The sequence below is a fragment of the Dicentrarchus labrax genome, unplaced genomic scaffold (genome assembly GCF_905237075.1).
Source record: "Dicentrarchus labrax unplaced genomic scaffold, dlabrax2021, whole genome shotgun sequence".
Lineage (NCBI taxonomy): Eukaryota > Metazoa > Chordata > Actinopteri > Moronidae > Dicentrarchus > Dicentrarchus labrax.
In genome coordinates, this window is record NW_026136713.1 from 9,793,030 (window position 1) to 9,926,870 (window position 133,841).

General features: G+C 40.6%; 3 protein-coding genes across 4 annotated transcripts; all 3 read left to right on the forward strand.

The window, feature by feature from the left end:
* The first annotated feature begins 9,377 nt into the window (after positions 1 to 9,377).
* LOC127374230 (short transient receptor potential channel 7-like) lies at positions 9,378 to 57,497 on the forward strand. Its single transcript, XM_051419378.1, has 12 exons — positions 9,378 to 10,007; positions 15,377 to 16,139; positions 23,688 to 23,870; positions 26,360 to 26,524; positions 32,232 to 32,448; positions 33,787 to 34,020; positions 35,307 to 35,571; positions 49,808 to 50,003; positions 50,634 to 50,855; positions 53,187 to 53,267; positions 54,094 to 54,169; positions 54,448 to 57,497. Exons 1-12 carry the CDS (start codon positions 9,520 to 9,522, stop codon positions 54,585 to 54,587), a joined length of 3,030 nt encoding a protein of 1,009 aa, XP_051275338.1. The 5' UTR covers positions 9,378 to 9,519; the 3' UTR covers positions 54,588 to 57,497.
* Positions 57,498 to 67,191: 9,694 nt separating this feature from the next.
* On the forward strand, positions 67,192 to 69,441 carry LOC127374281 (small integral membrane protein 32-like). The gene is made up of 2 exons (XM_051419430.1): positions 67,192 to 67,880; positions 68,280 to 69,441. Exon 2 carries the CDS (start codon positions 68,314 to 68,316, stop codon positions 68,653 to 68,655), a length of 342 nt encoding a protein of 113 aa, XP_051275390.1. The 5' UTR covers positions 67,192 to 67,880; positions 68,280 to 68,313; the 3' UTR covers positions 68,656 to 69,441.
* A 2,130-nt stretch (positions 69,442 to 71,571) lies between these two features.
* Positions 71,572 to 115,486, forward strand: LOC127374252 (protein diaphanous homolog 1). 2 transcript variants are annotated; one of them, XM_051419400.1, is made up of 18 exons: positions 71,573 to 72,410; positions 98,044 to 98,070; positions 98,877 to 99,044; positions 99,536 to 99,637; positions 100,057 to 100,187; positions 100,642 to 100,725; positions 100,822 to 100,885; positions 101,489 to 101,628; positions 101,821 to 101,926; positions 102,075 to 102,185; positions 102,382 to 102,499; positions 103,658 to 103,775; positions 105,783 to 105,898; positions 108,558 to 108,622; positions 110,282 to 110,461; positions 112,438 to 112,959; positions 114,942 to 115,056; positions 115,200 to 115,486. In XM_051419400.1, the coding sequence occupies exons 1-18, from the start codon at positions 72,312 to 72,314 to the stop codon at positions 115,361 to 115,363; spliced, it is 2,430 nt and encodes an 809-aa protein (XP_051275360.1). In that variant the 5' UTR covers positions 71,573 to 72,311; the 3' UTR covers positions 115,364 to 115,486. The 2 variants fall into 2 exon arrangements, with proteins under 2 accessions (XP_051275361.1, XP_051275360.1); XM_051419401.1 differs by lacking the exon at positions 98,044 to 98,070 and having other exon boundaries at positions 71,572 to 72,410.
* The last annotated feature ends 18,355 nt before the right edge of the window (positions 115,487 to 133,841 follow it).

Genomic DNA, 133,841 nt, shown 5'->3' on the forward strand with positions numbered 1-133,841 from the left:
TACTTCAGGGCAGGTTGAGTATGACCTTTCATTTATTGTGAGAAACATAAAACCGGAAAACTTTTCAACTAAAAATAGGCCAACATGGGGCATCTGGTTTCATTGAGATACATACGATGTAACTGTGACATATTCCCAGTGTAGTTATGACTGTGAACCTTGTCACATCTCGTCGCTTCTGTTTCCTGTCTCTCTGATATAATACTGTAAGCCCGTTTGAATAGATACCCCCAGGCTGTATACAGCTAATGTGTACTGTTATCAGCTGCTGGATCAGTATGGTAAACTTCAACAAAATGCAAAATCTACTTGCCTCCAGTCAGACGAAATCCACATGGATTTTATGTAATCTCTTGGAAATCCACATGCTCTTTCCAAACTCTTACTCTCAACAACGCTGTTTCCTTTCACAGAGAGGAGAATTTAGATTTTACAATTCCATGTGTCTCTGAAATTTAATTAGATTATGTTTTATGTTTTTTTTATATTATTACAGTGTAGTAAAATATAGATTGAAGGCTTGTTGGTTAAAGGGGTGCTCCAGCAATTCTCATACTCAATCAATTTTAAGGTCAAGTGTGTAACTATTGGCCGAAATGGAATATAATCTCTACAGGTATGTTTTCATTAGTGTATAATCACTTAAAAATCTGAATTGTTATGTTTTTGTTACCTCAGAAGGAGCCGTTTTTATCTACACGTTGCCTTCCGTGGAGTCCGGCATGTTGAACTGCCATGTTTCTACAGTAGTCCAGAACAGACAAACCAAACACAGGCTGTAGATAGGGCCTTTGGCATTATTTGTGAGTTTTGCAGCCACCATAGTTTCACCTGTACACTTCACAGCCTGTGGTCAGTGCGAGTGGGGATCAGTTAGTTGCAAACTCTAACTTAACCACTAGATGCCACGCAACTTTCAACAAATCCTCCATAAAAACAAATTCTAACTATCAATTTACTGTGAAAAACAAAATTGACTGATGTTACTGATGGTGCCACAGTCGTCCCAAACCTATATATCAGTTATATATCTGTAGTCTGAAAAAATGAATGTAAAATGCCAAAGACTAAGAGTTCTATTGTTTATTTGTTGTTTATATTGTCTAGTTTTCATATTCTTTATTCATCAATCAAATGCATTTAGGGGGCTGTTACAACACCGTTGCTGTCATGGAAAAGCACTCACTCTTAACACTGCAGTCTTGTGTTACTTTCACTGCTTTGTTCAGAAGTGTGAAAAAGAAAATGTAGCCAGCCACTTCATTCTCTCAGGACCTTTTTCAATTTACAGCATGGATTTCCCATGGCTGTCAAGGCTGGGTGAGACTGGGTTTCGGCAAAGAAACCTGAGGTGTAACAAGCCAGTGGTAAGGCTTGTGTGAGTTCACCACAAGGCCAGAGGCGGATGTACTGTTGAGTCATTTACAGTTCGGAGAGAAGCCTAATGTTAATGAATGTGGGGATATTTTTCTTTTGATTATTTAAAGTTAGGGGAAGATTTACTAGATACTGACAAAAGATCCTTTCTGTGTCATAGGTAATTGCTTTAATGGTAGCATTTTTCAATCAATTGAGCATCCCTCAATCCTATTTCAAGAAGCTAGACTCTGTTGTTTCATCTTTCATTTGGTCTGATAAGTACCTTGAATTTCTAGGAAGCATTTAAGTTAAGGTAGGAGTGAAGGTAGATTCTGTCTTCCCCAGTTTAAATTGTATTATCTGGCTGTCCATTTAAATATTTTATCATTCAGACACGGTTTCCCTCCTGGCAGTAACCTGGAGGAAATGCCTGCACGGCTACAGATTGAGTTCCTCCCTGGCAAGCGTTCATGTCTTCCAGCGTTCGTTAATTGCCCAACAAAGGTTACAAAGAATGCGTATGGGAATAACCCCATAATCCAAAACACTTTAAAAGTCTGGTCTCAGGTGTTGTCTATATTGAAAGCCCTTAAAATATACCTGGATTCCCTGTTCTGCTCAAATCTTGCATTTAGACCACGTCTAGAGGACCCAGTTTTCACAGTTTGGAGGGAATTTGAGATTCTTATTCTAATTATCACATCTTTTCAGCAACTACAGCTCTCATCTTCACATTTCTGTCATAGGTTGCAAACTTTTTGAAATTCCCCACACCCCTTTAATTGCACTATTTGGGCTGGTGGAGCTAGGTAGTGTGAAGAATAGGTATAAAGCTCAGGCCATCTCTCTATGCACGCTGTTAGCCAGAAAATTGCTGCTGGAAACCTGAGAAGCCACGAAAGTTTGACAAGTGACTGAAATAATTAGGAAATGTATTACATGTAAAGAAAAAAGAGCTGTCTTAAAGTGTGTTTTTGTGCTTCACCGTTAAAACATTGTATTTATATGTAATTGTTTATTCATGCCCTCTTGTTTGAAAGTGCACCAGTGAGGATGTATTAACCTTAATTATTATAAACAATGATAAGAAACTCATAAGGCTTCTATTAATGTTCTTAAGCAGTCTAACAGGTAACAAGTGTTGTGTACTCTTGTGTTTATGATGCTATTATTAACACTTTTATAGTCTTATTAACATATATTTATGTTAAGAAGCATCTTATTCGGCCCTTTTTACCTATTAACTAATGCTTATTACAAGCATCTTTTATACCACAAATGCTTATATAGTAAACGTACACCTAAGTTTTCTTCTGCTGACATATTTATATGGCACTTAGCTTTCAAGTCAAATGAATGGATACCTGTTTAGATGCAGTGTGGAACAAATTTGCTTTTGTTGTTAACTTTACCAAATGTATTATTATTATTTAACCAAATGAACCAATTAAAGTCTTATGACTTGAATTGCCATTGATGATGTGGTGATGGTGGTTCATCTAATTCTGCATGAGAAAAAAATATGTTCGAGGTTTTTTTTATGTCCTGCTATCAGTGCATATGGTCTACAGTGGATATTTTGTTGACGATGTCTGCCTCTAGCCACTGTAACCATAGTTTTAAATATTTCTGTTTTTATTTATTTTTATTTAGTTTTTTTTTTGCCATTTGAATTATTCTTATACAATGGACATTTATAGCTTTATTTCCTGAAAATGATGAGTTTAACTTTCATGTTATTTTAGTTTTAGTTATAGTTTTATTCAAATTGGCATAAACATTTAGAATTAAAGAACAGTTGTGTTTGTTCAATCTAATATTCAAGCCTTACAGTCAGACTTTTAGCCTGTCCTGCTCTGCAATCAATAATGATTTGTAAATTTGATTCTCATTCAAGTAGAGATCAGTACGCATTCATTTAGGTTCAACCCAGGTGGTTTGTTTACTTAGTAGGGGGCCTCTAACTCGATGTGTCTGTGACTTCAATGTTTTTTTCCCCATATACATCCACTGCTCCAGCTGTTTAGCTGAGAGCGCAATGCCACTGCCAGAGACAGTGTTGATCCTCCCAGCATAGGCCATTGGTGAGGATAATTGGTGGCAGGTATTACTCCAATGATCCGCTCTGCATGGCGGAATGAAACCACATTCCCCACTTCACATGAACTACCAGTTGGAGCCTGTAAATCTCACCCGCAGAGCGCAATACTCAGCATCTGCTTCACTGTGAAAACTCTAATTGTCTGCAAGTGATACATCAATGCACATTGTCTTAGGAAAAACTGACGGTCTTCATATTGTTTTCCTTTTTCTTTTTATTTTGATTGGCTTTAATTAAAGAGTTCTTTACAAAAAATTTAACTTACTGAACTTAGAATAGAGACACATAAAAGGAAGACATTTTTCATCTGAATGTCAATATAGTGAATGCCTTACAGAGCACATTTTGATATATTGAGTTTAATCTGGAAAATAATGTCACTTGTCATTTTGTCTTTTGGCCCTCTGGGGGCAGTGCTCACTGGGTCGAACAAAGAAAATTTAAATTCATGATGAGCATCTACAGTCACTTTGGCCATGAGGAGGCTTTGTTTTTTTTTTCTCACTTTGTCCTTTACAAACACATTAAATTAAGTTTTATATTTCCCTTTGAGATCTTCCATCTGCTGAATTTTCTTCTTCCAATGCAAGGTACAACACATGCACACACATATGCGTACAGACATAAGCACACACTGCAAAGACCGTTTCTGAACCAGAAACACTTGGTCATCACTTTCCATAATGACTTGGAGTCATGTGTCAAGGGGGGAATGTACTGAATGCACCGAAGCAAGCAGGAACAAGTATTGATTTCTATTTTTTAATACATAAAAGTATAATATTAGTAATGTTCATTGGGTTGTAAATAAATGTATATTCTGACATTGCATTGCAGTACATCACTGCAGTGAGTGTGTATGCTGTATTGGCCATGAATCTGAGTGTGTGTGTGTGTGTGTGTGTGTGTGTGTTTATAAATAATAATAAATAATAAATGGAAGAATGACTGTACACCCAATGGGGGATTTGAACAGTTCTTGCCATTTGTATATTATTTGGCACAATGGCTGTGAATATATTCATGTAATAACAGAATAAACCGAAAAAGAGATTTCTTTTTTACCAGAGAATTTATTTACACCAATTTGCATGGTTGTGTGTGTGTGTGTGTGTGTGTGTGTGTGTGTGTGTGTGTGTGTGTGTGTGTGTGAGAGAGAGAGAGAGAGAGAGAGAGAGAGAGAGAGAGAGAGAGAGAGAGAGAGAGAGAGAGAGGTGTGTGTGTGTGTGTGTGTGTGTGTGTGTGTGTGTGTGTACATACATACAGTAATAGCATCAGTGCTGTGGGTCTGTGGTTCAGATACCTGCACACAGCTTCACTGATATCTTTAATAAAGGCCAGTTGGCAGAATACCTCATTAAATGCTCCATCACGAGTCATCCATCAAACCCTGGCAAGCAGACATAATAAAAGTTTTAAACACTTCAATGCCTCTCCCGTGGCTCTGTACCAATAAAATATGCATAGAGTATGGATTGACTCCAATATCTGCCCGCTGTTTCAAACTCAGCTGTAAGGGATCTTACTAATTGGAGCAGAAGAGAGGATGAAGTAAACGTACAAAGTAAACACTGAGTAGACTAAAGAACAAATCTGTAGGGAAACATCACAACATCTGGTGTCCTCAGGGGAGTGCTGCCCCCATTAATGGCATGACATGACATGTCATTGATCAACTAACCAATATAATTATCATGAGGTTGATTAAGGGTGTGAGTGATTGGCTTTCATGCCCTTCCTCCTCTGACACATTAACACTGATTGGCCTGTTGAAGTCAATAGGACAAGAAGCCAGGTTACCCATGACAGACGGTACCATTGTACCACTTTTAGCCTCATTCAATCACTTCAACAGTGAGGTTTAATTAGAGTTAACAAATCCTGATTGCTGTTTTTTCCCACCAGTTTTCCCCCCTCAAGAAGCCATCTCACAGCTAAATATTTGTCCACCACTCCAACAAGATTAAAATGTTGAAGCCAAAAATTATTGACCAGCCGACTGAAAGGTATGGTTTTTGTGTCTCTTACAATTTGAAAGCGCCTTCTCTTACTTTAATCCTCTGAAGATCAAAACCACTTGATTTGCATATTCTTGCTTTCCAAGAATCTCCACAAGCGTCCCAACAATGATAAACCCGTTTAAGTGACACATACTGTTTTTCTAAGCCATAGAGGTGATGAAAGTACAGTAAATGTAAATCTGAAATTAAACCCTCTATAATCCTATTAAATATTTTATGTTTTGTGGAGCATGTCCAATGATGACCAACTCCCGGAAAACCTGTGCCTCTAGACGTGATGAAATAGTGATAGGAACTGGGACGCCATAAAATGAACTGAGAGTTAGACGATGTTTGACAGCTAAGGAATAAACAGAGGACAGGGTGTGAAAAAGAAGGGGACAGATGCAGTGATGAAAAAATTGACAGTGACACCCACTGGGTGACTGATTTTTGTCACCCTTTCTACTGTCATTTTCTCTCTGTGTGCCACTCTGACTCCCAAAAAATCATGTTCACATGAAAAAACATTTGTGTAAACAAAAGCGTTTGCACGAATGTATGAATTGTTTAGGCATCTTGGTTAAATATTTAGGAAGTCAGTCCTGACTCAAAAACAGAGATGGGTCACCTTGACACGTTCAGTATTTTACCAAAACTACAATCTCTTCCTAACCATGACCCAGTGTTTCACAAGGCTGACAACATGCAGGAAGCCGAATTCACATTCTGCTCTCCAGCCTTAAAGTCCCGCAGTATTAATGTGTGTGCTTCATCTGTGTACATACTGTAGGTGTGAATATATTGTTAGCTTGAATGTATATGATAATGTGCTCTTACTTGCCTTTCTGTCAGTGTGCATGACCATACATTGGGACATCAAGCTTATCTCTGTCACCTTTCCATATGCATATGACCTTTTCTTCTTCTAAAGAATGTTTTCAAAGAGGCTTGGACTGTGTATTCGTGTGAAACATGTGAAACGAGAAAGAAATGGATATCTGATCAGTCATTGAAAAAGGAATTTTAATCTAGAATTAAAGACGTAAAACCAGCAATTGCTATCTAAAAATGTAACTCAGATAACTCACTTCCATAGCAGTTGGTATACAAAATGTACAGAACAAAACCAAAGAAATCCATAGGGCATGTTCTATGGTCAGATTATCAGTGTTGGAGGCGTGCTGCGCTCTGTCTGAAGGGAAAGAAGGTAATGAGGACTAGGTGAACCTGCTGGGACAGCAGGGTTACAGCTTTCCTTCAACAGCCCACAACATTAACAGCTTTGGGCTTCATGGACTGTCAGCTCTTTCTGGTGGACTTTCTGTCTGGATGCCACATTTGCAAAACCTGTGAAATGTGAAGCCAGGACTGTGAGCCTTCATCCTATAACTTGTTGCTCCCTCCAGAGGAAATGATAGCTGACATCACCAAACTGGTACATCTGCTGTCATCACAGAGGTGCTGGTGATGCCACATCATCTGTCAGTTGCCTCTACTAATGGAAACCGATGAAAGCAGGGCCTGTAAAGTGGATGGACTCTGGATGTCACACCAGATTTGTCTGTATATATTATTCTCTCATCTGATTTGTGGGGCTATATGTTTTCATATAAACAGAGAGAGAAGAGTGTTTACTGTTTGGGCTGCCAGAGGGGACTGGAGGGGTGTTCAATGTGACTTCTACTTGACCTTCGAAGATGTAATTCAACCAAACATCTCAATCTAGTCTATCCATCTATCTGTCTACAGAATACAGTATCTTAACTTAGCAAACATAGAATTCAATGCAGTGATGGATGTGAACCCTTCCATATTAAGTGGCTGCTATCTTTGCTCTGAGACAGCAATTTCACACTGGATCAAATAAGACAGAAAAGTGCTGCTGCACAGTTTCTTGTTGATTGAAACTTTCAAACATGTAGCTTTTCTAAACACCCCCAATCAGTGATTTCCCAGCAGGAGTTCTGCCTGTGGCAGACAATAGAAATCTCCTGCAGGGACACCAGTGATTGAGGTGAGGCCAAAAATTTCAACCCATAGAGAGACCCTTATCTAACAGTAATTTTCTCTTTTGAATTCCCTAATGAGTAATTCCATTGTTTTCATTACATTAACATTCATAAAGGAGCCTGACCTATTTATTAGGGTTCTGCAAAATATGTGGCTTAGCAGGATGATTAATAGTGTATCTTGAACAACTAGAGTACTATGAAATTGTTACACTTACTCACTAAGACACAGGCTCCTTTCTTTAATATTGTGCTTCTTACAGTGGCACTTCCAATGCTGTATAAGCCTGGCTGGTTGTCAAAACAAAAAATAGTCTGGATAAAGCTTTGTTAAAGTAGCCTATTGTAGCTCTGTAATCACACACATACACTCACAACAATCCTTTTCTAATTCAAAAGCCTAAAGCAATATGACGGAAGAGGTACAATGGCAGACCCTTACACACACACACACACACACACACACACACACACACACACACACACACACATACAGATAGCAACACAGTGCCTCTTGACATTCACTCAGAACTTCATGTGCAGCAGTGGCACATACTACACAATTTCTCTCAATTCTCACTAATATCTGTATTACCTGTGGGCTTGGTATAAAGCCCAAGCAAGATTTTTTACTGGACACTTGCCAGAAGACCCACAGTTGAAGTGTCTTGTACAAGTTTTACAGTATCGTTAAAATATTCATTTTAACGCTTTTAATTAATCCTGCAGGGCTGCTTCGCTGGTTTTTACATTTGAATCCTATCACTCTAATGTGAAGAAGATGTGGAAATCTGACATAAAATATTTTATGGGTCCCTTGATTTCTTCATTTCCTAGAAAAGAAATAATATGCAGTTTTTATTTCTTAAAACATTTCCTGAAAATGACTTTGACATTTGGTTGAGCAATTTCAAGCTACTGAAGTGAGCCAAAAGTAAGTAGTGAAACCCTGAAGCTTAATGGTCAGCAGCTGAACACATACGTCTACAAAGTTTGTCTTCCTTAACATTTTGGGAACTAGTTTCTACCAAATTGTAACCACCAGTGAAAACTGCTTGTCATGTGGGATGTGTGTTAATTTGATTTGTTGTGGTCTGTGTGTATTTGTTAGGTGCATAAATACAAGGATAGATCAAAGAGCTTGGATAGGACTGGTTATTGTCCGTGTGGGGGTGCAGGAAGTCTCCATCCAGACTAATGTGTCTCTGCCTCTAATTAGCCTACAGGACCACACACACAAAGGATACACACTAACAGAGTGACATTTAAACACTGCATCATCTTCCTCTTTATATCTGAAAACACAGACCTCAAAGGCTTTGTGTTCAGGTTTGACTGAACCTACCAAAGAGCAAGCAAGGACTCCTAAGATAAACCTACCCCAGAGAGTAGATGTGGGCTACTTTAGGTCGCTATTAATTGCTTGTTCTCTGAAGAAATAACAAGATTATGCCAGTACCAGTAATTGGCATACAACAGGTGGGCATGTTAACCCATTCATTCCCCAAACAACCTCCAACTCTGAAGTGGATGCTCTCTACCTCCATCTCTCCTGTAATGAAGCACGACTTCAAAACAAGCCACTCACCCTCCAGTTGATATTTGTTTTTGGTGGTCAGAAAGAAGAAGACATGAGTTTTCTGCTGTGTTTCTATGTGTGTTATTTTATTAGACCAGCACAGTAAAGTACCTGTGTTTTAACATTTACCCACTAACTGGAAACTCGTTTTCTGTTTGTTTTTCTCCATAGTCAATGTAAGCATAAAATGTAATCACTTACAGGTTAATGCAATGTGTTAAGTTGAGCTATTTTGTGGTGTGGTGCCACTGGTTCATTTTTCCCCCATTTTGTAAGGGGCTGGTTCCCTGCGCGCGCACTCTCGGTTCTCTAATTGGTGCGCGCGCTCTTGTGCAAAGGTGGATGCTCGGCTGGTCGCTGCTGCGCAGCTCAGAGGAAACTTGTGCTGTTGAAACTTTGGAAACATCGTTAAATGTCTTTCACATAGCTAAATATATTTAAAGTATATGCTGCTCACGAACTGTCCCAATGTCTGACGAGGGAGAGGAAAGCGACAGCGGCGAGAGAGGGCATCTCTCAGAGTCTCCCTCCCCGCCTCTGTCCGTTTGTCTTCCCCGAGGATCTCCTTCCTCTCCGCGGCCCCTCGACCTCTTCTCCTCCGCTTCCCCGCTGCTGGGGGACACAGATCCGCCCTACCTCGCCTCTCCGGAGTGTCTTCACCCGTCTCCAGAGAAGCGGGAACCCGGGGAGTCCCCACACCTCACACCGCCAAAGTTCCACCTGAGCACCGGGGACGCCGGCTCTCCGTTTCGTTCGCGGCAAAATGTGCGGATAGATGCGGTGTACGACAGCTACGATGACCCGTTTCCCAAGTGGAGAGGACGAGGAGCGGCGAACGCGGAGCGCTTTCAGCACCGCGGACAGAGACTCCAGCGGGCTCCGGAGCTCTCGGACCACGGGAACCACTACTCTGTTGAGCACATCGACACCGAGTTCAACTCCGAAACCAGGCAAACGTGAGTCATCCCATAACCTTCACCCACAACTTTTATTCATGTATTCTGAAACATGATAAATAAGTAAAGTGGCCGGTTTCGTGGCCTTGTGTAAAGTCCATGTCATTATTTCTAAACTCTGCAGTTGTCTGTTATTTGCAAAGAGGCGGCTGAGCTTTAGCTTAGAAATGGCAAAGCTGTTCTGAGTTGAGAGAATTTAATCAACAGCAACTAATCCACCTGGAATGTCAACAAGTAGAGGTCAGGGAGAGTAGAGTCAAGCAGCCAGGATATACACTGGGCCAGCTGCATTCACCTGTCTGAGCAGCTATGGACCAATGATTGACACTCAGCTGTGCTTTACAGGTCCTTCATGGATTACATCAAGGGAACTGTAATGCACAGTCGATTAGTATTACTGGAAGACCATATATTTAGCCAAACACATGTTTAAACTTTCTTTTGCTGTTTTTAATTTAATTTTTAACTTATCTGGTGCTGAAATATGATATTTTTCTCCGTCCCTCCGCATTCTGTTGAGGCTAAGTGTGTGTGGCTGGTGTGGTTAGACAGTAATGTGTCCCCTGTGAATGCATATATATACAGGATGCATATACAAAGAAGCGAGGGGTGTGTGAGTTTAAATGAATTAGTGTGTCATCTGAGCTTTTCCACTACAGCTCTTATCTTGTCCTTGAGTTGAGAGAATGCATCTTGATTGGTTCCGGTGCATGAATGCATAAGCAGCTGTCAACAGGGATTGTGTGTGTATGTGTGTGTCGTGTGTTAGTCTGAGTAAGAGAGAGACACCAGGGTAAGACTATGTGACACTGAGCTGAAGCAGACTACAGAAATCGGCTTGCACAGTACATCCCCAACAACATCTTACTCATCACACACACATACAGTAAAAACCCTGATTGGCAACCTCTTGGCTATTTTTGCAAAATGTAGTAAGGTGTATAATTTCACTCAATTTTCCTATACGTTTAACTGCTTGACTGTGAGATAAGTGCTCACAGGACCATTTGGTGGCTGCAGTCCATTGCATCCATGCAGGAGGCCACCACAAAGGGGACATAGCTGGTGACAAAGAATGGATATGTGGCACTGCCAGCTTTGCTATGACAGATTTTGAGAATGGCAGGCCTCAGTGTTGGTCTTTGATCTTTCTGCCCCTTTGATACACCAGTGTTCAACTTAAAAGCCTTGCATGGAAAAGAAGCATGTATGCTCTCACTGATGCCTGACAAGGCTAAATGTTGGACACCTTGGTGTGTGTGTGTGTGTGTGTGTGTGTGTGCGTGTGTGTGTGTGAGGTAAGAGAGGGAGAACATGCCTGTTTCTCATTACCAGTGAAAAATGGTAAGCAGCTCACCTTTGATCTCAAAAATTGGCAATTTACTGCTTGAAAGAGTGTATGTGTGTGTGTGTGTGTGTGTGTGTGTGTGTGTGTGTGTGTGTGTGTGTGTGTGTGTGTTTGATAAAGAGAGGAGAGGAAGAGAGAGAGTGTGTGTAACTGCTCATGTCTGTGCACTGATAAAGTACTAACTCATTAGTGGGTTCTGTAAATATTCCTGCTGAGTCAAACTTCTTTTTCACTCATTATCCTCAAAATCTGGTTTCAAGCCTGTTTCATCTTCTTTCCCTCTTCTGTAGTTTTCTGGTAAATTACCTTACCTATTTTATTGCTTAAACTGAATATAATTACCTTAGCGGTCCAGCCTTGTGAAGTTAAGATGTATAAAAGAGGATATTTTAATCAATTCAAACCGGTAAATAACAGAATAGCCTACATTTAGATAATACAAATGTCATTGTATGCAGAAGCTGTACTATACATGTGTGTCTACATTTCATTTTTACTTCAGTGCTTTTCAAGTAAACCTCCCACCATAACCAATATGTGTTGATTTCCACTTTCTGTGTGTTCATTATTGTCATTAACTGACTGTCAAGAAAACTATGTTTCTATATGGGTTTACTTCTCTCAATGCTTTTCATTCATTTGAGTGTAACATTTCTTACATTGGTACTCACAGTGTCTTCCTGGCTTCATATCTCAACAACTGATGACAAACATTTCTGATTGTCAGCTAAAATGTGGACATTAATTTTGATAGTTGTTTATTGGCCCTTAACTCTAAAGTTTCAGAAACCAGAACTCTTTAAAGGTACCTAAACACACAAAAAAAAATGTAACTCAAAGTAGAGCCAGCTGATTATTTTTCTTTGACGGGTTACCTACTTCACCAAGGAGCTTACTTTGCATTAATAATTCCTGCCAATAAAATATAAAATGCAGTATCATTGGTGTGAAAGAATAAAAATATTATATTATATTATATTATATTTCTGCAGTATAGTTGTGATATAGTTGGAATCACCAGTAGCAGTGGTGCAAGATAGTTTCTCCTTTTTTGACAGTTAGTTGTTAATTGGAGGAGCTGCTTGCTTGGACAGGGGCTCTGAGTGATCTGCAGCAGCCTTTGACTTCAATGTGGCCTCCAAATGAAAGCTGTGTAACAGCTGAATCGGTGCAGTGTGTGGTTCAGGGATTAAAAACTGTTAACATATCATAATATTGCAGTCCATTAATGCTAAATCAAATGAAATGTGAAATGGTTGCCAACACTGTAGATCCCACTACACTACTATCAAGACCCATTTACTAAGACCCAATGCAACTTTCAGCGATTTTCAGTTTATTGGTGTTATTCTCCTGTTAGTAAGGTTGAATTCACACTCCATTTACACAAGCTGACTAAATGCTACCTGCTTAATGTGAAATGGTCGAGAATGTAAGTAAACAAGAGAGGCCAGTCAAACATCTAGCAAGCTTTATAAACCATGATATGTTTTCCCAGGCGTTTGTGAACCAAAGCAGGGACTAAAAAGGTGGGTCAATATTGGACTTACATTCAACAGGGAGGCAGGAAGATGACTGTAGTGGGATGGGATTGAGTATATGTGTATTTTGTAATAAATGGTAGTGGAAGCTCTTCTAGCATGACATCATGTTCTTCTACACCCATGTGGGAAATAATGTCTGGTGGTCTTGGTTGCAACAATGATAAAGTCCTTTCGTCTTAAGAACACTACATGATGCATGAGTACAGTCACACAGGTATATTAGCAGACATACATATACACAACTCCTTCTTCAATCACTCCTTTTTCTACTTGTTCATCTGTTTGTCTCTCTGTTCTCTTGCTTTCTCCCCACACACACACACTTGCTCTCTATCAATCCATCTCCATTGTGTCTGCCTCCTCCTATCTTTGTGATTGTAATTCCACACAGAAATGATGCAGGGAAATTCTATTTCAGATCAGAATCACAAACAGTCAGAGATGGATGGAGAGGGAGATAGAGAGGGATGGAAAATGGCGATTCATTACCTGACTATAAGGTTATCTAAATGGGCTGGCAGCCAGACTGTCCCCTCATTTATGAGGAATCCTCCCAATGCTTATAAATATCTGTGAGAGTGTGTGCATGTGTATGTGTAGGCACTGGTTTGGGGGAGATAAATAGATACCTAGAGCATAATGCATAATAATGAATCAGCAACACAAACTGTAGCCTTAACAAGAAAATGCCATATTATTATTATAAGCTCCATGAAAGCAGATTGGTATCGTTTACATCACTTTTACAGATGATATACATTGTGTCCACATTCTGTAGTGATGGTGCTGGCATCTATTCATGGGTTACCTTACTGTATCTCCACATTTGTATTCTTGTGTGTGTGTTCATTTGTGAGATAGCAATTGTGTGAAAGGGAGAGAGCGAGAGAGAGAAAGGGAAATTTTGCCATCTATTGATTGGCAGCCCAAGGCATACACAGCTGATTGTGTAAATCGAAAATCAAGAGCTGCAGACCTTTTATACCCCTTAAACACACTGACAAATACACACCCCCTCTGTCTCTCTCACACACATTCACCCACTCCCCCATACACACACACAGAGAGACACACACACACTTACACTCTCCCACAGTGATTTGCCTTGGTGAGCTCTCTCTTAATCTTCTCAGTTCCACATCCTTTGACTCCCACAGGGAATGTTTTCACCATGAGCAGGTTTCCATTTTCACCTTTTCCTTCAATGTCCAGCATTATGTCCATACACACACACACACACACACACATACAAATGCACACACACATACAAATGCACACACAAAGTAAGGGGAATTACAAATAACCTTACATGTTTTTTTTATTTTGGTGCAAGGTGCTTATTGTGAAACTGGAGTCCTATTCATTTATAAGGTCATTGCACCAATTCATAGAACACAGTCTCTCTACTCAAGTTAGCAAGTAGGTGTGATTCATTTTAGTCCACTCAATAAGAATTGTTGAGTGTGAATGAGTGACATATTAGTGTTTTATAAATTAAATGTCAAGTCTAAATTGGTTATTTCACCCAACTAAACTGTTGGGTTTAGGTAACTGAGTAACATTTTTTCACCAGCTCCACTACTAAATTCCCATTCACTTTTCATCTCAAAGCTTACCCATATCCACAATCTCTTCTTCTTCCCCTTTCTCCCTCTCTTTTTTTCCAGCTTTGGGGAAGGAACATCAAGGCTTTTTTCACACTGTGGGTCAGAGTGTCAGGCTGCGCAGCAGAAGCAGTCATTGTGACAGATCTTTGTGTTTGTAAAAATACAATAGGAGTACAGAAGTGCCAATAAAATGTGTTTTGCAGTGATGGGGGTTCTGTGCAAGGTACATCTAGTTATATCTGACAAGTCAATGAAAAACGATTTTTTTTTTTTACCGACTCTGTCCTGCTGGGATGTGACGGAGTAACACTGGAAATGGTGCTCTGTTTAGGAAGAAAAACAAGTGAAGACATACTGAATAGGAGATACATGTTAATTCCTGTGTGCGTGCATGTGTTTATAGATGACTTCTTGCCAAAGAACTTCTTTGGATGACTACTGACTCATATTGTGAATGTGTCATGCCAGAACAATTAAGATGACAGCTTCATCTCTCTCTCTTGCCAATCAAAGCTGTTAACCTGAGATGGCCCCGCAATGAGCTTTGACCCTGGTAGCCGTTCATTGATCTGGTTGGAGACAGATATATCACAGATGTCTTGGTGGCACTTTCTCTGGGGTCAGAGGAGAAGTCTGTGTTAAGCACTGCTGATTGTGTTTGACCAGTCCCTGTTCACGGGGGACATCCACAAGGGGAAGCAGTAATGACTTTGTTTGCCTTCTTACACCATAGTCAGTTTGATGTAACTAATGATGCTATCATTTCCTCCCTCCTCCATCACTTACTCTCTTGCTCTCCACTTTTCTTTGCCTCACCGTCCATCACTTCATCCCTCCTTCACTGTCTTCTCTCTTCTATACTGTCTCCAGGGTGGAAGCCATGCATCGCCGGCACACCACACTTAGAGAGAAGGGGCGTCGCCAGGCAGTGCGTGGCCCAGCCTACATGTTCAATGAACGTGGCTCCCCCCTCACTGCAGAGGAGGAGCGGTTTTTGGATGCTGCTGAATATGGAAACATTCCTGTGGTCCGCAAAATGCTGGAGGAGTCCAAAACCCTTAACTTCAATTGTGTTGACTACATGGGCCAGAATGCTTTGCAACTTGCAGTGGGCAACGAGCACCTAGAAGTGACCGAGCTGCTTCTAAAAAAGGATGGTTTGGCTAGGATCGGCGATGGTCTGCTTTTGGCTATATCCAAGGGTTACGTTCGAATAGTTGAAGCCATTCTCGGCCACCCTGCTTTTGGCGGAGGTCTCCGGCTGACTTTGAGCCCTTTGGAGCAAGAGATGCGCGATGACGACTTTTACGCTTATGACGAGGACGGAACACGTTTTTCGCACGACGTAACGCCCGTCATCCTGGCTGCTCATTGCCAGGAGTATGAGATCGTCCACATCCTTTTGACAAAGGGGGCCCGCATAGAAAGGCCACATGACTACTTCTGTAAGTGTTCAGAGTGCATGGAGAAACAGAAGATAGACTCGTTCAGTCACTCTCGCTCCAGGATGAATGCATATAAGGGCCTGGCCAGTGCAGCTTACCTGTCACTCAGCAGTGAAGACCCTGTGCTGACTGCCCTGGAGCTCAGCAATGAACTGGCAAGACTGGCCAACATTGAGACAGAGTTTAAAGTAAGATGGTTTCTTTGTTTTTCTCAAAATGTTTGCCTATTTGCACATATTTACATTCAAAATGATAAAACAGGTATACTGTAAATCTAAATAAGCATAATTTATCATTATAAGTATGATTACAGTCCTTGCATTTTAACATTCCCTGGCATTTTTTCTTTATTTTTTTAGGAGTTTATGCAGAATAGGGAAATAGTGCTGAATGAAAATTTTTAGATTTATCTCTGCCAATGATTCGACTTAGTCAGTAGGCATCTTGAATAGATTTCCCAGTGCAGTCCCAGCGTTTTATTACTTTTCTGAACTACCCATTACCAATGCAATGTCTCTCCTCAGCTTGTGGTTAAATAAGAATTGTAAACAGTTTCTTTGATGAAAAATATGAGAGTGTATGCACTAGTAGTGAGAAAAAAGATAGCATACTAAATACTGGAGTCACTAAAACGTTCCACGCTTCCTTAAGATAGAGTATGTGTATGTGTGTGTGTGTGTGTGTGTGTGTGTGTGTGTGTGTGCGTGCGTGTGTGTGTTGCTCATGTGTGTAATAGCTAATGATGTTGTTTGAAGTGGCTGGTCTTTACATCTTTGACTCATAGCAGTCTCGCACGCACACACCACCACACACTCTAAATATATTTTTTTACTAGGAATCAAACCTAGCTGGATGTGCTGGCATCAGTCCTGAAGCAGGCTGATTGACTTGGGCTGGATGCACAACATGCCTGCTTACTTACAGCGTGTGGCAGGTTTGGGCAAGCTTTCAAGTACCGGCTTGAGGTGGAGAGGGAGATGATTCCTGCTTACTGTGCCAGCTGATACACCCTGAATCAGTTGGCTTTGGATATTAAGGCCAGCACACTCACTGACAAATGAGACTCGCTGAGGAGAGGAACAGCCACTTTGTAGAAAATTATGAATTGACCAGTAGGGCTGGGCAATGTGGTTGGAATCATTATTATGAGCTATATTAATAAGGATAGCTCCTGTTATGATTATATATAACATATAATAGGGTGTATGCATGGTTTTGTATATGGTAATTGCAGGGTTCTCCAACCTTCAGTTTCCCTAACCTGTACATCACCATCTCTCTCTCCGTGTGTTTGCTGTTTCTTTAATTATATAATATCAAATAATATGCCAAAATGCGGAAAAATTAAACTGATATTAAATCATGCATTACAAGAGACAAAAACCCTGTTGAAATCTGAATTTCTGAAAGTCAAAAGACGACTATCTATTGAATAAACCCTTTTCATCGGTCAGCAAGGTGCAAGAAAACCAAGTTTGAACGATAACTCAACAACTGTACGAGTGTGCACTTCATTCAAGCTCTGCCTTTATCAGCAGTTTTAGAAAGCTACACCACCACCTTGTCTCCAGCAGTCCACACTGCTTTGTTTTTGATTCACTGTAGATGATCCACTTTTCTCATACAGATAACATGTGGACAATGTTAAGTGAGTCATATGCATCGTTTATTGTCCAGATTTTCTAGTCTGTTTTGTTTCATAATTTTCTTTAAGTTTCTCTTGAACTTTAAACATTTTCAAAAAAATTACCAGTATGTTTCACTTCAGAGTGGCTGACACTGGTTAGTTCTCTTTGATTACATACTGAATTCAATTTATTTTCAACATTAATGTAGAAAGCAGGATCATATGATTGAACCGATCAGATAACAAGGCTCATAACATTCCAATCTCTGTTTCTTTGCCTATTAGTCTCCCTTTGTCAGCCCATGTGTCACTGCATTTTTCCTATGCACTCTGTTCATTTTTGTCTGTCCTTATTCATCCATTCTTCAATATTTCTGCCCACCTTTGTGTTTGTCATTTAGCCTTTTTGCTTGTCATTCTGTTTCCCATCTCCAGACAAGTTAATGAGAAGGGCTCACCTGAGGGACCGGGGTTGTGTTGGAGCTCATCTGTCTCATTACCATCTCATTATCACCCTCCTGTCTCCTCTCTTTATTTGACTTTGTGTCCCCCCTCACTTCATCTTCTCATTATATTAAAATATCAAAAAATTTTAAGACAGTTTGCCAATAGCTCTAGACAGTCCTGTTTCATATTGGGAAATCAAACTTGGGGACAAAATTGAGGCATCAAGTCACTGAGAATAAATTAATTTATTATTAATTAGTTAATTACTCAATACTTTATGTCATTAATAACACCCAATCACTTTTAAAAGATTTCAAATGATATGAGACTTTAAATGTGTCAACACTAGCACATTTTTAAGTTTCTATAGCTACAATTGCATTCTAAAAATACAAATTATAACAAGTACACACACAGTATCATATCAATATCAAAACTGTCACCATGACAGTGCAATCTTTTCCGCTCTTCCCACAATATTGTTTAGCTTTAAACAAGCACTAAACACAGTCTGACATAATTAGTTTGACATCAGTTTTCTAAATACTGTGTGTGTGTGTGTGTGTAATACTACAACTAAGTTGCCATTATTGTCTTACTACTATAACCTGCGTTAATGGGTGAAAATGGCCTTAAGGCTCAGCAGATACAGCAGTCCATTATGTTTCTTGAGTAAATAAGTAAATTTGTGGTACATTTATGAGAAGGTGGTTCCTGACAGTGTCTTTAACACTGCTCTATAATAATCTGTCACTTGTGCTGTGGTTAATTTGCGTGCTGTATGAACTTTCAAGACTTGAGAGTTGACTGCTGAATGCCTATTTAATGAAGGAAGCTTCTAAGTTCATATTATCTTAATTATGCTAATTATTGCCTCTTGTTGTTGTTTTCTGATGTTCTGACAGCATAGTCTGTAAATGAAACATAATTCAGCAGCCAACACTCAACTTTCAGAAGTTGGAGATTTTCACAAGGACTTGAAGTACTGTGTGTTGACCTCCACATATAAGAATTAATTCTAGCATGAAGCACTGTGCCACAGTCACATGAGCAGCCTGGCTCTTGGTTTGGTTTAGAACTGATTGCCATTTGCTGTCCCCCAGAAGATAAACCCTAATGGTTTTCATGGTCCTGTTTATTGTTTTATCAATAATCACCAAGCTGTCAGAATTTCTGCTTGTGCAGCACTTTTATCATCAATAACTGCTCCCACTACTTTGAGATCAATACATAGCATACTGACATGCTAACAAAAGAAAAGGTTACATCTTACTATGCGAACAATGTTTAATGTACACATAACATCAGAATGTAAGGGGCTTTTTCTTCAAGAGTGCAATTTGAGAGCATGCCATATTGATCTCATGTTCAGATTTTGTAATGCTTTCCCTCAAACTGCTCTGTATTATCACATTTCATTATATTTCCCACACATAACAAACATTGTTTTGCACACATCAGTCGTTGTCTCTTCCAACATGGGGGAACAAAGGTGATTCCAAACATTCTGAGAAAGGCCTCTGTTCTCTCTGATACCAATATGGTCACAGATTTATTGTGCATCCCTAATACAAAGATTATGTGATATTACTAAAAAAATGTTTTCAGGAACAACTGAAGGCACAAATAATTTAGATTCAGTAAAAGAAAAAAGCCTACAGCATGCTGCCCCACATCCATACCAGTGTGCTATTATGAAAGACTGGATTGTTTGAGGTTGTATAGTATGTGGCTTCAAATCCTTTGCTTTGTGAACATTTAATAACCTTAATAAACATTGTTGCCGCTTTAGATCCGGTATCTCCAAAAAGCATAGTTAAAGAGGTCCTCCACCCTAAAATGTGTTTTTTGAGCTGTAAACTGAATTATATAGTTATACTGTGGTGAAACACATCAATGTTGTTGGTTAAAAATGGCTCAACACGCCCTCTACTGTTTTAAATCACATTTTACGTTTTAAGACAAATGCTGAGATAGCGTCAACCTCTTGTGGTAACTCTCCATCAGAACATCTGTATAAAAAGACAGTGTTAACGCCTCTAATCAGAGGAGGGCTACCCATCTCCCCCAGCCTCTGCTTTGAGTGGGAGTGTGTGAAACTGCTGTGCTTATTTGGTTTTTGCTAACCCTTTACTTTTCTATTCTGGTGCAGTAGTTCATACTTGTACTTTAGATTGCTGTAGAAACACCACCAGACTGCAATGTTTATCTTGATCTCACACACTGAAAGGCCCCCCACAGACACATATGGGAGAATTAGCCTCTCTGACCTGTTAGCTTTGCTACAACACAGGTACCACACAGAAACTTTTACAAACAACTTTCAGAGTGCTTCAAGTGACAGGAAAATCCCCAAACGGACTCTCTGTGTTGACACTATATGTAAGTCAATTAAACTTAATAAATGTGTAAGAAATTATAACAAACTCATAAGGCTTTTATTAATGTTCTTGAGCAGTATATTAACATTAACTAACAGTTTTGTATAGTGCTAATACATTATTGTGCTCACAATGTATTCTTTGATGAGAAGTCATTTAGCTTGCAAAAATGCATGAACTGGTACAAATTTAACAGCTAAAGCTTGTGATACAGCAATGGTTACAATAACTGTGAGAAACTTAATAAACTTAGCTTAGCTTAAACTAAACATGTGGTCACACAATTCTACACACAAACACAAAGGCAGATAAGAATTGAACTTACTTTGGTCTCATTCATACACACATGTAATCGAAAGGAGAGGAAAACACTCAGTAAACTGATGAATTCAGTCTTCTACAACTTACCACTGCTTTATTTGCTACATTGAGCTCAAGTTTTTCTCTGGCACTAATTTGTTTGCTAATTAACCACTGCCACGCAATGAGTGCGTGAAGAGGGCAGGATGTAGTGATACACAACAAATGATCAAGTCCGCTCTCATCATGCAGTCTCTCAGGAAATCTGTGCAAGTAACACTATATACAGCATATATGTGTAAGCAAGCATACGGTTTATGCATAAGAGCAAGCAGCTATTTCAGTGGAAGGGCAGGGTTTTAGAGGGAAAGCATTACAAACTCTGAACGTGAAATCAATTAGCCATGATTTCAAATTGCTGACTATGCTCTGGAATAAGGTTTATATACATGTACACGTTCAGTCAAGTGCAAGCAAACACCACTTTCTTACTGACACATATACGAAACCTGTCAATGCAGAGATGAGAGCGATGTTTATGTGGGGACTGCTAAAGGCATATGAGGACCTCCCTAACAGCCTAACATTTATCTTCAAACATCTTATTTTTCGAGACAGCCCATCAATTTCTCATAAGAGCCTCTGGACACACACAGACACACATACAGTACAGACACCCTCCACATAGCCTTCAGAGAGATATGGAGGAGGGTGTCATTTAATTTTTTAAATCACATTTTACTCTGTGCTTCTGTCATGCCAATTTTAGTTTAATTTGGTTTAATTTAAGACAAAGCCAAAGAGACAGTGAATAAAATAAAGTGATGGTGGTGAATGTCCACTAAAGTGTAGTAATAATAAATCTCTCTATCCCCTTCTTCACCCTCTATTCATCCCTTCGTCTCACATCTCCCTTCATGTTTGAGGCTTGGCACATGTCCCCCTCAGTTCACTCATCTGTGACCATTCTCACTTTGCTTCACACTGCTCTGTCTTCGTTTTCAATCTCACAACATTGTTCCCTTTATCTCAGCCCCCGAGGCACACACCACATACCTTGAGTTGTGATTGGATTTTCACATATACTGAATGTGTGTGTGTGTGTGTGTGTGTGTGTGTGTGTGTGTGTGTGTGTGTGTGTGTGTGTGTGTTCTTGATGTGTGTCTTATGATGCAAATATTGCTGATTAAGAAATGATTCTTGTATGTTCTATATCCTGAAGCCTTGCCATACCCTGAATGTAAGCAGACATGAGATTTTTTATTGATTTTCATCAGTCAGCAGCCTAAGGGTAAAATACTACATGTGTCGCCTTTTTCTTTATGTATCCCAAAGGGCCATTTTTTGCCCAACCTTATCAAACATGCTGTTCAGTTTAGTTTTTTTTTTTGCCTGATGGAGCTGGATTTTAAAATGTATTGCATATACAACAGCTGTTTGGTAATCAGGAGTGCAACAACCTTTGACTGCACAAAACTGATTAGACCATTTTGTATTCAAGACAGACACTGTACAAGTCGTACTAGAAAGAAACTCCCATACTAAAAGGGTCAAACGCTGAAGGAATACAAATTATGTTTGTGGTCAGTAGGTAAAAAAAACAGGTCACTCTATATATTTACTGTATAATACCTGTTTACAGCAAAAGGGTCTAATAAAGTGAAAGCATAACTGGTTATTTCCCACTGTGTTAAATTATAATAATTTTGCTGGGGAGACTTTTGATAAAGATAGGCATTATTACACATGTTGTGCACTAGAGCTTCCCACAAAAAGTCAATGATTTGAGTCGTCATTGAGTCCAAGACGACTCTTATTTTGTCATGAATCTCTTCATGACTTATCGTTTTTTTAAGCTGTGTAATTGTACAAAGAGAAATGCAGGAGCAACTTTAGAAACCAAGTCTGAAAATGACCACAAACCTAATTGTGATAGAAAAACAGAGGACAGCGCAACTCCAGTCTGTCAGCTAAACCACTTTAAAACCAGACAGTGGTCCCCTACCACTGTCCACTATGATGGACTTTTTGGCTGACAGTGCTACAGCATCCCAGCAGGAGAGACACTCCATAGTGCGCTGGGACTTCATAACTGAACTATAATCAAGACACACTTTCACTTTGACTGTGTGGAAATATGATGTCATATCACAGATGAGGAAGAAAGGCATTAAAATCTAAGACACATGTGAGGCTGATACAGGAGTTAGTATGGTGCTGAACTGAAATAAAAAGGGAACAAATAGTTTAATCTTTGCATTGTTGAAAAAAGAATTGTGGGGGTCACAAGACATAGGGGCAAAGGGTTGAATGGTGTGAACAAAAAGGAGTTTGACAGACCAGGCAGATGAAGCAGATGAAGTTATATTATACTACCATGACATTCTTTTTTGTTACCTCTTCCTTCTTCTTCTCAACTTTGAGGTTTTTTTCTCTTTTCCTCTTTTTGGTTTTTCTGGTTACGTTGCAGTATTTTGAATTGCATTAAAATATCAGGCCAGTGACAGCAGTGCAATGTTTTTTTGTCAAACTTACATCAATTTGCTTGGCTTTTATCATTTAGATAGATAATACAGGTATTTGCTTAAGACTTTATGTCAAATATACACCTTACTGATTTTTTTTTTTGTTGCAATGTCAAGCTGATTTATTTCAAAATGGAAAGGTCATGAACCAAATCACAGTATCACCCTTTCAATATTTTACACTCAAGCTTTAGTATAATTGCAATTGAGGATAAATGTTGGTTGACATTTTTTCAAGTTCAAGCAGTTGAGGACACAAAGGGGGCAGCTGAAGGCACATTTGATATTTGATGAATCTACCTTCTCATGTTGCTTACATTTGTACATTTGAAGAATATCTAAGTCAACTTCCTTTTCTCCCTCTATTATTCCCTCCTGTCCTTTCTTCCATCTTCCCTCTCTTCCTGTCTCTTCCCTCTCCACTCAATTATTCACCTCCACCCCTGACTCATGCAGAATGACTACCGCAAGCTGTCCATGCAGTGTAAGGACTTTGTGGTGGGTGTGTTGGACCTTTGTCGGAACACAGAGGAAGTTGAGGCCATACTAAATGGCGATGTTGACCAGTGCCCTCCAACCGCTTACAACCGACCCTGTCTCAGCCGTGTGAAACTGGCCATCAAGTATGAAGTCAAGAAGGTAGGATGACCAAAAAATAACTGCATAAGCAAAATGACCTTTTAGGATGTTCAGGGTTTATCTCAGTGTGGGTTTTCCTTTCCTAAACTTAACCATCCCCTAAAGGGGCTTCTCCAGCAATTTAATATTGCATTTCCATAAAGTGGGGAGACTTGCAAGAGCAACAACAATGAAAAGAAGAATCCTACATTCCCTTAAGACAACTTGATAAAATGTCTTGCAGGACACTCCCTGTCTGATAAATGCCCAAGCCTTTCAAATTCAGTGCTTCCAGAATGTAACACAGGCTTTCTGTTATAACTTTATTTGTATTTATTTGTCTTCAAGCTCAGGCAAGCCAAGATAACCTTGATGGTATCAATCATAGCTTATTTTTTCAGCTCCTCCAAAGCCAGCCACAGAATACATTATACAGCTCTTTTCACAAGCTGAGTAGTACTCCCCATGACAAGTATACCTTCAACCAGTTAAGAGGATAGAAGATTCTCATAGATTTTGAAAACTGTGTATTTTGTTGATTTGATATGAGGACTTGAAAGAACTACATATCTGCCCAGCAAGTCAAGATACATCATCTATACCAACTACTGTAGATGACAAATGAATAAAGAATCTCATCACATTACAAAATTCCTATCCGCATCTAGTTTTGTTTAGGATTATTTGGTTACTTGGGCTTATTATAATTCACAGATGTTCATAATTATAAATTGCATGTGTGTGAAGACATTTTTGAAATGTTGGTTTTAAATATTTCCTCAAAAGTAAATTAGATTCTTTAATAATAATATAATAATAATATGTCTTGAGGAGGATTAACATGGAAGAATACTGAGTGTTTTACATGTAACCTGACCAAGTAAATAAGCTGGTGTCTATGAGCCATTTTGTGCACAGTATGTTTGTGTGTTGTCTGTGGCCTCCAAGGGCCCTATATAAACAACAAACTGGCCTCTATGTCAGAGAGCTAATCCCTGCTGAACAGAGGTTTTCTACAAAATGTCAAACCAAATCCCTTTTCCCCATTTCCCCGTACCATACTCACACACACACACGTTCCGGTTTGTCCTTAATGTGCAACATGTTTTCTCTAATCGCGTATATACCAGTTGTGTGCATGTGTGCGTGTACATGGTGGTGTGTTCCTGTGTGTGTGTTCTGGGTAGTGCACAGCCTGTTTGAGCTGTGTTTTCATCCTGTACAAGAGAGCGTGACCAATGCTCAGAGAACTAATTACGCAGGAGGCAAGGAGGGAGGGGTACATTGCCATGGAAACCAGGTGGAGCATGACTGCATGTTTCTGGACGCAAGCAGGGTTCATGTCATGGGTCAGTGGGTTGATAAACTGGTCACCGGACCTCGCTGGGAAACTATATTAACTATGATTTAGTGTGCAGTGTTTATGGTTGTGTGTGGTTTTTCTCTGTGACTGCAGAAATGATTGAGTGCACATGCACATTGTGCGTATGTGTGTGTATCGATCGGCGGATGGGAGCAGAGGCTGTAAATTGTCAGCTCAGGTAAATGCTCCCTTAATGTAATGACCAATGCTGATTGGTGTAGGAGTGGGAATGATTGATTGAGGGAGAAAACAAAAAGAAAATAAAGGGAAGGCAGGTATGATCAGAGGTTACCTGTTGCTCAGATCTTAGATATGAACGACAAACTGTTTGATTGTTTCACTAGTTGACCTCCTACTGAGCATCGATTTCTTTGTTGTCCACATCCTTTCTCTAGCTGGAGCAAAAACATCCATCCTCTATTTCCTCACCAGACCAGTGGTTGCTTTCATTTATCACTTCCTTTCTTGGAGTAAAGTCATCAAGAGATGCTGAAATGCCAGACCAAGCCTTATCTAATAAAGCAAACATGCTTTAGTAATGAATGTAAACACTCAGTGCTTCTTATTTGCTGCTTGCTTTCTTTTGCATACTGTATGCTAAATGGATTCCCCAACTTGCTTGTTGACATTTTTTCATTCTAAATGAAGCCAAGTGGCAACCCTGAATACAAACGTGTTGTGAATAATATATTTTGATTGTTATGAATACACAATAGATGTGCTCTAAATAGAAAATCAGCCTGCACACTCAGCTACTTAGGAATACCTTGAATATTAATATAAAGAGGAGCACCAGAAGCCCTCTTCATGAATATAGTATATTTTTTAACCTTACTAATTTTTCTTCCTTTTCATTTCTCTTCCTGCCAGAGATATAGTGTCACAATGTTTGCTCAATATGCTGCTGCTGTAAAAACATCATAGACCCCTCAAGGGATCTTTAAAATAATCAGAACAAAATTCTTAATGTTATGAAAATAGGGTGAGAAAAGCAATTGCTTTACTGAAAATGGGCTATTATTGCTTCTAATTGCTCCTATCTCTCCTTCTCTTCTTTCTCCTCACTTATCTTCTTTGCCCTGTGTCCCCATTTTGCCCTCATTATTCTCATTTGATTTGAATTTCTTGTGCCCATCTCTCTCTCCAGTTTGTTGCCCATCCTAACTGTCAGCAGCAGCTTCTGACTATCTGGTATGAGAACCTGCCCGATCTGAGGCAGCAGTCCGTCGGAGTGAAGTGCTCAACAGTCCTGGGGGTCACTGTAGGTCTCCCCTTCCTGGCTATCGCCTACTGGATAATGCCATGCAGCAAGGTATGAACACACAGGCACACACACAAACAAGCAAAAGACACAGTCCATCCTCCATCAGCTTTTAGAAGTCGTGGCACCACTTTCCTTTTCTCCAAGTAAAGAGGTTTTCCAGGACAATTTGTCGCTTGTGAGCTCTATTACGTAATTTCTGATGTTTTGCATTCCCTTCAGTTTTTCATTATAATGTAATATCAACTTGCTATATAGTCACGTTCATACACGTAGCGCAAGCATACATACATGATTTGTTACACTCTGAAATGTGATGATAGTAAGTGGAGGTAAAATGAAGGGTTCATAAACATTGCAATCGTGGCTCCAAATGGAAACTGTTAGGAAGAAAAGTACAGACCAAGACTACCCCTTTTCCACTTATTAGGTTCTTGAACCATTTCCGTTCAGGATTCAGTCAGTCAACAATAAATAATCTTCATATTGGGAATAAACCTGCCTCCTCTGTGAATTGTCTTACACTACTGTATTTTCATGGCGGTCATAATGGTGGTATTTGGAGAGCCTTATATTTTCTGAGGTGTTATGTGGTGTAAAACGTTTGAGAAAGACTGTTTATCATCAATGTGTCTGAATTTATAAATAGTAACAGTGAGAAATATTTTTTTACATTTCAACACCAGAAACCAGGAAAATGAGTGCTTAACTGAAATGAACGAATAAATTAGAAGGGGTGTAATAATATAGACCAGGGTTGCTAAAGAACTGAGGTATGCATTAAAGAGTTATGAGGACCTGTTTCTGATGTTTCTATGTACTATGACTTCTGATAGGAATGCTCTTATTTAATGTTGTAACCCATTTTTAATAACATGTTTTATTACAGTACATGGCTTTGGCAACAATACTGAAAGTCTATAGCCGACAAACAAACCAAGGCAGCTTAAACACCCATCACACACATGAATGCTCATAGGCTACCAGTCCAATTACTATCCTGTTACAGTGTCTTTAAACATGCCAACATTATCAATTCTAACATAATTGCATTCTAAAGCGGTACTCTAAATATAAATCTACAGTATCTTTGAGTCAAAGACACTCACACTAGAGGTGGCTTCTTGTTCTTTAGCTTGGTCTTTCATGGGACAGCTTTAGTAAGCTTGTAATCGCCTTATTTACAATAGTTACAGTTTTAATGGTGAACCTGTTTTATGGTGAAATAATCAAAAACTCCACAGAAAGTTCTCCAACCACTGCTAATGTTATAAAGAGTTCGGTCTAGACCTGCTCTATTTGAAATGTGTCCTGAGATAACTTCTGTTATGAATTGGCGCTATACGAATAAAATTGAATTGAATTGAATTGCTGCTGATGTTTAAAACATAAACCTTTCAATCCTTTTTCTTAATATGAGGCCAAATTGAATGTCAATTCATCCATTAGTTGTCAAGATATTTACCGACAGACTGAGGCTATGACTAGCATGGCTAAAAACATTACAAATTTCCAATTTAAAGAGCACCGTATAATCACCATTTGATTATAGGGCCCGAGGCCTCATTTTGTTAATACTCCATCAAGCAAATTATAATCTGTAAAGTGACAGAGGTCACACACACACACACACACACACACACAAACACACACACAAACACACACACACAGATACTCACAGAGGAGCTGTGTGCAAATGTGCTCATCAACCTGGATAATCCTCTACCTCATCATCAAGTGGTGTGTGTAACTGTGTGTGTTGCGTGCTAACTTAGATTCAGAAATGGTATTGAGGACTTTTGAGTGGTTCATGTCAGGTGTGACTGTTGAATTAGTTATTTTTGTAGACTAAGAGAGAGAGAACAGCTGATCTGGAGTGTGACAGAGGATGGAGAGCAGTAACACTGAGAGCTTCTCCACCATTTAGACATTCAATCATGAGACACTGCTTTTGATCTGTGTCATAAAAACACCTTATGTGTGAGTGTATATTTGTATGTGCGTGCACATGTATGCACGTGCACGGGTGTATGATTACATCTGATTAGGAATTTTCCAGCTGATGAGCCTGTGTCACAGTCTGCCATTTTCTGATGCAGCTGAGAGAGCAGGAAAAAAGGTAGTAGTGTGGAGAAATAACAAATTACTATTATTATTAGTATTAATATTATTATTTACATTTACATAATTTTAAAAGACCAGTTTAATACTGAAATTAGACACTTGAGATGCAAAAGCCAAAAATACAGAGCGTAGGATAATAAAACAATTAAATCAAACAAGTAATTTAGACATGCATGCATAATATCAATGTGACGCCAGCTAATCAGAGACAAAAAGGTACATTAAATGGTTTCGATAATGAAATAGATAAAGAAAAGCAAATAAGAGAACTACATGAAGACAGGTGCAGGTTGCAGAGAGAAAGCTTTGATGTGTTTTGGTTGATTGTGTGTCGTGTGCCCTCCTACACCTGGCGCTAATCATGCAGTTTTGTTCTGCTCATCTGATCAATTGCTGATCTCTTATAGCTCGTAATATTCTCCATTTCGACGGCACAACAACAAGCCATTATCAGAACCCCAAAACGTATTACATTTCATATCAGCAGAGAGAGATAAATAAGATATTGATATTTTTGTTGCGCAATAAGTAGCAAGTCATCAAAGAGATATGCTTTGGGGGTGATGAAAAACAGATGTTTACTTGATATTGAATGTTTCTTCTTGATTGAAAAGGGTGCAAAATGATTAAAACATGCAGAGAGTGATGGGACTCATATTGGAGGGTGCACACAAGAATAATCTTCGGTCTTCCCTGAGTGACAGAAAAGAGATGAAACATAGAATAAGAGAAAAAGACAAGTGATTGGTAAAATATTGCCTTGGTAAGGCTGTCAGGTTCCACTACCTCCTGGAAGAAGCCTCATGCTTTAGTTATATCTCTGTCTCAATATGGGAGTGAGTGTGAGTTTATACAGCACAGCATCAAATTGTAGCATTTTAATACTGATAAACTATTGCTGGATTAATAAGTGATTCGTTCAGTGGTGGACTATGCACATGTGCTCAAGTAGTGTAATTAAGTGCAATTTTGAGGTACTTGTACTCTACTTCACTACTTTTCAGAGATAATTATTGTACTTTTTACTCCACTACATTATATTACATATATTACATTACACTACATTTTACTGTATGATGGCTAGTGTTTTCTATTACTCTGATTATAATAAAGTTAAAGTTGTGTGGAAGGAAGGAAGTAAGGAAGGAAGGAAGGAAGGATGGAAGGAGGGGAACGAATGAAAAAATAAGGAAAAAGTAACACACTGAAAGTAAGTAAAGACAGAAACAAAGGAGACAAGGAAAGAAAGAAAGGAAATAATGAAGGGAAAGGAAGGAAACATTGAAATAAGGAGATGAAACCAAGACACAAGAAAAGGAAATAAGAATCAAGAGAATGAAAGGAAAGACCCCACTGTTTGGGTTTTCGATAATTTTTTTCACATCTCAAGAATTCCTTTGCTTCCTCCCCAGGATCTGATCTGATCCTTTTCTTGGTCTGTGTTTGTCTTCTCAGGAGGTTCAAACCAGGTCTCTACAAGAAAAAAAAATCAAATCGATACACATGGGACCGGGTCACATTCCATTTATCATTGATGCAATTACTGGACGTCATTGAATAATCCTGCAGTATCTCAACACTTGCCAATAAGGATGCAAAAATGGTATCAACCAAATATTAGACTCAGCAAGAAAGCAAAAAGTTTCTAGTGTGAGAATTGCTGTAATTCTATATAGGTAAATAGGCGATTGCATGTGTGATGGTTGACCAATTAGATGATACATATTGGTAAATCAGATTATTATCTGTGTGTGAGTTACAGAGAGAATAGAGCCTCAAACATGTACACATTTGTAGGATGCTCCATAATTTCTTGTCATTTAAACCCAAAGGGGACATACATTATATCTACAGTATGACAGAATGTGTTATCTTATACCTAGATAAGAAATTATTCAGAGCGGATGACAGTGTACATCATGCTTGAGTTTCCCAGGTGAAAAGATGTTAGGGAATAATAAAGGATACAGCAGCTCAATTCCAGCTTTGTGAGATTTCCATTTTGTACCAAACCTCTTTTATTCAGCCTGTGCGCTCCCGCTGCCAGTGGCCACCATTTCGTTGGAGGAGAGAAGATCAGCTCTTGTCACCATCACTCTGATAAAAAAGAAACCCATGGGGTTTGCAGTCGTCACACAGCAGTGGGCCTGATCCAGGATGGTCGTCTCATTTAAGCTGAGGGGTGAAATGGATGTGCCTTATCAGCACGGCAGATGAAATAAATGAAGGAGTTAGAGTCATCACAGTGGCAGGAAGAGGTTTAGAGGAGGGTTTGCAGGGTTAAGATTTACCAGACAACCTCTTCCCACATGGTTTAGTAGTGTGTGTGGCATGGGAACAGCTATTGAATCTGATGTGTTAGTGTGCATGCAGAGAGTAGAGATATCCTGTGGGCACTTAATATTGAACACAGCAGGTTTTGAGAGTGGCAAATGTTGGGATCTCAATGATGTCTGTATGGGGTTGGAAGTGTGTATGTGTACATTTTCTCTGTGTGTGTGTGTGTGTGTGTGTGTGTGTGTGTGTGTGTGTGTGTGTGTGTGTGTGTGTGTGTGTGTGTGTGTGTGCGTGTGTGTCTTGGCCTATTTTTGTGCAATTATAAAAAGGTCCCTCTGTGCGGTGGCATGTTTAACGCTCGTTGTGCAGCTCCACCTTGCATCACGTTCTCCCCATATGGTGCCTTTCCACAAACTGATGAATGTTTGGCATCTAGTTAATCCAGCATCATGTTGCTGTGAGAGTGATTGGTGGTTAAGCACATCTATGAATTCTAACAGCTGCTGTTTGACTGCTAAAATGGTTGTGTAGTGGTGCTTTTCAGATTTTAATCTCTGAAGACCAAAATCTCAGAAACTCTGCAGAAACAATAAACATAGGGTTATATCAGTAAATGAGAACATGTTTTGTTTGGCTGCAAATTTACTCTTGTGTATAGTCTTTTTTTTTAACTGTTCAAGGAAAATACAACTCAAACATGTCTCTTAAGCCTGATTACCGGACTCAAAAACACATTTTGCAAGCTGTTGTGTTGGTAAACACAAGTGAAGTCAATTACTTGACAAACATGACTGGTAAAAATGTCTAATATCGCATTGTCCTTTGTCATTCTTGACTAGCTCCTTAAAGATTGTAGCACTATTAGGAGTTTTGTATAAGTTGGTCCCCACACATTCCTGCCAATGGTTTCACATTATTGCACGAATAATGCTGCTTGCAAGGAAAACAACAAATATTACAAAAATCAGCTTTGCAAATGATTTATAAGAGATGAAATGCATTCAACACATTTGTTAATGATACAAGTAATGTGTCCAACTCCAAAAGACAGACAGACAAAAGAGCTAAAAGGAGACTGAATATTGTACATAGACCAGTTGGCCAGAATCCCAGAAACACATTTGAATGCAAATGTTGCTCTTTGTCCTTGAATCTTTAAATAGGAAACTGTTTGCCAGAACATTCACCAAATCAACTTTACAAAGTGAAAATATGTCAATATTGTGTTCACTGTGATGCATTATATTACTAGTCTCTTTAATCTTCAGAAATCAATTGCTCCCTAGTTAGTATTTGTTAAACTACACAGGCAATGGAAAATATGCCCTTTTTATGTCCTCAATCCTCTCACGTACAGATTGGTCAGATCCTGCGAAGCCCCTTCATGAAGTTCGTGGCTCACGCTGTCTCCTTCACCATCTTCTTGGGTCTGCTGGTTGTCAATGCCTCCGACCGCTTTGAGGGTGTAAAGAACCTGCCCAATGAGACCATCACAGACCACCCGCGACAGGTGTTCAGAGTCAAAACCACCCAGTTCTCCTGGACAGAGATGTTGATCATGAAGTGGGTGTTGGGTGAGTCTCCTTTCCCACACATGGTGCACACACACTTGTGGCAGTGTTTGAAATTCTTCAATTAAAATGCAAATAGATGTAAGATAGTCGCCGTCAAGACAGGCAGCATATAAAAGAGTCAAGGCACAATGTAAAATGAATTTTCTTTTTAATAGTTTATGGCGATGTTTCTATCAAGGCTTTCAAAGTTTTTGATTTTGACTTTTTCTACAACCACACCTTCCCCATACAGGAACTGGTCAGTGGACCTTTTTCCCAGCATGGATATGAGGCGGAATTAAAGACTAACGCAGCGCCATACCAACCGAGTGGATGAAAGCCAATGTTATAGCAATACAACAATTCATTCTCTTTTATCTTCCAAAGATGAAAAACAAGTTTCCTGGCTGGATGCCACAGAGGCCAGGCTTGTTGAAGCACTGGCCATGCTGAGTCTTAACGATAAGCTGGAGGGAAGTTTGGAGGTTGACCTGAGAGGTGGTGCTGAGGAAATATTAGAGGGAGGGAGAGAGAGACAGGAGAATGGAGGAAAGATGGAAGTAGCTGAAGGAGACCTATGACAGTAAAGGGAAGGTGTATGGCGTACAAGAAGACAGGCATGAAGAAAGAGGGAGATGGACAGAAAGACAAAGACAAACTCAACAGATAAATAGCCCATGGCAATATCTGTCAGACCTCAGCTGCTTCCCATCTGTTGATGTTCTTCCTTTTATCTACACACTCACACACACAAACACACACTCACACACTCTTACACACATAATAACATTGTGTGAGTGGTTTGTGTATGTTGGTGCACATATGGTTCTGTTTTTATTTGTTTATGTGTAATGGCACCATTCTTTTCCCATCCCTGGTAATTTTTGGCAGCAGGTGCTTGTGTGTGCGTTTGTGTGTGTGCAGTGAGCGGTGGCTTAGGAAGAGAAGGATAATTGTAATTCCAGCAGCATGTTTTGAAGGCCCAGTAATTGTTATAGAGATGATACTGATCAGGGTGCCTTTTCAGTAAACAATTTTCTCCTTGTTTTGGTCCAAATAGAGAATGACAGAGTGGTTGTGTAGGAGGAATTAGGTTTTCCACTGTGTGTGTGTGTGTGTTGTGTGTGCACCTGAGCTAAAAGTGGGGATGTCTGAGTGGTTGAGTATAAATTATAAGCTTTGTTGTAAACATCTGCGTATGTTTCTTCGTGAGCATGTCTCTGCATATATAAGCGTGTTTATGTTTGCCTGTGAGAGCCTCTTTATCTTTTTTATTCCTGTTTATCTCTTGTGTTTTCTATCTTTCCACAATGTATCCATGCGTTGTGTTGTGTGTGTGTGTGTGTCCTGTTTTTTCAGGTATGATTTGGTCAGAATGTAAGGAGATTTGGAGCGACGGGCCCAGAGAGTACATCATGCACCTGTGGAACGTTCTGGACTTTGGCATGTTGTCCATCTTTGTGGCATCCTTCACAGCACGCTTCATGGCGTTCCTCAAGGCATCCAAAGCCCAGCAATATGTGGACATGCATGTACCAGACGAAGACCTCAGCAACGCCTCACTGCCTGAGGAAGTTGCCTACTTCACTTTCGGTAAGCAGTTACTCCATAAATATTATTAATAATGTTTTTGCACGACATTTCCCAAAGATGACCTGTAATTGTCTTTGATTTGTTTGTCTAGCCATTGTGACCCCCTCTATTCATGAAAACCGTCCGATTCCTCTGATGTAGACTCAACAAAATGTTTTTTTCTGCCAGACAATTTTCCCCAGGAAAGGCCAATTTGACACCACATGATAAAATGTGAAAGCTTTCATGAGGTGCTTGAATCATTGGCAGCTTCATCCGTCACTGATAAGGAGTAGCGAATCCGAAGAGTATTTGTGTAATAATGTCATAAATAACTAATAATCTGAGCTGGGACACTAGAAGATGAGAGTGTATTTGTCACTGAGATAGAAGTGTCATTGTTGAATATTTACTCTTTTTAGATGACACATTCTCCTGTTTGATTCTTAACTTGATGGCAGCACACAACATTCACATGCACACACACACACATGCAAGTGAAGGTGATATTCTCATGATAACAAGTAAATTTGAATATACCATTTATCCACAGGCAGACATAAACTCCACCGATGAGGAAACATACCACCACTGTACACTTCTTAGTGGGGAAGGGGAACTAAGGGAACCTTCATCAGTGCTGTCATCTGGTGGTGTGACTCTGTCATGACACACCAGTAAACTGATGAAAATTTATATTACTGCAGTGTCTGTTATTGTCCCCATAAGCTGTTCTCTGTATGTCTCCATATTACATACATATAACATAGAACATTGTCCATATCTGCACTGAAAAAAGCAACCATTGTATATGATAAACCTACTTTTTGTCCTACATAGTCACAGTTTAACAGCAAATTATATCTTGAAATGCAGTCTTTCAATCTTTTATTTCACTTTTCTGTTTGTGGTTCTTAATTAATCCTTTTTGTATCTAATTTTTCCATCTAGCTCAATTATCCTCTCCCACTACATCTGATTCTGACATCTCTCTCTCTCTCTCTCTCTCTCTCTCTCTCTCTCTCTCTCTGTCCTTACTTCCCCTTGGACACACTATCCTTCTATCCTTCTCTTTGCCCTCTTCTCTCCAACATGATCTCTTTCCATCCTTATTTTTATCATCATCATTTTGGAGCTATACTCTCATACCCGATGCATCAGATTTTTAGATTATTCAGTGTGAAAATGTTTGCTGGTTAAAGTCTGAGCCAAGGACCTATTTTCTTGTCGAAATGGGCATTTCTGTTGTGTAAATAAAACAACAACAGCTTACTCAACCACTTGCCTTTTTCTTTCTTCTCCTCCAGCCAGGAACAAGTGGCGCCCCTCAGACCCCCAGATCATCTCAGAAGGCCTGTACGCCATCGCCGTGGTGCTGAGTTTCTCACGCATCGCCTATATCCTGCCAGCCAACGAGAGCTTCGGCCCACTGCAGATCTCACTGGGGCGCACAGTCAAAGACATCTTCAAGTTCATGGTCATCTTCATCATGGTGTTTGTGGCCTTCATGATTGGCATGTTCAACCTGTATTCATACTACCTGGGAGCCAAGTACAATCCTGCCTTCACCACGTAAGTTATACCTGACTGCGAGAGTGTTTTAACAAATGTGTGTGACTGCGTAATTAGATGGTGGTTATGTCTAAATATATATTCAGAGACCTATTTCTAACATGGTGTAGCTCCATGATGGTCCTATTCTGGACATTTTATATCTGAATTGACTGCAGAAAAGAAAACTAATTCATGTCAAAAGTATTTTGGGTCTCATGTTACTATACTTGCTGATGAAGGCCGTAGAACAAGGAAATCCCCAGGCCATATAAATTGTCACATATCCTCCTTGATGAGACAGTTTGTTGGGTTCATTAAATCCATGGTGCTTTATCAGTGGCAGAGATCGAATTCTAATCTTCCCTTAGGCCTCATGCTGACAATTGGGCTATTTGGTTGAATTGAATAAGGAGAATGGTGAATGGGATGGTTCACACACTAAAATCTATAACAAACACTGGTGAATTGTGGCTTTATCTCACAGCTTTAACAAAGTGCCCAGTTGCAAAAGAAATTGGGCACCAGTTTGTGTTTACTGTTGCACAGAAGATAGGTCGACTCTGCTGTATTTCTCCCATAAACACAACTATATTTTACTCAAATGAAAATGGAAGTGTCAGTGAGAGCTGTCAATGGCAGATTCTGTACGAGCTGTGGGGAAAACGCATCAACACTGGTTAAAAATTTAAAGGCCTTGTTTTTCATAAAAAAATAACTTTGATATGACATGCAGTTAATGATAAGGCAAAACATCTTGTATTTATTTATTTTTTTATGATCAATATGGATGCGGAAGAGGGAAAGAGGGGCTTTTGGAGATGTTTTGGCGAAGTCTGAAAGGTTTTTCATGCCGGTCCAAATTATTTAGTAAGGTTTCACTGAGGCACAAGAACTTCCCCATTATTTAATACAGTTGATGATGAAATTCACAGTCAGTGATTTCAAGCAGGATTTAACACACCAACTTATTGGTTGACAGTGATGGAGACCATTGTACCAAATTACAAAAGTCAGCCAAAATGTGTGTTACTAAAGCTCACAAGTATGCAGACTTCCTTCAGCACTTAACCAGACACAGTGAACCTTTAAAGAACAGGTTCACATTTTTCCACGTTTATCTTTATACAGTATTCCCTTGCCAAATTGCTGTATATACACATCTCCTCCTCTCTTTACCGACCATGAAACAGTCTCCTCCTAGTCCTTGTTCTGAGACAAATCAAGTGGGACAGACTATTATTGTTTTTTGATAATTGAAAATCATCCAACTGAAATTACAAAGGGTGTGATAACAACACACACAGTACTCTTAATGCACTTTATCTGCTAAAGTGCTGCATTTAACTTCATTATCAGGGTTGTCCATTTCAAATGGCCAAGTGCACATTTTAACTGAAGAGTCAGGATGCACTTTAAGGCTGCATTGCATAAAAACAACTATATAATTTCATAAATATGTATTTTAAATGTTATCAACATCTACAATGAGCTTCACAGAATCAGTTTTACTGTAGAATTTTTACAGATAAGTTGTTGTACTATACAGTGGGTACGGAAAGTATTCAGACCCCTTTAAATTTTTCACTCTTTGTTTCATTGCAGCCATTTGCTAAAATCAAAAGAGTTCATTTTATTTCTCATTAATGTACACTCAGCACCCCAACTTGACAGAAAAAAACAGAAATGTAGAAATTTGCAAATTTATTAAAAAAGAAAAACTGAAATATCACATGGTCATAAGTATTCAGACTCTTTGCTCAGTATTGAGTAGAAGCACCCTTTTGAGCAACTACAGCCATGAGTCTTCTTGGGAATGATGCAATAAGTTTTTCACACCTGGATTTGGGGATCCTCTGCCATTCTTCCTTGCAGATCCTCTCCAGTTCTGTCAGGTTGGATGGTGAACGTTGGTGGACAGCCATTTTCAGGTCTCTCCAGAGATGCTCAATTGGGTTTAGGTCAGGGCTCTGGCTGGGCCAGTCAAGAATGGTCACAGAGTTGTTCCGAAGCCACTCCTTTGTTATTTTAGGTGTGTGCTTAGGGTTATTGTCTTGTTGGAAGGCGAACCTTTGGCCCAGTCTGAGGTCCTGAGCACTCTGGAAGAGGTTTTCTTCCAGGATATCTCTGTACTTGGCCGCATTCATCTTTCCTTCAATTGCAACCAGTCGTCCTGTCCCTGCAGCTGAAAAACACCCCCATTGCATGTTTCACTGTTGGGATTGTATTGGGCAGGTGATGAGCAGTGCCTGGTTTTCTCCACACATACTGCTTAGAATTGACGCCAAAAAGTTCAATCTTGGTCTCATCAGACCAGAGAATCTTATTTCTCATAGTCTAGGAGTCCTTCATGTGTTTTTTGGCAAACTCTATGCGGGCTTTCATATGTCTTGCACTGAGGAGAGGCTTCCGTCAGAACACTCTGCCATAAAGCCCCGACTGGTGCAGGGCTGCAGTGATAGTTGACTTTGTGGAACTTTCTCCCATCTCCCTACTGCATCTCTGGAGCTCAGCCACAGTGATCTTTGGGTTCTTCTTTACCTCTCTCACCAAGGCTCTTCTCCCACGATTGCTCAGTTTGGCTGGACAGCCAGGTCTAGGAAGAGTTCTGGTCGTCCCAAACTTCTTCCATTTAAGGATTATGGAGGCCACTGTGCTCTTAGGAACCTTGAGTGCTGCAGAAATTCTTTTGTAACCTTGGCCAGATCTGTGCCTTGCCACAATTCTGTCTCTGAGCTCCTTGGGCAGTTCCTTCGACCTCATGATTCTCATTTGCCCTGACATGCACTGTGAGCTGTAAGGTCTTATATAGACAGGTGTGTGCCTTTCCTAATCAAGTCCAATCAGTTTAATTAAACACAGCTAGACTCCAATGAAGGAGCAGGACCATCTCAAGGAGGATCAGAAGAAATGGACAGCATGTGAGTTAAATATGAGTGTCACAGCAAAGGGTCTGAATAATTATGACCATGTGATATTTCAGTTTTTCTTTTTTAATAAATTTGCAAAAATGTCTACATTTCTGTTTTTTTCTGTCAAGATGGGGTGCTGAGTGTACATTAATGAGAAATAAAATGAACTTTTTTGATTTTAGCAAATGGCTGCAATGAAACAAAGAGTGAAAATTTTAAAGGGGTCTGAATACTTTCCGTACCCACTGTATATCAACCTGTTTGTAAAGCAATCAATCCATCCAGCAAGTCCCAAAACACATCAGTTCAAACAATCTGCCTCTGTCCTTCATTTTAGCTGATCTGTGTGTCTGCGCCCTCATCCTTTCACATCTGCTGCAAACAGAGTGACGGTGGATCTTTCACTGTCATTGTCTCATATTTGTAGGAAAGTTATCCATCTTGGGTTGCTGACAGAATCTTTCAGCAAGTCTGTTGATCATCATTCATGTCAAAATGAAAACTCTCTCTGAGGTCTCTTGCTGTCACATATCATTATTCTTTTTCTCAGAGGAACATTTATGCAAATTTAAGCAAATGACATTACACCAGTTCTGCTCAATCCAATAGAGCAAAACATGCTTTACAAGTTGGATGTGATTACATTGTCATATACGTTAAGGTCAGAGCAATAGGCAGGTTCACAACCAGGCTGTACATTTAGTGGAGCATGATGGTCTTGTTTATGTTCTTTTGGATGATTTAGCTTACAGGTTAAGTCCAGAGTGTGACTTGAATTATCGCCCTCAGTTAATTTTGTATTAGTGGGCTTTCCAACCATGAAAAACTGCTGCCAGATTTCGACATCTGTCTTCTCAAACGCATAAACCTCGTTCTGTTGGCTTGTTTGCATTTGCTGGTTTGGAGTACTCCCAATAAACCACACAGTTGTTTGATGCACCACAGACCTGCCTTTTTCAGATTCTTTGGTCCAGTTACTTGGCTTGCATCTACATTTTCTCTCCACAACAGAACCAAGCTAAAGGATTAAATATGATCAAGTTAAAATAACCTGGGAGGATCGCCACCACTTTGTTGTTTCTAGTTCTTATGGTAAGCTGTACAGTGATTGTGATTTAGTTTTGCTGGCAGATTTAACTGTGCCAGACTGCTTGTCCATCTGTCTTACTTCCTTTTCTTATCTGGTTGTACACCTGTCTGTTTACCTGCCTGCGCTTGGGTCTATATGTCCAATTGATACAGGCGCATGGCTCTTTAGTATGTGTGCTTAGCTTATGAACACTGTGTTTACTTGCACCTTTGTTTAGAATAAAAAGATCAGAAAGGTATGAAATTGCATTTAAGCCCTTCAGAAAGTAGAGTATATAACACACCTACAGCTGATACATACAAGTAGATGGGGTCCAAACAGGTAAAATAACACCAAATACCAGTTTATGTTACCTTTGTGCAGCCTCAGTTGTTTTTTTAACAGATGTGTGACCACCATTATCCTCACATTTTCCTATCACCTGTGAGTTATGTGAAGCCTGTGAGCAATTTACAAGTTTATGACCTGCTGAACATTTAACCTAGATAGAATCACTGATGATAAAAAGTGTGTGATTGGACTTCTAGTGTGAGGACTACTTTGCCATGCTGACTTAACCTGCTCTTCTGTGCTCTGCATATACAGTAGCTCCTCTGCTGAGCACCAGCACAGAGGTCTTAGAGGCTGTGAGTTCTGCTTGGTTGCCCACATGGAGTCAAAGATCCAGGCAACGTGATGAGCAGACAGACAGAGCAGCGGCATGAGGCGGAGTTAATGGACAGAAAGGCAGATAGACAGGTAGAAACAGAGTCTGATGCAGTTTAAATGGACAGACAGAGAGATTGTGGTCACAACCCGAGAGTCAGACATAATGAAGACTTCTCAAAAAGCAATGTACAAGTACAGAAAAGACCCCAGGCCCTGCAGATGGTAGTGCCTTATCATTACCATTGCACACTCATTTCCATCATGCATGTACAATCCAGCTCTGTACATTGTCCGTTTATCACTTCTCCTCTCTGCTTTAGAGATCAACATCAAAACTTATTTAAAAATCTGTGTTAAAATAGCCGTGTTAAAAATAGAAACCACTTCTACCCGTCTTAACAACCTCTGACTGCATTTCTTGTTTGTTTGTTTTTTTGACAAGAAAATGTCCCTGAATTTCTGCTTTTAAATGAGGTGCACTGGTGTTTTTCAATTGCCTACTCTGATGGTGAGAGCTACATAGTGATGTTTTTAGCATGACAGAAACCCCCGTAAATTTTGTTGTTGTTGTCAGTCTCGCCACCAGGGGTCAGTCTGGCTTCAAACCTCAACCTTGAGTCTGTAGTGGTTGACAGAGCAAATGCTTGGACTGAACTGTGCAGAGAGACAGTAACGCATTTATTTTTGTACCGTGTCTATTTTTTTATTGTGTAAATCTAATCAGTTCTTTTGTTAAATATTTTGTTTCTTAGAATTTTACGTATATGCACCGTGATGCATTTTTCTGTGTCTTTTGTGTTTGTGAATGTTTATTTTTCTGTACCACTCTACTAGATGTGACTGCGATATGTTTGAACTATTAATAATTATCTTCCTTATGCTCTGTGCAAATTGTGAATTCTCAAAAGAACAATCTCCCGTCTATCTCTTTTCTCTGTCACCCAGCAGAGAACATATGCCTGTATGGATGTGTGTGTGTGTGTGTGTGTGTGTGTGTGTGTGTGTGTGTGTGTGTGTGTGTGTGCTCGTCCTCAGTTCTGTGTGTGGGGGCTGTGTGACTTCAGCAATCTGACAGGGCATGTTGGATGGAGGGCGGAAGTTAGGGCTGGTCTGATTCCTCTGATACAGGAAGATGAGGAGGGAGCCAGGTGGAGGTAGTAATCATACCCCAGGAAGGGCCACTCGGGCTGGGGGAAGGAGGGAGGGATGTGAGGGGTGGGGTATGGTGGGGGAGTGAGGCGGAGGATATCACTCTCTCTCTCACACATAGACTCACTTACACACATATACACGTAAATGCACAGCTGGATAGGGCTTAATGAAGACTGAGCAGTAATAGCCACACGTACCCAGTCCCCAGAGGCGTTAAGACTCAGATGGCTATCTGACTCACACACTTTAAAAAAAAAACTCTTTGTTGAGTGCCCACACATTAATCTTCTCAAATGGGCAAATACACTTAAGCAGGGACGACATGCATGCACATTCGCACATCCTCACTCTCCCTCACAGTTTTTTTTTTTTGCATATGCTATAACAGATGCTTCGGTGGGCAAACAAACATTTATGAACAGATCAATTCACACGTGCACTCATCAGGATTCTGACGTGGACGGTGCTGGTGGAGCAGTGGACCTGTCTCCATGTTCTAGTCAACCATGCATGACAACACTGCACAAAGGGAGAGGACAGGGGAGGAAAAGGAAGAAAAAGCGAGAGGCATATGAAATAGGAAAGCATTTTGAAATAGTCAGTGGTTGAAGCTGTGCATATTTTGGGGAAGTGTAAAAGAGAAAGACACAGCGGGGAGGGCAAGGACCTTTCTAATTCTACATATAAATAATGATTATACTGACGCTGAAGTGAAACAGTGGAAATAATAGTGAATAAATGCAGCACAGTCATAGAGATGGCAAACAGCAGTGCAGCAAAGTAAGGGGATAAAGTCCAATGGGAAGAGGGAGGATTGAGGGATGAGAAGAGACCAACAGGGAAAGATGCAGATGCAGTGGAGGATGTTTTTGGCTCGGCTGTTTGTTCAGGCAAAATGTGGCAGACCAACCAGGATGCAAAGACAAAAGAGGAATACGAAGACAGAATGAGAGAGGATGAGAGAAGGCCAAACAGACAGCCCAACAGGCTTAGCACAGATTTAGACTGCACACATTTTACCATCAACCATTTGAAAAGGTGGGAGGAAATCAGAAAATAATTCATATTATTTACAGTATACAGATTTAATCAGCTGTTCTTATTTCCAGCAGTTAATAATTATTACTTGTTCACTTGGCTGCTGCTTATATATCACGATGTGCTATTTTATTTTACGTTTCTTAGTCATTAAGTTGCTCTGGCAACATGGGCCTTTTTTTCATACCAGTGATTGAACTGAAAGACACAATGAGCACTGAGACCGTACGGGCAAGATAGGCGGCATATCAGATTAAAGCCAAGGACAAAGAAATGTAATGCAATGTAAATGGAGAGAGAGAGAGAGAGAGAGAGAGAGAGAGAGAGAGAGAGAGAGAGAGAGAGAGAGAGAGAGAGAGGGCAGATATGCAAACAGAGACAAAAGGAAAGAATGGAGTGAAGTAGGGAAAGCACATAGAAATGCAGATATGGAGATACAGGCTGAAATATAAAGTTGAAGCTAAAGTGAAGACTGAGAGAAAGTGTCAGTAGGAAGAAGAAAAAAACAAGCGTATGAGTTGTTGGGTCTAGAGTGACAGATAGAGTTGGAACAGGGTGGCGAGACTGGGATACTGGTGAGAGAGACGTATAAAAAGGTGGATAAGAGGTGGCTGAGAGAGCTGAGAGAGAAAGAGATGGTTGAGATAGAGTCGGGCTGAGCAAAAGAGAGAATTTATTAGCTCTGAGGGAACGGCAGAGGTGTCATGTTCAGCCTTTACCAGTCAAGCACATCTGAATGTCAAAATGAGGACAGGAGACACAATTACAATTAAGGCTGGACAGACAAAGAGCAGAGAGAGACAAAAATGACAGAAAAAGAATGCATTCAAGCAGTGTGACAAATAAGGGCTTTTAAATGTCAATGCTCGGACCAGTAGCTTTAGAGTTTGTGCCAGTATTCAGTATTTTTCAATAAATTCTTTCATTATCATGACAAATGATGTCAAGCATCCAATTTCCTCCCTCTTGGTGAGATGTAATCCCTCTGAAACACACTAGCACTGAAATTCATTTGACACTAAATCTTTCTACTGAAATTCATTTCTTTAGTTGAGTTAAGAAGCTCCGGAGCAGGATGATCATGCCACCCATGGTCATGGAAACGCTTCAGTTCTCTTCTCTAGGCCATCAAATTAATAATTTATTAAGTATAGAGACATTAATAATTGTCTATTCTCTAAACCTGCCCTCCTTAGTTACAGTCACTTTATACTTATCCATCTCAGAGGCAAATATTAGTTACTAGTTACTTTTCAGAACCATGTGGAGATTTTGAGTTTGATTTGATTGTTTCTAATACATTGAAGGATGAAGTGTTTCTTTATGGGTTCAGAAAATTCTCCTTCTCCTTAAGCTAAATAAACTATTTAAAACCCCTTTTAGAGATATGTTGTTCTCACAGGACAGCAACTACAAACATATGATGATCTTATAGAATATGATGCATTGTTATAGATTAGCAATGCATCATTGCTACCCAACAGTATATAAAGTAGTTAAAACCACCACTGCAGTTTACAGTACAACGGTGGCAGATATTACACTAGGAATTCAGACAGAAGTAGACAAAAAACAAGCGTTTGATTTATAGTCTGCGATCATGAATTTCAGGGGGTCAGGGGGTAATGATAACTCTCTTTAAATATGCATACGATGAATACACATGATGATGTACTCAATGAATGAGGCTGCATATCCATGATAAAAAAACAGCATTCTCACCAGTTAATGATCCATTTAAAAGACATGGAACTACCCCAAATCCATGTGTTTTTGGTTTTGGAAAAGTTAATAAAGACAGCCCCCTGTGTGTGTGTTCTGCTTCAACATACACAGAAATAGAAGCTTGCCTAGGTACAGTAGCTAAGCTATAATAGGATGACAGGATGGGGTTTGGTGAATAATTAACAGTTTAATTGGTAAATTAAAAGTGGAAAATTCATCATCAAATTCATCATTTGACTGGCTGATATCACACATAATGGTAGCTAAAATCAGTCCCAACACATTGGTTTATGCTGTGTATTTTCAAAAGATAAAGGCAACTAACAGAGAGACAGGAAAACAGACTGGCAGGGAGCAGGCAAATTAAATAGAAGTTGATGTCGAGCTTGATTCGCTATCAAAACACTCTTAATTGCTCGTCTTGTGGTGTTGTATTCCCCACTTAATAAGATTTCTCTCACAACTTGCCTGAAGACACACACCATAACAGCTTCCTTTTGTGTTGCTCTCTTTTTGCCTCATTTTATCCACACACTCATAAAAATGCACACACATGAGACACACACATCCGTTTTTGTTGAGTTCCCCTTTCTCTTTTCCTCTCTTTTGTCTCACTATACACACACAGGTCAACTGACACACACACACACACACACACACACACACACACACACACACACACACACACACACACACACACACACACACACACACACACTCATATGTGGGCATCTTTTGGTAGCAGCATTCATTCATTCATTAAATGCGAAGGTGGGCAATGCCCCTGCTGTCGCTATGGCGACAGCTCCTCTGGCGCAACAGATAGAATTTAATAATAATATTCAATTTAATATTTAAAGATGTTTCTTCTATTTGCCTGTCTGTCTGACTGACTACTTATCTGTCTGCTGGAGAGAGGAGAGAGAGGAGAGGACAGGAGAGGAGAAAAAGGAAAACAGGGAAGAGGTGATCGAGAAGGAGAAATGTAATATCTTGCTAATGACTGAAGGGCAGAAGGAGAGAGACATAGCAGAAGGCCGGGTGCAGCCGCTCACAAAGTCTACATTTACATATTTACATTCAGCCAATGAGAGCATATCGCTGCAGATTAAACAAAGAAAACAAATATATCAGGAGCGAAAATAATGAAAAAAAGGAAAAATATAAATCAAACGAAACAAATATTTAGTGACATAGAAATAGCTAAAAGCTGTTGGGATGAAAGATAGAAAGAGAGTGAGAGAGGGAGGGAGAGAGGGTGATGTGGAGAAAGATATAAAAGCAGTGGCAATGGGAATATAATGAGAAAATGGGTGAGACAGATAGAGAAAATGAACGAGAGGCGGAGATGATAGTGCGCGAGAGAGGAGCTAAAACAGAGACAAACACAAAGCAAGAGAGACGGAGAGCACGTCTCTGGGGGGAAGAGGTTGATTTGGGCCTGTCGGTGATTGGGTTTGGACCGCTCCCGCAGAGCTGAGGTGACTCACCAGTCTCCCACACACACACGCACATCATGCTGCATGTGGAGTGAGTGTGTGTATGTGTGTGGTAGAGAGAGAGAGAGAGAGAGTAATAGAGTTAGTTCTTTACTGTCAGTGTCCTGCAGGGGTAAGGGTGTGTGTGTGTGTGTGTGTGTGTGTGTGTGTGTGTGTGTGAAGCCGTCATGTTGCGCGCAGCCTATTGGGAGCTGCCACTCTTAATAACAGATAATAACACACTGTCCATCTCTGTCTCCAGATGCCCACTGTCCCTGCTGATTCACTGCCTGTTGTACAATGCTGTTATAAAACACACACACACACACACACACACACACACACACACACACACACACACACACACACGAGTTTTGAAATTAAATAATCTCATTCCTAGGTTGTTAAAATCTTCCATTATCCAGAGCATCTCATTTGTCTCAGTGACAGGATATTGCATAATACACACATGACCAGAACCATAGCTGACAATAGCAAAAAAAACAAAAAAAACAATTCAAATTTATCAATGTTGTTGATCTCCATGGATACATTTTAGATTTTCAGTAATTGCACTTCCATCCCAGAGAGGACTCTCTCCCAGATTTCAATGAATTAAATGAGCAGAAAAACAAGGTGAGCAAAATAAATGATTTCGCACAGCAGCACTGGCTGTCTGTGACTCAACATTATCCAGTGTGGAAGTAGACCCTCTACCCTCAAATATACACTACTTCTATCCATATTCCATCTGTGTTAGTGTATCATGGATAGAAGTGAGGAGGTGTAATGTATGTAACCATGTAGATATTAGTACACAGTTGACTTGGATCCTAGTAACACTGCCAACACATAAATGTCTCACCCATTTTTGGAAGTTATTAAACTAACAATCTGCCAAGGTGAACCGATGAACAGTGTATATGAATATTGTAAGTGTGTCATTTTAATTGTGTGTGTATGTTTGTTCCTGCAAGTGTCTGGTTTAATGGCGCATTAATGTTTCCTGGAACAAAGCCCTTCATCATTATCTACACTTACATTTTGGGAACATTAAAATCTAAATCGAGTGAGCATTTCACACGGGTGGGAAGGCGAGCTGGGAGACAGAATAATTTGATTAAAAAGATAATTGGGACATAATGTAATCGTGACCAGATAATTGTCCTCTTTTTTTAATATTTTGTTCAAAGCAATGGGAAAGCATTTTTTATCTTGTTAGAGAGGCTCCAGATAAGTGACGAGACATTATTTAAAGAGAGAAGGCTCAGAATAACAGGTTTTCAAGGCAAGTCTACAAAAATCACCTTCCTCAGCTCTCCTGATTGCGCGATAGGCTGGTGGATGTGTGTGATGTGAATAGTGAGTGAGAAGATGGTATTGTTGATAATGGCCTTCGGTTACTGCTAGTCTCGCAGCAGTCTGATGCCTAGGCCATCTATTACAACAACACAAAGACGAACACCACTTGAGAACTACTATTAAAGCTTGTGAATGTGTTTCTGTTTACACATGCATCCATTGCAGGATGTCACTGTGATTTTTTTGCTCATGATAGTCTATTATAGTATAATGTGCATGCCTCTGTGCATGACTGTGAATGTAATGCTTATAAGTAGTTATTTAAAAACTGTTTCTTACTTCTTGCTTACACATCACTGATTGTTTCCCTGGTCTGAAGCCGATTATTGTTACTATTGGTCTCAGTATAAGTATATTCTTTGTGCTATGGCTTGCTGCATATAGAGATATCTTTGTTTGTTTTGTTGTACTGGCAAGAATTGATCAATACATTATTTATGTGATTGTTTTATTGCTTTGGAAAACTGCCTTGGGTCTACTTTGGACAAGGGTGGTTCACCTTTGTGTGTGTGTTTTGAGTTTTTGAGTACTGAGTGTGTGTGCGCACCATTCAGGCCACAAAAGGCACACTTACATGAAATGAGGGTATTGAGTGGAAGTAAAGCAATATGAATGCATTACATTTTACATACGATGATAACTTATGCAATCAAGAAGTGTTTACTTAACTCGCTGGGCCAATTGTTGATGCTACACAAAACACTAACCGGCATGTTGTGTAAATATGTAGCAAGAGCCTCACCATGGTCCGCAGGCAGCCATGAAAAATATACACAGGCTAAAAAACACAAAATCTACTGTCTGCCTCTGGTGCATTAATGAGTCTGGCAAGCCCTGAATTCCCCAAGCCGTCTCTTAGCGATTGTACAGTATGTACGGAAAGTGTTGAGGACACCGAGTATGTATAAGAGCTGGTATCAGCAGCAGTCGAGTTGAGTATACGGGGGCATCAAATGTGAAATAGTCAAAGCTGTTGTAACTTTTGCAGAAAAGGGGCCCATCACTTAGTAAGACACTGATTGAGAAAATATGTTTTTTGCAAGACAGTGGTCAGCACTGAGCACCAAGCTCTGTGCATGTTCACATGGAGAAACCAGTGAATGTCTTTTCCATGTGAGAAAGTTCATAGCACAAATCACATATTCAGAGGTTAAACGCTATAAATACAAGGTAAGTACTGACCATTAATGATGCTATTCAGCTAAAGTTCAGAGATGCACAGGGAATAGGGACTGCAGGAGAGGAGTTTCTAATGAGCAACAATGGTGAACAAGGTTGTTCTATGCTAAACTTGCAAGAGACAGTAAAGGAGGTTTTCAGTAAGTAATTACAGAGTTTCAACAGTCTATTTGTACCTGTTGGGAGCACACCATGTGTTGGTAAATGTTTTCCTAGAGAGCAATGTATTTGTCAAGGAAATGTGTTTAGAATAAAGGCAGAGCATAGTCTTCGATGTTATGCGCCCGACTTAGAGAGAGAGAACACACACGGATCTGGTATTGAAGGTTAAAGAATGTGTTTTGGTTTCCTCCTGAAAGGTTAAAGCTGAAGTACCCAGAGGAGTCTCTGTTTTCATCTGTCTGTGTCAGAGCGAGGAGGGTGTGTGTGTGTGTGTGTGTGTGTGTGTGTGTGTGTGTGTGCGTGTACCTGTCTGTGTGTGTGTGTGTGTGTGTGTGTGTGTGTGTGTGTGTCTGTCTGTCTGTCTCTGTCTTTTTATGTATATAAGAGTGTGTTCTCTCTGTGCCTTCACCAAGCTGTCTGCTTGCCAATGGAACTGTGTCTCTTTGAAAGAACTTAAGTTAGAAGACGCCTACAGCCTCAGACCAGGAGCCTATAGATCTTCTCTTCCCACAGCGTCCTTCCACTTCCATCCCCTCCAGCAATCCAAGCAGGCGGCATCTTTCTCCCGACTGAGCCAGGCTCAGGCTCATGCTTGCCACTCATGGAATATTTAACGACAGACATGCATGTCAATGTTCACAGGTTTCACACACTGGGTCAGTGTCAGAGAATGATCCGTCAGGCTCAACGGAGATTCGACTGTGGACCTGTGGAAAAAGCACACCATATTTTTTTTAAATGTGCTTGATTTATCATATTCTAATGTCAGGGGGAAAAGGCAAGTGGAGCTTTTGAACTTTTCAACCGCAATTGTTGTCTGGTGTCTGTACAATGAAGAGTCTCAGAAATTTAATTCGCAGTGTCTTTCAAATTAAACTGAAGAAAGGAAATTTGACCACCATGAATTTCTGAAAATGTTCAGTGTTTTGATTGAGTTTAATGAACCCTGGGTTGAAATGTTTCTTCATTTACAGCCCAACAAAAATACAGAATACACATTCATTTTAAGTTATGAAGTGAAACTTTTATTGTTTTCCCATTAACTGCACTGACGTGTCAGTATCTATTTTGTGTAAAGGTCGACACAGGACAAGGCTACATATTTAATGAACTGATTTCTATAAACCAAATGATCTCTCAAATGCTGAAGTTGAGTCATTTCCTACTTTATCGGCTTTGCGGATGTCAAACATGTTTTTATGTGTGTGTGTGTGTGTGTGTGTGTGTGTGTGTGTGTGTGTGTGTGTGTGTGTGTGTGTGTGAGTGTGTGTGTGTGAGAAAAGAGAGAGAGAGAGATGGAATAATGTGTTCAAATTGGACATGACTCATCAGGTATTTCATCAGTGCCACCTCATAAACCTCACAACATTAAAATGCATTTTGTGTGTTTGTATGCGCACGTCTGCATGTGTCTGTGTGGAAGAGCAATTAACACAGTGGGCATTTATGTGAGTATATTCGCTGCCATGTCCTCTTTTCTTAGTGCCACATTTTCTCCTCTTACTTTACAGAGTGGAGGAGAGCTTTAAGACTCTATTCTGGTCGATCTTCGGGCTGTCTGAAGTGATCTCAGTGGTGCTGAAGTATGACCATAAGTTCATAGAGAACATCGGCTACGTGCTGTACGGGGTCTATAATGTCACAATGGTGGTCGTCCTCCTCAACATGCTCATTGCCATGATCAACAGCTCATACCAGGAGATAGAGGTACATAAATAAGATGGTCAGTCGATGCAAAAAGGGTATGATATTGTCAACAAGTCAATAAGGATCATTGTTCAATCACCTTGGTGCCTGCAGGAGGATTAGAGAGTAAGCTGAAAGTACCACAAGCAGTAAAAGATCAATGCAGTGGCAAAATCACAGAATACAAAATAAAAGCAGCAGTCGCACTGGAAAGTTGTCACAAAGAAAACATTAAATAAAAACAAATAGTACTTTCACAAAATAGATTTCTTTTTTTTCAAACATCACTGAAAAATGTGATCTGTCAAAGACAGGAAGATCACTGCTTAGAATAACTGAGAGATAGATGTTCAGTTGTTTCTTTTTCTTCTTCTTTGGTTTTAACGCTACTTAACATAGTTTGTCTCATAACAATCACATCTAATTGTAATTATAGTAATTCCGTATAGAATACTAATCATTTACCTACACTTGCAAGAATTCATTAATTTACCCTATTCCAATGCCTCCCCTTAAAGTAAACCATGGAGTTAAACTGATCATTTCTCCCCCGAGAACTAGAAGTCAGTAAGGAACTACCTTTCTGCAGTCTGAATGTTTTTTATTTACTTGTGACCAATTTAAAATGTGCCTGTCCTTTTGTCCATGCAGGAGGATGCCGACGTGGAGTGGAAGTTTGCCCGGGCCAAGTTGTGGCTCTCCTATTTTGATGAGGGCCGCACCCTGCCCGCCCCCTTCAACCTGGTTCCCAGCCCAAAGTCCTTCTACTACCTGGTCCTCCGCATCAAGTCCTGTCTGATCCGCCTCTGCAAAGCCAACAGCCGTCGCCATAACAACGAGCTGGAGCTGGGCATGCTCAACTCACAGGCAAAGGTCAGTGTCAGTATATGTGACAGGGGACAACTAATGGGTTGACATTATTCTTGACATTGTGAAGTGGTTAATTCATGATTTTCCAAAGTTTTCCAAGTGCTCACATTCAGCTGTTCCTACATTTTCCAGGAACTGTGCCAATAATTACTAGTTAATAACCTGCTAATAATATTATATTATTCTCGGACAATAGGAAAATGGTATTATGAAGTGATGCTTTACACAAATAAAAGTTACAACCAGTAATTTAAAAAAGAGTTTGGTTTTATCTCAAGTTGCTTTTGAGCAATTTTTTCCTTTTTATAAAGAATATTTTGCTGCAATGGCAATTACCAGGAGTGTATTTTCCATCTAGATATTTCTCTTTGGCTGGCTCCTTCCCAGATGATGTTATGTTTTGTTTCCCATGTGGCTTTGTTTAAAATACCGTTGAAACAGCAAAAGGGGCAAAGGACAAGCTCACTAATTGCACCCACAACAATCTACAGTGAAACTGCCTATAGGTATAGGACAGTTTGTCCATGACTGTCAATTTATGGCTCATCAGCATATAATATGTACAGTGTGTTCAGAAGGCCCTGTTGGAAATGCATGATGTTCCTACTGCAAGTCTAGGATGCAACTGGAGCTTTGTTCGTTTTCACACTTTCTCCTTCTCAAGGATTGTCCATCTAAATAAGATCACTGTAATGAAAAGAAAGGCTTGCGTGAAGAAAATAGCATAGGCCATTTAACACAGAATCAATCTTAGCGCTGGCCTTGTCTGCAGGCATTTCCTCTGTCTGATTCCTCGGCTCAAATGGCTCACCTCAGTGCCTCGGCTAAGCTATTAGTCAGACCATCGGATCTGCTTGCATCTGCTCAAATGTCTGGGCAGGTTTCGGATGGGGACAAGATGGGTTTCACCCCACTGCCTTTGTGAGCTCCTAAAGTTCTCTGCAGCTCTGACAGTTTAACTGCACAGCAAAGCAGGTGCAGCAAGCAATCGATACATAAGCTCACGCTTGACCACAGTGCAGCGTCGAGAATGTCAAGTAAGACAGCGTGATCTTTCTGAATCAGTAATTTGTTTCCTCTCTGTCTTTTGGTCCATTTTCTGAAGTGGGACTTCCACTCTAAGAAAATTGATGAGCTGAATTACAGCTAATTATGTTAGTTTCAAAGCAGCATATGTTCAGAGAGATAGTCAAGTCAGCGGTTGGTGAAACATAAGTTCAAATGGCTGGATCTTATATGTTTAAAAGAAACTGCCTCTGGTAATATATTCTTTAATGAGCGTTTGTATGTGGATTTGGTAAGGAAGTAATAAGTTCTCATTCAGTAAGTATGTTTGCTTTCATGCAATGGTTGATGCTCAGGCCCTTTGGTGGATATGTCTTTCATATAGTCACAGTAGTTGGGACAATTAATTTTTTTGCCAAAAGCAAAAAAAAAAGAATATCAGTTAAATGGAGGCATCAGAGGCCAACAAAGCAGGTTATTATAGGGACTAGATCACAGAGTACACAACAAAGAGAATTAAGCTTTGGAAAACCACTGCATAAAACAGTAGTTGCCATCTGGTCTTTTGGTTCAATAAAACAGTGAGTAGATTAAAAACTTAATTCTCCTCTCAGTAGCAAATAATTTGTATTTTCAGTAGGTGTTCTCTGTCTCAAGTCCTAAAACAATTACTGGACATTTTGTTCTTTCAGAGAACACAAGATGAATTGCTGCAAAATTTAAAAAAAAAAAACATAATTCATGAATTTGATTATAAAATCAATCAGAGCACAAATGAATGTTGCCCTGAATGGTCTCTGCTGTAGGTAAATGACAACTATTCCACAATATGGAGTTTCTGTTAGTATATACTGTAGGTTGGTAAAGATGTTGTGTAATGGCTCTATTCTTCAAATAAAGCTTCCCATGTTGTTTATTATTCATTTTTAAACTGTTGAGATACCTGCAGTCCTTTGCAGCTTTAGTAAATATAGAGAAGCAGCTAGTTGTGTGTGTCCACACTTAAGTTAAAACTCATTTTGACACTGCAGTGCCGAAATGACACACAAGCTACAACGCAAGGTCATGGAGGTGGAAGGCATCTAGAAGTCAGGCAATAGAGATTCACTCTGGTCAAGTGATGCTGTCAATTCTCTTTGCCTTCTCTTTGAGGGCATCTGTGAGCCCCAGATACAAACACTAAGCCCTGCATTTCATTGTTTTTTTTTTTTTGGTTTAGCAGTTACCTTCTCTAACACCCTTTTCAAATGTTTCCATTATAGAAAATCACTCAACCCTGAAATGTGACGTTAACGTTGGACTGTTGTCTGTATTCCTCTGTTGCAACAGGATGAGCACTTCAGGGCTTATCCACGCCCAGGAGAAGAGTTCATCCCCAGAAAATCTAGAAAACACCCGACCAGATACCAGGTAAGACAGAGACCAAAGGATGGAAGGAGAACCTCAGAAAATAACGAGAAGGGAAAAGAAAGAATAACATGAAAGGCTGAGGAATATAGAGCAAACTAAAGTAGAGATATGATGAAGGACGACAGGAAGAGAGATGGAGAGCAAATGAGAAGGGTGGAAGAGGTAAAAAGTAACTGATATGAAAAGACATGTAAGGAAGAGTAAGGGAGTCAGAGAGTTTGGATGAAAGGGCATCGGCTGAAAGGAAGGCAGGGTTGAACAAGTGATTGCCTGTGAAAGGGGGAGGGGAGAAATGGCAAAAAGAAAACGAGAGCAACGAAGTAAGGCAGAAAATGCCTTTAATGAGCTGTTTGAGGGAGATCGAAAACAGACACTCTTTAAATGAGCAGAAAATATCACACTGAGGGGGGATGAGATGCCTTTGTCTGCCCTTCACCTCTGCCCTGAGGGAAATCTTACTTCCTTCACTGGTCAACCATGCTTTTGTCTCTGTGTGTTTGTGTGTGAGTGTGTTTTTTTCCCAACATCCAACACTACACAAGATCACTCACACCAAGCATTGAGATGTCACTTGATTAGACATTTGTATGTGTGCTGTATGCATGGTGACAGGTATTGATCCAAATCCAGATCCCCTACATGTTGAGAGTGACTGCCTGAGCCTTAGCGGCCGCTGCATAGCATCCCTTTTGGCTATAGATCAATACTCAACATTTCACACACAGTCTCTGAGACACAGTGCTGTTATCTACCACTGTAAACTATACGTAGTCACATCACCTTGTTACCTTCTATCTAATCTTTTGCTTTCCTCTCCTTGTCATAGAATATCATGAAGCGCCTGATTAAGCGATATGTGCTGAAGGCTCAAGTGGACAGAGAGAGCGATGAAGTCAATGAAGGTAAAAATTCCCTCTTTATTAAGGCCTAGCTGTCACTGTGTCATTATTTGCTCGGGGCATGTGTGCGCCTGAGTGTAGGGACTGTAAATGAGAGACAAGAGGTAGGAGTTTGAGTGTGTGTGTCTGTAAGTGTGAGATAAAGTCCATGAAATGAGGTTGTGCTGTATATACTTACACGTGTCAACTGTGGCACAGTTTCATGGCCTTGTAGATAAGCGCTTACCTGAGCTAATGTTCACGTGCACTGATTGTTGTGTCCGTGTGTGACTGTATCGTAGGCGAGCTGAAGGAGATCAAGCAAGACATTTCCAGCCTCCGTTATGAGCTCCTGGAGGAGAAGTCCCAGGCGGCCGGAGAGCTGGCTCTGCTCATCCAACAACTTGGCGACAAGTTTGGCAAGAACACCATGAGACACTGACAGGACTCGCAAGAAGGAGAGCGAGGGGAGGAGGGAGGAAGATGTGAAAGAGGGTGAAATCAGGAGGAGGTGGGGGCCAGAAAGCAGGGATCAGGGTAGGTATTTTTAAGACCTTGATAGCGGAAGAGGGAAAAAAAAGGGAGGTGTTTGAGAGACAGACAGGGAAGAAAGTGGAATGAAAGCTCCACACAGAGTGAAAATGTGCTACCTTAAGGCAAATGTGTTTTCTTTATGCAATGGCCAATTAGAGGGGAATGTGGAGAGAAGATAGCTGTGACTGCAAGTGAGCAGGAGGTCAGTGGGTCAGAGGTGAAGTTAACTCAGTTGGAGGGGGTTTGTGTCAACAGCTGAATTCTAATCAAAGACAGTATAATCAGGGAGTGAGAGAGGAGAGGAAGACAGAGGAGGCTGGGTGGGAGATAGAGGGAGACGAATGAGGAGAACACAAGCACCATGAGATATGAAGAGGCACCTCAGGGAGACTGAGGCAGTGCAGTGATGAGGGCCCCCACATCCACTGCCAAGAGACATCAGTCTATCGCCCACTTGGAGGAGAGAGAGAGGGAAACCTAAAGAAGGGATGACACAGAGGGTGGGTTGGGGAGTGAAGGGGGGACAAAAAAGCAAGATATCTGAAAACAAAACTGCCACTGTTATTCACACCAGAAACACTGGCTTTGCTTCTATGTCTTCACTTTGTCAGGACAAGCATAGTGACGCCTGCCGAGATACTGTACACCCCTTTTTACACCAGGCTATCTAATTAATGCATTTTCATCCACAATGCACAACTTATGATCAGGAGACAGATGATTCAGGAAAAAGCGGGAAACAAGTCATTAAAGTTCACTCAAAAATATAAAAATATAACATCATCCTCTCATTGTAATGTCAGTCAAATACCTTTGTAGGTCCATATAACACACAGTGTGTTGTATAGACACGTGGGCTGTCTCCAAGAGATCTTATGTTTGTAGAAATTGACTTTGAGTTCCAAAAGGAGTGGCAGTAACATTACTCCAGATGGCAAGTCCTTTTACCTCACTCAGTCTGAGTTATTCAGAATTCCAAATACAATGTACTAGCACAAGCACATGCTGCCAGAAATGTTGCAAGTATAGCTTACTCATTGATAGCAAATACAGAAAGGATATACAAAAACAAATAGGAAAAGTCAAGGTCGAACAACTTCAAGCCAATAGACATGTTAAATATAACCTAGATAGCTGTAGTGGATATTCTCCTTTTCATCGTGCCTTTGCAGCACAAAGTGTCTCCAAGCCACATGTTGTCTAAAATAGTAACTAAAAAACGAGTTGTCTATGAGGAGTTTTGGCTACAGCTGTAAAATACAGGAGGTCAGTGATTATTAGAACCACATGAAGGCAGAAAAACTCCCCTGTCTAATCGCTGCAGGGCAGCCAGACGTTTGTCAGATGAGAAAATGTACGATATAGAAATATGCGATCTGAGACTTTTGGAACAACAGTGCAGTTATTTGGCTATAAAACATTGGGATTCTGCTGAAGAAGCTGTGTGGAGTAATTTTATGGCCTTGTTTTTCTTTTGGAAACTTATTTGACATATTGCTGCACTAGCTCACTGGCTGTGTTAGACTTTAGCAGTTATTCGACTGACACGAGGACGAGGAGAACTGAGGAGATGAACTGTTGCTTTAACTAGAATAAAACGTGATCCTAATAATAATGCAGAGTTTGATAAACTGTTAATTTTCCCCATTAGAAGTGAGATCTTTTTTTATTGTGCTAAATGGAAAAATGTATCTACAACAAACAATATAAAGATGTAGATACAAATAGGGTGCTACAGATTATGTTGACCTGTGGGATTAGCCACTGTATCTGTCCTTCATGTAACAGCAGCCTATTTTTGGATTTTGACAAAAAAAAAAGCCATCATCCATTATTTATATTCTGCCCAACTCACCATCCTGAACACAGTCACAATTCAGCAACTTGAACAAGATTCTCTCAGATTATTATAGTTCCAGTTTGAATGTTTCAGTAATTTCTAAAATCCTCTCACTCAAAACAGCAGCATTCAATGTTCACACAACACGGGTCTGCATGTATTTATTTATCCACAGATTGAATTGGTTCCTACTCTGCTGTGGATTCAGATAATCATAACACATTGTACAATCCCTTCCATCCCTTTCAAAAAACAAAATAATATCAAGCTAAAACACCACAATTCTATTATTCTATTATTGTGTGGATGCTATCAAATGTCATTAGCCATGTGAGTAATATTCAGCAAGGGCCTACTCCACCAATTAACCCATTTATATGACTGCCCTTATACATCAAAACAATTCCGATTGTTCATCTTTATTCATTAGAGTAAAACTTCAACTTGCAAGACTGTGAGTTGAGTTATTTCCATAAGAAAATGTACCTATATTTGAATCCGTACAGGTAGTTTTTAAAATGTTAAAAGCCTAAACTCATTAGTTGGTGTAGTAGGCCCAAGCACACTTCTTAGCACCATTAAAGTTGAGGGGTAATTAACCAGGCTTTAAACATAATTCAAAATATTTTTTTTTTTTTAGAGATACGAAGTTTATAATCTTTAGTGACTGAATTCTATTTCAGATAGGCAAATGTTGTTAGAGTCAAGTTATGGTTTAAATAGTGAGATTTAAACTTGTGTGTTTATTTATTTGTACTGTGTGTGTCAGAGAGTGAGAGAGCAGCTAATTCTTTTCTGTGTGCAGAACCAAGCTTATAATAAAAAGAACACAGTTTTATGATTCCCACCTCCTGAAAGACAAAATTACCTGAAATACTGTATTTTTAACTTGTACGCAAGAAATCTTGATTAAAGCAAAATCTTGTACTGTATATTGTCATATTTTTGATCCTTGAATTAAAGTGAGCAAGCTCTAAACTGTGTGCTTAATCATTGCAGTGCTCTGTATGTTTGTGGAGTTTGATGAAACAACTAAATATTCAGTGTTTTTCCCCATCGGTAGCCCTCAGTCGATGGCAGGCGCTGGAGCAAAACCAAACATGTGGCTACAGTGTTGGTCTGCACTCCGGCAATGATACACACACACACACACACACACACACACACACACACACACACACACACACACACACACACACGTGTACACATCCAGAACAAATGCTCTTTAAACAAACATTTGAGCAGCCAGGATGTACACTGTGCAATAACACACATCTACAGTACACAGAATTTCCTTCACACACAAACATAGAAAAAGGACCTTTATATGTTTGTGTACAAAGAGAATTTAATATTTATTATTTAAATAATACAGTTTTTAAAGCCATTCACACAGATCTCTTTACCAGTATGCAGCTCAGGACATCTTTTATTTAACTTACACTTGAGACATGCTTAAAAAAGTCACATGCAAAAGGTCCCAACAAGGCCTCTGTCAGTGATAATGCAATAACCTGGAAACGTTGACAGCAGGAAGCTTTCAAACAAGATATTTTTTCTTTTACATTAACCAGCGTCCAGAACCTAGTATATGTCAAGTATATTTGTATTGCCCAGTTCACATAAAAAATGTCTCAGTAGGATTTACAACAGTAACTATTCTTAACAATGTGCCACAAAATCTAGAGATCCAGAATACCACCAAATGTTTAAAGAGTTTAAAACCGTAAAGCCCAAAAAGATTCTCAAAAACTACATACAAAACAAAAAGCAAAAAAAAAAGATATACAAACAAAATACAAGTTAATAGACTTGACAACAACTTTAACTGGGTACTTCTAAAGGTAAAGGACCTGACGTCCTACAAAATCTTAAACTGGGCATGGGCATGTAGAATTTTAAGCTGCACTTAAATACCAAACCAACCCAAACATGCCTCCACCACCCTCATAAGGAATTGTACTTCAGGAGCAATTCCTTAAACACAGTCCATTCATGCTACTGTTAAGGTATTAGATGGTTACTACAAACTCAGCATACAGTATGGAGATTGGATTTCCTGCAGATGTGTGTGTATGTGTACAGCTGAGTCATGCACCTGTGTGTGTGTGTGTGTGTGTGTGTGTGCGTGTCAGTTGACCTCGCCAACACACTTGGCGTGTCTGAGACATCCTGAAAGCTGCCCTCTAAAGCAGCACTGTAAACACTCCGTTCCAACATATGGCCAGATGTTTATCAGACCTCAGTTACTCCATACCATTCATTAGCCACTCTCTCTGTATTGTTTCAGAGTGTCACTGAAAGACCATTAAACACAGGCTAACGAACACTGTAAAGCTGTCACTAAAATTTACCTTACATGGTCATCTTTAAGACTATATATGATAGGGGTCGACAAATTTTGCTTGTTTATTTTTGTGAGACTTTTTATTGAGCCTACACTGGTTTATGCAGAAATTGTCAATTCAAGAGCAGAGATATTTTGATTAAAAACTCTTTTCTATTTGTGTTGCCTTTTTAATGTTACACCCACAATAGGTTAGTTCATACATCGAAGGCCCCTCATGACCTCTGCAGGTAGGTAGTTGTTTTGTAGACTTTAATACCAACAGATCATGATATCTTTACACTGTACAAACCTTTGGGCTTTTCATCTCCTTTGTGAATTGTGTTGTTTTTACATTAAGATCGGCCTTCATGAGCACGTCCGGCTTTCTTTGGATGAGCACACACATTAAATATTGCCGTTCAAAAACAAGTTTTGGCTTAAGCTATATTTTTTTTAATAAAATGTTGGCAGGCACAGCTTTATGCGAAAGCTCCACAATCACCGCAATTACAGGCTTGGGTACACTCAGAGGAGCGTCCTCTCCTCATCATGTTGTGGAGTCTGGTTTATAACCTTTGTCACATCCTCACCTTCTGTTTCCTCCACTCTTCCTCTCTCCTCACCATCACATGCTGCTGCACTATATATGCAGGCCGATAAAGTAGAAATGCCAAAACACTGTCTCAAAAGAAAGATAACTTCATTCAACCCAAGAAAACCACAAAACACACACACACACACACACACACACACACACACACACACACACACACGTAACCAACAAGGATCCTTGCTGGTCTACCTCCATAGCAACAAAGTCAGTCCGAGGGAGATGGGTTTTTGGAAGTTCACAGGAAATTCTATTAATCTGATTTCCTTGAGTGCTCTCCCTCTGACTTTTGATATGAGTTTTGGCCTTAAGGGCGTTACTCAATAACATACTCCATCAATGTGTGTGTGTGTGTGTGTGTGTGTGTGTGTGTGTGTGTGTGTGTGTTTGTGTGTGTGTGTGTTTTGTGGTTTGTCTGTGTTTAATCACAAGATAACATTTTACGGAAGTGTATCTATTCATGCTCGGTTGTGTATGGCCTGTGAGCAGACCATGTGCTTGCATAAACCCTTTGTGTGTGTTTTTTTATGTGTGTTTGTGTGTGTGTGTGTGTGTGTGTGTGTGTGTGTGTGTGTGTGTGTGTGTGTGTCAGAGACAACACAATGTGTCTTAGAGCAACACAGTATAACTGACATCCCTTCTCTGGTGTAATTTGTCCCAGAGGCCCAAGGCATGGAAGTGTTTCCAGCCCGCCCTCCCTCTCTCCTCCTCTTCATCCTCCCTCTCTCTCCATCCCTCTCGCCTCCTCCATCTGTTCTCCTCTGTTTCTGTCTCTCCTGGCAGAGCAGTGAGCTATGTGACCTCCTGCCTCTGAAAGACAGGGATTCCAGGGATTTGGAGGAGAGATTAGACTCCCTCTCCAACGTGTCTCCTGCCTACTGCCTGGAAGCCCCCTCAGGAGACGAACTTAGCAGCACGCACACATACAAAAAGAATATGCTTCCTTGCTTGCATAAACACACACATAAATAGCAGCTTACCCTTCCTCGTATATTATTAGAAGCTTGAACGCACACGTAGGTGGGCTCAAATGTCCTCTCTCTGCCAGTAAACCACACACATTACACACCCGCTTAGGCGCAAATAGTCACATATGCATGCACGCTCAAACAGCAGACTCTCTGTCATAAACACTCCCATTTAAACAGTGAATGCTAACTTGCTTTTACACAACAAACACAAGCTTACACTCACACATTAATAGGGACATTAACATAGAAGCAGGCCTAAAATCAAAAGTCACTCTGTGGTTCTGACTCTCGCAGACAAGTTTGTGTCATTCATCATTTTGTCACACACTCACACGGGGGTACAGCTCCCATCCGAGGCATCAATCACCTCCTTGAGCCATCTCAGTCTCTCATCACAGTATGTCATTAGAAGAAAGCCCTCTGGATAGGACAAACCTCTGAAACAAACTAAAGCTGTCATAATCTTACAATCATATCATGACAATACAACCTTTATCACAGGCATAAGAATATTATCTTACTTCAATCCATTTTTACTTCTTTGACATGACAGCCTGTAAAAAAATCACAAATCCATAGTGCTGAGACTTTTTAGTCCCCATCATTGGTGAAACGCCAATATCTAATTTCTGGAGCAGTCAGAGGGCTGATGGAGTAGAGAAGCAAGGGGCTATCAGGGGCCTATCAGAAGAAAAGACTCATCAAGTGTTTACCAATTCTTCAAACCCACACGCACTGGATCAAGATGGATGGAGGGATTGATATGAGAACTCCCTGACAAGCCCTCCAGGTGGCTCAACCGGCCCTCTGGGCTGTGCTGAGAAATGAGACGCAAACACAGTATTGCTGTTTTCTGTCTTGTAACAGATGTCATAGAATAGTTTCTGCCCTGTTTGAAGTCCAGAATTTGAGCAGAAAATTGTATGCATTTGTGAGATTTAGTGGTTTGCAGAGTAATTCATAGAGCCTGATTATTAGGAAGCTTGATGTTTCTTGGTGTACAAGGTAGCTTAATCAAGCATGCAGTCTTCGCCCTGCGTGTTAACCTTATCTAAAGGACAATTAAACCTATTTGAATTCCTTTGTGAATATGCCTGCCTAATTTGGGCCAACTCCAGCCCTGACCATCTGAGGGAATTTCTCTTCATGTACCTCCAGTATGACGTATTTCCTTAGTGGGGTTTAGATAGTTAGGATTTAAATTTAAGTTAAGTTTAAATACCTCTTTTAGTGGACTCTTTCCCACAAAATAAATAAATCAGTAAGTTTTACCATAAAAAATTAAAGACTCAACAAGATAGTTTCAAATGGTCAGAAAACTCTCAACAGACTATTTTAAGTCCAACTGAGAAATATTGATTCTGATGTAATCAATAGAGATGATGAAGCTTGAACCTTGCCACTTAATTGTAATACATATCAAACAATATACCAGATCACATGATAATTTTACACATTAGTGCAACATTTCAAAACGTCACAACACAGCATATATGTGAATATTTCTCATGACAACAACCTCTGAGTTTCAAAGAAAACTTAATGATTCTCCTTCAATCAGAAAACACAGAGGATGCACATTCAGCTAATTTCACCAGGGAAACCAACTGAATAACCACCTTCTGCATCATTACAGCTTTGTGTCATAGCATTTGTCATCCTTATCATCCTTGGCATCAGCTTCAGTTTAGCCGCATTTGGCTCATTGCTACAGTACTGTTCCGCTTCACTTTTGAGTCTTTATTTCAGTATTACTGACAGCAGTGTGCAATGGAAATGGAATGCAATACAGGAATTGCTACAGTGTTTCTTGGACTGCAAACATTCTCTCATTCACTCTCTGTAAGACCCACGTGTGAGTATGAAAGGAGAATGAGTAAGACACAGAGAGGAAGTTATGTTTATAACAAGCCCGCCTGCTTGTCATATACAGCAACATTTCCCCTAAGTGTATTTATGTACCTACAACATAGTTTCCCTTTTATGGGCTAGCCATAGCTGTTACACCACCATTCATCTTCTGACTCACTTTGCCTTTGTTCTGTCCTGTGTTCGGTTCTTTTTTTTTTTTAACTTTCGCCCTCTCTCGCTCACTCACCCTCCGATTTTTTGTTTTTTTTCATCTTTTTAAAATCTGCTGTTTGTTTCTGTCCGTGTCAGCAACTGTTTTCTTCTCTTTGCCTCTGTCCCATTGCCCCCCTTTCTTTTCACATCTCATGTGTCACTATGATTATGTGTTATGTGTTTTGTCTGAATCACAGGTGGCTGTGACCATAGTAACCCTGGATGTTACTGAGTAGTTAATTGTTTCTGTTTTGAGTCTTTTTTTCTCTTTCTCCCCCTTGCCTCTTTTCATCCAGACTCAGCTTAGCAGCAAAACTCAACACAAGCACACATATTCATGGTGGGATGAGATATTATGTCTTACAGGGAACACTGGTTCTGTTATTTCCCACTTGATCTCCTCCTTTCCCTCCCCACTCCCTCTCTTCTAATACAGAATTCCTCCTGCCCTTCCTCTTCATCCATTTCATCATGTTTTGTGTGTCTGGGGCTTCTGCTCTACTGCATGGCTACTGGTCCAGAAACCCTTCCGTCACTCAGACAAGCAATCTTTTACCTGAGGCACTCCCTCCCATCCCTCCCAAAACCTCCCTCACTGATTCTGAACGCAACCTCCCCAGAATTCTGCACATTTGAAATGCAGATGAAGAGAATGTAAAAGAGAAGCTAGCTGAGCCTCGGCATCATTGCTCCTTTCTTGTTGTTTGTTTACTTTCCTCACACTGTGAAGCACTCCGGTGGCCTGTATGGGCAGAGTCTGCTTTGTTTGCTTTAGAGCTAAGAGGCCACTTGACCTGTACTGGGATCTGAGTTTACGCTGTGTACACACAGTAAAGTAAAATGCGTATTTGATCCTATACTACAATAAAATCAAGTACAAATAAAAATACACATAAGCCAAATGTGTCGAGCTTGCAAAAAACATGGCTTTAGGTGTAAGAGGATAATTTTTACTGTAATTTTGCTGTGGACTTTGGAAAAATTATTTATCTTAATTCGTCTGTGCTTTACTTTTGTCTTTTCTTTTCATGCCACTTTCTGCTGCTCCTCTAGGTTTCAGAGGGAAATATTGCACTTTCTACTCAACATTTATTTGATAACTTGAGTAACTGTATATCTGCAGGTTCAAATCTATTTTGGCCTCACAGAATATGATTTGAATGACTGCAATGTGCATATTGCAAATGTGCATAATTTAACATGTAGTGGTAGTTCTGTGTGGTTACATGACAGCTGCTGCACATTTCAAGTATCCATTTGTCATTTACTTTAGGGAAAGTAAATGCCTCTCTTTTTATTCCTTCCTGAGATGAGACTAAGCATTTGGTGTTCTGGCGAGATAATCAAGTGACTAATTGTAGAGCGTCTGATTTCTGCCAATGGGGGCGTTTGATGCGCTGGCAGGGAGAAATCCTATTTTGCTGGCTGATTTTTCCACGGAGGTTAAAGAGGAGATGGTTAGAAGAAAACGAGGACAATTACAGAAAATGAGAGAGGGGAGACATTTGCGTGTCATTTTTTTGTTTGTTTGTTTAAGATTCTTGTTGGAAATCAGTCAGACAGAAAATGGAATTGTATTGACAGAAGAAATAAAGGAGTCCTGACTGCTTGTGTAGCCATTAGTGATCATACTGTCTATGTACACAGTGTGTGTGTTTTGAACTGATGGGGCATGTGTTAGCTTGTGTATTGTATATATGCTCTGTGTGTCTGTGTTTGTTAGTGTGTTCTCTCTCTTTCTCAGTCTGCCAATGTTTATGTAAGTGTGTAGCAGTGTGTGCATAAGGCTGCTTGTGGTTTGCACTTGTCTCCTATGAGTGTGTCTGTGTGTTCGCATACAGGAGCGTGCACATCAATGTTCTCATAATCTGTCTCCTTCTGGCTTTTGTGTGTCTTAGGCTAGAGAGTCTGTCTGGGAGTATCGCTGTTATCAGATGCTATGTGTACATGTGTGTCTTTGCGTGTGCGTCTGCCATCGCAATTAAAAAGGGATGGTTTTATTGTTAAGAAATATTGATCATTAATGATTTTAGAGCTTTGGTAGCATTGTTTTGTTATGAGCCAGTCTGCCAGTAGCAGAAGCAGTGAAAAACAGAGCCATAAAGACAATGTATTTGGATGGCTGGACTCCACTGCACTGTGGGGCTCATGATGAGGAGAGCAACGAAACATTTCTCTTTCATGAAACAAAAATAAACAAAACTCACTAGACTCAAGCAATTTTGTCTCAAAGGAATTAGCAATAACGGTTGAGGAAAGCGCTGCTCTGAGTGCAGATTATCGCCGCTTTTGTTGGTGCTCTTTACTTCACCCTCACTTGACATGGCATAATTTGAGGTGACTGAAACTTAATGATGTAAAACAGTGGCAGAGGGCTTTGAGGGAGGATTTCCAAAATGATGATCCTTTCATTCCTGGAAATAATGGAAAATAAGAGTAATAAAATAACAACCCCTGAGCAAACCCAATTCTCCAGTCAGCTGACAGTGCAGTGGAGTGTTTATCATTGTGTGTTTTATCAGTGTGTGTAAAAGAGAGGGAGAGAGTGATGCATCTGGTGTGTGTAGGCTACACATACATAATCCCTGTTGACTTGCATGGCCTGCTATTTGCTTTGGTTGTGTCTCATCAGCAGGAACATTAAGCTACTTTTAAGCACTTTTCTTTCCCTTCTTTTCATCTTGTAAAACAACATTATTAAACTAAGACAAAAGAATCCAAAAAACGTTCTCGTGTTTATCTCCATTTTGAGCTCACTGAGTTTAATTGATGGGTTGTCTTTTTCTCAGTTTTTAAAGGATTAAGAAACAGAAAGAGATTGAGAAAACAGTGTAGAGAGAAAGAAGGAGGAGGGTAGAAAAAGACAGTCAGAGAAGTGGAGTACAGTGGAGAAATGAAAAAGAGATGAGATGGAATTAGAGAAGCAAAGACAATATGAAAAACAGCCAGAGATGTACAGAATCTATGTTGTTTGTTTGTGCATGTAGGACACAGAGGGAGAGCAGTGAACATTCACATAGTAGAAGAGGGGTCATTGTTCTGTGTAACATAATGCCTGACAGTGTTGGGAAGCGTGAGGGGGGCTTCAATTGGCTGAGACCCTTAATGAAGTCTATATTGGTGGAGAATTACAATACTAATCAAAGTTCCATTGTCATGGGTTTCAGCTAATGAGCAAGGCCTGATAACTCTCAGAATTAGCTACAGAGCAAGGCACCAACCAATAGCCTATGTCATGGTATATCACAACCCTTCTCTCTCTTTCTTTCTTTTCCTTTTAACTCAACCACATCACTTGGTCATAATGTGTGTGTGTGTGTGTGTGTGTGTGTGTGTGTGTGTGTGTGTGTGTGTGTGTGTGTGTGTGTGTGTGTGTGTGTGTGAGATCTGTTAGCAGTGGAGTTTTGCAAATGTAACACTGATCACCGCTTGAAAGCACTCGCACAGATTTTGGCAAAAATGGGTCAGATTTAATTTGTATGTGTATGTGTTTGGGTTTGCCTTTGTGCTTGTCTTTCATGTATGTGTCTGTTAATGTGTGATGGGGACGAGGAGAGGAGCAAGCCCATAGCGAAGCAGGGAACGAGTGCCACATCCAAAAAGCAATAATAAACAGTAATCTCCTTAGCTGTCACAATTATTGCTGTCCCTCCACATATGTAGCTAAACAAGGCTTTAGGCTGTATTTAGATTCCCTGTGAGCATTGCACCAAACTCTGGTCCACTGTAATCCTCTTTATTGTGGAATACAAAGCTGATGTGGGACACCAGGACACTGCTAGGTATTTGTCTGATATTTGTAGATTAGTTTGCCTCAAACTTTTAAACGTCTGTTTGTGTATATGTGGCATCAAACTCATTCTCCAACTTAGGGATGGTTTACAGTATTTTTGCTGCAATATGTGTGTGTGTGTGTGTGTGTGTGTGTGTGTGTGTGTGTGTGTGTGTGTGTGTGTGTGTGTGTGTCCCTCTGTCCTTGCCCTCTAAGTCTACCAGCCATTGTGACAAAACAGGTGCAGATGAATATGAAACAGACCGGCAGAGCTTTTAGGGTCTGGCCCTTTCTATGTATGCTCAGTTCTGAAGCATCATGTAAGAGCAAACTGCTTCCAATCTCCATCTTTAGCAGCTTCTTTTTAGTGTGTAGCGCCAATGTTTCACAGAGAGCAAACACATTTATGTTCCAAACACACAGACCGGGCTGTGTGAGGTGGAAGGGCAGTTTTGTTGCTCTTTAAGTCTTTCCAAAAGGAAATGTACTGATATCCAGCACTTAGTCAGCCACTGAGACTCAGACAATAGACTACCTGCAGACCTTTTCTCAAATTCAATCACCCCTATGAGTTCTTACACACACTCACCAATCTCACACCTTTTCCTGTTCTCTCATCACCCCAGTGTGAGACATTCCCCACACTGGCCCAGAAATGGCTCAGAGTCAACTTTTTCTCATCACTCGAAAATCATATGAGGGATACTGTAAATAGATAGATAGGTAGATAGATAGATTGAGATAGATAGATAGATAGATAGATAGATAGATAGATAGATAGATAGATAGATAGATAGATAGTGACTCTTTCTTTACAGTAACACACATCCCTGTCCGGTGACGTGCCTCCAGCGCCCTCCTTCCCCTCTCTTGATCTGCAATTCTCTCTCTCTCTCTCTCTCACCCCCCCCTTCTCCTTCTCTCCTTCTCTCTTCTTTCCCGCTATCATACACAAGCAACCCAGGATGGGGACGGGAAGCTGTTCACCAACCGGTGTACTGCTGTGTTTTGTCCTTAATCCCTCCTTTAGTCTCATTTAATTCAGAGTGAACAGATAATCCCGTAAAGGCAGTCTGACGGTAGCCTCTCGTATCAACCCTTTACTGGTTAAAAGAACAAGCAAAGCTTCCTCCAGTACGCACGGGCAAAGGCGATCTTGTTGTTCTGCGCACCACGACGCACAAGGAAACATGTGTGCGCACCAGCGATCGCCGTTTAACTTCACCACCTCCGAAAGACCCTAGAGTCATCTTGGATACCGCTACAGTAGCCTGCGATAACGCACCCTGAGCGTAAACCATACGCGCGGCAGGACGACTTGGATTTAAACGCCAACAAGTGGAATTGGTAATGTGATCTTTCACTAGGACCCTGATCTGCGCTGATACGTTCGGTTTGATCAGTTCGGTTTCATGTGACGGAAGCCGCCTCTTTTAATATCCCACTCAGCAACATATGGTCTGTGGGCGCAGGTTTGAAGCTATCGACCCACCGCGTCTCCACAGCGCGTCCTCAGCGGGGCTGGAGCAGACAGAGCCGGAGACGCCGAGGAATGCGGAGCCGCGATTTTGTCTTTTCCAGCTCACCTGCGGGACTCTTCGCAGCGCACACCAAAGTAAGTAATTCCCTTGACAAAAACCCATGTGCTTTGGTTCGTTACACCTGCATTGATTTCTTGGAATCTGTAGTTTGTAGGACTTAACGGTGACTCCAGCCTACTTTATGGTGTTTTCATTATCACTTATGGCATCACTATGACGTGATTTGTACATTCAGTGCAGATTAGCTGTGTCACTGCATGGAGTTTATAATTGACCTTGTCAGACATTAAGGTAACCTGTTTTGGGATCATTAGATTTGTAATATCCCCATCCTTTAAGGCTGTTTTTTGTCACACAGGAATCACTCCTGGTTCTTTTTTGATCATGTTGTTTCACCTGACCGATAGGATCCCCAGGCTGAACAAGAAAGGTCATAAAGGCTTTAACCTTCTTCGTGTCTTTTCATCCTCCAGCCGACAGACTCAACCGGTGAGCCCGCGAGGCGCCATGCTGAGGCAGATCCTCCTCAACTCCACCGACACCCCAGACTTCGATCTGGTGCTCATGGCCCAGTCCTCCACGCATGCCCCCTCCTCCCTGAACGCCTCCCACAGCGGCTCGGTGAGCGTGGCCGCTCTCCTGAGACCCACCACGGGGCGAGGGGGAGGGGGGCTTCGGGAGGGCGAGCTCCACAAACCGGACCTGATCACCTACATAGTCATGTGCCTACTGCTCTTACTCTTGGTGCTGCTCATTGTGTTCTTCATCAACTGTCAGCTCCGGAACTCTTTCTTCGCCTCCATGCCATATGATAGGTCGCTGAGAGAGGCCAGGACCTCCTATAAGTAGCCTAGACCACCAGTACAAATATCTTGGTCTCTAGTGAAACTCCCGTAAGGGTTTAAGGACTGACTTCACCTATGAACTGCTGCTGCACGTACTGGACACAAAGTTGTTGGCTTTATTAGCTGTCTCTGACACGCCGGAAGGTCTAAATATCCCGGAATCCCCCACAAAACCTAACATGATTAGTCAGAGCCTCTATCACGCCAAATGGTGCCCACATTTCTCTCTTCAAGGCCCCCAGCCAGCCCTATTCCAGAGAAATAGCACTTCGGTCCACCGGGAGCCGTTTGAGGAGATGAGTGGTGTGTATGGGGCTACTGCAGGTGGAGAGATAGCAGAATACCCCCCGATCAGATTAGTGACTCATATATTTTCTGGTGATTAGTGAAGGAAATGTGAAACAATCCACCATTCCCTCCAACCCCGCTTGTGGCCCCCCGCACTGCACTCTGGAAACGAATGGTTTATTCATTTACACTGTCCAAAGCTTGTGTTAGTGGTTGCTTAAACATTTTACCCAGAGGTTTGGGTCCTAATTCACAGTAGCTATTCCACGCTGGCCCGGACAAGATGAAGCTGTTTTTTTCCCCCCATGGAGACGTGACTTATGTCAACATAGAAAGAGTCTACAGTAGTTTGTATATAAAATATTTTGTATATCTGTAACTTAACTGTTTTGTCTTGTGAAATAATGCAATCACCATACAATTTCCACCCTATTGTCCGTTGTAAAATGGTGATTAAATGACAGACTGTAGGCCTATATACATATAAAGATATTCAAATGTACTTGGAAGTGGCAGTCTTTTCGTCTATTCGCCTGTTTATGAATGGAGCCGCTGAAGATGATGCTGCAGCTGCTGATGTGAAGGACCAACTGTTAATCATATAATACGTGCGTAGAAGCGCCATAGGGCCGCCAGCCTTATCACGCACTTTCACTTTAATTAACCTTTCCCCCACAATTTATAGCGCCAATATCCCGGAGAATGAAGACTCGAGGCTGAAGTTTATGATGAGACCTGTGCGATAAACCAAACTGTTGTCGGTTTCAGTGCCACCGGTGATGCGCAAATCCTCTCCAATCTTGTTGCTGGAAAACATCTCTTACATACCAGGACAGACAGATGAGGCTATCGCTGTAATCCTGTTTCTGTGTGTGTATGTGAGTGTGTGTGTGTGTGTGTGTGTGTGTGTGTGTGTGTGTGTGTGTGTGTGTGCGCGCGCACACAGGTACGGCTAAGAGGTAAGAGAAACACTGCAGTTTAGGGCCTATTAGACATTATATCTAAAAATGTAATATGAGTCCAATAATTCTGATCCCCGAATATTCATCCAGTGACTCTTGCTTCTTTTGAGATGTAAAATTCCTCTGATGAACTAAACACAGTGATTATTGTTGTCTGTAATCAAACTATCTTGTGGATCTAAGTGGAGCTGAGATGAGACATTGCAAGGGAGGACAGAAGGCCACATCTGCCTCTGAGTGTTGGACTTATAATTACGGAGCAACTAAACCAAAACATGCTGTTTTGGGAAGACATTCGGCTAAGAATTGAGTCAATTTAGTCAGCATAATAGGACGAATGGGCTATATAGCTTCTTGATTTGCTTTAATTGCCTTGTACATTTTAATATATTTTTACCACAACCCCAACCGCCATCCAGTGCAAATTGCATTTGTGAATGGAAAGAAAGCATTTTAGAGAAGCTACATCACAATTGCTTCCTACTGGTACTGTATTAACTGTGGTAACACTGCAGCGCCTACCACCGCTTGGTGGCGCCCAAAGTCTAATTATTTGTTTGCACAGTATGATTACAGTATTACAGTATAAAATGGCAAAGTGCCTAAACCACACATGTTGAAACATCACCTTAACGCAATACAAAAAAAAAAAAAAAAAAAAACACCTGTACAAAACAGAAACCGAAGTGAGGCAGCATAACTTGTATTGTTTCTTCAGTAAGGAAGGGAAGGTTACTCATGATGACATAGACAAAATTTTTTCTTTAGAAATAGTAATCATTGTAACACTTGCATAGTTAACTCACTTAGCTCCAGCAGTCGAATTCCTTTCCAGATATGTGAGATAAGATGAACTGCCTGTAATGATATCTAGGAGTGAAACCTTAGGTGTCTGAGTGGAGGTTCTCTGGTCAATCTTACATCTAAACTTAAAGAGTAAAGGAGAAGAAAATGTGTGTGTGAGAGACAGTAAGGAACGGTGGCAAGGGCTGTATGATAAATTACACTCCAGCAGTCTTTAATTACAGGCAATGCATTCTCTCTTATGGCTGTAGCTTTTATGCTTAATGTGATGAATAAAATAATACTGCCCCTGGAGACCTGCTTTAGTGCTGAGCTGTTAAAGTACCCGGCTATTCCCAGTATGGACTATTGGTTAATCTTCTGTGTATAGGCGTGGGGTGCCACCGTTTGTTAACTGTTAACTTGAGAACTCCACAGTACAGAGAGATGACTACCTACCAGTAGTTGTCTGTAATAATATACAGATACACTGGCCTGTGCTGCCTGCTGCTGGTGGGTTATTCTACTACACCTCTCATTTTACACAAACTGACCGTCTGCGTCTGTTTTAAACTTCTCCTCTTCTTTGTGGAATGAACATTCTAGAATATGACATGGGCGCTATTCCCTGTTACGTCATCCCTTGGATAGTTCTTAACACAAGTCATGAACAGTGATGCCATGGAAACGCTATACAACGGAATTTTGGACAATTTATAAAGTTATTATTCAGACTAGTGAACTAGTACTCATTTTAGGGTTGAACTCTGTGACTCCTCCATAGAGTAGCTGTGGTGATCTCTGGGCCCATAGATCTGTACAGTCATGTCAGAAGTGTCAGTTAAATCCTCTCAGGTGTAGTCACAGAGCGCAGGCTCCTCCCCAACCAGCTCTGAGCGGACTGTCAGAAGAACAGGAAGACTACTCTAGAGCTAAAGACGTAATCGCTTCCCCGCTGTCATTTAGGGGTTAAAACTTAACTAAACTTGTAGCAGTCATGGAAACTAATTTAGGAGACGCGCTCGGGCCAAGTCATCCGTAACACCAACCCGTCGCCCGTGTTGTGGTCGCCGAACAACTCGTGAAAGTGGGAAGAGTTTTTTTTTTTTTTCTTCCTACGGAGACTTTACCCCAACTGTAGCCAAGCAAGCTAGCCCAGCTAAAGCTAACGTTAGCACAGTTAGTTACCTCATACTTTGGAGACTTAAAGTTCACATTGTTAAAGCTTCGGTTTGTGTTACACGTCGAGACTGTTAGAATAAAGTACTCGTTTGTATTTTATAAAAGCAACAGGCTGTTTTCGTACTTTTCGTCCCGAGGACTTGGGGTTGTGCTTTGAATTTCCCTCCTTCAGTGATACATACAGGCGGCTTAGCGAGGGGTTCGTTCGGTATAGTTGGCTTTCTACCAAATCATTAGCAACACTGTGCTAATTGTGGCTAGTTAGCTAGTAGACTAACTTAGGCCCAAGGGAATTAACGTTTGGCTTTTTCGCAAGTTAAGAAACATCGTCGGAGGACACATTTGCTTTGTTTTGGGTTTTTTTTTTACGTTTTAGTGCGGGGATATTACCGCCACAAAGGTTTATTCTGACACACAATACAAGGAAACGGATTAAGTTATAAATATGGATCCCCCCACGGGGAATTCTGCCTCAGCTGCTGGTCCCAAGAAGGACAAGAAATCAAAGAAGAACTATGAGGATGGAGACGGGAAAAAGAAATTTGTGAGTATCCCACAGGTCTAACTTTAACACTTTTATGATGCTTGGGTACTTGGGGTTAAAAGTGTGGCACAAAACTCCACTGATGGTTAACCTACACGTTCTTCCTCTCGTGTTTTAAGTGAAGCTACAAAGCAACAAACTGCCACCATACCTGTAATTACTTTCACCTCCTTAAAGCTGTGCACCAGCTGTCAGTAGAGCTTGAAATGTTACCCAGTAGGATTCATGATTCGGGTCAAAGTCGGTGTCAGCATGAGGAAGTAGCAGTCCCTCCATCTTTGAAGACTTGCAATGTGCAATAGACCTGAAGTTATTCAGTGCTCAGAAATTACAACACATCAACAAATGACTGGTCTTATTTATTTATTTATTTATTTTTTTGTACCATCCATGTGTACAACCACATACTGTACAATAAGTTATGATTGACGTTTTAATTACACAGACTACTATATTTATTTCAAACCCTGTATAAAATGAAAACCTGCTAATTGTCTTGTGTTAGAATAAACTTTCTATGGTAAGGTGTGGCATTGGCATGTCAAATTTTCTCAAGAAGATTGAATCACTATGACATCATGTGGTATCTACCTGGCTGTGTCAGCATGTGGGATTCAGTGTGGTGTCTCCAGGAGAGCAGAGCAGTAGGAGTCATCAGTACCTATGCTTTTCCTCAGCCAGTAAAAACTGTTGTGTAACTTAAACCCTTGGCCATGTCTAGCACCAGGTGAAAACTGATATTGCACACACTGACAAATGGTAACCATAGAGGATGCAGAGAAGGCACATCTGTTCACCGAGTAAACAATTCCTCATGCACACTTACTTTCAGAGAGTTTTCAGGCCCTTTAGTGGTCCCAGTTAGAAGCCACCTTCATTTAAACCACAAGGTGTTTTATATCCTGCTGGCAGGAATGAACACACAATGTTTGTTTCAACACCGTTACATACAGTTTGTTCTGTTTTTTTGTTGTTGTTCATGTAGATGCTACCACCTAGGCATGTAAGCCAGAAGTAGTTGTCGGAGGTTGACAATAAATTTAGTTTGTAATGAATGGCATAATGTTACAGTAGTGTTAATGTGCGTTTTTAGTTTTAGGTAGGGCTAAAAGTAAACATGAGTCACAGACAGAAACCAATTGTGCAATGTCCCGAGATAACATTGCACACATGAGTCTGTGTTTGAGGGTGAGTGCACGTCTATGTGTGCAGCTGAACTGCCCACCTGTGAGTGAGGTATGTCCTTGAATTCAGTACACGACTGACTCTGAAATTTGAATCCATTCTGGTAGATTTTTGTTACAGGACAGTCAGAGTTCAGAAAGAGGTGAAGGGGTGTAGAATTATGTGTGGCATGCTTGAGCTACAGTGTGACATTGTCTCATCTCAAGTATCTTGTCTGTAGCATCAAGTTATCTATGACTTTATTACTCTCCGCTTTTGCCTCTCCATGGACATACCAGTTATAATGACATGATGCAATATGTACGGCTTAACGACACTCGTGTGGTCTCCCTATCATTATTTGGATTCCGACCTAAAATCATCCGTGTTGTCCTAAATGTCTCTCCATTGTCTCGTCTGGGACTGAATACAGCAGTGTGGGTGGGTTATCCAGTTTTAGTCATAGTCTCTCTCTCTCTTCTAGACACAGTCACCGTTCATGATGAATCTGAGACAGAATTGATGATTTTTTAAATACAGTGTGTTGTTGGAATAATGCCAGTGAACTGCCACTTCAACCAGGGTTGGCATTCAGACAAGTACTATGCCTTTTTGCAGCATGGAGACTTAATGACAGATGGGCATTTTGTCCCTTTATAGTCTGCACCGTCACCATTCAGTGCATCAAATGTTGCCTAACCCCAACATCAACTCCTGTCAGACTGTGTCTGTGTCTCAGTTCACACACCGGTTGTTTTTTGGCATGTAACCTGTCGTTATGTTTCATAGGAATTTGAAACATGATTTGCTGTGCTTACAGGTACCTCTGTAGCTTAGGGTGATCCGTCTATTTAGTTTGAAGTCAAATGCAGGTCATTTTAGCTGTGCTCCCTTAAGTGCTATCTGTGTTCTTCAGGCCCAGAGAGACAGAAAGGATCAGCATCCATGAATGCTGTTGACATAAACAGGCTGGCTCAACTCAGCAGGCAGGCGCAGGGTGGATTAGCCAGGGATCACTGCCGTGGACAGTTGTTTGGGATACAAGGTGAATTGTAGATCACAGATTCTGGCTCTGGGACATCTTGTTGAGTTTAGCAGGTTATCCGTTTTTTTTTTAGTAGGAATGTTTGATTCTCTCAAGTAGACTTTTTTTCAGGCCCTGATAAGGAATATTAGTTATTAAGACGACCAATTACCAACATTTGGAATGAGTTGTCTAACTGGAACATGTTCTTTAGGGGCCTCTGGGACATCTTTGCATTACTCTGAGCTTGATTGGTTATTTACTAGTTATTGACATTTTATATTGTCAGTTTTATAATACTGATCACATTAATCATTTTGATAATTTTGAGACAGAGGAGTAGGGATGCACGATCACAAAAAAACGATACCGATAACTTTCAGCTCCTAAAGGCCGATACCGATAACTGATAACACACACACACACACACACATGCATATTTATATGATCATGACCTAAGATCATTACATTAATACTATGAACAAATCCAAGTACTTTTGACTCTTTAAAAGGAGATATTTATTTTTTCCAATGAAAAACTATTGGCAAGCCTCTCCAAAAAATAAATAAATAAAGGCCCCTTGAACTGATGCAAATACATGCATCGGGATTACAAAAAAGTGCATTCCAGAAGTTGTAAAAAATAAATATATATAGAAAATTGACACAAGTTAGATTCAAATATTTCTATGTAAACACAATCTGAAAGTGCATTCCTCAATAACAATAAATAAAATGTGCATAATGTTTAAACAAACAAAAAAGTCCATTCCATAGTAACAAAAAATTAAGTTTAAATGATTTTGGCTTATGGTTCCATTCAAATGAATACCTTTTCACTAAAGTAAATGAGGTTTAGTTGTTGAGAGACTCCGTCGAAGCGATGGCTATGTTTCAGGTGACTTATCAGGTTTGATGTATTGAAGCTCGTGCTACTTTTACCTTCTCGTGGAACTTGCTTGGAACATGTGTTACAAATAACAAGCGACCTGTCTTCTTCACAATCGACGCCATGTTGTCTGTTTTCAAACATAAGCACGCTGTTCTGCATTCACGGTGTGACGAAAATTCCCTGTTCCCACGTTTGGTAGTCGTTCTTCGGCCTTTTTAAATTCATGTTTCTATTGTTTATGTAACATGTTAAAAATTACTGTGGATATCAATTCAAGTCAGCAACTACCAAAATTATGACCGAGTTAATGAGTTATTTTCCGACATGAGGGGGCAGGGCCCTAGAGTGCGACCAATTTGGTCGCATGTGCGACCAAAATTTTTAAGAGTGCGACTGATAATTTTTATAGGTCGCACTGGTGCACCTGACGCTGCCCGGGTGAAAACATAACACAATTTATTTCGCAAGCGCATCGTCTCTCTGTGTTCTCCTGTGACCGAACTCACACACTCATGGTAGGATCATATCGTGTTCTAAACCAATAAGAGACAGAGCTCGGGCGGGTCTTTGCCTCTGATTGGCTGTGGTCCTGTTCGCTGCGCTAAGTTGCGTGTATTTAAAAATTGCGCATGACCTGAGCACGAGAGTAGCTGACTAACTGAAACGGAAAAATAAAATAAACGTGACAAAACGAGGGAAAATGAAGAGACGCAGAAATATTGAAAGTTTTTTCATTAAGAAAACCAAGCCTACAACCAGCCCTACTACTATAATCCCATCCATCCCCACTACTGAGAGTCCATCCCGTCAAGACACAGAGCCCTCTGTCCCTGGTGAGATACCAAGCCCCGGTCCTTCGGCGACAGCATCAGACTCGGAACCAGAGGAGGAGACAACCAAGTCTGGGATAGAGCCCGGCTCCGAGACCCAAATTAAAAAGACCAAAATATATTCCTTCAGACAGGACTGGCTGAAACAATTTCCCTGGCTGAGGGACAACAAAGGACGTAACGCAATGCACTGCGTGTACTGTCAGGAGTGCGGTCAGAATATGGCCGGAAATAGGGCATTTGTGAGTGGGTCAACAATGTATCGAAACTTTTAAAAAAACATGTCTAAGAAACACACGATATGCCGTGACAAGTGTGTAGAGAAAGTGGCCCCTCTCCCAGCGGCATTTCGGAGGCAGGTAGTAGTAATCATCATCATTATTATCATTAATAATTATTGTGCTTGAAACGTTTTAGTTTGAAATGTTCAATTTCAGCTCAGTGAAGCACTGTAAACACTTTATTTTTCTTTTTATATATAATTGTGCTTCAAATAAAGACAAGCATTTCTCTACAATTTGGGTGCACCTAAATTTTGTGCTGGTGCACCTAAAAAAAAAAAAAAAAAAAAAAAAAAGTTAGGCGCACCAGTGCAACCAATGCAAAAAGTTAGTCTGGAGCCCTGGGGGGGTATTCTTGAATTTTCCCAGTCAGAAAGAGTTTTTCTGATTATGCCAACGTCACTTGAACGGAGCATTCAGTGCAGGCCCCTCAGGTCTCATAGTGAGAGCGGGGCACTGCCGTGCTGACAAAATTATATATGTTATCGGGGCTATTCGTCATGATATCGGACTTCTTGGAATGACGTAATAATTCCCTGTTATCGGCCCGATAATTATCGTGCACCCCTACATAGGAGCACTTGCGATCTGAAGCTGTAGGTTTGGCGTCTGGTCTATTTTCTCTGCATGCTGCAAGTGAATCTGGCACTGATCATCTATTACAAATGATGTGACTTATATATGATATAAGTGATCTGGTTCTGGTAAATGATAAGCTATGCATCTTATGCTTTTCAACCCTTTTGATTTTCCTACCTCTCTTCCTGATTTCCCCTGCCTTGATGGATGAAATCCATCTGCCATCCCACTATTATTAGAACTAGTACCACCGATGTTCGTTAAGATCTGCTCTAAGTGTGTTTAGAAAAGAGCAGAGTAGCAGAATCACTTGTTGACTGGTGTGGAGAAGTGTGCATCTGGTGTGAAAAGCCAGGCTAGTCCTCGCACAATCTTGTCACTGTATGGCACTTCCCCTTACTGTATGAACTCAGCATAAGAGGATGGCTTGCAATACACACAAATTGCAATCTTGATGCACATTGTGCTTTTTCCTGGAACTGGAAGACCACACTGTTGTAGTTGATACCAAACAGAGAACCCTCAAGCAAGTGTTTAAGCAGCATTTTTGTCTTGTTAAATATTCATACACTGGGAAAATATGCTGACTTGCTCATGCATGCAACCTCAGTCTACCTACGTCAGCATAGAAGTGATTTCAAGTTTTTTTATGACATTAATAATTATGATACTGTCAATGTGGAGAAATAAAACATTTAGATGCATAATCCTTTTGTAATTGTATTGTAGCTAGTGCACAGAGATTCTCAGTTTTAGTGCCTTGATACAGAGCACATATATATCGGCCACCACTTAACTAAAGAAATGCATCTGTGTTGCATCTACAGAGGAAAACCACAGTCACAACAAAAAGAACCAAAAACATCAATTAAAATTATGTGGCAAGGTTTGTCTGACTTTAATTCAGTGTTATAGCAGGGGCCGTTGCTCAAGTCGTCGCCAGTGAGCATGGGAAGTGCTGAAAGCAGTTTAACCTGTTGGTGTTCATCATTTAAGGTCTGGTTAATTGCAAAGATAAGTGCAACCTTCCTTCAAGCATAAAATCTTGTGCCTGCATGTGCCTTTGTGCAGCAGTGCACCAACTTCCTGGGGGAACCACCTCAGCAAATGCTTAATTTAAGATAACGCCATGAATTATGCCAGTCAGATCACAACTCTTTAGTCACAGAGTCTGACTCAAGTAGTCCGAGTCAAGTGGAGTAGTTAAAAATTTGCTAAGTTGCACAGTGGGTCTCGTTTTGCCCTTTTTATTTTTATTTATGTGTGTTCTATTCCCCCAGTACACACGCACCTAGACACACACAGACACACAGTTTCCTGTTCTCTACATCTCAGGGGAAGAAGATCATGCTGTGAACTGAAGAATAGGATGACTGAGTGCCAGCGTGAAACTGGAGTGGTTAATGGACTGCTAGTGGCAGGGGCCTCTTGGCTCAGAGTGAATGGGAGTATTTTAGAGAGGAAGGCTGAGCAAGTGAGCCATCAATGAGCAGGGACTGGTGGAGCCAGAGGGGGAGAGAAGAGGAGAGTGTTTGACAGAAAGCAAAAGAAAGAGTGGAAAAGGAGCCAAAAAAGAGAAACGCTGATAAGGGGATTAAGGAAGGCAGAAAATGCACACAAATGGGGGTGCAGTCAGCAATAATATATAACAACTTGGGTATGGAAAGCTTAAATTACTGAGTTGATCCTAAAAGAAAAAAGTTAAAGGGTAGATAGGCGTTGAATCACAGAGCAGGAAACTGCTTCTGCACGTTGCACCTGTGGTCACACCCCAAGTCAGTGATTTATTTGCAGGGGTTGTTTAAAAGATAAAACTCCTAGTCGGACATAATGTAACTGATGATGTGGACAGAAGTGCAACATGAAAGTTTTAATGCACAAGATGCACAACATGATTCAATGTGGATTTACCCCATACATGTTAATTTAATGAGACATGATAGATTGACAGGCAGACACTTTCATCTTCGATGCTTTGGAATTGGTTTCTTGCAAAAAATTTAAATACCTAGCTTATAGCAGTTGTCATTCACTTTCAAGTTAGACCAACATCCTGTTTAGACACCAGTATTTAAATGGAATAAAGACACTTGTTGAAATACTCTTCCAGGGATGGGCATAATGATTAACATGCATTGTGTTATCTGCTTGCTCTGTCCTTACTGTGCTTTACAGATCAAAAAGGAACAGCTGTTGGCTCAGCTGAGGACTGTTTGGTTTGCTGAAGCCTGTTCTGACTGGATGTGAGAGCTGAGTTGTGTAATAAAAGTGCCAATTTGTTGGGGCAGGCACACAGAGGAATGCAGAGTCACTACACTACTGAAATACCATACCTAGAATGGAATCTCACCTTCACCTGAGTGGTTGTCAGATGTTTTGTTACATCTCCGGCTCAGATTTCACAATTTACTTTATGGGCATGTGTCTGATTACAATACATCAACTACCTGATGGCTGTATAGTTTTGAGACATGTCACATATGTGAGTTATCGGTGGGTTCACGTAATGGTGGTGGTCTTGGATGTAGCTTCAGACAAAACATTGTGTTAGGGAGCTGGCAGGGTAAAGTCAGTTTAATGTCCGGTCCAACTGATCCCACATTTGCGTTCTCACATACAGCTCATCCAGGTAATGTCTAGATAAATTCAGGGTTGCAGTGCATGTGTAACTTCACTTTACTAACAAGACTGTAACAAAATACCCACTTTAATTTGATTACTGACTACTACCCCCATTTCTTACATTGGACTGACACTGTGGAACCAATGTGTCATGGCAACTGTGAATAAGAGCATTACTGAGACCCAGAACCCCAGCCTGTATACAATGTTAGGCATATTTCAGTCTTTTAAAAAGAGACATTTGCACTTGTTGTTTTATCTATAAACCATTTTTTAAAGAGAATTCCAGAAAATGTCCTATGCTACAATATATGTATATCCCAGCTTAAAGTTTAGGGCTGAGATAATTTGTCGATTGATATATTTGTTGACATTTGAGGATTAATCTCTTAAATAGACTAACCGGTTAATCATTTAATAAAAATGATTATTAGTCTCAGCCTTAGTAATTACATCTTTTGTGATAGAAGACTTAATCCATATTGGCCACTCTTAGTAACTATTGTTCTTTCTGTAGGCAGATGATTTCCTGACTGTCTAAAGAGCAATAATGCAGTTCAGTGTTTCCTCTAGGATTTTTTTTAGCAGTGGGAGCAGACCTGTACGAACAGCTGAGAACTGACAAGTTGAACGTTGTCCAATTAAAACGGACCCACCGCGGTGAAGTTTTTGGTGGAGCTGTTAGTTTAATAGTCGACTTGGAAGAAAGCAAACGTTTTGACAATAAGCTACATCAACACAACAGTATGTGGAGTTAAACTGGACAGCCCCAATAACCTCTGAATAGTTCTACTTGTTCTTAAATTGCAATGTGAGCGGCAGCCAACGGGGGTGCATTATGTCGGCAGGATCATTTAAAAGGCAACCGTGACTACATTTTGCGTCTGCCCCATTTCTGATACCGTGGCGGCAGAAATTTAACAATGGCGGGCTGCCGCTCCAAAATCAACATAGAGGAAACATTGCAGTTGGTAAAAGATGTTGCTTTTCAGTTTCATACTACCATGAACAAATTCACAGAGGGCATAGTTGGTGTTGCTGTGTCATTAGTCCAAACCACTGTGACAGCATTAAGGAGGAAAGATTTTTTTTTCAGATATGTTATTTTTAGGCTCCTATGCAAATGGTGATGTTAAAGGGAAAATATGCTACATTTTGACGCCATTTCTCAGACAATAATGGTAAGCACTGAGAAATGTATTGCTTCAATTGTCTACATTTACCATCAACTAGCGCTCACGTTGTCACTGCGGTGATTAGGGTGACTCAACAGCACGGTATGCATTATTATCACCTTCAGTACCTTCTCGTACTAATAGCCTGCACCTTCCCTCCTCCTGCTTCCTGGGCCCTTCAACTCTGGCAAATTTCAGCCAATTAAAGCTGCCAGTTAGTTAACATATTCAGCTGATATCTGCTAGTTAACAGGATCACTCCTTAAACCAAAAAATTGGTCAGCCGCGGGACGCAAATGCCACAGCTGTGGCGAACTGCGATAATTAGTGGACCAGTCAGCGTTTTGTTTCCAGTCGGGAGTTTTTCCAGAGCGAGTGAGGCGGAGGAGATGTGACTTTCTCCTGTGTGGTATTGTAATCCTGGGCTGTGAATTGAGGGATAGTGAGTAGCACTGTGTTTCAGATGCTTCTGCAGTGTCGAGTCCCTTCGACCTTTGCTGCTCTGGGACACTTTCTTGATCTGACTAACAAATCCTGAACCTGATGTGTTGATGTGACATGACATGCGGTTGTGGCAGTGGCTTGCCATCCTGTGCGGCTGACTTCTCAACAGTGCAATCTTTCATTATTGCGGTTACCGTGACAGCTCTGCCATCAACACTTACTGGACATCCACATAAAATGTAGCAAATTTTCTCTTTTAATGTTGTATTCACATGAATTCAGACATAGAGATAAAACATGGGCAATCTGGACAATGAGACTCTAATAATCTATTTTTATTCCATTCTTTGTAAACCGTATATCACCATAGCAACATATTGTCATGCATGTTTCGTTTTGCCGTGCTTTTGCTGTGAGGAAGTGGCTGTTTGTCTGCTATCTACCTGAACCCATGTGAATGTGGCAAAGTGCTACAGTGGCAAGGCAGGGCATAACAGTGGCAGGAACAATGAATGTTTGCTGAATAGAGTGTAAGAGAAGAGTTAGATCAGTCAACAGCAAGCATATACTCTGAGGAGAAACTATCAGTGTCAACAGCTCTCCCTTGTCTGATTTTTGTGTTAATTGTGTACTGTTTGTACATAACATTATGTCTTGTGGTCTGTGTTTGCTTAGAGGAAATATGCTGTCATGCTTGTGTTTTTTAGTGTGATAAAGAGAGGCTCTAGAGGAAAAAGAGCTCTTTGTTTCTCTGCATGTCATTTTCTTTCCCCAAAATTCCACCAGGCACAGCTTTACGTTGCATCTGCGTAGCGTCTTCAGAGCTTGTTGCATGCCTTGCGTTGTTTACTTGTGTATTTTGTCCTTAAAAAGGAACCAAATTGTTCTGTTTCTCCACTTAAAATCTCCTCTTACCTACCTCTGACTGATTGACTTCTGGTCTGGTGCCACAATGATGTAGCGTGAAATTTGATGCGAGTGGCTTGCAGCTCAAACATTAGACAAACCGGGTATTCCATGCGGAGCAGAGCAGAGTGTCGCTTCTGGGATGTGTCATGCTTATTTGCCCTCAGAGAAGAACTGTCAACAAATTCTGTGCATATGTTGCCCGGAGATTTTTACCTATAGTCAGTTTCACCTGTATGTTTGTTGAGGGCCTTCACTAAGTTCTAGTTATGTGAATAAACAGGCCAGTCCAGGCAATGATATTTCACTTATTTTGTTCACTCTCATGTCTTTCACTTCAAATATACTGCCACCGCTGTGCATTTCTAGCACATGAGTTAGACAAATGTGGCTCCCACTTTGAGCAGGGTTTGTTGGTTCTTCAGTGGAACGATGAAGAAGTAACATATGACATATTGTGTGTGTACTCCTCTGACCTCTTGGGTGTCACTTATTGTTCACACACTAACTGTTAAATCTTACTTCTCCTTCTAAATTTTTCTAGTTGCGTATATGTGTACATGCACGCTCACACATACACACGCAAACACATGTCCGTGTTTCCACCCTGTTATTATTTCTCAAACTGCGACAGGAAGTTGCGCAAAAATAGTGAACAGGGTGCTTCCTTGTTGATCTCCATTATTGCTTACCCTTATCGCTCTCCTTCCCTCCTTTCCATCCATTGTGCAAGGAGGTGCCGGTGGTTTAGTAAATTTAATACTCATACACACAGCCTGCTCACAAATCTTTGGAGGCCTGGATGCTTTAGAGGCCTGGATAATGTGAAAATAAAGGGCGAAAATAGAGTTTTATCATTGCCTAATGGACAGGTTTGAAACATTCCAGACTGGAGATAGATAACACAGAGTAACTATGTTATCCCGAGTAAATCAGGACATAGTTTCTGCTGTGAGTTTTTCAAATTACATGTTTTGTATACTTTAAGAACCACAATTTAAATTCCATTCATTGTAATGGGGTAGTGGAAAAAATCTCAGATGGCACCCTCAAAATCTATCTCATCAGATAAAATAGAAACCCTGGTGGAGACAGACCTGTATGCTGATGCTTCAGATATGAATGCTCTTAACTGTGTGTGACCTGTGCTGTGTATGGGGGGCTTAGTTAGGATTACAGTTTCAGTCCCCCTCTTTGACTCTCCCTAGTCTACCCCTGACAGATTACAGCTAATCTCAGACTGGTCTGTGTACATCAACACCATGACGGTAAACAGCATGGGCCTATGTGCTGCTTGTACAACTGAGTGTGTGGAGGACAGCAGACAGCAGTCTATGCCGGTTACTATGAATGGAGCAAACCTTAAGACTTTCAAAGCTCTGGAAGAAATTCAGCTGTTTGACACACATGCACACCCTGCTGTGTCTTGGCGAGGACTGTCGGAAACTAAGCTTAACCTGAAATCTGTCATTAGTCACATTATAATCGCTGTGAGTTAAGGTATAACACTGAGCCTTCTGTACCTATAGCCCAGTAATAAGTAGATGGAACTGTCAGACCCTAGGTAATGGCATGTTAAACGTGGATAAATCCCAAATAAAGCTTAAACATATGTAGGGTTCTCTTTTCCAAAGAACTGTGGCTTTGTACAGAGTTTTTATTTCATGGACCTGCGTTAAAAATGTTTGTGCACGTAGCTCCATAACACTTGTATAGGCTAATGCCAAAATTGGGAACTTGCTGTTGGGTAATGATGACCCTTAGTACATTGCCACAACTTTTTTTCATTGCCGCTAATGTAGCGTATGAACAGGTTATTTTGTTAACATCTTGCTTTTTACATTTTTTAATTTTTTTTATACCCAGGTTGTATTTGTTAAATTCATACTTGCATATTTTAATCAGCTATGCCCACAAGGCTGGGATTCATGGGGTTCAGCTTCTGTCTGATTTAGGACTGGGTGCCTGACTTTGATACTTTTATGGCACAGCTTGAGGTGCGTCAATATTGAATTGAAAAATGTCCAAATGTCCATACCAATAAAGTAAATTAACCAGTATAGGAGTCATGGTATCAGTACTAGTATTGAACATTTTTGAACGATATCCAGCCCTCGTCTGAATTCATATTGTGGTGGTACACACAGAAGTAGACAGGGACACACAACACCCATAAAAAGAGAGAGAAAACCTTTTGTGAAGATTTTTTTAGGTAGTTCATTACTTACTATTACTGTTCCTATGGTGGGCCTCTAAGCAACTATAGGAACAAACCCTGCCTCTGTCTCTGTTGATTTAGAAGGCTGTAGTCATCAGTAGGAGCAGTCAATGATGCATGCGTATCAGCAAAGTCTCTGTGTGCTGGTACAGTGGACTGAGTATGTGAGGGTTAGAGGGAGGTAGCGAGGAATTGTTGTGTGGGGTGACATATCAGTTCTTGTGGTAATATGGAGGTGAAAGTTTGAGATTTGTATACAGTGGGTGAACTTGTGCTTGTGTGTCAGGGATTTTTCCTGTGAAGTGTGCTGATGTTTGCTCCGCTTCGCTTGTGAGGAGATGGTTTGTGGAGGTGGAAGAGTTTAAATATGCTTTGTGGCAACCTCATCACTTCTAAGATGCAAGATAACCGTTTAAATTTAAATGACTTTGAATGCCTAACACTGTATTGAAATGACTGTTAGTACAGAGTACAAAGTAAGCTGTGGTCTGTGAAGCATGCACAAAACAAAACAGCTTGCAAAGGTTGTTTGGAGGTGGAGATTCCAGCTTGAATTTAAGATTGCACCCATATTTATACATAACAATCAGCTGGCTAATGGTTACTATTTATCATTAACCCAGATATAATTTTGTTTTATACATAACGTACCAGAGATGGATGGGCCAGCGAGAGATGAGCTACGTGCTAGGCAGAAAAACTGCATTCCTCTGCTTGAACTTTCACTAGTTGTTTAGGAAGATCACTTACCTGAAAAAGACTTGTACTTGTGGCTACGAGCATTGTCAGCATTGACTCTCTAACGTATTGTTACCATACTTGTCCTCATTCTGTAAAGTATGGTAACATTTCAGGTAGGTGTATAAAGTTGTTATTTTAATGCTGCAGCTCTGGCAAGATATTACTTGCAACGTGATTTCTACCATTAGGGGGTCTGAAAATGGCCAGTAGAATATGATTTGTGAATATCAGATGTGAAGTTATTTAATAAGTGATTTCTAACTGACATTGTTGACTACTGGCTTTTTGGCAGAGTTTGGTCTTTGAATGATGAGAATAAAACAACCTCTTTCAAGCTCCTTTGTTGTTGGTGATGATTAGGGCGGTATTGATATTGCAGGGAGATGGAGATGTAGGTGGTAGTTGGGGGTTGACCATATTATTTTTGTGCTTTTGTTGTTTTTTCCTGACCCACATTAACAAAGACACTGCCCACCCCCTCTCTCTCTTGCCTTCTGAGGGCATAATTGAATTGTGTGCTCTTCGTGTCGGTTATTCAGATCGACTTCTTTTAAATATCTGTGAACATTTCCCATTCGGAAAATCCCTACTCCTCTCCAAATTACAGGCTTAGCCTTAGACTTGTGTTGTTTAATCTCCCTTTGTATCCTACATACAGCATTGTACGGTTGTTGGTGTGTGACGTTTTGCCTTTGTTGTAGTGTTTGTTCAGGCATGTGTGGCTGTCTCCTTGGTTTTCCTCTCCCACAAACCTGCATTCTAGGGGTGAGTGGTGTTAACTAAAAGTCATATTAGGGTTTATTATTATATTACATAATATTGGACAAAATATATCTAGATATATTTTTCCCTCATAATTTACGAATGATGTGATTGAAATGCTTAAAAGGCTTAGTGATTGTTGCCTGCGGCTGGAGAACGAAACCAAACAGAACCGGTACAGCGGTTTGTGAAGGCAGTTTCATACATTGTGGAAGTTAAGAGCTAACCACCCTGCAGAGCTTAGCCATATGTGTATCTGTGAGTGTAGGTGTATCTTTGTGTTGCTTGGTCCTGTTTTAGTCACACCTGCTGTCTGGATTGCATGGGAAATGGTAGAAATACACCACTCACTTTACAAAGCAAAGTAAAGAAATATATTTGATTGGAACCACACAGCACCTTGCCGGATTATGGTGTGTTGCATTAAGCCAGGTTACACTTTCTTGCTGCATGACTCTGCATTTTCTTTCCAGAGCCCTCTGCAGTTTAACATCCATCTGTGTGAACGAGTAGCCTCACTCAAATGAAGGAAAGGGCTATGTTTTCAGCCCGCACTCCCCAGCAAAAAGTGCATCGTGTTAAACATACTAGACAAGGAGTTAGTGAAGATGTTGTTGGTTGACAGATTCGGAACCTGCTGCCATGCAGTACACAGAAAAATAATCTGTATGCCATCTTTTGTCATGGTGCTGGCTAGGGCTGTAACGGTTCTGAAACCGAGACTGAATTCGAGACACAAGTCCACTGTCTCGCGTCGTGGATCCGAGAGACAGAACCGCGACACACTCGCTCCCTGGACTGTTGAGTTCTCGTTAAGACAGTGTAACTGCGGCGGTGGCGGCGGCCCGTGGGGTGGTAGCGGTGTACGCCTATATTGTATTTGTATTGACAATAGGTTATTCTATGTGATTTTCCACCTTATTTTAGTGTTTATTTACTACTTTAATCTGCTCCCTTTCTCTTCTCCCCACACTCACACACTGCACACACACCTAGCCTGAACCTCTCGTCACTCACGGCAAACACGCCCGCTTGCTCCGCCTCTTTCTTCTCTCTCTCGCTGTGTGTGTCTCTAATGACTTTCTCCATCAACATTATGTCTCATAAACTCACCCGTGATTCAGTTTTCAAGTGCACCGCATGTGTGTCCAAACCGAAACTAACGTTAGTGAGTGACATCTGCAGTGGTGCGTTCACTGACGCTCAGTAATGTAAGATTTCTGCCGTATACGCTTAATGTAATATCAGATAACAGCTCTCTCTCTCTGTTTCTCTGCAAAATGGGGAAACGGGGAAAACTGCGGTATGAACCGAACCGTGGCTCAAAAATCGAGGTTTGAACCAAATCGTGGATTTGGTGAATCATTATACCCCTAGTGCTGGCTGTTAAAGGACTCATACAAAAATAATCCATCTCAATCATCACTTATGACCATCTGGGATAGAAGCCAACTTGGCAACTTGCTCGCTTGATTTATCTGCCTTTCTTTACCTTCTTAGCAACTTAACTTCATAAAAACGTTTAGCGAAATTTAGCAACTTATTCAGACCATCAGGGGAAAGGTGAGAAATATATTCAATTTAGGGATGCATCAATTGAGAAAACCTGATGTCAATACCACATTTTTTTTGTTGATATTAATTTTGCCTTTCTGTACCAGGGAAACATATTTACAAAGATAAACATCTCTGCCTTGTTGCAGGTCAGTCTATTTGTCCTCTCACCCAGAGCTGAACAGCATGCAGCACATCGGTATTTACGTGCAATTTGTGCCAGTGCTGCATTTAGCTGGTGCAAAACTGCAGTGACACAACACGTAAACATTGGCCACTAAATGCCATCTTATTTGATGGGCTGATATCAGTGGGTGTGGTGTATGAGGCACGTTGGACTTTCTCTCTCGCTCTTTCTCTCCGTATTAAATAAGGGTGTTCCTTGAATTTATATGTAAACATTTAAAGAGTTTATTTGCCATATAGAAACCGGTTTGCATTTGCACTGCAGTTTGCAGTGATGCATTTATTGATTAAACAGTTAGAAATAACTAAGAAACAGTAACGCAACCAATGACTAAAAGAATAACTGATTGTGGCCAAATATTGTGTTTTCAAATTTTGAAACACATTTTCAGAGTGTGTCAATGAAGTGATTATGAGTTATATAGAAAAGTAGATTTTGGGACAGTTGTGTGACATTGAGGAAAAAGGTTTATTTTGAGCCATGAGATGTATCCACCACTGGCACAGTGTTAAAAGTGTGGAGATAGATATGGCTGTGTAAGACTATGGATGTATTTATAGAGCTGCAGGTCTGTGTGTCTGTTTGACTGAGGGTGGAGCTGAGCTACATGCAGAGCAGAGGGACAGCAGACAGGTTGACACAAAATCTGTCTGTCAGGAAGGATGGCAAAAAGAGACATGCCAACAGTGACCTCCCTTGTTTTAAGTGGTGGTGGGTGGGGGGTGTTTGGTTATTGTTTCTCCATTAACAAAAGTAGACCAAGGACGAGGAGCAGTCATGCAGCAAACATGCCCCACTTGGACTGACATACAGTCATAAACTCTTTCGCACATAGACACACAAGTGCACCTTGAGTCAGTAGGTCAGTGAGGTGAATTTATTTTATTTTTTTAACAAAATGAGATTGAAGACAAATTAGGACTAAAAACATCCTTAATCTCTGACAAAAATCTACAAAATATTGTAGTAAATCAAATTAAATCATCTTTTTCTTTTCTTTTTTCTGAGTGGTATAAACTGTTCTCTGTAAAAGAAAAGTTAACCTGGCTGTGAACTATGGAAAACAACCTCATATGTCTTGTCTGTTATCTTCTTACTTTTTTCATTTTATGACTTAGGAAAGCCAAAAACTGCCACACCTTCAATTATAAAAAGGATGGTTCATCCTCAATTTGAAAGACACCTGTTGCTTCCATTGCTTTGCACATTGATACAGCTACTGACATGAGTGACATATGGTGTCAAGCAAGCAAAGTCAAAAAGTATGTAGCACCCTCTGCTGTTTAAAAAGAGTATGAAGATTACGGAAGCACAGTGAATCGAAATATTATCGAAATCCCAATATGTCCAAGTGCAATATGCAAATTGCCTTTGATAGAGGTAAAATATGTGACAAAACAGCATTACAATGAAATACTGTAGTGCTGCAGGGGTGCCCTGGTCTAAAAATCTTGTTCTTCAGATTTATCAAAACATGTTTGTTTGGTACAGACCCCCAAATATTTTTAATTTTTTTTTTTTTTTGTGTGTGCAAATTCAATTTGTGCTGCAAAAATTATCATTCCCACATAATCTTGAATCACAATTGCAATATCTGTCAAAATAATCGCAATATGATGTTTTTACCATATCATGAAGCCCTAATCAAGATTAATTTTTTAATCTTCACTTATTTGTATTGCTATTTAACTGTCTCACAATATATCACTACATTCCTGGTAGAAATATTGTGTTTGTTGTTTTGTGGTCTCTTTCTTTTGCTCTTTCTTGCTCTTTTTGTCAGTGTTTGTGTTTGTCACTGGTTGCTTAGAAGCTGTAACTAACGTGGCATGTGTCAGCAGGCGGGGTTCCTCTGATACAGTGACTACAGCATTATGATACTCTGCTCAAAAGAGCATTTGTGATCAGAAATGGTAATTAAATTTTTTTGATGTCTTGCTTTTCAAGGCTTTTCAGCTTGTGGCAAAATAAACTCTTGGGAGTGGGAGGGAAGGTTTTAATTCAGAAGCCTGTTGAAACCAAACAGCTTTGTGTGTGCACTATGTCAGGGTTGTTGGCCATTTCCTGCTTAGGCTGCACAGGAAACTTTTCAGCTGTATCTGGGTGTGCCTGGCCAAGTAATGCTTCCCCCTGTGTGATATCATTAGTACAATCAGTATGTAGCCATGGCAACGTTGTAAGCAATGCTAACTCAGCATGGTTAACAAGATGACATACACATACGGCCAGTGTATCTCCTGTAGTAATTCTGCAGTGGTGCATTATGAGCGCCACTGCTAAGATTTTACACACTCATTAATATCAATGCAGTGTCAAAGATTTTCACACACACTGCAAGCAAAATAACACCCTAGCACTTGGCTAGCTCCTGCTCTTCATTTTTTAATGGACATATATGTAAAAGGTACTGTTATAAGAGTAGCAGAGCTCCTTTATGGAATACGGCAGTGTGCAATGTATAGTGAGTATGTGGTTGAACAAGAAAGAGAGCAACAGAAAATGACGGTAAATCCGAACGGAGCAGAGAAAAAGGTTAGCAGGAATTTGTCAATCTGATAGTAAATGTACAATAATTATGCTACAGTGTGTCAGTTAATACTGCAGCTTCTCAAAGATGTACGGTGTGCACATCTGCAGAAAAACATTCTGCAATTTTTAAATGCCGGAATTAATGACAATAATTATTCTGCTATAAAACCTGTCATTGACTGGGAAACTCTTATGAGTGCCACTGCCATCAATAGTTACTTTAAATTACTGAGGAGCACTAGTGTTTCATTGCACCACCTAAAAAGACAAAGTTGTAACTAGTTGAGTAGAAAGTTCAATATTTCCTTATGAGATGTAGTGAAGTAGAAGTAAAAAGTTGCAGAAAATAGAAACACTTACCTCAAAATGGTACTTAAGTACTGTACTTGAGTAAATGCACTTAGTTACTTTTCCACTTGCATACACACAACACTGGTTTGAGCTGTGAACCTGATTTTTTTAAATCTAGACAAATCTTAACTTTTGGTAGGGAGAACAGATCTCAGGAATGGGCTGCAAGGATAGCACCTGTAGCTGAATATCCACATCATGATGCGACTGTGAAATTTTTTTCCAGGCCAAGGAGGATAAAGCGCAGCAATGAGTCATGCACACCGTGTACATTATGTACTAATGTTTTGAAAAGGTCATAGGTTATGCAGCTTAGTTTTATGCGGTCCTATCCTTGTGACAACTTTGTTTTATGGGTTAGGGTTAATATTAATGTTAATATACACAGACACAAACAAATTATAAACTCAAATATAAACTGCAGACCGCCTGCTGCGCCACCTCAATATGCCATCCTGGGCGCCTCATTTTGGGTTTTTTGGTACGTACCACCAGGCTTGGAAAAAAATATATTGGCGAAATACTGCACAATCTAGATATTACACCCGTTTTTCTTCAGAACATATGCAGTTCGAATATGTTGATTCTCCCACACTTCCATTACCTTCCATCTCCACCCTACTGTAATTTCCCTTCTCTGTCACACTCCATACAATCAGCACCTCACCTGTCTTCTCCATACAATCATGTAATTGGAATCATACTCCCCTACACCCAGCTCTGTCTCCCAGGCCTATTCACACAATATTGATACCTAGAAATGTTACAACACCAGTACCACATTACCCTTTACAAATAACAAAACACAAACAGAAATAGGAGTGCAAGCCCACATCCATCTTAACAGACAGGTCGTTTGTTTTCTTTCTATTTCTATAAATACCCTGTGAAGTCATGAGACCAAAGGGACTTCTATTATTTCATGCTTTATGCATTTAGTAGTCAGAGACAAAACTTTGATTAGAGCTCATATATAAAGGTGTGTAAAGAAATGACCTCCTCATTATGATTCTTTATTTATGCATGTCTGTCATATTGCAATTCAGCTTTTTCTGCTTTCTGGTTTTTGGCATTTTGTCTTTATAACGAAGGTACCTGGCCAATCTCCAGCTGGGACTCAGGATTTTTTTTTTTTAGTACAGGGCAAGGGATGTTTATGCGTCAAGCTACATTGTAAAACCAAATTAAGTCCGAGTGAAACTGCAGGCAAGGCCGAGACAGAATCAAAACCATCAGAATGTAGCACTAACTCTTGCTTGGTGATCATTGACTGGCTGAAAATATATGTAAATCCAGCTTTTATTATATAATCACCTGAAGATAGGAATCGTTATTTTTTTGTTACTGTAGAGTGAGCCTTTTATATCTACAGGCACCATGGGCCGCGTTCAATGGAGACCGCCATGTTAAACCACCATGTTTTACAGTAGCAGGGACAAACCAAACACTGGCTCTAGATAGGGGCATTTGCGTAGGAAGTAGCGATCTGTAACCATACCTCTAGCTAAGACTTCTAGTCCATTCATTTGAACACCGTTGATTGCAAAGGCTTTCTCCCAGTGCTCCCAGATAGTGATCACCAATCAGTAGCTATAAAAGCAGCATTGTGAAGCACCATTAACCGTTACCAGACAAAGCACAGATTTCTTTGCTGCATTTTGCACCCCCACTTTCCCCTTTATCTTCACCTGTCCTATCAAAGAGACATAAAAACCCCAAAGAATATTAAAAAAAGGAAATTCATACCTTCAGGATTTCTAAATATCCTGGTATACTGTAGTACCTTAATATCTCCAAGACTAATGGAATGTTATTCACTTCATTTGTGAATGTAAGATAAAGACACATTCTGTCACATCCTTATCAAATTTGCAGTAGCTATTAGATGAATCATTTTTATTTGCTGTTGTGCAGCCTAACCTAATGTGCATCAATTTTGAATATGACAGAACTGTGGGCGCTTCACTCATTTGCCTGTATAAGTGGCCACTCTAATGCAAGTCTGCATTTACTTAGTTTTCATTCTTGCTCTGATTTCCATAATTTCTCTCACCACTCTCAGGACCTGCTTCTTAAATATGTATGCACAGACAGGTGCAGGTTGGCACACACAGACACATCAGCAACGGTGTGTGACTGGTTCATTATATTGCTGTCACAAGCCAACCGCATCTGCTGATTTGCGTTCTGCTCATCTCACAGACAGACAGAGCCTGTTCGCTTCCCTCCTTATTTTCTATGCAGCCTTCAAGGCTTTGTAATTATGCTCCCTTTGGAACACTTACTGTATATGTACTGTATGTGTGTCTGTGCGTGTGTGGGTATTTTTTGAAAGGCTTTTGCTCTGGGGCACTGCTCTGTGTTTTTCATGCACAGAAAATTACAAAGCAGCAATCATGATCTTATCTTATTCAAACTTAATTTTAATTTATTTATGATCATGCATATCACAACTTAACCAATTTTAGGAAACTTTGCTGCTGCTTATTGGTCAGTTTTTTTGACAGTCAGATGGGGCAATTGTTTAGGTCTTTTATTACCAATTTCTTGAGGGAAACCCTAGTATGTCAAGTCTATAGGCAATAGTCATTTAAAACCAAACAAAAATTTTCCCAGTGCTCAGTGATGGATGAAACTTCTTCTCTTCTAAGAAATCCGAATAATGTAACATTACTGTTACAAGCTGGCGGGTGTCTCAACCAACCTGTGTAAAAGTTTCTTACCTTGGTGAGTGGTTTGATGTTCACTCAAAGTGAGAGGGCGCCACATGTACCATTTAATTTAACCAGCTCACTGTGGCTGATTAGAGGAATCAGCTCAATTAGATGGCAGACTAGGCTTGCGGAGCACTCTGCATTATAATTCAGGAATTCTGTGAGTTTGGTATATGTTGAAAATTAGAGAAAGACCTTCTGAGCCCAATTGGATGGAGCTCTCATTATTGAATAATCAGTTACTTTTAGGAAAGATGTATCTAATCATTTGGTCTATAAAATGTCACAAAATTGTGAAAAATGCCCATCACAATTTCCTAGTTCCCAAGGAGATGTCTTCAGATTTCTTGGTTTCTCCAACCTGCTGTCCAAACCCCATAGTTTATCCATTTACAAGGGAATTAAATAGTGCAGAGAAGCCAATCATCAAATTTGAGAAGTTGGAACTAGCACATAGTTGGAATTTCTTCGATTATTTTCCAGTGTTATGTCAGTGATCAATGACACACACATTCATGCAGATGTTTGTGTTTATTACACTTGCATGCTAGCATGACTAACCACAGCTGGTGAATAAGTAAGTGTTATTGTCAATGGATTGATAACTGATCATATCATGTTGTTCAGTGTAATGATTCCAAGCAGACTGTAATTAAAAATCTTAACAGTGGAAAAGTTATTTCCACCAAACAAACAAACAGTTTGATACATAATATTGCAGTCATCGTCATATTGTAATATACGGTGTATCTGAAAAATATTCATATTAATATTTTGATATTAAATTAAGCTAACAGCACAGTTCTATGAATAACCAGTTAGGTCTTGAATCGAAGGTGACGTCATCCATTTAATGGAGGCCCTGGTACTCAGAGCAGTTGTGAAAGTGGTTCTGAAGTGGTTCATTGTTGCTTTATTGTTCCTCAGACAGACAGACATTCAGTACTTTTAGGCCCATTTGACTGCCTTATAGACAACCCTGGCTCAAACACTGGCTAATTTAGTCTATGGGTGCCTGTTTTCTTAACTGTACTTGTGGGTTGGAAAGCGGAACTTAACACTAACAGTTGAATTCACGAATGGCTTTTGTCTCTTCCTCCCCCATCTGTCACTGTTGCTTTCCTCCTGATACACTCGTATTCAGTTTCCTGTGTGATCACCTAGAATTCACTGTGTCTACTCTCAGCTGTATATTTCCGTTCTGTAGGGTGAATAGCACCACAACATATGTGTGTATATTATTTTCTGTGCCTGTGTGTCTGTGGGCATGGTTTGAGGGTCTGTTATTTAATGGCAGCTGTGTAAGCTGACTCATGTTTCTATGGTCAGAGTTCATTCTCTCTCTCTCTCTCTCGCTCTCTCTCTTTCGTAATAAACGTGTGCAGCTGTGGCACTTGTAGTAAAGGGACAACGCACCTTATTATAGATGTACAGACATCCACTGACAAGGCCACAGGAAGTCTTAATAACTACACTGAGATTGTTACAAGGAATACTCCATACTTTTCTTCAACAGGTGTTCAACAAGCAATAATTTTCCAAATGTAACTCTACATTGTACATCTGGCGACAGCTGTAGGGGCTTTGTCCACCAGCCAAACAGCTAGTGGATGGTCAAATGTTTACCAGCTATTCAATAGATTACTGTTGTTTTTTCTGGCTGGTGAGTGAAGCAAATCTACCAGCCACTTGCATATTGTACCAGCATTTGGCTGAAAACAGAAAAGTTACACATATTTCCCCATGTTTAGAACCCCATGTTTTACAGACATGGTATCAAGCAAAACCAGATGGGAAGATCACAAAATAAAGCTCAGTCCTCAGATGAAATATAAAACGCACACAGATGAAAGACAGACTTATTTTTTGCATAGCAGGTACATATTTTGACAGCAAAGTACTCTGGGGCGATTTATCACTCTAAACTACAAAGAAATGCTGCTGACGTCTGTAAGTTCATTATTGCATGCGTAGTACTCAAGTCTAACGGCAAAAAGCAGCCGCAACTAGCCTTTCATGATGTAAAGATGGTTCATTACACATTCCAAGTAAAAATCCCGCATCCAAAGTCTTACTTATATAGGAGTCATTATGCAAAGTGTCCCCATTTAGAGAGTTATATTTGTCACAAATTATTGGAATATTCATTATGATTTATTGACATGTACATGTAATCAGCATGTTGTCAACATGAATCATAACAATTTAGCTATACCTTTGGGTAGACTATTTTTAATAATGCTATTTTAGTTATTTTATGAAGATCAAATGTTTTTAATGTTTTTGACATTTTTATAAAATATTGATCTGAAAACTAACAAGTAATATCTGTGAAATAAATGTAATAGAGTAAAAAGTACAATGTATAATGTAAGTACAAAGTAGTATAACATGAAAATACACAAGTAAAGTACAAGTACCTTGAAATTATATTTGGCCAGGTGGCCATAACACTATGGCCAATATGTTAAATAACTTGACAGTATGATCATGCCTTCTTATTGTGGATATACTGTATGTATTTCTGATAGTGCTGTCAAACGATTAAAATATTTAATCGCGATTAATCGCATTAATGTCATAGTTAACTCGCAATTAATCGCAATTAATTGCACATTTTTATCTATTCTAAATGTCCCTTGATTTCTTCTTGTCCCATTATTTTTTCTCATTTTAATGCTCTTATCAACATGGAAAAGTGGATCGGCTTGCTTTGTGCAAATGTTGTTTTTATAGAAAAATCATCCGTTGTCGCCTGGGTTTGACGAGGGGGCGGAGAAGTCGCATCAGCTGTGTGCTTGGCCATCAAGTGGTATTTCAGACTGGACGTGCTGCGATGATAGCTCAGTTCACAACGACAAAACACACAGATCACTTTTGTCTTGGAACCATTTGGCAACTTTTTAAAAGTTAACTTTCCATTCAGAATATTATTGGCATCCATTTCGGCGTCTCATGCTCGCCATCCACTCAAAACGTAACGTCTACTACTCTTAAACAAGTGTGTGCGGCGTGCCTGTTGTTTTGTTTCCGGTCTAGCTAGATCCGGTGTGGTGTTGTAGTTTTTCTAACATTACTAGTTGTTGCAACAGCATGTGAAAAAAACTACAAAGTGTGCTAGGCCAAAAAGAACGTTAGTCTTGCGATAACAAAATTGACGCCGTTAAAATGGGTTTGCGTTAACGCCATTAATAACGCGTTTAACTGACAGCACTAGTTTATGATTATCACAAATTGGGGCCTGGCTGACAGGACTCCACTGCTGAGCTGAGTGCACTGGAGAACCTACTTGAGCCTGGCGCACACTCTGTGGTGCGCCCCTTAACACCAGCCACTGCCATTCTCGAAACTGTATCTAAATAAAATGGAACAACATACTTTGCATTTTGCTTGAGTTCTTTAAATACCGTGGGAATTTGCCTAATCAGTGCCCCCTTCTCCCTCTGGTGCAATTCCAGACAAAATTGTTTCCCCAATGATGGCAAATCATTTCTTTGCCTCAACTTTTATATCAACTAAACATGAAGACATACACATAGCAGTTCAGTTTGAATATAACTAAGCTCCCTGTTGCCTGGGAAAAGATTAAGCCAAACACCATTTAAGAAATATTACATATTAACAGTTTCATAAAAACTCAAAACTCTAGAAACACAAGACAAAGGGCGTCATATGGGATACTGGGAGGAGTAGCGAATGAAAACTGAATGAAACAAAATGCAACGTAATAGTAATAATAATAATAATTTATTTGAACGTGAAAGCTGGCATATACACATAACTTTTCCTTATTAACAATAGTTTTTGTACTGTTGGTGGTATTGTACTGAGGAAGAAAATTCACATTCTCCAGACTTGCTAACCGAAGGACATGTGGCAGTTGTTGACATATTGACATTTGCTTTCCTCTGTCAGAATACATGGAAAGTAGCTTGCCTTTAAGTTTGAATATTAGGCAAATTTGCAGTCAAGAACAAAATGTTGATATCATCCTAGTCTTAAGATTCTTGAAAACAGTATTTTTCACTTCATCTTATTTTTTCTTTCACTTTTGTAATGCTAACGTTAGTTTAGATTATTCTTATTTGAGATGTTTTAATGTACTCTTTATGGACCTTATCAGGGCATTTGTTTTTGCGGTTCAAAAGTGGTACTGCTGACAATGGGTCTCCTATGGGGACATTATTGGGCGTAGCCTGACACCTAGTGGCCAAGACATGCAAGTGTATTTCAGATATGGTTGGCACTTTCCCTTTTTAAAAATGTATTGATGTACATCTGCCCTTGACTTTTTATGACTGTTGATCTGCTGCTAATACATCACACATGTAATTATTACCTTTCAGATGTCTTAATTACCTCAACTTAGGCTCTACATTTAAACTTATTAGTTCTCTAGAGATGTGTATGAATGACTGGATTGAGTTATAACAGTGATTTATTTCTGATTTTATAGTATTTCACTCTGTCCTCCTGTGAATCACTAAACTCTGTAGAAGGGTTCCTGGATCTATTCCCTGTCATATTGATTTCTGTCTAATGATTCTTTTTCTCTCCCTTCATCTGACTCCCTTCTTGTCACTGCTTCTCCCTGCCATCTGTTTGATTTTTCTTACCCTTCTGTGCCATTTTTTTTCTTTCATACGATCATCCTTTACAGAAACTCAAACGGCTGATTCCTGACGAGGTAGGTTTATTACTGCTTGCCACCATCACCTATGTGCTTGATCTGTCCAGCTGTCACTGTGGTCTTTGATAAAACTGACTCACCATTATCCATTTAATGTCATGTCACAGTCTGTCACACACACCTAAACACCTAATCCACTGTAACACAAATGTTGTTGAGTATCTGTGTTTTGTCCTGTGCTGTACTCACATTGGATGTGCATGCTTTGAAAATGCACACTGATAGCATGAAATACTTGGCACATAGGCTAGTGATGCCTTCATGTGCCTGAAACGGAGGATACCAGAATTGTACAAACTATTATTCATGATAGTGTTGCCCCTCCATCATTATGGAACTGAGGCAATATGTGCCAAGGGTTACATGTATCCTAACATTGATGTTTTTCAGTGTTTTTCATTTGGCAATATATTATATAAACACTGAGTGCAAGTATTGGCAATTTACCACACAAAGTCAATAAAACCAGAGGGAAGAAATCCCGTTTTTTCAAATTGAGTGTTATGTTGTGTGCCTATCAGTGTTAACTTCCTGTTGACTTTGTGTGACAATGCTTGTCGGCAAAAACTTTTAACGTCTCTAATCCCTAATCATTGTCTCACATTTTTGAAAGGTTTCTACTGTTGTAGAAAATGTAATATCCCAAAATGAAGGGAGAAATAGCCTTTGGGAATTTTATGAACAAAGTAGGCCTGTTTTCAAATTGTGAGTTGATTAGGGATTGCTACCTTGTTTTGTGGCCTTTCAGTGATGGTTACATTTTGCAGTTTTTCACTTTGACCTCTTTCCTCTAACTTGTCCAGTTGGAGCGTTTCACCAGCATGAGGATGAAAAAGGACAAGGAGAAGCCTGGCCATACGCCCGGTCAGCGACACTCGTCAGCTGCGAACTATGAGATAAATCCTCAGCAAAGTGCTATGCTGCATGATCATTCTGATGAATATGTCCTGGAACTCTTCGAACAGATGCTGGTAAGATAGATATTAAAAGTGTGTGTGTGTGTGTGTGTGTGTGTGTGTGTGTGTGTGTGTGTGTGTGTGTGTGTGTGTGTGTTTCACAGTTCAGTTCAGCTTTTGGAGAATTCATTATCTCCCTGAGGACCCATTGTGTAGAATTAGCCCAATACCTTTAATAAAACCCCCAATAAAAAGAAAACAATTTAATAAACAAACTAGAAAGTAATGTGTTATCTATTAATTCTGTTCAGTATCTCAGCTCAAAACCACCCCTGCTCAAACTTTTAAACTGAGCATCTGTAAGAATCTCACTCAAATACCTTAATGTAATTCCTGACATGTATAAATACAATACAATTTCCATTTTAGTATGCATTTTTTACTTATTAATTGCTTCAGTCTACAGATTTTTCATTATACTATCGCCTTGTCTCAAAATACTTTGTTTATCCTATTCCATCCTACTTCTTTTTTCTTCATATCTACTTCTTCCCGTTTTTCTCCAGGTGGATATGAACCTGAATGAGGAGAAGCAGCGGCCTCTAAGGGAAAAAGACATTATGATCAAGCGAGAGATGGTCTCCCAGTACCTCCACACGTCTAAAGCTGTCAGTACCAAAATAAATTGCTAACACAGTGTGCTGAAAGAAATTTGCAGACAGATTCATGCAAGTCATTGTTTTTTCAGTACTGGCTAATATCAGGACGAGTTACAAAACATTTGGTCCTTAACATGCCATATTGTCCTGTAGGGCCTCGGCCCATATGCTTAACACATAGTGCTACATATGGGCCTGTTTTGTCATTATTCACTTTTAAAACACATTGAATTTATATTCAATGTACTATTTATAAATTATACAAATGTTTTTACTGCTGAAATGTATAGTTTAACCATCATTGGGAAGTAGTAGTAGTAATAGTAGCAGCAGGTGTAATGTAATTAAATATTTGAAAGTGAGTAGCTCAAAGAACATCAAAATTCCAAATTTGTGTACACACTGTCTGTTTGTGTTTTGTTGATTAGGGCCAAAACCAGAAGGAGAGCTCCAAATCTGCTATGATGTACATCCAGGAGTTAAAGGCAGACTACCGAGACACACCACTGCTCAGCTGTCTGGAATCTCTGAGAGTCTCACTCAATAACAACCCTGTCAGGTAATACACTGCCTGTGAGAATAAAATAAAACACAGAGCTAGATAAAGGAAGAAATGGTTTCATAGTAACTGTCAGTCTCCTAGTGTGAAGTCCTGCCCTCAATCCAACTTTCTGGCAAGACTTTTTAAAAATGACTGATCTTTCACGATCAGTTTGTTATCTGACAGAGCTTAAGCCTTTTTGCCATTTTGAAAAAGATAAGAAATCACAGTGTGCAGATGTACAAAGGCGATACAGACCTATTAATGTGCTTAAATTTCTGCCAAAGAAGCTTCTATTAAATATTAACTTAAAAGACGCTAAAAGTATTGCAGTCCCTCATACAGGCTATTTCCATTGAACTTACTGTATTATGTATGTATCATGTGACTCAAGAAGGTCATGCTTGTCCTTTAAAAAAATGTGTGTATGTCAGAAGCTCGGTGTACTGATCATGTACACTTGTCACTTCAGTTGGGTGCAGAACTTTGGAGATGAGGGGCTGGCACTGCTGCTGAATCTGCTGAGAAGACTACAGGAGGACAAAGACGAGTACCCGTAAGACACTTCAACCACAGAAAGGCAATTGTACTCTATATCAATGCATAGTTGTAATTTTTTCCTATGTCTGTCTTCTTTCGCATCACTAACTAGAATGATGGGAGTGAAATGTCAACACGAGATCATTCGTTGTCTAAAAGCCTTTATGAACAACAAGGTAAGAACAATCATTGTTTCTTTATGGACATCTATATACCTAATACTAATGCTTTTCTACGGATGCACGTTGTTGCATTTAAGCAATAAAACTAGTAATACAATAATCTTTATCCTGTTATCTTTCCTCGTTGTAATGGAGCAATTCATCCACTAGAGGGCATTATGAAGTCAGTGTGACCAACTTCAATCGATTCATCACAGTGAACGCAGTCATCAGTAACCTTCGAGAGTGCTTTGAGTTTTCAGTGTGGTGATGTGTCTAACCCTAGATCGTGATCTCTTCAGGATCTATCACTTTTAAGAATTATACACCAGTGTGAATCAGTGATGTGGTGCATACGAGAGACACAATGCTACAGAACTCTTTTTTTATTTAAGAAACATAGTTCTGATTAGGTAATATCATAAGTTAAAAACTTTTTAAAACTGAAAAAACACAGCATTAGTGAAATAGATGCAACATAAATATTGTTAGAAATTTGATATTTGATTCAATATAAATTAAGTCAGTCTTAGTGTTGTATGTCAAGATCTATATTGATGTTTTTTGTGTTAGTTCTAGTCCGACAGTTATACTTTAACTGTTTTGTCTCCCCTTTAGTATGGTCTGAAATCCATGCTGGAGTCAGATGAGGGAATTCCTCTGCTGGTCAGAGCCATCAACCCCAGGGTACCTCATATGATGGTGGATGCTGTCAAGCTGCTCTCTGCCATCTCAATTTTGGAACATCCTGAGAACCTGTAAGCATTAAGAAAATGTTGACACCATGTAATTTATTAAGTTGAACATACAGAAATTATTTCTCTTTGACCTGGATCTCGGGTTTCAATAAAATCTGTCGAATAGAGCAACAGAATGTGCTAGTCATTCTGCATAAAAAAATTTTCATGGCAAATTTTGCATTTATCTTATTGCCTGCTTGTTTTTTGCAGTCATGAGCGTGTTTTGGAGTCCATTACCGAGGAGGCAGAGAAACGGGACATTGAGAGGTTTCAGCCTCTCCTTGCTGGCATGAACAATCACAACATTGCTCTTAAGGTACACATACACATGTACACACATACTTTATATATCATACAATTATAAATCCCCTAGTGTTTTTGTATTTGTTGTCTTTAGTATTACTGTTCTTATTCATCTAGTTAGTCTTAATTGTGAAGCTGACTATACAATGTGATTTTGGCAGGGTGGCTGCATGCAGCTGATCAACGCCTTGATCAGCCGGGCAGAAGAGTTGGACTTCAGGATCCATATTCGCTCTGAGCTACTAAGACTGGGACTCAGAGAACAGCTGACGGTACAGAAAACACTCTTTTGATCTTCTCTCAAAGTGACTCTCAAACAACACACATTTGCACAGCCTTACTCTTGATGCCTCTGCCTTGCTGACTGGCTGACACTCACTCATATGCTGTAAAAACCTTTTCTCAACCGTCCAAACTCAGTGTTTGTTACACTCTTCCTGTCACTCATCCCCCATTGTCCTCCTGCAGGAGGTGCGGATGATAGAAAATGAAGAGCTGAGGGTGCAACTCACGGTGTTTGATGAGCAGGCTGAAGACGACTCTGAGGACCTCAAAGCACGTCTTGATGACATCCGCATTGAGATGGAATATCCTTCCACTGGGCAAAATTGACCCTCTGTAGAAATTGTCAGGGTCTACTTTTTGACTTTGAAAATCTGAATAGCTGGTTTCAATATAGCTTTTCTACGGTCATGGTTTGATGTTTACATTACTTTGATGAGCCAAGGGAATAACCTTCATAAGGCTTTTCATAATAAAAGAATATGCAGGATTCAGAGAGAGTAGTGTATATAATTATATGTATGTATTCCCTGCATTATAATGAGTCAGCTATCTACAAAACATCAGATTGCTCCTTTCTTCCCCTGTGCAGTCAGCCTGATTACTTACTTTATTCCAAGACAGATTTCTATTTTCATTCTTAATAAGCATACTGTTTCAGGCTCTGGGGACATTCTAACCCTGCTTGGACTTTTTTACATTCATGTCAATGCTTTATTGCAACTCTGAATTATATGTTTTGTACAGATAAAATCAGTCAAGGTACACAACAGTAGAAACTACTTAGTTATATGTAAATTTTTATTGTAGGTGGAATTGATAGTTCATGCTACTACACTTTGATATTGTTCTGAACACATGCATATCTGACCATTTTTGGAAAAAAGTGGGACAGCTGGACCTGAAATTAGTCCCTTAATAGCTTTATTCTATGCCAATATTGTCTATCTTTATAAAACTTCAGAGTCTATATAATGATTTTGTCCTGATTTGACAGTTATCTTTATCACACAACACACACTTTATCAGCTCTTTGACTCTTCGATAAAAACACCACCATCCTTGCAGTGCATTTTTAAAAAACGTCAAAAAGTGCTGCTGTAATTCTTGTTGCTGCTTTTGACATGCAGTTATGATTTTCAACACCAGATGTCTCCCAGGGTAACAGTAGAGTGTAAACACAGTCTGCCTTCCTCACTGCAACACTGTATCTGCTACTAGCACATGATAAACAAAAAGATAATATAACACAGTTGGTCAAATTCATTTTGAAAATACACTTATGTGATAGAATTGATTGTGGTAGTTGTGCAAGATATGGTGAGAGTATATCACACTGTCCCTATACGAGACCGTACAGAGTTTTTACTTATTGTCAATGAAAATGTTTTGTATGAAGTATTTAATATCTGTGTTAAACTCATCTATTCATTGTGTTAATGGAGCCTTAATTTCGGCTTCAATGATGTGAGGGAAGTGTTTGACATCCTTGTCAACACTGTGAAGGACTCCAAGGCCGACGGCCACTTCCTGTCCGTGATGCAACATCTGCTGCTGATCCGTAATGATTATTGGGCCAGGTAGCACTTGAACATATACACACTCACACATGTTTATGTTGACACAAAATGCTGATCATACAACCATATCATACGCATACAGGAATTTACTTATGTAACTATCACTGCATTTTCTTCTGCAGTATCCATAAAAACACAAAAGGAATCTTCGTTTTCTTCTCTTCATCCACCTCTTCCTCCTCTCAGCCCTTTCCTCCATTTCCTGTTTGTTTTCTAGAGCATCGTCCCAAGGCTTCGAAATTAATACATGCAAAGAAAGTCCAATTCCACTTTAATAGAAATGAATTCCATCACCTCTTATCACCAGAAATATGCTAATGTCACTCCTTGTGTCTTCTAAAGCCTGTGGGGGTTTAGCTAGGGAAACAAGAGAGAGAGAAAGAGTGAATGATTGAATGACAAGATGAGGTTAGAATAATGTTGCACAAGTCAAGAGTTGTATGGCCTAGTGTATGCACATTTACACTCACGTCCACTTTCAACACAAAAGGGAAAATTGCTTTGCCTTACTTCATATCACAGAAAACAGGCAAAATATTTAAGAACATGTACACATTTGAGGTGAGTTATTTGCCTTGTTGGTCTGGTGTTGCCTTGATATTTTCAGACAGGCAGGAAAATGTTATTTATATTTAACACAGTTTGGGGAATAAATTGTTAGGATGGAAAAGGTAGGTTCGCCCAAACAAATAGCCCCGACTGAGTCATTTCTGTCTTCCTCCCTCTTTCTTATCCTGCTCTCTCCATCCAGTTGATCCAGTGGTACACAATAGAGTTGGTCTATAATGGGCTCCACAGAGAGACAGGAAGTGAGGGTGGGAGGAGAGCTCTAGAGTGGCAGAAAATACAGTTTGATAATTACAGAGATGAAAAGAGAAGGGAGGTTCAGGGCGAGACAATAATGAAGAAGAAATTGAGAGTTGTGGTAAATTGCTAGGTAATGTTGAGAGAATGAGGGAGGTACTTACAGGGATTGGAAGGGTTAGTATTTGTGGGAATCAATGAAAGAGTACCTGCTACTTGGGTCTTTTTTCATTCTTGGTCTTTCTGTGGTTCAATCTCAAGTCGAGATGGAGGCCTGGGAATTTACTAGAACACACACATGCACTCATATAAATGGTCATACTTGAAATCATGCACAGACTGTACAGTGTGTAATAGATGTAGTTTAAAAAAAACCATGACATCTTTATATTTATTTTAGGAATTATCACAATGTATATAGCCTTAGGCCTACAAACCACCTTTTTCCTAATATACCTAATGTTTGAATTTAATTTGTTCAGGCTTATGAAGAATGCCAGATTTAGGATGTAGCCAAATACAAAGTCATTTCTGTTTGACTCAGTTTTCCAGTACGACACTAGATGTCTCTCTCGCTCCATGGATAAATCTGAGCTTTAGAAAAAAAAAAACCCTTGAAGTATATTGAAGGAGTAGAATAAGTGTTAGACAAAGGCAGATTGACTAAGAGAGACAGGGGAGGGAGGGAGACTGAATAAATAAAGTATTGAGTTTGTGACTCTGGCAGCATCTAATGGGGTCAGGGAATAAGACACCTCCAAAATTGAGTGTCTGTGTGGAGCTGGCTTGATCAGACACGGGGCGCTGGACATACATCAACACACTCTCACGAACACAGTTGCACACAATCAATCTTTGTGACAAGAAACTCAAACCGTCATGCTCACACAGACAGCCAATCTCAGTTGCAGACAAAGTGACAAAGCATGCGTGTTCACACATTTGTCTGAGCAAATGAACCTGCTTGCTCTTTGTCAATCCCATCCTTTACTCACATGCTGTGCCAGATTTTTTTATTACATACATTTGCTATAATTGTTGACACAACATGCAGAGTATGTTGTAGAGAGTGGAATTCTTTCTCTTTTCTTCCCAGAACCATGTATAAACTTCTCCATTGTTGCCATTCTTCTATCCTTCTCATTTTATCTTCATCCTGTCTCCTAATTCATCTCTTTGTGAATCCGTCACTCCTTTCTGCAGGCCTCAGTACTACAAGCTGATAGATGAGTGTATCGCTCAGATTGTGCTGCACAGGAATGGAGCAGACCCTGACTTCAAGTGCCGTAACCTCAGCCTCAACATTGAAAGCTTGATAGGTGAGTTGTTAGACCAGAACACACAACCAAGTCCTTCCTTTTCTGGTGGTGCCCTCTTGCCCATCACCCTTAGAATTTAGAGCCATATTCATGCACATGGACCAGGTATGTGGGTTCAAAGTTTTAACCATATTTCACTTTTGGCCTACCCCACTCCAATCACTGACATAATTGCTAGTTTGCTGTCAATGGCAATATACTTGCCCAATGTGATTCAACATTTATTTGGTCATACTTCACGTTACCATGTCTATGTTCATGGTTGACAAATGTGTAGTGGCCCAGAAACACCACTGGGTGGAGCCAGACAGAGACTGTGTCACAGTGTGGAATGAATTGTGCTACAGGTTTGAGAGTCATAGGTCTGAACTTTATCAAGAGGGCAAACACTTGATCAAACAGAGCAATCCCAGAGTTTGAGTTCACAATGTAGTAGGTGAGATTTATTTGTATCGTTATCGAATGTTTAATTCCTGACACACGATGATACATTGTTTAGATGGTAACTTTCAGGTGTGGTGAATGTATCAATATAATAAAAGTCAACTGTGCATGGGTATGTGTGTCTGCAAGCATCCTCTATGTTTAAAGGGCAGTTTATCAGTATGTCATGCCCATATGAACATTGAAATTGGTTTTGCTTGGTGTGATCATTCCTGTTCATACTGGTCATTAAAAGAATGGAAGTGATGGGTAAATGGAATCTATAGTCCTTCCGAAGTTACTGTCCTTTCATTGCAAAGCCCCCTCTTTGCATTACTATGCCTCCACTTCAGCTCAGCAATAGTTTCTGGGGAAACAGAAAAAGGAAATTCTAAAATGACAAAGATACTCACTTGATTTGTTTAACTTTAAAGCCTGATATTAACTTCAGATAAACTTTGGAGCATATTTTTGCACAGAATGGGGACTGCAGATCTTGTCCCCCCTTCCTTTCCATTGGGACCGTATTAGGAAAGGATCTTTTAATAGCCAGTATGAAAAAGAGGAATGATTAAAGTAAGCAAAAACAGTTTAGACAGGTTTGAAGTGACTGTGAACAAGACACAGAATCCCTACCAGCTTTTTATGGAGATCAAGAAAGTATTATGATCATGGTCACTGATCCATTTCATTTCATGTCACTCCAATAAACACAAACATGAAATGCTGAACTTTGCCAAAATTTTTGGACTTGAGTGACAGCTCGAGATGTTGACTAGGAAACACCCGCAGACTATAGTAAACTAAACCAGAGCAGAATGGAGGTGCAGGCCATGTCTCAAGAGTTCAATACTCTTTTATGGCAGGTCTCCGTTGCTCACCGCAGGAGGCTCTAATTGCACTGCTTCTAAATGCGTCCTGACACACACACACACGGGCTGGCTGGCTGGCCTCCTTTAAGGCTGCCAGAGTTATTATCGGTGGAAAGCAGCCCAATTCTGCCCTGCATGCATTATTTAGTGTTTTTCTTTGAACTCTGAAATTCAGCACAGTTTTTTCCCCCACATTCTGGCTCCCTTAGTGCTCTCTATTCAAAGTTTGTCCCATTTAGCCTAGCCACCATGACAGAAGTAACACCCCCCCCATTACACATCCAATAGCCATGTAAACTCACACACAAATGCACACTCTGAAATTGTATGTGGGTTGGCATATTGTGAGGTTCTTTCATCTGGCAAAACCTTCTCTTTCCAAAAATGGATTTCACATTTTTGTCTGCCTTGCTTACTAGTTTATTTAGATATACATAACTCCTTTTTCCACTCAACATATCTTCATTGCAACTGAGGACTCACACTTCTATCTATCTATCTATCTATCTATCTATCTATCTATCTATCTATCTATCTATCTATCTATCTATCTATCTATCTATCTATCTATCTATCTAATTCACTTTCTACAGATTTATGTATTTTTTAAATTTTCCATTATAGCTTTTCACAGCTCTTCTATCTCTGCTGTTCGAACCCTGTCTTAGGCATCATGATTAGCTGTCTTTGATCCAGTGACTTTGTGGCATTCATCTTCATGTTAATTAGCTCTTTTATTTCACATGCTCGGCAAGCCCTTGGGCACTGAACCACCTGTAGACCCTGCAATTATTCTGTAAGAGTACCCTGTTGGTTAGCCTGTGTCCTTCTCACCCTGTCTTCTGCCAAGCAGAACCTCTGATAATGGATTACTCCCACACTGTTATATAGTCTTCTTTTATTTTTGGATAGTCTTTCGGAAAAGGGAGGGGTCCATATAAGACTTTGAAATAAAGTGGTGAGAGACGTATTTCGGATAGAGGGAAATTAGTGTGCTCCCACCTCTCTCGCACATACACAGAGTAAGATAGAGGTGTATGTATTGGAGGCTTAAAAGGAAATTATGTGTAGAAGCAGTGTGCAACAGATGGCATCCTATTGTAATGAGATGCCTCCACAATCGTCTCAGGGATCTTGACTGAGTAGTGTGATAAGGGAAAAATAGGGAGACACATAGGACACTTGTTTCGTGTGTATGGGTCTGTTTGTGAATGTATTTGTGTACACAGTATGTGCCAGGCTGAAGGGTGCGATGTCTTCAGTGCCAGACGTGTGCAGGTCCGTTGTCTGAAACCCTTATCTTATCCACCACCTTTTTGTCCCCTTCTCTTTTCCTTGCTTCTGTCCTCTCTGTTTGTTCACAGACAACATGGTGGACCAGACCAAGGTGGAAGTCAGTGCTGCCAAGGCAAATGAACTGGAGAAGAAGGTGAAATACACCAATTCATTCACACTGAAAATCATAAATACGCACACACAAACACCATCAACAACAACATGCTGTATACATATAGCCTGTATAACATATTTACGCATCAACCCAGGAGCACACAAGCTATTACAATCATATAGACCCTAAAGAAAATCATGCATCGTAAGTCTAACATTTCCCCCTCGCACACCTAAACACATTGCGATAGTAATGAAAGTCTATGCGAGTGTTGTCTGGCTGACATGGGTTGACAAATGAGAAAAAGGCAGGAACAGAGGGTGACTAAGAGAATGAGCATACACATGTCTGACAGCCACCCGACAAAAATACTTTTAGAGGCTAGGAAAAAACACACGTAACACACTCACATTCACACACAAGGGGGTAAATGCCTTGATTGCGGTGTGCTACTACCCTGATGTTTCTGTCCCAGTGACAGGATAATTGCGAAGAGGGAGCTGAAACTAGCCTTCATTCAGGCACGCATAAAGACACACACACTCTCCCATTGGATCATATCAATTGAACGCATGCCTATCCACATAAGCACACATTACATGAACGCACTTGGATTAATTTTCGTTGACCACACACACACACACACACACACACACACACACACACACACACACACACACACACACACATACACCCTAGTGCTGGCTGTGTATGATGGGGTAATTGCAGGCAGTCTCTGGCAGGAATTAGGAATGAGGCTGTCAGGACGCTGACAGCGAGAGTAACGGATCTGCTGTCGGCAAATTAAACAGCCATGTGTGTCTGTGGGTTCATGGATTCATCTGTTTAAATACTCTTATCCTGTTTGTCAAGTGTCCTAGAAGAAAAATCCTTGAAAGTGTATGAAAGTGAAAAAATTTAAATTGGGGGTAAAATGTTTCTCTATCTCTCTTTTTCTTTTTAATGGACGTGAAGGCTTTAAATGGAAGTGAGAAGTGAATTCATACAAGTGCACCGAAGCATCCTAACTTAATAATTGACACTAATTTACAGTGTAAATTATACAATGAAACTGAAAGCACTAGACTGCAGGAAATGGTTTTTGCAGGTCTTTGTGATACGGAAGCTGCTGCAGCTTCAAGAGGGGGAGGCTAAAAGCTTGTGCATACAAACACTCTTTGCTCCCATTGGTAGCTTCTGGGTTGATATTCATTTAATTTTTTTAGTCATCCTTTTAAATGAAATTGTTAAAAAAAATTAAAAAACATATTTGCTTTTGTTGACTTCTCACTCAACCCTAATCCTGTACTGGTGCCCCTTCCATATTGCAGCAATACCACCATATCCATTCTTTATTCATTTTACACAGTCTTATGGCTGATATGTCCGTGCCTACTATCTTCAGAAAAAGAGATTTGTTTGCCAGGTGGATGTGGCTATCACTCTTGGTACTTTTACTGCAGTCAAAGCTGCACACAATTAGTTGAATATTACACAAACATATCAGGAACACCCTTTTAATAATAGTGGTGCTGTATTTGTGTAGTCCTGGCACTAATTGGACTTTTTTTATAAAGGAAATCTGTGAAAACATTGTTTTCTTCCCTCAAGATGATGCGTCTTTAAACTTTTTGAAACACTTTTTAGGATACTGTAACTGAGTCTGTCCTTTCTTATGACCCTTTACATGTGTATTAGCTGGATGCAGAATTGACGGCACGCCACGAGTTGCAGGTGGAGCTGAAGAAACTGGAGGGGGACTATGAGCACAAGCTGCAGGACTTGAGCCAAGAGAAGGAACAGCTGGCCTCTTCTAAGCTGGAGCGAGAAAAGGAGAACCAGGGACTACAACAACAGCTAAGCACTCTGCAACAGCAGGTACACACAAACACGTACACACACACCTGTCTATGTGGGGCTCAATGCCAAATAATTCAAAATTTAGATAGAAGCTGTTTGCATTTTAAGTGTTTTTCGTTTACTGTGGAGCCAATAAGCTAAATATGACAGTTCTCTCAATATGTTTTTTTACTATGTGAATTAATCTTGAAGTGAATTCCTGCATTCATTGAATTAAAAGTGAGTTGAGTCTTAAGCAAAGTCTAAGCACCAAAAAGTTGTCCAACATCTATGCACACCCACACAAACACAGAAGCCCCTTGGCCTTAAATGATTTAGCCAACTGCTAGCATGGCATGAAAAGAGGAAAAAAACTAAAAGGATATTGTGAGAAGAAGCCAAATCCTTTAGAGATTAAGAAACCCAATAAAAACATGGGAAGTAGGGAAATGTGAGTATAAAGAGTGACTAAAGGGAGAAGAAAGAAGAAGAAAAGGAAAGGATGGAGACGGGACAAACTGAATTTTTAAGGCCAAGATACACGTGTGTGTGTGTGTGTGTGCGCGTGTGTGTGTGTGTGTGTGTGTGTGTGTGTGTGTGTGTGTGTGTGTGTGTGTGTGTGTGTGTGTGTGTGTGCGCGCGTGTGCGTGTGTATGTACACTCATACAGTAGGGAGGCAAAGATGAGGATTGTTTAGCTGTCAGTGTCCTGCTGCCACACCAGCTGGACCCTGCCTCACAGTGACACCCAAACTCACAAACACACCAAGTGACCCAGAACAGTCTGCCTCTGCATGTGTGCTCATAACCACATGAAGATGTCTGTGTGTGTGTGTGTGTGTGTGTGTGTGTGTGTGTGTGTGTGTGTGTGTGTGTGTGTGTGTGTGTGTGTGTGTGTCTGTCTGTCTGTCTGTCTGTCTGTCTGTAAGAGAACTACACAGATTCCAAAATGAGCCTCATCCAAAGGGGCTGATGCCAGCGGAGTCATCTTCTCACCACACAAAAGCCCAAACACACACACACACACACACACACGCATATGCACACACAGTTGTCTAACGCATCAACAGCATCACCAGCATCACCAGCCAGGCATCTAACAAGCTTCTCATACTAAGATAGCTCACTTTCTCTGTGTTTGAGGCACTGCCCATCGAAGATTTCTTCACATGTAGAGATCTCTCACTGTCCCTTTGTGTGATGGTGTGCCCAACTCTTCATCTGCTGCCTCACTAAGAAAGCTTGCCTCGGAGGCCCTTTATGTCTGTTACTGTCTTCTTTTCAAAGTCTGAGGAGGAAACAACACAAACAATTTGTTACGCTGCATATAGACACTCTTTCACACACATACATGCGATCTCTTTACTTTACACACCTAGTTAAATAAATAAATATATATATAAATATATAAATAAATAGTCTTTATACTTGTATGCCTTAAATCACAGAGAATATACTATTCCCATTCAAACCCCAGTTTTCTCTCTCATATGCCAGTATTAGCTGAATAACTGTAATGACTTAGACCGTTTTCTTAAGAATTGTCCCCACACTAATGTAAATACTGAAATTAGTATTTCAGTGTTAAAATAAAAAAAAATGTTTTACCCTCACTTCTAATTTAGTTTCTTTTAAAACTTTTTCTTTTGAATTCCTCTGTGGACTTAATTCCCTACTGCTATGTTTTTCTCTCAGTGCCTTGGACTCCATTCTCTCCCCCTCTCTCTCCCAAAACTCAACCCTGCCCAGGCTTTAATCCCTTTCTATGTAACTCTTTCCCTTCTTTTGTTCTGCCTTTTGTCTATAATCTAATCACTCTGTTGGCATGGCTATTCATTGGAAATGGTGGAAATTGGCAAATCTATACAAAATGTCACTTTGAGAAATGTACAACAAACAATACACAGTCATGCTAATATAATAAATTAATGCTTATGGTTTGGAAATATAGTAGTGTGTTTGGTAGTTGATTAATCAATATGTTTAATAGTGTACTGTATTCTTACTTCCCTGCAGATTGAAAAGCTGTCTAAAGATCTGGAAGAGGCGAAGACTAAAGTTGTCACAGTTACTGTTCCTGTGCCAACGCCCGGTTTGCCTCCTCCACCACCTCCCCCTCCTCTCCCTGGCCAGAGTGCAGGTATTCCCCCTCCACCTCCACCCCCACCCCTGCCAGGCCATGCAAACATGCCTGTTCCCCCACCCCCCCCTCCTTTACCGGGTCATGCCGGTATTCCTCCTCCTCCACCTCCACCTCCTTTACCTGGCATGCCAGGACCTCCACCACCTCCACCCCTCCCTGGCATGCCAGGACCACCACCCCCTCCACCCTTACCTGGAATGGGACCTCCACCACCTCCGCCACCGCCTGGGTTTCCTGGTATGCCTCCTCCACCGCCTGGGTGTCCTGGTATGCCTCCTCCACCGCCAGGCATGGGAGGCTGGGGTGCCCCCGCACCCGCTGCTCTGCCTTTTGGGCTCCAGCATAAGAAGGAGTACAAGCCTGAAGTCCAGCTGAAGAGAGCCAACTGGAGGAAGGTCAGTCCTAAGATGGATGGTTCAATACAATCAGTGTTTAATGATTGCAAACATTTCAGGTGATGTAAATATTTAATAGCCCATAGTTATCAATAACGGTACAGCTTATCTTATCTTATGTTATTCAGTCAGTTTGATGGGTACTTCTGCCACAGTTGTTTGGTTGTATTAGAGCCAGAAGTTTCTCAGCTACCAAGTTGAGACTACCACTCAAGACTACCATATTTGGTGGGACAATTAATTGGTGACAGTTTTCGTACTTACTCGCTGACTCTCAGAATAACCTTGATAAACATGTTTTTGGTCATAACTCAAAAATGTATGTGGTTATTATGACAAAACCGGGGGAAAAAAATTATGATGTGATGAATGTTTTTTTTCATCAAAGGTCAATGGTCAACTTGACTGAGACATCATAATGTCCTGGAAAAATACTTTTTTGGCCATTATTTAAAACTCAGGGACAGATTGTGACCATATTTCACAGTTGATCAGACAATGAATTGGTGTGTAGTCCGGACAGACATGGATTTAAGAATCTATTGTAGACTGCAGCTTGATTGGTGGGGGAGGCATACATTCTAGTTTTGATAATCTGTCCTGATGCAAAAAAAATTATGCCAGTGCAGAAAATTAGGCAGATGGCAACTGATATAGCATGCTGTATTTCACCTCCTCATTATCACATGAGCCTAATGCACTTGTAAAAAAGGGAGGGATTTTATTTTTAATTATACTAAGTTTAAAATTTGTATTTGTCTTGCTGTGCTAAGTTTTTTGATACAATTTGAAATAGCTCAGGGCATGCTTTTTTGTATGCAACAGTGTGAGAGAACTGTGAGATGGAGCTTTAACAGTGAGATTCTGACCTAAAGTGACTTGCATGCATACGTGTATCTCATGACTATGTGCTTCATGTTCTTCTCCTCCCTCTCATCTGTGATGGTTAAAACATCAAAACGGCCCTCTGTCTTTCTTTAGCCTAAAGCTACTGTTTAATGGCTTCAGCAGACTTCATCAGCATTTAGCCTCTCTCTCTCTCTCTCTCTCTCTCTCTCTCTCTCTCTCTCTCTCTCTCTCTCTCTCTCTCTCGGGCTGTTGAGAGTGTTTGACGAGGATGTCACAGAAATTGCTTTTTAATAAGCCTCCTACTTTTAACTGCGCCACTGAAAGATAATTAAATTGCTGCTAGAAAGGAGAGTATTCTTTTGTAATTTAAATTAACTTTTTTTTTCTGGCTTGGTCTCCTCCTTTTTGCGTGCTCTCTTGCTTTCTTTCTTGCTCCTTCAGCTCATCCCCATATCACATTTCCTTTCCCTACTCTCTGTCTTTTCCGTCCTACGCCCCCATCCCTGAGGCTTTGTCCATAATGAAAGGACTGATATCTGTAAATTTACTACCACCGCTTTCTCACTCGCTCTCTCTGTTTCTCTTTCTCTCTTTTTCTTTCCCTTTGATGAGAACACTCAGAAAGGGAGGGAAAAACATACAAAGTTAATTGTGACTAGAGAGAGAGCAACGCTAAGACAAAGGGAGGGATATGGAGATACCTCCTGAGTAAGGGTGAAGAACGAAAGAATAAGGGGAGGAACAAAAGTGGAGCGCTCTGTATTTCTTTGCCTTTCTGTGTGTGAAGCTCAAGACGCTTTGTGGTAGAGACAGTGTGCAAAGATTAGAGAAAATGACTACTTGTTTCCTCCTCTCCCTTTCCTCTTTGTGCCTTTCTTCCTTCCTTCCTTTATCCTTCTCCCCTCCTTTTACTTCATACCCCTGCCTCTTCCTTTTACAGCCTTGCTGTTTCTTTTGTTCTCTCAACTTCTTTATCTGCTCATCTCATTGTTTTCCAGGTGCAGAGTTGCCCATTTTTGGAAAATTGAGTCAATTTGATTATATGGTTATCCAACACATACAATACATCTATTTCTTCAAAATGTTGTCTCCCTCTGTGTCCCTCTGTACATACTGGCATTTGTTTCTCTTAGATTGGACCAGAGGACCTCTCTGAGAACAGTTTCTGGACCAAGGCAAAAGAGGAGAAATTTGAAAACAATGAGCTCTTTGCCAAACTCACCTTGGCCTTCTCCTCGCAGACAAAGAGTGAGTGTGTAGCTTGTGTGTATTTACTATCTCTGTTATCATGTTGTGTTTCACAATAATGAGCAATGTCTTTCTCTGTTTCTTCCTTCTCCTCTCTCCCTGACTCCATGTCTATTTCAATTCTCCTGCATTGCTTCCATCAGCCACTAAAGGTAAGAATATCACGCACACACTTCCATTTAGTTCTTTTTCCACACATCTTCAGCCTTTCTCACCCTCCCCTTCCTCTGCTTGGAGGACACACTGCACATTTACATTATTCAACAACACTGTGTCAAAACAGCATCACACACAGGTTCATGAATAAACCACTCACACCTGTGTTTGTGTATGTGTTCATCTTCTCAATGTGCCCATGACTTGTTGTGCAGAGACAGAGCACTCACTACCGGGTGAGATGAATTGGGACTTGGGGACAGAGGGAGAGATGGACAAAGGGAGGAGGGTAGAGGGAGGGATAAGGAGAAGGTCACTGATGTCCTTTGACTAGCCACCTGCTGTCCTGGCACAAAGCGCTGACACACGGGCGTACGCTCGCACACGCACACCTGTCCACTCCTATCACCTTGTCCCAGTGTCACTGAGCCTTCTGCTCTAACTCCTCCATATTCATTCCATAACCAGGACACCAGGAAATCACTCACAGACAGTGTGTGTGGGTGTGTATATAATTCCATCTGACCTTCACATTCAGTCTCGATACACATACACACACAGACACACCTCTCATGTCATATACATAAACAAAAGTGCACATGCACAAATGGCTGATGCTAGCTGTTGATGTCAGTTAAATGTCAGTGATGGCAGCTGTCCCATCTGCATTCACCTGTATGGCAAGTCCTAACGTCCGCCTGTCACTCCTTGATTTGACCCCCTCTCCTCCCCGCACCCCCTTGGCCCGTGCACCCACGCCTCCACTTTTTATTGGCTGAGACAGCCGCCTGTTCCGGTTGATGTCTAATAACCTTTTCTGAGAGCTGACTATAAAGACACCGTGGCCTTTTCATAGCCTCACACCTGTCTGTATGTCTGCCTGTGTGGGTGTACTGTATCTATATCTCTGTCTGTCTGTCTGTCTGTCTGTCTGTCTGTCTGTCTGTCTGTGTGTCTGTGTCTGTGTGTGTGAGAGAGACCAGGTTCAGTGTGTTTATTGCTCTGTATCTTTTGCTGATTTCCTGTGCGTGTTTTGAATCTGTTAAAGTTTGATAGTTAGAAATAAAACATTATTTGAAACAGAATTTGTATTTCATTGAGCTTTGTTTGCCCTTGTGAGTGTGCTTGTGTAGTTTAATCCACACTATGCCTGGTTATGCATATTGACCCTTCACCTCTCGTCCTTCCTTTTCCTGCTTAAACACACCACTCAAGGCCTAATACATACCTCCTGACCTCCCTATCCATCTCCTTATCCCTCACCTCTGGGAGCCCGGCTTATCTCTTTTTCATACTCCTGTTCCTCCTCCTCCTTCTCTTGCGCCTCCCATTCCTCGTTACCCAGCAAAACCAGACCGACACCACACCGAGCCACCGCTGACCCTTCCTGACCCTTCTTCCTCCTCTCCATCAGCTGCCCAGCAGCGCAGCTGGGTTTGCACACACACACACACACACACACACACACACACACACACAGAAAACAGACATGCAGGGGGTAGTGCGCTCAGGGCAGGGTCAGGGGTGACCTCTGAGGCTCGGTGGAAGAGCAGAGAGCTGATGGTGGGAGACACGCCCTCGGGCTGTACATGGCTGCATCTTTTTCTCTCTTTCTATGTAGTTATATTTTCAATCTGTATATCCCTAGCTATGTATGTATCTCTATCTGCACTCTCTTCTCTCTCTCTCTCTCTCTCTCTCTCTCTCTCTCTCAGATTTTAACTAAAGAAATCCTGGAAAAAGGGCAGAGGTGATGGTTTTGTAATGTTAAGTTGGATTTTGCCCCAACGAGCAGATGAAATGACTATGTATTTTCAACAGTGGTTCTGAGGTCAGGGAAGAACATAACATATCCACACTACTATTTGAGAAAAGTTCCACCTTACTTGATTTATTCCTGTCCAGTCTTCTTTACCTCAAGACTTTTCACCTCTCTCCTCTCAAACTACTTAATTTGCGTTGTGAACAACGAATGCAGCTAAGGCCACCTTTAGTAGTACCATGCTGCTTAACGTCTTTTTCTCCAGGATGGACATGCAAAACTGAGCTGTCAACATTGGAGATAATAAATTTGCATGTAATAGTTAGTCAATACATTAAGCAAGGCTTTTATTGAGGATGTCAGGGTGCCACCTCCAGGAGCCTTTTGGGTATATTCTCTCAGACTATCTGCCTGCTTTTTCTCTGTGGTCCAGTGTATTCCTTTGTGTATTGTTGATAAACCAGTGGTGGGCATAATTGTTTCACTTTACCTTAGCACTAACTTTTAGTAAGACTGCATGCTGCAGTTTAGGTTACTGAGCTTGTGAATATGGTTGAACTGATGAGATAATAGCAAGCTGTTGCACTGTACATCTGTAGTGCAGCTTGGTGTGATATAAAATTCTATTTTAAGTTCCATCTAGAGTATTCACAAGAATGTATTCGTTTGTAACTAGCCAAATTCCACTGCAGTATGTGTTGTGGAGACATGGTGCTACTATACTGCCATCTTCTTTCTGTCTATATTATTTTTTTTCCATAGTTGTGCCTCTGGAGTGTAAGGGCTTATAATTAGAGACCTGATATGACTATTTGCAATTGTAAACAGCCAAGTTGTTTAGATGAGCGAGTATGTGAAGCATTAGTCTAGTGTGTAAGGTTTTAGGCGGGAAGCTTATCCCTTAAGCTACTGGTTCTCATATCCTCACTTTGAAGTGCTTATGTTTTCTTGTTTTTATTGCTCTCTTATAATTTTATATTCTTATAATAATAACAAATGTAGTTATAAAAGGTGGACTGAATCCAAACAGAGGGGGGTTTTATGCATAGCTAGCTAGTTTTTGGGAAAGTGCAGAAGAACAGTGACGACGCTTGATTTCATACACTGTTCATGTAATATGTGTATATATATCCTGAACTGTTCTTTTCTCACTTTTTCATCTGCGTTTGATAGCAGGTGCCTTTTGAAGTCGGCACCTCAGATAGCCCAATTAGCAAAAGAATGAGAGGGAGAGCAAGAGATGGAGGGAGGTGGGTGAGAAAAGGAGAGTGAGCAGAGGGAAAGGCTTGGCTAGGGGGAGCGGTGGTGATTAATTTGATTCGGGAGAGAAAAGGAGAGAAAAGGGCCAGGAGCATATATGATTATTAATCCTCATAATGTGAGGATCATTTTCATATCCCAATTCTCCAGCCTTTACACCCTTCCCTCTTCTGTGTCTCAGTCTTTATCACTGTCTTTCTGTCGTCTGTTGTAGTACGACAACCTCGTTGTTTTTTTTTTCCTGGAGATTCCCACCCCACCTCTAGACACTTTGTGATGCTATTTCTCTGCTATATATATTGCTGCATAACCTAGACACACAACAGCACCTTCCTTTATCACAAGTTCATTGTAGATGAATGCATGTTTGTCAGTGCAGGGGTGTCTGCATGCTGTTGTATGTGCTTGAGAGAGTGGGTGGGTGAGCTCAGCCACATTTACAAACCAATTATAATAAGCCTTTTGATCTCCCTATGTTCTGAAGAAATCAATTTCCTTCTCTGTAGGTAAGGTGTGTGTGTGTGTGTGTGTGTGTGTGTGTGTGTGTGTGTGTGTGTGTGTGTGTGTGTGTGTGTGTGTGTGTGTGTGTGTTGCTCAGTTTCCTCTTAGGTCTGTTCCATTTCACTTTTCACCTTAATGAGCCACCAATCAGCAAGAAAGTGCCTTGTGTGTATGCTTGCGTGCTTGCCTGGGGCCTCTCTCAGGTTGTAGACCAATCAGTTAAAGGGATGTGATGAGATATGTAATATATTAGCAATAAAAGACCAAGAGGCATGAAGAATTATGGTGCAGTTTTGTTGATTAGGTCATTACATCTTCTGCTAAACAGAGTTTACACAGAGTTTGTGACTTGTTTTGGTTATAGTACATTGGCTCAAGGTCATTGTCAGTCAATGACAAATTCCCATGCTAATGAAATAACTTAAAGGGACATTGTGTAGGAATTTCTCCCATCTAGCAGTGAAATTGTATTTTGCATTCAAACGAATAGTGCTCTCTACTGCCTCGCATTTCCAAATGCGTATTGCAACTACGGTAGCCGTTATATACCAAGAAGCCTACTTGTCGAGGAGAAAGTAGGCAACTTCAGCGTCCCTTTGAAAGTCTTTCTCCTTCATTAGCTCTTTCCACCTGGGAAAAGCTACCCAGATGTTTACCCTCGTTTTTTGAATTCGCTGGTCACGTTGCCTTTTTAATTCCCTTATTCGCTTTTTGGCGACGAGGATTCCTTCTCCTGTGGCTCGGCATGAGTATGATCCTCCATTATGAACTAAAGTGCAGTGCAGACTTTCAAATGTGCCGGGGCAGTGACAAGCGCCTCTCACTGATCTCCTTCTCCGTTATAGCTGGTTTCAGTCACGTGATGCTGGCTCTGAACGAAAACGCGTTGTGGATTAGCTAGACAGGTAAGCTAGTGCTTTATGTCCCTCTCGGCGATTATAGTTTTTCAAAATGGCGGAACGACATGGAAGCCTCCATGGACTTGCCCGTCCAATGTATATACAGGTAAGAAATTCTTCGCTTACGAGGATAAGTCAGATCATTGGCAGAGGTAATTTTACACCAATGAGGACACATTTATGAATGAAGACATTGATTTTAGCTAATAAAATACTTAAAACACTACACAATGTCCCTTTAAGCTAAAACAGTGTCCTTTTTTGCTTTTGTTTTTTGGCAGTACAGCGGACTGATTGGAGGACTGTTGCACAAATATCAGCTGTGTGATTGTGTGATACATTGTCATTGTACAGTAGATTTGCCCTATGGTCATTCGTAAGACACTGTTTATAGACAAAACATCATGTAAAAAAAAAATTGATTCAGATGATCACATAGTCGCTGTTCCAGATTTGACAGGCCTGATGAATTACTTGCAAGTTTTAGTTGAAAATGACCACAGATGAAAAAGGGGAAGACCCTGTTTTTCATTTCAATTGGGAGAGCCCACCTTTTTTGCCTCCCTTCCTTTCCTCTTCCTCCATACCAGTTTCATAATTTCCCCATAACCCACTTTTAGAATACACCATGTTTGTTTTTCCACTGTTGGATCCCTCTAGGTCACAGCGAAGAAACATTTGAGAGTTATGTTTGTGTTTGTGTGTATGATTGGGTATAATTAGTGAGAGTTTTAGATAACAGTTTATGGGATGTGTAGACTCAAAGCTGCAGTCCCCTGAGACTCTTTAAAATATGTACTAATAAAGCACTTAGATGACTAAATGAGGAATGGGCACACTGTATTAAGCCACAACAGTGTTTTGTGCGATTGTCCTAAATTAGTATTGGCTTTAAAAAGCTTGTGTGTGTAATGTGTTTAAGTTTTCTGTGAGTGTGTGTCACTGTGTGTATGTATGTGCTTGTGTAGCCCACAGTAGCAGGCCTTGTTAATAAATCATGCAGTGCTCAGGCTGGGGCTGCAGAAAGAGAAGCAGGTTAATGCAAGGGTCACTAATGCTGTAGAAAGAGCTGGGGAAAATAATCACACTATTCTTTCCTTCTATTCTCTCTTATTCACTCCATTTCTGGATGCAGCAATTTCTCCACTTATATCTGTAATCCCTGTTTTTCCTCTCCCCACCTTTTTGCCAACAACAAATGACCACACGATTGGATAACTATGGGTCTGTGTACAGTGGTGTTTGATACATCTAGACAGCACCTATAGCCCATATATAGACTAGCTTTTTAATATGCAGGTATAACCTGTAAATGAAAAGATTTGATGTTTATAGGTTGTGTTTGTTGTTGTGTGTTTATGTGTTCCAGTGCTTAAGTTTAAATCCTAACTATACCTCTTAAGCCTTCAACAGTAGCGGTGCACTAGGTTGGCTTTGCTCACTCTCTAAGCCTCGGTGTGTATTCTCAGTGCGGCAATAGCAAGCATTCCCTCATTCACCATCTCTTTATGGTTGAGGAACAGCCGCAAAACGCCGCTCATTCATCAGGCCTTATCAGGTTCAAACACATCTGTGTGTGCTCGCATTGGCTCTCACTGCCAACTGCAACTGCTCACTCACATGCACAAGCTGAAGCATACACTTATGCATACACATGAAAGCACGCTCACACACACACTCGCACACGCTTTTGTCCCACTCATTCTCTTCATTCCATCCCTCCCTCCATCCTTCCCTCGTTATATCTCTCTCCTCTGTTTTACATGCAAATGAGCTAAGTGTACTCATGCAGGAGCATTACCGCTGTGTGTGCCTAATCTCCTTGCTGCCTTTTCTCTTTCCTGGAGATTATCCTGTTTTTAAACGGAATAGGCCTTCTTCCTCGCTTCACTCGGCTCCTCTCCCAACCAGCCAGGCTGTCGGTCAGCCAGCCAGCCAGCCAACGTTACAATCTCTCATCCCAACACCATTACCATTTAAATGTTCCCAATGATATGACAGCTGAGCCGGGACTAAGAGAACCTTTTGTGTGTGTATGTGCGCGTGTGTGCTTGTGAGTGTGTTTGTAATGTTTGTCAGTGTGTGTGTTTAATTGAAGGATTGGCTGATAAGCTCAAAAGCTCGTTACAGATGCTAAGTGTCCCCAGTGTTCATGATTTTGTCTCTTTTCACCCAGGCCAAGAGGGGAAAAAAAACATGAAAAGAGATGGAAGGATGTGAGAATGAAGGGATATATGTATGCACACCTACACTCCTTCCACCCACTCCTCTTTCCTGTTTTGATTCTCTTGGTCACAGCAGCATACTCTTTTTTCCTCCCCCTCTGTTTTCTTATATATATGTGTGTGTGTGTGTGTGTGTGTGTGTGTGTGTGTGTGTGTGTGTGTGTGTGTGTGTGTGTGTGTGTGTGTGTGTGTGTGTGTGTGTGTGTGTGTGTGTGTGTGTGTGTGTGTGTGCACTTACACGTGTGCTTGCCTGCGTCTCTGAGGTGTCAAAGTGTTCATGAAGGTAGAGGTGCTTTCATTTTGGTATTGATGGGTTGCGGAGGAAGGGAAGTCATACTGAAGCGGTATCTATGATTAGAACGCATGTTAATCGCGAGAAAAGAGAGACATAAAGGGAGGAGAAGAAAGTCAAAGTGGGGTGCAGCTAAAAGTGAAGGTAGACTGTGGCTGACTGCTTTGCTACGCAGCAGCGGCTTCCTCTCTGTTTATTTTTTGCAATATTAGCTACCTATCCCTGAGGGCAGTGACACACACACACTCACACTCACACGATTGCATAGACACACACGAGAGACTTAGCCCACTTTGATGTCACTGATAGCACAACTTCAAAGATGGAGTTGACAAGATAGGAGCATTAACCCCCATCTCCCTTCCTCCTTGTCCTCTTCCTCTTCTCTCTCCTGATTTCCTCGTCTCTCTTCTCTTATCTCTGCCTGATAAAGGGGTTCTTATGAAAAGAGACAATGAACGAGGGATAGAACCAGAAAAATGACGGGAGACTGGTGGGGGGTGAAGATAAAGCAAGCTGTAAAATGAGAAAAGGCAAGATAGATGGCAGCAACAGAGGCATTTGAAAGTGTCCTTTAAAGTCCAAAGCTCCTATCTCAGTCGAATTGTTTAACAGTAGCCTTAAGCTGCTGCTGCTGATGCGGTGTTAGCTAGCTGGTGACTTATTAGGGTGCTATTAGACTATCTTTCCCATTATACTGATGGCTCAGACCATGTCTTCAGGGTTCCTACACAATCACACATATTAAAACTATCAATTTCACCCAAACTTTGCACACACTTGTACCAACTTTCTTAAGCTGCACATTGTCTTGTTTATTTCCGTATGTGTGTCCATGCACTTTGTGGTTGGCCAGGGTGTATGTAAGCTCTATATGTGTCCTGTAACCTGCCCAGCTTTTATTGCCGTTGGTGTAACATGGGCCCTGATCTCTAGCTGAGAGGGTGTGTGTAATATGGATAACCCAGTGGCATTTACACCAGAAAGCGATGGTATTTACAAAGCTTGGTTGACAAGGCCACGCTCCACTTTTTGACCTTAATCTGCTACCAGTAACTCTGTGTGTGTGTGTGTGTGTGTGTGTGTGTGTGTGTGTGTGTGTGTGTGTGTGTGTGTGTGTGTGTGTGTGTGTGTGTGTGTGTGTGTGTGTGTGTGTGTGTGTGTGGACTAAAATGTATGTTTATGTGTCATGGATTTATAGGCACAAGAACTTACATGTGTATGCATAGTTTATGTGAGTACAATAATGCTCCGTGTACTTGGTCAATAGCAGTTGGTTGTCTGCTATGTCTTTGTGCTCATGGGTGCCTGTGTGTGTGTGTTTATGTGTTTGCTTGCATGCAGAAGCCCTTGCTCCATTACTCAGTATCTGCATGTGTCGTGTTCTATGAGACGTGGGTTCTGCTTCGCCCTGCAGGCACCTTAATTTTTCACCATGCTGTGTGCTACACCACACTGCACTGCATGAAAGTGTACGTCTACACCCTCTCCTGCTCTCCCTCTCTCTCTATTCATCTACCTCCCCCGTCTTCATATTCTCCCACCACAACCAACACCCACCCCACGCCACACACACTCACGCGCGCCTAATCAAAGCAAGGAGCTCTCTAGATTAGCACTTGAGAAAACTCCCTAAAGACATTCCTTCATTTTGACCATTTTCAGGTACTACCCCCACCACCCACCCACCTCCTCCTTTCCTCCTAGCTTTGAATTTTTAACCTCCCCACTGAATAAGAGATGTGGCCGTCCTCGTGGGGAAAGGAAAGTTGGAGGGAGGGCAAGTAATGAAGGAAAGGGAGAAGGCGAGGGAGGCAGAAGGGAAAAGGTTGTCCCTAAACATGCTTTCACATTTATCCCCTAAAAACTCCACTCTGTATGCTCAATAATGCATGGCCATCTCTCACTCTCCATCCCCTTCCCCCTCCTCTCATTCCCCTCTTCCTTCATCTCCTTCATCTTCGTCTTGTCGGTTCCCCAAGCGCTCATCACTCCACCCAGCAGATTAACTGCAGGGTGAAACTGAGACTGCCAAGGCAGGGTGATGGTAGCAGGGCATCAGGGACTAACAGTAAAAGAAAGAGAGAGAAAGCAGATGAGTAATTTGTCATTGTGTGAATAAAGTTACTACTCTAAGTATCGATCTAAGCGAGTGGGTTTTGCAGTTGTACATTTTCAGAGGGACTGTACAGCTTGACTGGGCCTGAAAATTGTAGTCCGAAACCCCCAGAAATTCTATTTTAGCTTAAACAAAGTCTGTGGAGTGACTGAAATCCCACTGAATTCTCTAATCATCTCTCAGCTTGTTTTTGACTGCTTTCAAAACCACCCCTGCCTAACCCCAAATCTGCCTGTTCCTGTTTAATTGGGGCAAGATCATGAAATATCAGTGTAGACACAGTACAAGTAAGTCAGACTTGAAGCAGTGCTATTTCAACTGTGATTAAACTACACCATCCATAACAAGCTACAGTACATGAGACATACGGTACTGATAACTAATGCGAGTCACATAATTTGCATGTGTACAGTCTCTGTCTTTTGTTTTGTATTTATTGTACTTGGAAGTGTTTTGTCAGCTTGAACTGTTACACTGTAGATGTGCAGCGAGTAGAGCAAACCTTTCAGGACTTGTTGTGCATGCACCTGGCATCAGCAGCAACTCCTGTCTGTTTGGGTGAATGGACTGGTATGCCAGAGACTTCTAAAGATCTCTCCAAGAATGGTTTTTAAAGTCTGTTCTGGAAAGTTTTTGAAGAACCCTGCAAGTTTTTGCTTTCAAAGTTTCATGTTGATTTTTGCTCTGAAGGTTTTCCCTTCTCGCTGGGTTCTTTGTTTCTAGCCTCAAAGAAGATAGCGGTTTAATACTGCAAGAGCAACAGACCATAACAGCATCGGAAATAATACTACTAATAATAAAATTTGAATGAAATCGGAAGATCTTGAAAAAGAATCTCAAATCATTAAAGTAATGTATTCTCTGTATAAAGACAGGTTTGTTTGTTATTGAAATTCATTGTAATAAAAATCTAAAGTTAGAGTATTATTGGCAGTTAAGTTTTAAGGATATTCAGGGCTGTAAAGCTTTCTGCATGGAACTACAAACATGCTGCTTTCCCTTTCTTCAAGACTCTGAAATATGTGCGTAGTACCAGATACAGCACTGCAGCTTTTATCGGAGAAAGTATGTGAAAGTGCAAATTTTTGGGAGCTGGATTGATGATAACAAGTACGCTGTTTGATTGAAGCCAGATGAAGGAAACAAACATGAAGGCCACTGCATTGTTTGCCAGTGGCAGATGAGAGTAGTGGATTCACACCTGCAATCTGAAATTCTGAAATTCAGCTTTTTATTTTTTTTATTTGCTAAATTACTCCAGCTAGCATTAATATGACTTTCAAAACCTGCAGGTACCATTTAGAAAAAAGTACGAGCGATTTTTGTCAAAGATACAGATGGATGGAGACTAATCTTGGGTCAGTAAGATGAGAAGACGGATGGCGTTATTGAGGCTAGAGTGAAGGAGAGAGGCACAGAATGAATGAGGCTCAGAGAAGGACGAATGGAGGCAGGAGTGATCTGTGTACGATTGAAGAGAGCACTCAGGGAGGGAATGAAGGAATGACAAATGATCAGAAGGTAAAGAGACATGGAGCGACAAGAGTGATTGAGGAGTTGGAGATTAAGGTGAGGTAAAATGAGGAAACTGAGTTAAGTTAGCTGTGAGAGCACATGAGTGAGAACTGTGAAATAAGAGAGCTGAGGTGTTCAGGTTGGTCATAGTGACGTACTGCATTGCCGGTGGCTGTCATAGCTGCAGGAGAGATGACACTGCTGCTCCCAATAAAAGGTGACTACATCAACATGTGTGCCCTGCATATTTCTCAGTATACGGTATGTGTGAGAGAACAGAGAGTATGGACAGATACCATGCCTGCCTTTTTAATCTTTCTCTTTTCCTGTGTGCCTTTCTTTCTCTATGCTTTTCCTCTCTAAGGAGTGGAACACGTCACAGCAAGCATTTTAATGCCTCACTCTTCGGACAGTGTTTGGCTCTCCATTGAATCTCTCCTCTTCCCTTCCCCTTTTCTGTTCTCTAGATAGGTTATTTAGGGCTTGGTACTTAACTTTACACAGTTAGCGGTCAGTCAGCACACACACACTAGGCCACAGGGCCTCCTTAGAGATTGTCTGCTTAATACTGCATAGCACTTAGAGACATCAACAAGCCCTGTGGTGCTCCACTGAGGTGAAGAATGCATGAAAGCATGCTAATTCCCCCAACTCACTCCATCTACCCCTTTGTGACCCCCTCCATCCATTCTCCCCCCTCCCCTCTCCTCAATCTGTAGCCAGCATGGTTTAATGAGTGCAGAGAAAACAACACTGTAGACACAGTAACACAAAATACAATGTGTTACACATTATTAATTTAAACTCTGGTCCAAATGTAGCTAGTTTTTCATGAGTCTTGCACTTTCCATAAGCTATTGTGTATCTGCTGTGGGTGATCAAGTTCACATTGCTTCCTTTTTTGCATGATTAAATTTCATCAGTGACATCGAGTTAAAATAATTAGCAGCTTGGTCATTCTACAGCTGTCATTCTAGTCTCATCATGGATTACCTGTGTGAATGTGAAAATCCTGTATAAAAGGGGCCTCCACTACCAAAACAACAGGCTAATGGTTATACAATTGTTGTATGTTACAGAAAATATTTTTGAACGGTTTCGTAAAGGTTAGCGTTGAGGTTCATGACATTACCAAATAGCTGCAGTAAACTCCACAACAATGTGGTTAGATGGGATGTGTCTTAGCATGATGTTAGATAAGTACATAATAGATATGTTCTAATGCCATTTTTGCCTCCCTGATACCAATGAACTTTGTGTATTGGCCATTCATGGGGGAAAAAATGTGATGGCTAATGTACAAATGCTGCAATCACCATACATCCATTTGGGTATCAAGGATCCAGGATTTACTTATGACATTAACTATAGAGTCATACCATATAGGGTACTCTTGGGAGTTCAAAGCTTTCTTTTTTAGCCTTTGTCTTTCTTTCCTAAAAAATACAAAAAGAAGTGAACTGAAACGGAAGCTGCTCTGCTATAAAACATACTTCTCAGCTCATCTTCAAAGTACAATAGAACATAAAATGAATTCATCAGTATTGGTGTCTGTAGAGCTCTCTGGTTTTATTTCAGACTGCAGTGTAATGCAGAATACATCACATGGGACAGTTGTGTGGCAGTTTTCAAACCAGGACAAGTGTGTGTGCCAGGGGACCTGTGTCTGTTATGTGAGTAAGCACATATCTCCCACGAGTCCTCTTAAAATGTGTAAAGTAATGCTTAGAGTTCTTGCCACTCACCACAATAATTCATAAGCGTTTCAAGACCTGTGGTCTAGGGACTCCTTGTGCGTTTGTGTATGTGTGTTTGAGAGAGTGTAAGTGAGTGTGTGTGTGTGCACTTGTTTGTGTCATAGGGGACCACAGTCACTGTCAGCTTCATTTCCCAACATCATGTAACCGAGGACAGGCCGGCCTTATGAGACCTCAAGCTGAAAAACAGTAAAGTGACGTTAAACTCACACGGGCACACACGCACACACATAGTCATCAGGGCGAAGGGTAGAATCCTGGCCTTGTCATGCTCTGCGCCGTAATCCAGTTTAGAAGGATTAATTAGGAATTAAGGAGTGTAATGTTATCAGTGCGTGATCCGTTCACATGCGTGCACATACACATATCTCACTCTGTTTGAGTGTGTATATAGGGCAAGGATTATTCAGAACTAAGAAAGAAAAGTAAAGTAATTTTTTTTTTTTATGATTTTTCTGACTTTATTACTTTCTCATTCAGTTTTTCACTCTTTTCACTTCCTCTGCCCTCTCTCCCTCCTTCTCTGAGTGCCTTACTTATTATCCTCCTTGTTACTTACTACCCTCTCCTACTCTTCATCCATACTCACACTCTTTTTCCCGACAACTTCCTTCTGTTCATATGTTCTAGGAACATCCATAAAATGACTTTTTTTGTATTCTCCTCACCCTTGTTTTTCTGCTACTCCTTTCTGCGTTCTGTGCCACCATTATCCTGTCTTTTAAGGTCCTGTGTAGGCTTTCATTCAGTGCTTTCATCCTTCCAGCCTGGCTTTGTCAAAGAGAGTAAGAGTGTGAGAGAGATTTCTATAGCTTTGCTACTCTTTCAAGAAGACTACGGCATTCAGGTGTGCCTCTCTGGATGTCCATTTTGTGTCTGGCTTCCCATTTTTCATAGTTTTTCTTTATTTCTGTGTGAATAGTGCGACTGGGGAGCTGCACTACTTACAATTGCTTGACTCAAGTCTCAGCCCCTTTTTTTGTATGAAGCAGCTCTGCTTTCAGACAAGAGTTGAGTGGCTTACCTTTGTCCTTGAGACGATGCTTTCAGTCTTCCTGCTTTTTCGCTCCTCCACCCATCTAGCTGCTCATTTGTAGATGTGTGTGTGTTGTATGGCCATACTCTGTTTGTGCTTTATGTTACACAATGATTTTAAAAGTAGATTGATAGATGAAAGGCAATAGAAAAGCGGGAGGAATGAAGAGGAGGGGAATGGAGACGGAGTGAAAACGTAAAAATGCGACGAGGTTGTTTATGTCTGTATGAGTGTTTCCTGGACTGTATTGTGTGTGTGTGTGTGTGTGTGTGTGTGTGTGTGTGTGTGTCTGTGTTTGTCTGCCAGATTCAGTGAGGTGTGTGTAGATAATTCCTTAGGCAGACAGTAATGATATTGTTTTTATTAATGCCTTATTAAAGTTTTAGCGTGTGGCTGCTGGAGCTCTTAGTGCTTTTATAATACGGTCCCTCTATTAGTCGTCAGCCCTCTTAACGTACATAAAAACACAAATACAAAATGCTGCCTCTCAAGCTTTCCTTCTTTCTGTTTTCCCATAATGAGCAACAAGCATTGGAATCAAACCAAGCAATAGTCATCTGACCACTGTGCTCACCATTATCTATCCATCTCTCTTTTCATGCCTCTGGTTTGTGCTCTCGTTCTTTGTCTCCTTTCTTTAGCTGTCTTCTACTCCCTCCTTCCCCCTTTCTTTTTCACTGTCTGCCGCCCTCCCTCCCTCTTGTTCCCTCTGGCACTATTGGCAGCACTCTGTCTCTGTCAGGTGTGTGTGAGATAGCCTTCACGCCATTGACTTGGAGAAGATAGGCTTTTGGATGCCTCAGCCCCTATTCAACTGGTTCCTTAACTCTTTCCTTCCTGACTGATAAGAAGTCACATGTTCTAGTCACTCTTTGTATGTTTAATTGAGGGTTAATAGACATTTAATAGCTTATAGTGGGTTCACTGTGTTTTAGCCCACTCATATACCAGTCATACACCATAAATTGCCATCATCGATTTTCTGTGGGTTTTTTTAATGTTTGGTGTTTTTTTTCTTACCATCTAGGCATCCATTTGTTTCTGCTGATGTCAGCACAGTATACTGATCAACTTATAAAGATTTTAAACTTGATTTAGATAAGAAATCCATCAGTAAACTTCATGAACTTTTTATTTTTGCCAGAGTTGTCTTTGTATGTGAAAGATGGTTTGAGAGTTGGCTGCTACACACTAATATATTTATAACATATCAGAGGTTGTCAGAAAATAAAAACTTGGAGACAAACAATAAGTTAAGCTTAATGTAAGGATCATTTTAGTTCATGCGAGTTAGATAGCTTCTCTCCAAGTCATAAATGCATCACACTTGCAGTTTTCACCGCAGTTTCACTGATGACTATGGCATAACTTTGTCAGAAAGCAAAAAAAGTGACATAGCGTTAACTGTGATGGATTATGTACCTCAAGCAAGTTTCAAGTATTAGCAAATTGACTTTTATTCTTTTCTGAATCAGAAAAGTTTCTAAAACCAACTAAGAACAGCAAACCTTGGTATGCTGTCAGCTTATCGAATTCTTTTTGCTAATGTCACAAACAGTTGCATATTTACACATGCAGCAAACACAGAGAATATCATAGGATGTCGTTCTGGCCACCTGGTGTGTGTGTGTGTGTGTGTGTATATTTAAAATGGACTCCCCCTTTCCCCCAGGACCACTTACTCCAAAAAGAAATGTTTGGTCTTTTTAGCTTGTTAGGTGTTTGACTTTGTTCAGCCACTCATTTACTTTGCCACACAATATTTTGTGCTGACCAGATAAAATACAACTGCCTTGTCTGTATTTGTAATATAAGAGGACTGCACAGTTTTGAACAGAGAGCTGACACAACAGTACACGTACCACCTCGTGAACCACAACAATGAGCTGAAAGCTGAAAATAGTTCTGGAGTGGGGTGTTAATTCTCGGATCAGCAGTACTAGACATCTTTCTCCATTACAGGTGATCATGGGATTCAATCTTGATGTCAACAGTAGCAAGCAGTGGAGGTTTAAAAAGCTAAAACATATCAACCCAAGTATATGGGTCTTTTTGTTGCAGTAATAGAGCCATTTAAATAAAATGCATGGTTAACATTAGTTATTCATAAAGCAAGTGGATATTAATTCTAAATATTTTAACATCTTATCTGTTTTCATCTGTTAGCCGTATCGTTATGATCTGAGATTCAGTTTTCAAAATGCTCGGCTTGTTACAGCAGCCATAGCTCTGTTTGGTTTAAATTAGAGATTGTGTGTCTGTTTATGTGTGTGTGTGTGTGTGTGAGAGAGAGAGAGAGAGAGAGAGAGAGAGAGAGAAAGAGAGTAACAAGGCCAGCTCTGCCTTCAGGCTGTTTGGCCCCAAACTCTCATCAGCCTGCTGGTGCTGAAACAGAGAACCTTCTGCCCCTTGCCACTGTACAACCACACAACCACACACACTCACACACAACATAGAGCACTACAAACACATGCACACATAAAGAAACCCATGTGCATTCATAACACACACACAATCAAAGTTTGTGACTAAATCATCTTCCCCATCTCTTGCTGTCATCCTTACTTGTTTTATCAGTGCATCCCATCTCCTTTTATCCACCTCCCTAATCTGTCTGTGCCTCTATCAGACACTTTCTATTCCCATATCTTGCCTCTGAGACGAGCTCTCTTTTCTAACTCCTCCACTCCCTTCATCCTTATCTTGTTTCCTCGCACCCCATACATCCACTAGCTTTAGATTACTTTGAGAATGTTTCTTGTCCCCTCTTTTCCATCTCTCTCTGTGTGTCTCCATTCTTCTCTACCCCCTCCTCATCTTTCTCCCCTCCTTTCCATGTCTCCCTCTCTTCTCAGCGGTGGTTTTAATGCATTATGAAAATGGACTGGGGCTATGAAAGCGAAACAGGACAAGTTTGGCTGTTTAATGTGACTCCTTTCACTCCTCATCTGCCTCATTGGCAGCCTGTGTGTGTGTGTGTGTGTGTGTGTGTGTGTGTGTGTGGGTGGGGGGGGGGGTGTGTGTGTGTGTGTGTGTGTGTGTGTGTGTGTGTGTGTGTCTTCATGCTACTGTGTGAAGTTGTGCTTTTTGTGTGCTTATTGGTATGCGTGTGTCCATGCACATGCACATTCTTTGGCTGCTTTTTTTGCTGTTATCACTGAAAGCTCAATGTGACCAACGCATCAGCTGGTCTTCAGACATGTAGTGACACGTTCCTGCTCTTTAACATGAACTTCCAACACTCTTAACGCACACATGCACACACGTTGGGCAAGCATTAAACCGCATGAATAATAGAATAGACAGGCAGACAGCGTGGAACACATGTTTCTCCGAGACGTGTGTTAATGGAAAAGAGTGTTAGGGCATGGATAGGAGGATGAAGGAAGCTGGGAAAAGGGGGCGGGGGGGTTTGAGACAGAGCATAAGTTGTACCCTACAGGGTGGTGTGACCTGGATGTAAGTCTCCTCATTTCCATCGTTCTTACTCTTTCTCCTTCACATTTATATCAACCTCCCCTCCTTCACTCCTTCCACTATTCCCACTTTGTTAATTTGTCTGAAGTTAAACCTCTTCATCTCTGGAGAGAGGAAGATCATCCTGTGGAGAGATGGAGGCAGATGAGCTGATTAGATGGATAGAAATGAACTGGTGGTAGATGCAGAGTGGGAGGAATACAACTGATAGCAGAGAGGGAAAGAATTAATATTATGGGGTATTTAAATGGATATAGCAACTGTTGGTTAGCTGGTGTGTGTGGTGTTTGATTATTAGATTAAGGTGGAGAATGTGTAGCTGTGAAGAGGTCACCGAGCCACCTCATACCTTAATGTCAACTTACAGTATTTAAATAGATTTGATGAAGCTGATTGTGTTTGAGCTGGAAGTTTAATGAACTTTTACTGTGCTACTTGAGAGAACAGTAGCATTGATTTAAAATAGCCTCAGTCTTTTCTTGTCATTTCTTTTTTCCCCTTCCCAGCCTCCCCATTTCTCCCTCTCTGCCACCTCCTCTCTTGCTTGCTCTTTCTCTCTGGTGTGTGTGTGTGTGTGTGTGTGTGTGTGTGTGTGTGTGTGTGTGTGTGTGTGTGTGTGTGTGTGTGTGTGTGTGTGTGTGTGTGTGTGTGTGTGTGTGTGTGTGTGTGTGTGTGGCGGTGGATATTCTGAGCGCGGGCGGCGTAAGTGTGTGCATCAGGGTTTAATTGCGGTGTGCATAGAAACGAGTGTAATTAGCCAGCGCTCGCTTCCCTGCCGCCCGGCTAACAACCAGCATCCCCTCTGTGCTTGCTCTTTCTCTCTCTGCCTTTCTTCTTTGTCTCCCTCCCTCCCTCTCTCTTGTCTCATGCCTGTTGCCACAACGACAAGCCCCACTCCGCCATTGTTCCCCGCTGTTCTCCAAGAACAAAGGAGGAGGCTATTAGCTCCCTGAGAGAGGAGTGGTGGAAATGGAGGAGAGGGAGAGAGAAAGAGAGAAAGGATTGCTGTGAGGGTGGGATGATGAGATGAGAGTGTGAGAGAGAATTTGTGAACAAGGGAGGGAGGGAGAGAGACGGCATGGAGGAAGTGAACAAGGAGACAAAGAGATTGAGTAAGAGAACAAGACTTTGGGAGATTTTCACCGAAGAGGAGAAAGAAGGGAAGGAAAGGCTGGAGAAAGAACGTGAACAAAACTTTGAGATAATTAGAGGAGGAGAAACAGATTAGAGGAAATAGCAAAAAGTGAGAATGAACAAATAATTTGATTTAATTCAGAGAAACATACTTTAGCCTCTCTACAGAGTTTCATCCCATCTACCTTTCCTCTTTATAATCTCTCTCTTTCTCTTATTCTTTCCCTTTTTGCCCTTGCTCAGTCCATTATAGGAAGAATTTGAGTCTTTGTGTGTTGTCTTTTTAAGAACATCCAAGTGTACACGTATACACTTTGTACTTTTTATACACTTACATCTTGTGTGTCCTTGCTCTCCTTGCTTGCGAGTGTGTGTATGTGTGCACTCTGTGTGAGGGTCATTAGTAGCGAGTGTAGGCGGGTAATGCGCTGTCTGCAATGCTGGCCATCTGAATGTTAACAGATTGTAACACGGGACAGAAAGTGAATTTGGTTTCCCAAGGAAAATGGAGCAAATTACACTTTTATAGCTCTCTGCCACTATCCTTTGCTCCCGCCATTACTCACTGGGTGTAGCGAGAGAGAGAGATGAGGGGAGGGAGAGAATGAGAGAACAAGTGATTGGGAAGATGTCCTTACTGAGGAGGACGGTT

Excerpts from the sequence above, each read along its gene's own strand:
- LOC127374230 (XM_051419378.1), top strand. The coding sequence starts at position 9,520 with ATGTCTGACGAGGGAGAGGAAAGCGACAGCGGCGAGAGAGGGCATCTC. Across the intron at positions 23,871-26,359 it reads TCAAGTATGAAGTCAAGAAG|TTTGTTGCCCATCCTAACTG; the intron begins GTAGGATGACCA and ends CTCTCTCTCCAG. Across the intron at positions 26,525-32,231 it reads GGATAATGCCATGCAGCAAG|ATTGGTCAGATCCTGCGAAG; the intron begins GTATGAACACAC and ends TCTCACGTACAG.
- LOC127374281 (XM_051419430.1), top strand. The coding sequence starts at position 68,314 with ATGCTGAGGCAGATCCTCCTCAACTCCACCGACACCCCAGACTTCGAT.
- LOC127374252 (XM_051419400.1), top strand. The coding sequence starts at position 72,312 with ATGGATCCCCCCACGGGGAATTCTGCCTCAGCTGCTGGTCCCAAGAAG. Across the intron at positions 101,629-101,820 it reads TTGGAACATCCTGAGAACCT|TCATGAGCGTGTTTTGGAGT; the intron begins GTAAGCATTAAG and ends TGTTTTTTGCAG. Across the intron at positions 115,057-115,199 it reads CTTCTCCTCGCAGACAAAGA|CCACTAAAGGTAAGAATATC; the intron begins GTGAGTGTGTAG and ends TGCTTCCATCAG.